Source organism: Coptis chinensis, chromosome 2 (assembly GCF_015680905.1).
Source record: "Coptis chinensis isolate HL-2020 chromosome 2, ASM1568090v1, whole genome shotgun sequence".
Lineage (NCBI taxonomy): Eukaryota > Viridiplantae > Streptophyta > Magnoliopsida > Ranunculales > Ranunculaceae > Coptis > Coptis chinensis.
Window position 1 is genome coordinate 14,682,696 of NC_141457.1, and position 144,179 is coordinate 14,826,874.

The window sequence follows — 144,179 nt, forward strand, 5'->3', positions numbered from 1 at the left end:
GAGGCATGGAGTATTGGCCTACACCAACAGAAGAAACCAAGTACCGAACTAAACAGCCAAATGCAAGAAAAGTATACTCAAACATAGAAAAATCTTATATTCAAATCCCCCAGAGTTATGAGAAGACGTAAGTAAAACCACTGAACCTTGTTTGCTTTGTCCAACTTTATCTTTTCTCTTTCTAAAGTCTCATCATATGGTTCGCGACATACTATCCATAGAGGCTTAATTATGATCGGTTAGTTAAGCATGGCACTTTAGTTTAGAATCTGCTTCATGCCACTGATATTTCATTTCAACTTTTGGCTTCAGTCCATTTATGGCATTGTATGGTTGATTGTCGACTTATTTTGGTTTTTTGGCTAGGGTTGTTCACACTCGAGCCACAATTTTTCGAAGTGCAACTAGCATTGTGCGACTTTGTTAAAATTACCGATTGAACCACATCATGTCCTTCTCAAAGTCATTTATCTTTGGTGTAAATGCTAGTGATGTAAGTTTCTTGATTCCTACCTCATGGTACATATTATTCTTTATTGACATTGGCTCATGATTTTAATTTTGTTTTCGTTCTAAGGTATTTGGCTGCTAAAATGATTCTTTTTCTTATTAACATAAATATGTGTTGGTAAATTTCAGCTCCGGTCATTATTTTGGTGGCAGTGACCAAGAACTGTCCTCACGTCTACCATTTGATGCTGGTTTTGAGGTGTTGTATAGTGTTAAAACCATATATTTCTAGCTAAAGCAATAATATCAGATACCCAATGGTTAGTCTTATGGAACCGGTGAGCTTGGTTCTCAAACACAACCACACGAAAAGCAATCAAGAACTTCAAGTGCATACTCTGTTTATTTATCTTATTAAAAAAAACATTGTCTATATAGCTTGAGGGTTTTGCATTCAGTATTACACACTCTGGAAAGTTTTTTTACGATTACACATACATTTACTTTTAATCCTCTCGGTGTCTTTGAAATAGGTGCTTCAGTTGATGAGTTGAAATGACACATTTTGCGGTATGTGGGGTGATTGCTTGCATTAGGTGATTCATTCTCGACTTGAAAGTAGGAATCCCCGCGCATGATTATGACTTTTGGAAGTTATTCGAATTCATGATGGTACACCTTTTTTTTTTTTTTTCAATCAATGAAAAGGATATCGTACTTGTTTTTAGAAAAATTAACAAATAAATCACTTTAGGCTTCTTTGTGTTGTAGTTTACCATCTAACAAAGGAAACTAAAGGAGCCGACAAGAATTGTTTGCTTTTGTTATTTCTGATTTTTAGGAAGAGGATAAATCTACGTCTGTGCAACCATTGCAGCTCTCCTCCAAGTGTCTATGGTTAGGTTGCTTCTTTGGTGGTGGGTCTGCAACTTGTCACATTACTCATAAAAGTTTCAAACTCACTTGATCAACAACGAGATCTTCTTTGCAAAGGCGTTAAACAATGAAAAGAACGAGGACATGATGCACAAATTATTTCTTGGGTGAGGATTCTCTTGATACTATACTACAATAGGTATGTATATATCTGAACTTTTTCCTAATAAGTCGCTTGTGTTTTGAAGGTTGTTTGTGCATATGTACCAGGAGCTGGCTTTCTCCCTACGACGAATATACCACTACGACGAATCAGCCCAGACCAAATTCCAGAAAGAAAAACCGTGGACAAATGACCCACATTATTTCAAACGTGTCAAAATATCGGCACTTGCTTTGTTAAAGATGGTTGTTCATGCGAGATCTGGTGGGAATATTAAGATAATGGGTTTAATGCAAGGGAAAACGGATGGGGAAGCTATTATTGTTATGGATGCTTTTGCTTTACCTGTTGAAGGGACTGAAACTAGAGTTAATGCTCAAGTTGATGCTTATGAGTATATGGTTGATTATTCACAGACTAATAAACAGGTATATATATATATATTTTTTGCCAATTAAAAGATTACTACTTGTTTGCCTTTTCCTCATTTGGTTAATCTTAAGATACATACTTGTTTTTTATGTTAGGCGGGCGAATCGAGAATGTTGTGGGTTGGTATCATTCGCGATCCGATATGGGTGTTGGTTGTCCGGTATTGATGTTTCGACTCGGATGCTTAATCGGCAATTTCGGAAACCATTTTTAGTCTGTTGTTATTGATCCAACGAGGACTGTTTCTCTTTGGGAAAGTTGAAATTGGTGCTTTTAGGACTTATCCCGGCGGGTACAAGCCTCCAAATTGAACCTGTTTGAGTATCGGACTATTCCTTTGAATAAGATTGAAAACTTTGGTGTGCATTGCTAACAGGTGTACCTTTTTATTTCCTTTTCCAATTTTATTGTGATTTTTTTTTTGTGAACGTGATAGTAATAGGCAGTCAGAGTAGTAAGAGGCCAGTATTTGTATAGTGGTGTAGGTATGTTACTACAAGACTTTGTTTGTGGACTTTGCATTCCACACCTACAGTTTAAATGACCAACTTACTTATATAGTATGTGTGCCTCATTCATGTATAAATTGTTTCAACTTTCAGGGTAATGTAGCTCTTGATGTCGCCAGTTCTTCTTCTTACCACCAACCACGTAAACTAGCAAAAATAGATATTGCAGATCATGTTTTGGCTTCTTTGCAGACGAGCTCTATCAGGTAATTCTTCTCACTGTTAATAGCAACTACAGTGGTTTTTAAACTTACCTTCTTAGGACTCAAGCTGTTGTTCAATTATATGATTATAGGAAGGTATATTTGGTTGGGAGGCGCAAATCCGGTCTGCAGTGCGTGTAATTTACAAAGGAACCGCAAGAGGTTCTTGGTAATTGTCCAAACTTCGGGTGGAATGTATACAGTGATGTTCTTATTTTCATGGAAAACATCCCAGTTTTTATTTCTGGCTTTAGGTTCGACCGGAGGTTGATCAGTTTTAAAATGGGCTCAAGAATTGCAATTAGTGAACTATATTGTTGACTTTGAACTATGACTTAAAGTCAAGCTGAGAGTCAATGGTGCCTCATCGTCTACGTGAAGACAAATGTTATTTATGCAATTCCTATCTCTATTATATTATTTTAAATGCACAAAAGCGTCTATTTATTAACAACGTTTTTCGCTCTTAGGTCGATTGGTTTAAGAAAGATGGAGATTCTGTAAGTAACGGGACACAGTTTGCCAAAGTTTCTGGTAAGGTCACTATTGCAACATTTTTATACTTGTTCAACCCTTCATTTTTTTTGCCATTCTTCTTTTGTTTATATTCTCTCTTATTGTGTGGTTCTATTGCTTAGAAGTAACTTCTAAGCAATGTGAGGACCCTACATCTATCCTACCAGAGCTTCATTGGGGTGAGATATATAGCTTCCAGTGACACACATAGTAATGATTCTTGAGCAATCAAATAATTCTGTTTCAGGGGGGGCCTCCACTAAAGATGCACCTCAAGTTGATTGAGTCCTCGGTTTGCTGCGTGGAGATATTCTTATTGACATCAATGACCGATTCCCGGGATTTCTGTCGATATATTTTCAAAGGAAAGATTGATCAAGACTCCTCTAGCATAAGTCCGTTGTACAATGATGGAACCGGATTGAGCATAAACATTGGTCATTCTTTTCGTGGTTAGTACAGGGATGAGTTTGTTAGAAATGATGTTTCTCTTATGGATCGGGACCATCTTGGATATTCGTCTCCACTTACTAAAGTTGATGAAGAGAGTCTTGGAGCCTATAACTTTTCACAAAACCGATGACCGACGTGAATATATACCTTGGGAGTTGTGGATTCTCAAATTTTTTTTTTGTAGGAAATTCAGCAGAACCATCTGTCTCCTTTCCTGCATATATAGAGAAAGGTTAAAAATGTCTTATTATAGTTCAAGAATAGTAATTGATACAATATTTGAGTTTCTATAAATAATTGACCGATCACTAGTACTTTTTGAAAAGTTATGTTCATGTTCGACATTGTTCTTTCTTATCTTAATGAAATAAGTTCTTCAAAGAATTTATTTATGTTGGGTTGCTTTTGTTAATTGGTGTTGATGTTTATGAATATGAAAGGGAATGTGGTGGTTTGGGGATGGGTTTTATTTTCTCGGTTAATTATTATAAGCAATACCAACAAAAATGACAAAGGGTGAGATAAAAAGTTGTCCAACAATCTCCTTTTCCAAAAGAATTTATCACGGTTATTTTTGATATTATCTCGGTTTCAATAAATACTAATTGGTTTCAATCAACAATTTATCTCGGTTTTATTCTATATAATATCGGTTTTATTTAGAAAACCGAGATAATATATTTAGATAAGATGTCGACTTAAAGAGATAATTTAGTAGCTTATTATCTCGGTTTTGTAGAACTCTATTACCTCGGTGGATTTTACTTCGGTTGTTTTTTCCTAGAAAACCGAGATAAAAACTCTAACATCTCACCTTTTAGCTGAGCTTATAAGCCCTTTTTTTAGTAGTGAAATCACATGTAATCTGTTCCTCAAGCTTGCTCAAGTCCATTATTCATCAAATGAGGAGAAAATAGTTAAGAGCTTAAAACAAGTAGAGTTATGAGCCATGGACCTAAACCCAAAGACGACCATTGAATAGGAAAAAATTATAACATGGTCCGGCGTTGTTGAACATACAAAATAATCAGGTTGGGCATCATGTGCATATATTAAGCATTGAACATGTATAATACATAGGTTATTCTTCTTGTTAGGAGGTTATATAAATACTCGTGGAACACATGTACTTAATTGACCCGTGACTTTTTCCCCTTCTAAACCAAAGTAGGAAGCTTTGTAGTTCTCACATGCAACTTTTGCTTAACATCCTTACAAAAGGCACATCTTCAAACTGCCCATTTCATTTGTAAAATAGTCAAAACTTTATGATTCAAATATAAATGCAAATTTAAGAAGTGACCATATCAAATTCAGCATTATTGCATTGTTAGATCACAATAAAAAAAAAATCTATACAATATAGTGTAATGCGTTCATATAGATGTATATTATGAATAATCCGAATGGGATTAATTTCATTCCTATCTAGTTGTGCTCAAATGTGCAATATAGACATTCTTTGTTTATTCAAGGTTTGACATCAAAGTAAATTGAATGAATAATTCGAACTTTAACTTAAGAATATGAAGTCTGAGATGAAAACAAAAAAAAAAAATCAATAGAAAAAACTTACCATATTAATAACAGGAAGAGGAGACTGATTTAAGATCTCATAATAACTCCATCAGGAAGAGATTAGTCGAATGAGATAACTGCATCAGGGGTGTTAATTTTTGGTGAGTTTTAGCTTTGGTTTTCTATGTGAATTTAGAGGTGGAGAAAGAAGGTTTTGGGGGACTTGTGGGGTTTAGAATCTTATTTGTGGGGGACTCAATGTATAATTCCTTTTTTCTCTCCTTATTTCGCGTGAGTAAAAAATAGATACTTAAACTTTGCCGAAGTGGACACCCTCATAGATGAGGAAAAGGACTGCTATTATATATAGATAAAGATAAAGATAAAGATTTGATAGTTAAAAAACGCTTTATACTTGTCGTTGATATATCAGCAGGTGAACTAAATCAACTAAGGGCATCTCCAATGGGATGTAAACTGTATAGAGTGTAAAGTTTACACTCCAAATGTCAAAAAACTCTTTCCAATGGGGGTGGTACACCTTAGACAATATAGTAGTAGTTGATAGAGGAGGTGGGGAATTCCCCATCTCGCTATCAGTTGATAAATAGCTCGGGCGACAATTTAACCAACGTCTGAACAAAAAAAAAATCGGATATCACTTTAAGTAACGTCCCTGTCTAATTCTAAAGTGACGTCTCAGTTTAAATTAAAGAGAGACATCACTTTAAATGACGTTCAAGTTTAAAATCCAAATTTTTTTACACTTCTCCGTTGGGGAGTGTAAAATGTGGATATTTATAGGCTATACAATACTATGCAATTAGAGTTGTAAAATCCTAATGTCACCTACGTGGAGCCTATGTGGAGGTGTAATTTTACACCCCCCACCCCCATTGGAAAGAGTTTTTTGACATTTGGAGTGTAAAATTTCCACTATATATGGTTTACACCCCCTATTGGAGCCAATGTGGGGTGTAAACCATATAGAGTGGAAATTTTACACCTCAAATGTCAAAAAACTCTTTCCAATGGGGGTGTTATACTGTAGGTAATAGAGTATTAGTTGATAGAGAGGGTGGGGAATTCCCCCTCTCACTATCAGCTAATAAAAAGTTCGGGCGACACTCGAATAGACGTCTGAGTAAAAAAAAAATTGGACGTCACTTTAAGTGACACCCCTTTCTAATTCTAAAGTAATTTTTTAACTCAGACGTCCCAGTTTAAATTAAAGAGGGACGTCACTTTAAGTGACGGTCTGAGTTTAAAATCTAATTTTTTTTACACTTCTCCATTGGAGAGTATAGAGTGTGGATATTTATAGGCTATACAATAGTATACAATTAAAGTTGTAAAATCTAAATGTCACCTATGTAGAGCCTAGGTGGAGGCGTAATTTTAAACCCCCTCCCCATTGGAGATGCCCTAACAGCATCACAAAGGGTAAAAAATAAATGAATCCATATACGTGAACACACAAAATAGAAAATCCTTAGGGCATCTCCAATGGAGGGTGTAATTTTACACTCCCACATAGGTGCCACTAGGGCTTTATACCCCCACTCCTGTATGATATATTTAAGCAAAATATACACCTTGAGTAGTTTCCAATGGTGCAAAATGAGCGAAGTGTATTTTAAAGGACGGGCATTTGTCGGACTGACGTTTGAGAAATTAATAGATTCAAACGTCACTTTAAGTAACGTCCTACCTTTTCTATGTTTCTTGAAGAAATGTCATGCTTCTATTTTAAGAGGCACCTCACTTTGAGTAACGTGTCAATTGTTTTGCAAAAAAAAAAACACAGAAACAGTCCAGTAGACCGAAACTCTCCTTCTTCTTCCTCTCAACTCCATTTTTCTCTTCCAATGCCTCCTCGCAAACATTTTTTTGGTGGTAGAGAGCTCCGGGAAGAAGAATCAACACTGTCTAGTGTAAGAAACTTGGGGCAAGAAGACGAATTTGTCGCTCAAACACCAGATGAAAACACACTTGAACCCATTGTTTTTCCACCATTTATCAATCCACAACAACATCCGCCACTGATTCGAAGCCCAGAAACGCATGTATCAAAGAGAGTGCTTGAAAACCAAGTAAGTTTTAGTATATTTTTATTTAAGATTTACATGATTAGAAATCGTTTGTTTAAATGTCTAAGCAAACTTTGGTGTTTGAATTCCTAATCGTATACTATTTTAATTAATGAACCTTTTTTTTTTATGTAATGACTAATCACAGGATGTAACTCCTTGGTTGATTCGTTATTCTTGGGAATCAGTTAAATTTTTTTGGAAAGCTCTTCAGAGTAGAAAGGAGCCGGGGTTTATACGAATTTGTGATGCCATATTGGCGACTCCGTTTGGTGGTATCATAGACGTGCCATATTTGAAAAATGACAAGGCACTAACGTACACCTTGGTTGAGCGTTGGTAGGATACCACACATAGCTTCCCCTTTCCTTGGGGAGAGACCACTATCACCCCATTAGATTTCTCCATGCTTACGGGGTTGAGTATAGGGAGAGGAAGACTGTTACAATTTAACCGCAGTTATGAGACTTTTGAAATGGCGCATGCGCAACAGCTATTTCCTAGAAAAGAATTTAAAGACGATGATCCGGCTAAGGCGTTGAGGTTGACTCCATCTAATTGGACAGGCACTAGGATACAATGTAGATGGTTTGAAGATAGGTATGTGAATTACATTTTGGAGAAACCTAAAGGGTAGGAGCCAGGGGCTGATCACGAGGAGGAGTACATACTTGCTTTTCTATTTTATATGGTTGGTCAAGCTTTTCTCAAAACAGGAACAAGTTCCATTCACCTCTCCCTTGTTACGGATCTTTTGGATAGGTCGGTCATGAAAGATATTGACCTTGGTGGTGCCATTTATGCGTATTTGTTTAGAGGCATGGATGAGGATGTACGTACTAAATCTAGCAAGGGGCAAATATTGGGATTTAGTATTATCTTGGAGGTAATTACGTCTTAAATTTTTATTATATTTTGAAATGTAGTCGAATTAAAATATTAATCCTGCAGGCTGTGTATTATTAAATTTGTAAAACTGACTAATGAATGCTAACCATTATTATTATTATTATTATTATTTTCCAAATAAGCTAGGGTTAGGCAGACCCCCACCTGTATTAAATTAACTTTTCCTTACATATATAGTACCACTCGCATCCTCATTTACAATTTCCTGCACAGGAAAATCTAATGGGGCGGATGTGCAAAGTGAACCATAGAAAATTCACCATTTCCATACAAACTAGCAAAATAATCCGCTACCCTATTCACTTCCCGAAAGACATGAGTAAAGGATATGAAGCTGAATCCTTCTTACTTCCTTTCAATAACAACCATCACATCTCGACAATACCATGGTGGTTTCTCTAATTTGTTTATTGCTTTGATGGCTCTTAAGGAGTCTGATTCAATTTCAACTTCAAAAAAACCTTCTGCCAAACATCTCTCTATGCATACCTTTCTCGCTTTCAGTTCTTGGAATAAAACTGACGTAAGTCCTCCACTTCCACTAAAAGCAGCCAATACCTTTCCTTCGTTATTTCTAATAACACCTGCATGACCTGGACCATTGTTACCTAAAGCACCATCTATTTTAGCTTTCAACCTATTACCCAAGGGAGGAATCCATGAGCAGTTTGTATGTACCTACTGCTTGAATTGAGTTGTTATACCTAGTCTGACAAACAATCGTCTTCCACTTGCACTATCGCTGATTTCAGGTCTAGTAACTTGAAGATAATTCCTCAAATCATGCACCAGCTTGTTAAAAACAACCTCAGATGGTTTAGCATTGTGCTGAAATCTTCTTGCATTGCGTTCTCTCCAAATACTATCCACCGAAGCACAAATGAATACCTTCAAGATCTCACCCACTTCTGAGTTTTTATTTTCACTATAGTATTGGTGGTTTGACTACGCGCGTACATTGAACCCCATTCAAGATCCATTGTACAACGGGGATAAGGTTCCAAGGATAAAGGCCTGGGGTAAAAACAGAGTTGAGAAACACTATGGAACAATAAGACATAGTATTCATTTGTCTCGTCAGTAGATTGAGATGGCTACTACTAATAAGATCGTATGGACACCTTGGATTACGTCATGCATAATGGTTAGAGAGCGTGACTCATTTGCTGAGGATGGTTCGATGCAAAACTATTGGGATGCTTGTTACCATGCCTTGGACTTGAGTAGGAGGAGGGTGATTTTCATTTTGCCAGGCCCTTTAAAAGCATGGTACCTTGGGGATCGAGCTTTGCGCCAACTTATAGCAGGAAATGACGTTGGAGTTCAAATTTAAATGGGACGTCACTTGAAGTAACGTTTGAGTTCAAATTTAAATGGGACGTCACTTAAAGTAACGTTTGAGTTGCAACGGTGGAAACGTCACTCCAAGTGACGTCCGAAATTTTATTTACTCAGACATCTGTTTGAGTGTCGCCTGGGTTTTTTATTAGCTATTAGCGAGAGGGGAAATTCCCCACCCTCTCTATCAACTAATACACTATTACCTACGGTATAGCACCCCCATTGGAAGAGATTTTTTGACATTTGGGGTGTAAAATTTCCACTCTATACGGTTTACACCCCCCATTGGAGATGCCCTTAGGATTAAGGAAGGTGTATTCTGATCGAAAAAGGTAATAGAGCTATGGAATTTTCAGGAAGACTCGAGTCTTCATTGGAGACGGACTGCTACTACTTCTCTCTATATACGTGATCTCTCATTATTCACCATCTCTCTTTATCTATTCAGGAAGACTATTTTAATAATAAGGCCTTGGAAAGAACAAGAAGAGACAAAGATATACAAATATACGTGAAAAGCATAGAAGGGAAAACCAATACTCTTCAAGTCCAAAGCAGCGACACCATTTATGAGGTCAAGGCTAATATTGAAGCCGAGAGAGATATTCCCCCTTCTTGGCAAAACTGATTATTGTTGATAAACTATTGGAAGGTGGGCGTAAATATTTGGAAGATGATCACACGCTTGTAGAGTACAACATTCAAAACGAGTCGACCCTTCACATGATTTTGAATATGGGAAGTGGGTGGGAACCTCCTGGAAAGGAAACTGAAATTGATAACGAGACAACTGAAAGCATTGATCAGATCAAGAAGCTAGGTTGAGGAGAAGGCCAAGGAAAAAAAGTTTACTTTACAGTTTGGTTCTGTTCGGTGTGGTCTTTGAATATAATGTTACTTATTTGTGTTATGAATGTTTAACTTTCGAATTGTTTTGTTTCTTTGAAACTCAAGTGTGGTGTCATATTTTCAAGTGTGGCATTGTTTGTTTTTGTCTACAGTGATTTATAAGTGTTTTTATTTACTGCTCATGTTCCTTATCTTATATATAAAGTGTATACCAGATTTCCCAATTAGTTCCCATATTTCCGGTTTTACACCAAAGTTTTTAATGGGAAGGGTACCGGAAAGTTGGACAGCCATTTTTTTACACCAAAGTTTTGAATGGGAAGGGTACCGGAAAGTTGGACAGCCATTTTATTTTTGGTCTTCAGTAGAAGGGTATATATGTAATTTAATATATTCCCAGACTATAAAACACAACCTCTTGACATTTTCAGCAAACAGAGACACCTTTTGGCGGTTTCCGAAAAATAACCCGAAACAGACGCACCGCTTCAAGCACTTTACCCGCAAATGAAAAAACGAACGCTTAACCAAAATTGTTCGTCTTATTCTTCTAATTGTTCATCTTCTTCGGTACTAAAATAACGAGTCTCCACTGCTAATGATAATATGTGAAATGGGTTTAAGGTACTTTTTGCTTCAAATTCGGTCGGATTTTATTTTTGCTTTCTTTTTTAATGCCTTAAATCAAACTTCAATTCCCTTTCTTTCCATGTTATTATTTGCTTTAATCAAGAGTCTTAGATTGCGCAACTTCAATGGAAGAGGTGAGTTCAACGAGTTTTTATTCTTACTATTCATAAATTCAATCTTTTTATTTATACTTATGCTACAAATTTTGGATATGCTACCCGAATTTTTATTCTGACTGTTCCTAAATTTTGCAGGAAACCCATCGTTCTCGCCTTCTTCTCCCTTTCTCTGTCTCAAATCTCCCCTCACAAATTAAAAGGTCAGGATCAAGTATGGTTGTTTAATCAGTCTCTAAATCATTCTCAATTTCAAATCTCTATAAATTAAAAGGCCTGAGATTTTCAATACCATTTTGTTTGACAGCAAGTGAACGTTAGTTCTTTAAAGGAAGTGCTTCTCGATATTCTTCGCAACAACTCCAAATTGGAAGCATTATATGCAGTAAGTCATTTTTCCTACTCACCAGTTACTTGATTAGTTTTAATTTGCAATTGCATGTCTGAAGTTGTGCACATGCCGTCTCTTAGTTGAATATACGATCTGAAAACTGTATGCTACCCCAGCCACCAATTTTATATGCAATTATAGTTTTTGGGTTAGAACTTTTGCATAGATAGTTTCATTTGGATTTACGAGGATATTTTAGAATCTTCGTCGACAATTACATTAAGCACATCTTTGGGGGAGTTTGCCAATTAGCTCTGTTGAGAACTCAAGAAGATCAAAATGTAACCATAAAGATTTGCGACCTAGGTTTGATACCCTCTGTGTGTTGCACTCTTCAAGTATTTATAGTGCTAGCCCGATAAGTGGCATTATCATAATTTATTAAGGTTTTATTTGCGTGAATTAAAGGAATGGTGCTACTTTGGTTTCTTCCTGTAGCAAAAATACTGAAAATTTGCTGGTTGATTTTTTTCCGTGGGTTATTCATAATGAGATCAAAATCAGCCAGAATAATTGTTTACCTCATTCACTAGGTGGTTAATCTCAATTGTGGAAACTGTTTTGTTCCCCTAGATAATGACCATAGATGTACTGCTTCAGAGGCGTTGTTGACGTGCAGTATCCACCTGTATCAACACAATTCTACGACTCCTTTCCTAGAGCAGGGAAGAGACTACATGCTTCTAATATATCCCTGGTCCCTGGATGCATGTTTTGGTCATAGGATGCTGATTTGTAGATGATATTCTGTAGAGAAATCAGCAGACTCCTTGGTAGTAATCATTTGTTTTTATGTGGAAGGGGTAATTCTCTAAAGGAGCATCTACGGCTTATGCTCAGTCTTTGCACCCCACCATGGATGGGCTATCGGGGAAAAGTTGTCACGCAGGGATGTGTATGCCCTTCCCACAAAGGCACAACTCATGAAGAAGCTTAATGAAGATGGTTAGTGCATTCCTGTAGTTAGTTAATTACTACGTCACACACAAACAAATCATAAGTTACCATGAGTGAGTTAGTGCATCCACTCTGAAGATACATGTACTTTACATTTCTTCTGAATTTCTTAGCCTATGAGATTGGCCAAATGCTTGAAGGCTGGGTTGTGCTACCTCAGGCTTCAATTGTCGTACACGTCAACTTAGTGAGCACTTACACTGAATATAACCTGTAGTCATTTCTTGATTTATGGTTCAAATCAGCAGAGTTAAGACACTTGATTGTGTTATTTGAAATACATAACTAACGTTGAAGTCACTTTAAACTCGATATTTTTCTGCCTGTTTGTTACAGTTTCTAACATTCGTTTAAACTGGTCACTGGGAAGGTGGTTCAATTGATGTTGTTTGATGTGTTCAGAGGCATCGGCAAAGGTACGGACACACCGCTTCAGGTACTTTACGAGCAGATAAAAAAACAGACGCTTAACCAAAACTGTTCGTCTTTATTCTTCTAATTGTTCATCTTCTTCAGTACCAAAATAACAAATCTCCACCGCTGATTATAATATGTGAAATGGGTTTAAGGTACTTTATGTTTCAAATTCGGTTGGATTTTATTATCGTTTTCTTTTTTAATGCCTTAATCACTTTTCATAATCGAACTTCCCTTTCTTTCCATTTTAGTCTTTGCTTCTCTTCCCTTTATTATGTTAGTTGTAGTAAATTATGTTCAACGGAATCACTATTGTGCAACTTCAATGGAAGAGGTGAGTTCAACGAGTTTTTATTCTTACTATTCATAAATTCAACCTTTTTATTTATGCTTATGCTACAAATTTTGGATATGCTTCCCGAATTTTTATTCTAACTGTTCCTAAATTTTGGATAGACTTAAAAAAATGAACTTCACGGAACAGACGCACCATTTGGCCGATATTCCCAATTAAAACCCGTTTCTCTTCTTCTCATAAAAAAAAGTTATACAACAACACTCTGAACTTTCACCATTAATCTCTTTTTGGGTTTTCCATTATCTATCATTGGACGAAACTTTCCTCCTAAAGTGTGCGAAGCAAAACGTGGTGAAGAACAATGGAGTATAGCACTCTGGTGCAAGAAATCATTATATACTACTATCACACTTTCATTTTGTTTACTAGCACACGTAGTCATTCGTATTTCTTTACATTTTTGTCCGCCTTTTTCTTTTAAACTGATTTTCCTCCCAAGAGTTGTGGACGTGTTATGTGGAAAACAGGGCCAAGATTTTGGAGCCAACGGTGAAAATGAGAACAACAATCATAGGTACGTGTTTCTATTACCAATCCTTTCATTTAATCACCTTCAAAATTTAATTTTGATCTTCTGAAGTATTTGTTATTTGTTATTTCCAATCTGTCTCTGATCTCTTCTCCCGGAATCATTCCTTCCAGTTTCATATTTATGGTTGGTTGTTCCTACTTTCCAATTGAGTGGTAGTGCAAACATGTAACAGTCGTGATCATTTTCAACGTGTTCTGCTCTACGTTGTTATGTATTAATAGATTTGCCAGTTTTCTATTCATAGGTTGGAAATTTTTTCTTTGTGAAGAAGTGCCGCTCATTATTTGATTGAGTGTCGTAATGAGTGACATAAGGAGAGCCCTGGTTTCACGTATTTTTTTGTTTTTGGTAAAGAATAGCTCATCTCTCAATGCATGTGCAATTATGAGTGTTCGTTGTTTTTTTCAATTGCGTCGATAAGCATCCCAATTTGATAGGCTTCACTACATATTGTTTAGTTTTTAGCAACAAATTCATCGAGAGCTATTATCTTTATTTGATTTTAATTGTATAATGGATATCTCTGTGCAGCCTTATTTCCGTTCACCAAAGGTGGAAGCAAGTTTAAACTGCTTGAAGACGAGTGGTGACGAGGAGGTTATGGCCACCATTGTTGTTTGGGTCCTCAGTAATGTCATGGTATGAGCATGCCGGTAGAAGTATCTGCTTCATTGTTTGCAGAAACCATCAGAGATGGGAATGGATTCTCAAGCTATTCAGTCGAAGAAGGTTAAAGTGCAACACTGAATTTCTTTTTTGCCATGACGAAATATCAAAATTTCAGTTGATTCAAGAAATCCAAATATATGATATGGTATCTTCTTTCAGGGATCTTCATTTCATGATCGTAGCCTTTACAAGGCATACCCATCACTCAGGTTGGCACACCATGCATAATGTGATATGTGGAGGTGCAAAGCTCATGGATGAATATTTAGAAGCCATAAAAAGATCCAGGGTGGTGGTCAAAGTTATCTAAGGGGACAAAGATCGGGTGACTCCATTGGAGTGTAGCCACAATTTGAAACTGAAGATCCCACTTGCAGAGGTTCAAATCATTTCTAATGCTGACCACAGTAGCGTAATCTTTGGTAGAGAGCAGCATTTTACAAGGGATTTAGAACATTTATGGCTCTCTGTAAGCAGAGAAGCATCATTACAAGAGGTTGTACTACTGTAAGACTTTCTTTTCTTCTGTTCTATGTAGATAGGTGGCGGTTGTTTTTCTTCTGTACTAGAACACTTAACAACAACAAAAGGAAAATGGATGTTTGTTTTGTTTCTATGTAAATTGGAGGTACGGGTGCCTGTTTTCTTTTCCGGGTTTTAATGTAATGTGTTTACACGAATGTGCAAAAATATGTCGCAAGTAGTCATCCTGTTGTTTCAAAATGTTGCAATTTGAAGTGCAGATGAAACATCAATATTAATGCATATTCAAAGATTAAATATCGTGACGCAGAGTGGAGATTGGGGATGTCATAGCGTGAATTTCTAAACAATAATAAAGTGAATATTTGAAATATAAATATCTCAAACATCACTAGGTTCACTTGTTTAAAAACCCAGACTATGACGGAGGATACTACACATACAAAACCCTAACAGTCATGTCATAAAAGAAACAACTTAAAATTAAAAATAATCCCAATAATTATCCGCCATTGCTTTATTAAGGTATCATCCGTCCAAATAAAACATCAAAAAAACTCTCAAAATAAAATTCCTCACTACCATGTTCTCATGCCATGAAAAAGGTAAACTACGTTATTACATCCTTCCAATAAAGAATCAGACCTAAAAGAAAACTAACGGACTGTTCCAGGCACGAATCCCAATCACACGCCGCGGTTCCACTGCCTTCCACCTTTTTTTAAACCGAACAGTGAGAAAACCCGAAAGACCGAAGTCGACTGTTGCGCGAAACAACAATCTTCCTCGTTCAAAACATTTTCTTCTTTCAGTAACTTTTTTTTTTTCTAAAACTCATTGTCTTCCCCCGAAACTCTCGTAAGAAAACTCTATTTTCTAGTTTTTTTTTTTTTAAACTTCACCGAAAAAAAAAAGGATAACTCTTATCTAGTTATTTACGGGCTTTTATCCGTAACTACTGGATATCCTATCTCTATTTTATCTATTACATTATTATTATTATTATTATTATCTTTATTATTATTAGGAAAAATAAAATAAAAGACGGGGTGTTAGAGGGGAGGAACTGAAGCATTATGGAACTCAATATAACATAGATGCAGGATGGTTGTTATCAGAGAGTACTAGATAAATATGATGGGCTGTTGATAAGAGTTTGGGTTCAGATACTGATATTGGCATTTGCATTTGAGAAATAAAGGTCGAAGAAAGGATACAGGTGTCTCCATTGCTTATTGTATGTTCTAGCGATACTAGGGGCTTAATATATGTAAAAAGATATATGGTTATATTGCATTATACATGCATGATTGCAGAAACTCTCCGTCTTCCTATTCTTTTCCTTAATTTCGGGCATGGGAACTACTTTGTATTGATCAATAACTCTCCTATTGTTTGCATTGGCATGGGATAAATAGGGATATGTGGAACCAACAATGAGGTACGCATCCCTTGACCTTTGTTTTGAAATTGAATAATAGATTTAGTGCCTTTAATGCAATAATAGATTTTAGCTTTCAGTTGACTTACAGCCGGTATAGAATCATGGTCGTCATCAAGAGAGTTATTTGGTAGTGGGAGTGAATAGAAAACGCAATCAAGGATCTGGTGAGACTCTGAAGTTGTTCCAATCGAGCCTGTAAATCCCACATAAACTGAGCATGGAGTTATTTTTGACATAATGATTGACTGATTGAGAACGCTAACAAGGGGGTTTCCAGCATATGTCGCGAATACTTGGAGTGTTTTTTCCCAGCCATTGTAGTTGATCATAACTTTTACCTCTTTACCAAGTTTAAGGTCGACACCAATCCTATCAAGGCTGACAGCAGCAACAGATATGATGATATCTTATCTGTGTCAATTCCAATATGGTTGCCATCATGATCAAACTCATTGTGGAAGAATGTGTCGAGCTCTACACCATGTTGAGAGCCACCTACATTGTAACTATCACACCCCGAATTTCAACAGAAATCGGAAAAACAATATTTGTTCTCGACTCTTCGATTTTCAAGGCGTGATGCACTCTCCACTTCCAAAAACCCATCATCTATTTATTTATTCTAATAATTTGAAACTAAGAAAAATTTTAAATAAACAAAAGTTCTCTTCAATACAAAAATTCACAAATATGATTGAATTACAAATTTCCTTTCAACAACTCTTTAATTATAATTACAACTGAAAAATACAAAACAACATTGTCTCAACTAAAATCTATTACACCTTAAGGAAAAACAAAACATATCATGAATGCGACGCTAACGCAAACCACAAACAGCAACCAACCTTCTTCAATACTAATCCTGTCAAGACTTATCAACTATGTTCATTTAATGAACACACTCGATAAGCAAACATGCAAATCGGGTCAGCATTATAAACAATGCTGGTGTGAGTATCCCTAAAATACAACATATACTTATACATATATATACACAATCCATAAGGCAATTAGTTCCTCCACCGAGGCGCCTTAACTTCCAACGACTAATACAACATTCTTAAATATCATAATTAAGGCAGGTAGTTCCTCCACTGAGGTGCCTTAGCTTCCAATTCAATAATAATAAGGCATTTAGTTCCTCCACTGAGGCGCCTTAACTTCAAACCGTACTAGATCAACTATATCTAATAATATAATACCCAAACTAAAACTTATTTTATACTTTCACTGGTATAAGCCAAATCACAGAGTGGGTCACACCTGCATAAATAATCAATTCAACCCACCCTTCTGCAAAACCTTTGTGAATGCAACATAAATTACAATAAACCAAACATATCATATACATAATTCCAATCATCTCATTGAACCAATTTCACAACCACCATCAATCATTTATTATAGATTTAACGTACACTTTGATATCATCACAATTATTGTTTAGAGTTTCTTCAAGTGTCTCTAGAATCACATCGTCTCTATGTCTTACCTAGTTTCCCTGGCTACTACAATCGCTACCCAATGCCGAACATGTACATCCATATGCCTTCCCTCACATAATGAACCACTCCGTGCGTAGTTACCCTAAGCGGGATATCGCATACTAGGTAACCTTCACACGAAAGTCATTATGTGAGTACTGCCACTATTCGGCATAAAATATCGCGCATCTGGTTCTAATTTTGTGAACGGAATAATCAAGCCACTATTTGGCTACGCCAGAAGAGCCATTCAGATTCATTGAAACGCCAGAAGGGCCAATCATATCACATACGCCCTACACAAGGCCAAATCACATGAGTAGTGGTAGTTAGGTTCTAGGATTTTCGTTACATAATTTATTCAGGTGTCATACATTCATGGCTATAATAATTCTTGTTCTATCTCATGCTAGTATACTTTTTTTTTTTTTTTTGAAATAACTAGGGGGTCAGTCCCCAAACTTTATTAACTTCACTTTCTCAAGTACATTGTGCCATCCTTATCCCTCGTGATCAGTACATGCATTTTTTGATCTATCGGGGGAATAAAGAGCACCAAACCATTACACTCGTCTCTATTTAATTTCGATAAGTAGTCAGCTACTTGGTTACCTTCCCTGAAGACATGGACAAAGGATACTATATCAAACTTTGAGCACACTTGTTTGAATCGTGCTATACCGTGTTCCTACAAAGATTACCCGCGGTGGCTTACCTTGCTTTGTTAAGATGTGTACCCCCTGCATAGAGTCTGATTGCACTATGATTCGTGTTATCCTCAGCAGCTCTGCACATTCCAGCCCCTTTAGAACAGCTAGCAATTCCTGATATATCACCGATTTCTTCTTTGAACAGCCACTGTACGCCTGAAGCACTGCCCCATCTCTATCCCTCAATACACCTCCATAACCTGCCATCCCCTCTTGTACCGACCCATCTGTGTTTAGCGCCACTGTCCCACTCTCTGGTTTCTCCCATTTGACCCATCTTTCCTCCTTTTGCATTACTTGGACCCTGATACCCAATCTCTCCAACATCACTTTAGATCCCACGTCCTCCTGTATAGCTTCTAGCGTCTTCCCCATGTATATCTTCATGCTGTTTATGACCTTATGGCTTACCTCATCAGCTGCCTTGGATCGATTCCTCTTTAGCCTCCAATTTCGCTCAGTCCATATAGCTTGCACTGCTGCACAAGTAAAGGCTCGAATCACTTCCGACACCATGTTATTCTTCCTGCTTAGTCTCATTAGGTAGTGCATATTATCACATGCCAATACTATTCATTGCACGATATCCTAGCATCTTTATATCAAATCTCAAAACTTATTATTTCACGTGCCAATCATATATTGCACTACACCATATGGAATATCTCAAGCCTTCATAAATACTACAATTCATTTAAGTAGCAACTCATAATAGTAATCAATCATGTAATGTATTCGTTTAATATAGTTATGTGAATCCAATATTTATATGCTTTACACACTACTCACGTCAAATCTTAATTAGATAATGACAAACGAGGTTATGTCAGTTCCATGTTCAACAGGTTCATGGTCATAGCCATGGCTCATGGCTAAGGTCATAGTTCATGTCATGGCTCAGGTAAAGGTGCATGGCTTATGGGCTCATGGTTAAGGTCATGGCTCGGACCCAATTAGCCAAGCCCATGACTCAACCAAAGATTCAAATAATGTTAACCGGATCCACATAACAATAATGACCCAGCCCACAAAATAAAATAAAACCGGCCCATGTAAACAAAATTAGAACTGGCCCCAACAAAAACAAAACTAAGTTTCGGCCCAAAACAACTAATTGAACTGGCCCAAACAAAACTTAAACTTTTCAGCCCAAGGCTCAACAGAGGTAACATGTCATCTTCCTCTCTTCTTCTTCCTCAACAGCAGCTCTATTCCACCACCAGCTCGAGTTGCCGGCCACCTCTCCTCACTTCCTCCTTCCAGCGTTTTTGCTCCTTGCGAAAAACCCCATCTTCCAATACCAACAAATACCCATTTCCCCTCACCTCCAAAACTCGACCCTAACCGCCATTAACACTCATCTCAAGCTTCAACAGCACTCTCTAGCCAACAACCAAACCTTCATCCACTAAAACAACCTACTCTATAGACTACATTGACAACCTTTTCCCCAAACCCAATCTGGACCGCCATTTCCAAGCTTTTTTCCAAGCTTCAACAGCCCCAACATCACCCAAAGATCAAACCAACAATCTTCCCATACCACCAACAGTTTACCCCATCCATAACACAATACAACCGTTCAAAACCATATATCAACACAACAACATAACGGTTCTAGAATAAACATACAAGACAGGACGATGTTTAGGGCTCGAGCTGCCATTACCAACCTCTTCCGAGTTCCAACAGTTCAATTAAGAGTTTAAATGTTTCAATGATTAAGCACTAAAAATATTAACATCTAACCAGTTTAACAATTCACAAAATGAGAGAAAAATAAAGACAAAAAAAAAAAAAAAAAAAAAAAAAAAAAATGTGATAAAAAATCGAAGAAAAACTATGTACATATAGCTTTTTCTTCCTACCCATAGATTCGGTGAAAACAGAAAAACTATAACTACTCACCTGTATTGCGAAAAAGAAATATAGAAGAAAACTACGCGAGAACCAATCCCAAGCTAGCTCGCACAATCCCTCATAGTCCGAATTGTTGCGCTCCAACTCTCTGTCAAGCGAGCCACCTCCATTTTATTTTTATTTTTTTATCCAAAAACCCTATTCTCTGGAAAAATATGAATATATACCTAGGTTTAAAACCTAAGCCCAACACAGACTCGGGCCCAGAAATCAGGCCCACATATCTCAAATCCAATCCAACAAATTTTAAATAAAAAAATAAAAAAATAAATAATATATATATATATATATATATATATATATATATATATATATATATATATATTACAAATACGGGCGTTACAGTAACATTATAAGCTTAAAGGTTAAGAGTCGGTGATCGCAAATGACATCTGAGACTCTGACTACTATAAGAAATATTTACAAGGAAAAATTAGACTACTCATCTTGAAGTTTAATGATTTGGAAGAATTGAACTTGGTGCAAACTCATATATAATAAACAGAATACACGCCAAATTGATCGAATAGAAGATTGAAATAGTTAGTGTAAACCAAAGTAATATTATTAACCTATTTGTGACGATATGACCTCTTCCAACCCAACCCAACCCCCCCCCCCCCCCCCAAGCCACACACTCACACACGGAAATTTATGTCCATCTTTTCTTTGGCCATCCAAATGAATGTGATAGTTTTACTAGGAAGAAATCTCTTATTTAATCCATCTCTGAAGATCTCCTGATGTCACATATATAGAGATTGGAAACTTCCTCGCAGTCATTTTGGTAAAAGATCTATTGGTTTCCTACATGTAGTAATCACAGGAAAAAAAATTGCAGCAAGACACACCACGTAAATAAGAAATCGGTCAAGAATACATTAAGGGCTGAATGGTCGTCTTTTTTATTTTTGATTGGAGTTTTAAAAATTCCATTGTTGTTGTCTTGCCTTGATACATATGATTTATCTAGATGACACACATTTTGTGTTGGCCTATGGAATTGTATAGGCTACCATATGGAAGTCGAAGAAGAATTACGAATGTTTTGTTGTAATGTGTGGAAAACTTTTGGGCATGCAACATCGATTCTTCAGAAGGAAGGACTTCGATATGTTACTGATGTTATAAGGGTATTATGCTTTTTTTTTGTCCTTGGTTTGAGGGAACCATGTCTTATTTCCTGATAGCCTATCTGACTTTCTGTTTGGCAGATTTTACTTTTCAAAGGTTTTCCTTTCTACAATTTCAAATGAATATAATATCTTTTCAAAAAAGCTAAAGTGCTTTCCCACCATTATTGAATTTAGTGACTGTAAGTCTACTGTAAGTTTGAATTTATTACTTCCCTTTTCAGTGTTGACTAACTTTCTATTTGAATGTCAACTCCCTCTTTATCAAACAAAGTGCATAATTAAAAAATTTATGAGGAACATCAATGCTTAAGAAGTTAAGATCACCGAGCCCAATCTGCATATGTGCATTCGACCCTAATGCTAAAGAAATCCAGTTCTACTGACCCTTTAGGCAACAAATAATGAGTAGCACAATAAGGAATTCTCAATGAAACTTTGTATTTAGAGAAAGGAAAATTCGTCTTTCATATATGTCTATGTGTCTTACTAGATTCATGGAAGTTTTTGCAGGAAGAAGGATGGGTGGTTTGCCAAGCATTCAAAAAGTGAATAAGCATGCAAACAAGAACCCATGAAAGGTGGGATTCAAGTTATTTCTATGAAGAAATAAATGGTATAAACTCCATCATGGATTCAATACATACTACTATGAGAAAGCCTCATCATTTAGTCTGTAAGTAGGAAATAGAGTTCAATAATGTGAATTTCTTCCATTGCGATCCATTTGTACAACTTCCTGAGCTAGAGAGCCCTTCTCCACCTCTAATAAAATACCCAATCTTAGTGTCATTGTTATCAGAGAATTATAAAGAAGACAACGAGGCAATAAAAGATGCTACTGACACGCGGAAAGTGACTAATTGGAGGGCCCTTGACAAGTTTGTTGCATCTCAATTGAGTCCAGAAGAAGATAGAAATAAAAGTGAAGGGATCTCCAACTTTGGAACTCAATATAACGCAGATGCGGGATGGTTGTTATCAGATAGTAGTAGGGATAAATAAATATGATGGGCTGTTGATCAGAGTTTGGGTTCAGATGTTGATATTGGGATTTGCATTTGAGGAATAAAGGACGAATAAAGGATACAGGTGTCTCCATTGCTTATTGTATGTTCTAGCGATACTGGGGGATTAATATCTGTAAAAAGATATATGGTTATATTGCATTATACATGCATGATTGCAGAAACTCTCCGTCTTCCTATTCTTTTCCTTAATTTTCTGGCGTGGGAACTACTTTGTATTGATCAATAACTCTCATATGGTTTGCATTGGCATGGGATAAACAGGGATATGTGGAACCAACAATGAGGTACGCATCCTTTGACCTTTGTTTGAAATTCAATAATAGATTTAGTACCTTTAATGCAATAATAGATTTTAGCTTTCAGTTGACTTACAGCCGGTATAGAATCATGTTGGACTTGACATAGTTGAAAAGAATGTGAATTTGATATCCTACACTGGGTTGCATCTGAGTTCAGCATGCCAATCAAAGACAATAATGAAGAAGTTGGCTAACATTTTATTTGGTGGTTCTTAGTGAGTAGTGAGTAGTGAGTATGTTTATATACAAGCTTACCATTGTGATCACAATAAATGTCATAGGGGGTATGCGACTGAGGCTAAAAAAATGTGTTTGCCCACAAGAAAGACCGAGAATTTTAGCCTGTTGACGTCCATGAAATATGTACGTCACTGAAATTAATCTCCTCATACCCGCAGCGTTTTGATCCAGATTGGTCAGATAGTGGTACCACTTGGTTTGTCACAGAACAACCCAATTTAGCTCTAGGAGGAGCTACTCATTGTAGATGTCCACTGATATAAAAATGTTCTAAATGTTAGTAACAACGGTTTAACGGATATAAAAAATGTTCTAAATTCAAAGACAATATTGTTAAGCCGTTTTCTCACATATTATTGGATTATAACTTCTCATAATGGGTGATGGTTCCCCACCAACTTTGTGTTGATAGCACCTTTGAATAGGAGTAATCGGTCATTTTCATGTGGTAGTGAATTAAAAAACCAAATACATGCCCTTATTTTGAATTGTGCACCACCATAAATGCCATTTAATTAGCAATTTAATAATGTTAAAAAAAATTGAAAAGGCTTGCTTTAATCTAAACCCAAAATCTCCCCACTCTTCCGACTCCCTAATCTCTTCATTGCTGATTATTGAAAATTATAATAATAAAATTCTCTCTATTGCTATTTGATTTTTTTCAAAATAAGAGATTTTATACCAGTAATGATTCTATAATGAGTTTATTTTTCTTTCTTTTTTGGAGCTGTATTTTAGTGTCCTTATGTTGTGTTGAATTGGTTTTTCCAGTAGCCCAATATAATGGCAAGAGATAATGGTACTAGCGATCTGTGTGTGTCGTGAATTGTGATGGTATGATGTTATCTATATGCTATCTTCTAATGTACGGTGTCCACTATGTGTGAAGTTGTTTGATTTTTATGCCTATATGTTCTTTTAAATGATTACTTCATGTTTGCGTTAAGTCTGCAACCTATGATTCGCTGTGTATTCTGCAAACGCAAAATGACTGAAATTCACTAAGCACAAGTTATTAGTCGATTGTGATGCTTCTTCTCTCCTTGAAAACGAGTTGACATTACCATAGACATTCTTTAATCTTGATGCCATTTGTATCTAGCTTAGCTTTCTTATATTTAAAATATGCAAGCATATTTATTATTAACAAAGCTCAAATCATTTGTAGAGCAAGGTTTGGCCATGCTTCATAGGGTCTGCCCCATACACCAGGACTTTAGACTCACTAGATGCTTGCATACCAAGGTTGTCGATGGAACTCTATAATGATGTGGAGAAAATTTGTTTGTCCATCTATGCATAATTAAAATATGTTGGTCCTCAGAGCTTCTTCTCATTTTCTTTTTCACCACATTTGTAGAAGAAACACTCAGAGGGATAGCTTTTTGTTTCTACATTGAACTTAGGTTTTTGCTTTATTAGTCTTCAATATATGTTCATGTGGGTATATATATCTCTTGGAAGTGAATTTATTTGTTCAAATTATTTCTCTGGTGGTGTGAGATTCTTTCAATTGATACCTCAAGTTACTCATTATAAGAAATGTCTGTTTTATAAAAATTATATAAAGCGTAAGCAATATATCTCTCAATGATTTAAGTAAAGGCCTCACCTCATGTTTAGTAATAAAGTTAACTTTTGTTCATGTGAAATATACATTGGGCATTATTTTCATCACAACAACTCTTAAAGTTTGAGCAAGGTTGTGATCTTTTTGAGTGAGGGTATTGTGTTGTTTTTGCATTCCAATAAAGTTGGGCATGTAATTTGAATTTAAGTTATTTGTTGGCCTGCTGATTTATATTGAAATTGTATTACTGGTTAAGAATATTAGAAAAGCTTTGGAGAAGTGTCTCTGCATTTGTTTTCACGAATGTTGAAAAGAGACATGGACACCTATATAACGTGTGAATAACAAACAACCATGACACTGGAGTGTAATTATTATCTTTTCTATTGCCATCTTTGGTTCTGTTTAGCAAACTTCTACACTAAATTGTATGAATGTTTCTTAATGAAGTTCATGTCCTTTCAGATTGTTTGCATTATTGATCACCCATTTTAAGAGAAGTATGGAGTGGGATGACTTGAAGGGAGACAAAATTTAATAGACCAACTTAAGGTACTTCAGATGAATTAAAATTCATTCCAAAGTGTTGCTTCATGTTTCCCTTCAAAAAATGGTATTCATTTATAGTGTTTGGACATTGCTTTCTTTGACAAACATATTCACTTCAAGGAGGAGCGCTTAATTGAATTTATCATGCCTATGCTGATTCTTATATTGTTCACAGGGTATATTAACTGAGGAGTGTACTGCCTCAAGTTCTTTTAACTTTATAAATAATTTTAGGTCTTCTCAATTCTCAAATTAAAATATTTTTAAATATTATATTTTGTATGTGATATGCTATTTTTTCTACTTAACGTGGTATAGAGTGAAAATTTTCTATTAATAAAGTCGGTCACTATGAGTGCTGCCATGTACTTATTCTGCAAGGCTGGAATGGTTTATGTTGCGCTTGACCTTGAAGGTCAGAGTCCGGGTTATCTCTGAATAGCTTGGCTTAGAAGTTAGAACTATTTTATTAACACGTTTTAGGATATGACACTGCTGATAAGGCATATCAAGTGTTATAGGATTCTATTATGCAAGGTTATTTTCCTGGCTAGATGACCTCTTTTACACTTGCAGACGGTGTATGCAGGGATACTTTCCTAAAGGTCTCGATGTTATAGGCAAGGCCCTCAAGTCGTTGTTAACAATTATCAGAATTTGTGACTAGATTAACAATTACAAATTGTCTTTTGCTTTTTCAACATGTATATTTTCCTTGAATATCTTGAATGCGTGAGATCTAAATGTTAGTTCTGTACTTAAGTTTTGGCTTCATTTTTTCAGCGTTGTATGTGTCCAAAGTGATCACTTATTAGAGAAATCTTTTCTTCAATGCATTAATTAATATTAATATGTTAATGAAATCATTTCAGAAAATTGTGTTGGTACAATGGTACCTACCCATCTAAATGTCTCACTACAGCAATCATTTCTAAGAATTCATTTTCTAACTTTCCATGCTCCCACAGTCATACCAAACAACCAAGAGTTCATTTGCAAATTTCATCAACATAATACATATTTTTTTGGTAAATTAGTTTGTGGCATATGCACTAATATTGACTAAATTAAAGGCTGTTAAATACCTCTTCGAATATATTTATTCGCACCATAGCAGAGCAACAAAAATTGAATTGGACAAAAAACACAACTAGCGTATTGAAATGTTTTTTTTTTCTTATTGAAGTTTTTTGTCAGACCTCTACCTATATTAATCTAAAACATGTTACATAATATATCCATTTAAACAAATATAATATGTTACTATTCTAATTCACATGCGTTCATTCCTTTGATTTTTCCCACCCCAATTTTCTTTCCTAGTATGTGCAACGCACATGCCTGTTTACTAGTAGATATAATTTCAATAAAAGAAAATAAGAAAACAAAAAATATAAACAGATATAAAAAAGACATAGAGCTCCGACGCCTTCTCTTCTTTGATATCCAGACCTTGGTGGTAGCTAGATTTACAACTTGACAACCATAAAACTGTAGAAGAGTATCGAAATTTTGTAGTTTTCACTTTATTTCCAGGTTCGCTTACTAGCTATATTAATGAAAATCTATTGTGCCATCAATGCTCTGCTAATCTTTCATACTAGTCGTTTGGCCACTCAAGGATCTTTTTCTACTAATTGAAAATATAGAGCTCCGCTTCTCTTCTTTAATATAGAATTACAGGATACTTGACCTAGTATCATATATCCATATCCACCTTCGCTGCTATTATTAGAAAAATAGATTTGTGATATGAATGAGTAATTTGTCTCCCAAGTTACCTCACTTGAGATAAAATGGGTTTTTCTTGAAACAGTACGTAAAGTGAGAAAAACCTTTTCAAAAGGTGCACTTGTTCGAAACAGTGCATTATGCCGAAAAGGTGTGACCTTTCGAAATGTGTACTGGTTTGAAACAGTGCATTATGCCGAAAAGGTGTGACCTTTCGAAATAGTGCTTTATGCCGAAATAGTGTGTCTTTTCGAAACATGTGACTTTTCAAAGAGTTGCTTACTTTTTCCCAAGAGTCACTGTGTTGTTTCGAAGAGACACCACTCACCTATAAATAGTGGATAAATTTGGAGAGAAAGACACACCAGATCACACAAAGTTCTGATCTTTCTCTTCTCCCTCTGTTCTTAGTCAAATATTATGTTGTGTTCACTGATTCTATAGAATTGAAATGCTAGCTTTATATAGAAGGAAATCCGTTCTATCTTGGGAGACAGTTTCCCATCAACCTTCAAGCACCGTGAGGGGGAAAATCTGTCTTAAGGATATAGTGTATCTACACTAGGCTCGGATTTAATTAAGAAGTACAAGACACTTACAAGACAGAAGGTTTGTATAGTTTGGTAATTGGTAAAGAGTAAGTACAATTAAGTTGTATATTCCTAACAACTTAAGACAGATTTCTTTTTCTTCTTCTTCTTTACCAAACAGAATTTGTTTCTGTTTTCTTTTCTTTTTTGGTTTAAGGGAATAACAAAGTATAATTGTATTTCAGAATATGGCCACACCACCAGTTACTCCTGCTGTTATTGTTCCTACTACTGTTTCCCATTCTGTTCCTCATGGGGAGAAGCCTGAAAAGTTCAATGGAACTGATTTCAAGCGCTGGCAATAGAAGATGTTTTTCTATCTGACCACCCTTAACTTGGCAAGGTTTCTATGGGATAAGACTCCTGATGTAAGCCCTGATGAAACCGACAAGGATAAGGTTTTGGCCAAGGATGCTTGGTTTCATGCTGATTTCTTGTGTAGAAATTATGTCCTTAGTGGGTTGGTTGACTCATTATACAATGTGTATAGTGTGTTCAAGACTGCTAAGGAACTTTGGGATTCGTTGGACAAGAAATACAAGAGTGAAGATGCTGGCATGAAGAAATTCATAGTTGGCAGATTTCTTGATTTCAAAATGACGGATAGTAAGAGCGTCATAAGCCAAGTCCAAGAACTTCAAGTAATCCTCCATGATGGCATTGCTAAAGGAATGACCCTAGGAGAATCTTTCCAAGTGGCTGCTATGATTGAGAAATTACCACCATCTTGGAAGGATTTTAAGAACTATCTTAAGCATAAACGCAAATATATGAATCTTGAAGAACTGATTGTCCGTCTAAGGATAGAGGAAGATAACCGCCTATTTGAGAAGAAGGGCAAGGATCCTATAGTGGCAAAGGCCAATGTTGTGGAAGGATAAAGTGCTAAGGGAAAGAGGAAGCGCCAAGACAAAGCTCAAGGTGAAGAGAGTAGTACGCCTACTAAGTTCAAGGGCAAGTGCTACAACTGTGGGAAGGCTGGACATAAGGCAAGTGAATGTCGCAAGCCAAAGAAGTACAATAAGCAAAAGACTTAAGCAAATGTGACAATGGACATGCTTTCTGATAATGTTAATGACATGAACCTATCTGCTGTGGTTTCTGAATGTCTCATGATTGGAAATGAAAGGGAATGGTGGGTGGATACTGCCATACTGGTGCTACTCGCCACATATGCTCTAACAAGTCAATGTTCACAAATTATCATGCTGCGGAAAACGAAGAACAACTCTTTATGTGAAACTCTTCTACGTCCAAGGTTGAAGGCAAAGCAAAGGTGGTGATGAGATTGACTTCTGGGAAGGAACTAACTCTGAATGAGGTGCTCTATGTGCCTGACATTCGCAAGAACTTGGTTTCGGGTACATTTCTTTGAGCAAGAATGGCTTTAAGTTAGTCTTTGTTTCTGATAAATTTGTACTAACTAAGAATGATATATTCGTGGGAAAGGGCTATCTTCAGGATGGGCTCTTTAAGATATCTTGTTTTACTATTGTGCCAAAGAGCGCCAATAAAGTTGAATCTTCTGTTTACTTGATTGAGTCTTCACATGTATGGCATGGTAGATTAGGACATGTTAATAATGATACTTTGTGTAGATTAATTAATTTGGACTATATACCAAAAATAAAAATAGACCCACACCATAAATGTGAAACTTGTGTAGAATCCAAGTTGACCAGATCATCATTTCATTCCATTGAAAGAAGTACTGAACCTCTAGACTTAATACACACAAATATATGTGATCTTAAGTACATGCAAACTAGAGGCGGTAAAAAGTATTTCATTACTTTTATTGACGATAGCACTAGATATAGTTATGTTTACTTGTTGAGAAGTAAAGATGAGGCAATTAAAGTGTTCAAACACTATAAAAATGAAGTTGAAAATCAACTAAGCAAAAATATTAAGGCTATAAGGAGTGATAGAGGAAGTGAATATGAATCACCTTTTGAAGGTTTCTGTTCTGAACATGGAATCATTCATCAAACTACAGCTCCTTATTCACCTCAATCAAATGGTATTGCGGAACGCAAAAATCGAACTCTAAAAGAGATGATGAATACTATGTTGCTAAGTTATGGTTTACCCCAGAATTTATGGGGGGAAGCTTTGTTTTCTGCCAATTACATTCTCAACAAGATTCCTAACAAGAAGACGCTTAAAACACCATACAAATTGTGGAAAGGTCATCAGACTACCTACGAATTCTTAAAAGTATGGGGGTGTCTTGCTAAAGTGGAAGTCCCTAAACCTAAGAAGGTGAAGATAGGACCCAAGACTATTGATTGTGTATTCATTGGATATGCAAACAATAGTAGTGCATATCGTTTTCTTGTTCATAAATCAGAGATTCAAGATATACATGTTAATACGGTTATTGAGTCAAGGAATGCTTCATTCTTTGAAAATATATTTCCGTATAACATGTGTATAGAGCCAAGTTCAACAAAGAGAACTTTAGATGCTACAACTAGTAACCATCCTACACAAAGCGAAATTGAGGAGGAACCTAGACGTAGCAAAAGGTCAAGGACGTCAACGTCTTTTGAACCTGATTTTCTAACATACTTGTTGGAAAATAATCCTCCAACGTTCAAGGAGGCAATGTCATCTCCAGAAGCTACTTATTGGAAAGAAGTAATAAATAGCAAGATTGAATCCATAATGCAAAATCATGCATGGGAATTGGTGGATTTACCACCAGGTTCCAAGACTTTGGGATATAAGTGGATATTCACAAAGAAATTTAAGACTGATGGATCAATCGACAAGTATAAAGCTAGACTTGTGGCCAAAGGCTTTAGACAAAAGGAAGGATTGGATTATTTTGACACTTATTCTCCAGTTACAAGAATAACTTCCATAAGGATGCTAATAGCAATATCATCAATACATGGATTTGAGATACATCAAATGGATGTAAAGACGGCATTCTTGAATGGTGAGTTAGATGAAGAAATATACATGGAACAACCCGAAGGGTTTATTGCTCCTGGACAAGAAAGAAAAGTTTGCAAGCTTGTTAAATCCTTATATGGATTAAAACAAGCACCTAAGCAATGGCATGAGAAATTTGACAATGCAATGTTGTCAAATGGTTTCAAAATAAACGAGTGTGACAAGTGTGTCTATGTCAAAAACACTCAAAAAGGATATGTCATTGTTTGTCTCTTTGTAGGCGATATGCTAATTTTGGATAGTAATATGAATGTCATAAAATCTACAAAACAAATGTTGTCTAGTAAGTTTGACATGAAAGATTTAGGTGTCGCTGATGTTATCCTAGGAATTAAGATCTCTAGGACGGAGGATGGACTTATTCTATCACAATCTCATTACATTGAGACGATTCTTGAAAAGTTTAAGAAATATAACATCACACTAAAAAGATCACCAGTTGACGTAAATCTTCATTTAGCCAAAAATATTGGAGATAGCATATCTCAACTAGAATACTCTCATATACTTGGCAGTTTAATGTATGTCATGAATTGTACAAGGCCTAACATAGCATACTCTGTGAGCAAGCTAAGTCGATATACGAGTAATCCTGGCAGAGATCATTGGACTGCCATACTGAGAGTTTTGGGATACTTAAAGTATACTCATAATTGTGGTCTGCACTATACAAGATATCCAAATTTCGAGTAAGGGTATGCTGCGATGCTAATTGGATATCTGACACCAAAGACTCAAAGTCTACAAGTGGATATGTCTTTACATTTGGAGGTGCAGCTATTTCTTGGAAATCCTCAAAACAAACGTGTATAGCGAGGTCCACTATGGAATCAGAATTCATAGCATTGGACAAGGCTGGAGAAGAAGCAGAGTGGCTTTGAAATTTCTTAGAGGGTATTCCAAACTGGGCTAAACCTGTGCCAGCAGTGTGTATACACTGTGACAGCCAATCTGCTATTGGTAGAGCACAGAGTAGCATGTATAATGGGAAGTCTTAACACATACGTCGTAGACATAACACCGTTAGACAATTTCTCTCAAATGGAGTTATCTCAATCGACTATGTAAGGTCAAAATATAACATTGCAGATCCACTTACAAAAGGTTTAACAAGAAAGCAAGTTGAAAGATTATCAAGGGGAATGGGCTTAAAGTCTTTGAGATAATCAACCAAAAGTCATCATAATGGAAAAACCAACCTAGTTGACTGGAGATCCCAAGATCTAGGTTCAAAGGGCCAACTGAATTATGTTTGTGACTCAGTTAGCACTGGAAAGTAATATTATACTCTAACTCATTCATATATAAGACAGTGTATATCTGCCGCAAGACTTAGGATAAGTCAAGCTTTTAATGATTTACTATATCTTGGAAAGTTATGTTATCCAAGTGGAGTATTGCATGATACGTACTCTTTATAGAAATTACCTATGTTAGTGCGAAGTGGGGCCGCGTCTATGAGAATTTTAAAGGCAAATGTCTCAAAAGCATTATCTGAAACCAATAAGTGTTCAAGGCCAAAATGAACACAAACGTGAGAACCAACAGTATTCGAGAAGGTACTGCGTGAAGATAATTGTCTAGGTTTATACAAACAGCTGACAGTTCAAAGACATTAATTGAAATCTATTGATCGTCCAATTAAATCCGATCGTCTTTCATTAAGACAAGTTCAAGGCCTCCCATGCTACTTGACCTGATGCGGTATTTTTTCATTTGTAAAAGAATAGAAATTCAATGTTTATGATAGAAGAAACCAAATTTTCATTCATGTGGGGTATTGTTAGAAAAATAGATTTGTGATATGAATAAGTAATTTGTCTCCCAAGTTACCCCACTTGAGATTAAATGAGTTTTTCTTGAAACAGTACGTAAAGTGAGAAAAACCTTTTTCAAAAGGATGCACTTGTTCGAAATAGTGCATTATGCTGCCGAAAAGGTGCGACCTTTCAAAATGTGCACTGGTTCGAAACAGTGCATCATGCCGAAAAGGTGTGATATTTTGAAATAGGCACTGGTTCGAAACAGTGTTTTATGCTGAAATGGTGTGTCTTTTCGAAACATGTGACTTTTCAAAGAGTTGTTTACTTTTTCCCAAGAGTCACTATGTTGTTTCGAAGAGGCACCACTCACCTATAAATAGTGGATGAATTTGGATAGAAAGACACACTAGATCACACAGAGTTCTGATCTTTCTCTTCTCCCTCTATTCTTAGTCAAATATTATGTTGTGTTCGCTGATTCTATAGAATTGAAGTGCTAGCTTTCTATAGAAAAAAAATCCGTTCTATCTTAGGAGACAGTTTCCCATCAACCTTCAAGCACCGTGAGGGGGAAAATCTGTCTTAAGGATATAGTATATCTACACTATGCTCGGATTTAATTAAGAAGTACAAGACACTTACAAGACAAAAGATTTGTATAGTTTGGTAATTGATAAAGAGTAAGTACAATTAAATTGTATATTCCTAACAGCTGTCTCCGACTAGTTGGTATTCAAAATAACTGTTTCTAACCTTGAGAGATCACCCTGTTTGTATATTTGTAGACTACAGGTAGAGCCATAGTGCGCATTTAAACGCTTTGCACAATAATTGGTGACGACAGAGTCATACAAACCATCAGTACATTTTAAAGTCACTCTCAGTGACCTTTTTGATGTAGGACAAAACGTCCAAAATATGGTCCCCTCTCAACGTTACTTATGATCATGATATTATGAAGAGTAACATTTTCCAGCTTACCTACTCAATTGTATCTGGTATGGAATGCGTGGCTATACTGCAAACCTGCGCACTTCTGCCTTGAACTATGAACATGATTTATCAAATTACCTCTAGCTTAAATTATTTTTAGTAGATGAGGAGAATACATATAAACATTACATCAAATAAGGACAAACAAGAGTAAATTTCTGATTCGGCCATGATAATGTCAATGTGTTTCCAATTCGGCTACAAAATGCAACTCAGCGCATTTTGTCAGCAACTAATGGGATAATGTTAGGAACTTTTTGCACTGAATTGCTAACAATGGCCGGATTAAGAATAAAATGGCATTATCATGGCCGAATCAGGAATTTACCAGACAAACAAATCAAGTGCATTCTACATTTCTACCTATTTCACTACAGAAAACCAAACAGCATACATCCATATGCTCTTAAATAGGTTTAAGTGGAAATTAAACCAAACAGACATAGGGTCCTCCCCGTTGCACCATGAGCTCATCCCAAGCCGACACTGTGCACAGGTCAAGCAAATGTGAGCTGCTGATCTCTGAAGTTGCCTTACAAAGAATTGAAGCAAGGGTTCCTTGCCTCTTCTATTTAATTAGTATATAATCATCGAGAAATTGGAGCAGTTCTGGCCGCTTGTTCTGAAGCTGTAGCAAGGCCCTGGAGCATTCGGACTATCTCCATTGTGTCTTGTAGTAGCCATATTCAAGGAGGTATCACATAGGTACTGGGCCGAGAGATAAGGCCCAGACCACAGTATGTGTTGAGCCAAGAGAAAGGCCCAAGACTAGACTAGGCCCCATGAGGTAAACCTGAGAGAGGGATATAAAAAGAAAGAGGGAGGAGAGTAAGAGAGGAGGAGGGAACAAGAGAGGCATAGAGGGATGAGGAGAGAGGTGAACTACGGCGGCTTGATCCTGAAATGGGTACGTAGGCAACCGAATTGGTGCAGCCGATCCAAAATAGAGAGTGAATTTGAGTAAATTTAGAGAGTCGCGAGATTCGCAGTAATAGGGTGCAACAATTGGCGCCGTCTGTGGGGAGCAACAATTGTTCTTCATGCCCAGTCCGTGGATGTGTGGACGAGCATGTTAGTTGCATTTATAGGTCATTTTATCCTTTGTTTTCGCAGTTCAGTGATAATGCCAAAGCCAACTTCTCACTGTGGTAATTTGCAACAAAGTCCTTTTGTTTCTGCTGAGAAGCACTGAAACCAGGCTTCTTTTCTACATAACCTATTTTCTTGATCTTCTCCAACATTTAGAATAAAAATCAACCAAAGTACTCCCCAAGACTGGATTCAACTCAAACCCAAGTTTCATCCTCTGACTCCGAATACAAATCCCCAACACAAAATCCTCCAGTTTCCTTTAAACTTTGCTACTTGCCTACTTGCACTGACATCCTCAAATCCTCAATTAAAATCGGGTCGTTGATCAGTGGAAAACTAGTACACGCACACGTGATCAAGACGTCATTACACTCATGTCTTTACTTGTTAAACAATCTTCTCAATATGTATTCCAAATGTGGTCATTTGATTCTGGCATGGAGATTGTTTGATCGTATGTCGAAAACGAGATGGTGTTTAGTGGAATTTGTTAGTTTAAGGTATTGTCGGATGGGGTTTCATGGAAAGGTGATGGAAGTGTTTCACGATTCTAGAGTTTCGATGTAACGTTGGATAAGTTTTCTTATCTTGAAAGCGCATTGGGTGTATGTGCTCAAATCGCGGATGTTAAGTTAGGAGATATAGTACATGGATTAATTTTTGTTAGTGGATTGAGTGTACACGAATTTTTTTAGTTAATTCACTTATTGATATGTACTCAAAATGTGGTAAGGTCGATAATGCTAGACTTGTGTTTGAGAGTTCGGATAATGTAGATGATGTTTCTTGGAACTTCGTTGATTCTTTGCATATGTTAGAAGTGGGTTTAGCGAAAGAACATTAGGAGTTTTGGTGAAAATGCACAAGTCCGGATTGAAGTTGAATTTTTTAAGCTAGGTAGTGTCTTAAAAGGCATGCTCTGCATGCTTTAGTGGTTCGAGGAATTTGGAAGAGTTGTTCACGGTTAATGCAGATCAAACTTGGGCTGGATTTTGATGTTGTTGTAGGGACTGCATTACTTGACATGTATCTCGAAAAATGGTGGTCCGGAGAATGCAATCAAGATTTTTTAAGCTCATGCCCGATCAAAATGTTGTCATGTTTACCGCGAATGATCGCTAGATTTTTCCAAATCCGAAACCGAAGTGTCTCAAGAATATGCAGATGAAGTGCTGCATCTCTTTTCTCAAATGCGAAAAGAGGGAATTAAGCCCTCAAAGTTTACATTCTCAAGTATTCTCAAAGCTTGTAGTGCTCTTGATGCATCGGAATATGGGAAACAAATTCATGCTCAAATCCTTAAGAGCAATCTCCAATCGGATGAGTTCATTGGGAGTGCTCTTTTTGATCTGTATTCTCTATATGGTTGCATTGAGGATGGACTCAGATGTTTTCACTCAACCCCAAAACTAGATATAGTTTCGTGGACATCACTGATGGTAGGTTGTGTTCGAAACTCATAGTTTGAGTAGCATTGAGTCTCTTTAGCGAACTTCTGGTATCTGGAAGAAAGCTTGACGAATTCACTATATCTTGTGCTTTGAGTGCTTGTGCAAACTTGGTCGCTTCAAGATCAAAGTGAGCGATACAAGGTCATCTTTGTTAAAACCGGACTTGGGTGCTTTGTGATTGTTGGTACTTCGCTGATATGTATGTATGCAAAATGGGGGATATTGATCTTTGCCAATCGACATTCAAGGAGACAGAACTATGATATCGTAACTTGGCCTGTGATGATCTCAAAGCCGCGTACACAAAGACGGTTGTGCAAGTGAAGCTCTCAGTCTCTTCAAGGAAATGAATGGTTGTGGTATTGCACCAAACCAAATAACTTTTCTTGGAGTTCTTACCGCATGTAGCCATGGAGGCCTCATGGAGGAAGGACTCAGGTACTTTGAAAGCATGAAAAATGATCACGGGCTAAATCCAAACGTGAAGCATTGTGCGAGTGTAGTTGACCTCCTTGGTCGTGCTAGAAGACTGGATGATGCTGAGAAATTCATTATGCAGTCCGGCTTTGAGAATGATGTTGTGATGTGGCGAGCCTTACTCAGTGCTTGTCGAGTCCATGGGGCCTCCGTCACTGGAGAACGTGTTGCAAAGCGAGTAATTGAGCTCAAACCTCAAGCTTATTGACACAGTTGGGATTAGAAGAAGGGCAGTGGTAGTTTCATTTGGTAGCACAATAGAGGCATTATCAATGAATCGCGGATGTCGTTGATCTTGTTATTGAGGCTCTGGCTTGTAGAATAGAGCGGGATTACAAGATTTCGGAAAGTATCGAGAGAGAAGGGAAAGGTTGCATGACCATTGTTAACAAATGGGATACCATACCAAATAAAAAGTTGCAGACAGCGAGCTATTATGAAGAGGATGTCAAGGAGAAGGTTCGAAGCCTTAATTGGGCACCAATAGTTTATTCCACTGGAATGGTCGGCCACAGTGTTGAAAAGATCGTGGCTACCGCTAGTAGTGTGGAGAGAGAAAGGTCAAGAAGATGGGAATAGATTTGGGTTATCCCCAAACCTCGTGATATTGCGCAGACCTGTTAGCGCTAAGTTATCTAGGTGTCCGCGGACCCGGATGGGTAACATGGCCAACCATTGTGTCTATATTCTCGTAACTGCTCTCGATCAACTGTAGGACGACGGTGTAGTTATTTGTATGTATTGGAGATTGAACCTTGGCTTCCACATAAAGTCTGGAGAAATCATAGTTGTGTTTCACAGCCAAAGTAAGTGCATGAGGAATGTTTGGCGAAATGCGCGTAAAGATGTTTGTTCTGTGTACATGTGAAAAAGGGAATCCGTCATGAAGGCTGCATAGTGATATGAAGGCGAGTTGCATGCAACGAATAACTCGGAAATCCAGAGGAACAAAGAGATCTAGAGTTTGGGACTGAGATCAACAGATTGGAGCGTCCGAATACAAATGGTAAGATGATTACAGAAGAGATGCAGAGACATACAGCGGCAGGTTACAGAGAAAGAGAAAGATTTGCGGTACCGTGGAACAGAGTGGAGATTGAGCTGATATTTACTAGATGATGTTTGGTCTATTCTTATGTGGGAAGAGATAGAGATGAGCTGTCTTTAAGCCAGAGAGCGGGGGGGATGAGCTTTCCGCGGACCCTCTTGTCCGAATCAAACGTGGGGGAAGCTGAGCTATTCCCGGATGTGCATTCCGAAGGAGAGCGGAGGGGTTCGAGAAGACCCTCCGTGGATATGTCGTGGGACTATCCGAAGGAGTGCGGGGGGGATGAGCCCTCCGCGGACCCTTGTGTCCAAACAGCGCGTGTGGGGCAGGCAGAGCTGTCCCGAACCGGCGACAACCCGGTCGAGCCCGCGGAGTGGGATGAGCCCTCCACGGATCAGAGATGCTAGAGATACATGGGGCATTGAGAGAGCCCCAACAGGCGAGAGACTGAGCGAGCCCGCGGAGTGGAATGAGCCTTCCACGGATCAGAGATGCTAGAGATACTGGGGGCAATGAGAGAGCCCCAACTGGCGAGAGCCCGAGCAAGCCCGCGGAGTGGGATGAGCCCTCCGCGGATCGAGATGCTAGAGATACATGGGGCAATGAGAGAGCCCCAACCGGTGAGAGCTCCGAGGAGAGCCCACGAGAGGGATGAGCCCTTCAATGGACGAGAAGCAAGAGACAAAGGGAGGCAGGTCAAAGAGAGTAGCCCCAGAGTCTGGTTGAGCCGCAGTCGAAATGCAAGAGATATCACGGACATGAGATCCGAACAACGGGGATGATCCTCCGCGGACATGAGATCCGAGTCAAACCTGGGGGCAAGCAGAGTTACCCCTCATCAGACTCCACTCCAGAGCAGAGATAGCGGGGGATGAGCCCTGCATGACATGAGATCCGAAATCAAACCCGGGAGCAAGTGGAGTTGCCCCTCATCCGATTCTCCACCCGCAGGCGAGAGACAACGGGGCGAGCCCTCCGCGGACATGATAGAGATTTCTATGAAGGAGAGCTTATGGCTGGGCGGAGACCCTCCGCGGACATTGCGATGAAGTTATGAGAAGGAGAAATACAGGGGCGAGACACTCCGCGGACATAGTGGTGAGTTCTCCGGGCGGAGAGATGGTGGTCGAGGTGATACACTCGCATGACAGGCGATGAGTTCCGGTAAGGAGAAGCAGTGGTCGGGGAGGCATACCGCGATATGGTAGTGAGTTCTATGTGAGAGGTGTTGGCTAGGTTGAGACACATTGTGGGCATGGTATTGAGTTGAAGAGAGAGAGTGAAGGGGATGAGACAAATGGAGTTCTACGAAAGGGGAAATGAAAGGGTGAGACACTCTACGGATATAGTAGCGAGTTATGTGAAAAGAGAGCTTATGACGAGTATTGAGACACTCCGGACATAGTGGTGAGTTCTCTGAAGGAGAGATGGCGGCTGAGGTGATACACCCCCAGACAGGCGATGAGTTCTCCGAAGGAGAGATGGTGGCTAGGGTGATACACTCCAAAACGCATGCAGGGCGATGAGTTTCGAAAGAAGCGGTGGCTGGGGGAGGCATACTGCTGATATGGTAGGGAGTTCTATGTGAGAGGTGATGGTTGGGTTGAGACGCATCGTGGGCATTGTATTGAGTTGAAGAGAGAGAGTGAAGGAGATGAGATAGTTGAGTCCTACGAAAGGGAAATGAAAGGGTGAGACCCTCTGCGGATATAGAAGTGAGTTATGTGAAGGAGAGATTATGACAGGGCTGAGACACTTCGCGGACATAGTGGCAAGTTTTCGAAAAGAGAGAGGTTGGCTGAGGTGAGACACTCCGTGGACATAGTAGTGAGTTCTATGAAGGAGAGCTTATGGCTGGGTTGAGACACATTGTGGGCATTGTATTGAGTTGAAGGGAGAGAGCAAAGGGGATGAGATCCTTTGGGGATACGTTAATGGGGTATATGAACAAGAACTGATGGATTGAGTACTTCACGACGTCACGGTCCAATGCTTGCGAGTACATGGATACTGAAATGTCCTAAGGAGGAGAAGACTACGCTGATCCACAAGATAATCGTGGATATCTAGAGTTCAAAGAGAGAGACAAGAAAGTTTGAGGACTTCTCGGGTCCACCGTCGTCATCGCCGCCGAACCCGAGAGGGGGCAAATGTAGTAGCCATATTCAGGGAGGTATCACATAGGTACTGGGCCGAGAGATAAGGCCCAGACCACAGTATGTGTTGAGCCAAGAGAAAGGCCCAAGACTAGACTAGGCCCCATGAGGTAAACCTGAGAGAGGGATATAAAAAGAAAGAGGGAGGAGAGTAAGAGAGGAGGAGGGAACAAGAGAGGCATAGAGGGATGAGGAGAGAGGTGAACTACGGCGGCTTGATCCCGAAATGGGTACGTAGGCAACCGAATTGGTGCAGCCGATCCAAAATAGAGAGTGAATTTGAGTAAATTTAGAGAGTCGCGAGATTCGCAGTAATAGGGTGCAACATGTCTTCTAAATAATACTTCGCTTTGCTCGGTTTCTGACCAACTGTGCAAGTAAACATTTCAGCCACCGGGGAAAGAATAGGACCTGCTGCGGCAGTGGTGATGACCTCAAATATATCCTCATCTGATCGATCATCACCAATGCATAGCACAAAGTCTGGAAGCATACCCTTATCTCGCATTGTTTTTAGAAGGCGTTCGGCCACTGAGCCCCTTACGACACCCTCATCAAATCTGGCGCTTACAATCGGATAAAATTGGAGTTGGAAGAATGTAAAGCACAACAGAATGTTAGCAGAAAGCAGTTGCAGGTCACAAAAAGGAGGAACATAATGAGCATTAGGAAACCTAGGGGACGAAAAAACCGAGGAAAGAGGAACATACTGAGCATTAATGAAAATAAAGTTTCAAAAACAAATGTAACTAAATGGTTTCTTATTGTAGAAAGAGAGACAGTAAAAGTTAGGTCTCAAAGGGAGACCCATCCTCTATTTATAATAACAGAGTTACAGTGTACATAGGTTGGGCCCAAGTATAGGCCCAATAGGACTAATATTACAATACTCCCCCTCAAGCTGGTGCGAAGATATCCAATAGACCCAGCTTGCCAATGGAAGAGTGAAGATCAGCAGGTCCCACTGGTTTGGTAAGAGTATCAGCAATCTGTGCCTTAGTCCTAACAAAGGACGGGGAGACAATCCCAGCACGAACTTTCTCTCGCAGAAAATGCACATCAATCTCTATGTGCTTAGTCCGCTCATGTAGGACTGAATCCGGTTAAATGGATGGCGGCTTGATTGTCACAAAGAAGTACGAATGATCCGGTATCGCAAAACCAAGCTTTCCCAAAATTGATCGTAGAACCACATAATCTCACAAGTGCCCAAAGCTGGGCACGATACTCGGCTTTCGGCAGATGATCCGAGACAACAGATCGCTTCGGCTTTTCCATGAGATAAGGTGATTCCCACGAAAAGCACATAAAAGCGGTAGTGGAACGACCATCAATAGAACCTCCATAATCGAATCGGTAGCATTCTAAGGGGACCCCGGAACCGGCTGCGATAGAAGAGACCTAAGCCGGGGCAAGACTTTAGGTACTTTCGGATATGCTCCATCGCATCCATATGAGATTGACGTGGAGCATGCATGAACCCGACTAACTCGCCTCAACAAAGATAGGCAATGTCCGGTCTAGTATTAACTAGATAAATAAGACGCCCAACAAGGTACCGATAAGTCGATGGATCCGACAATAATGGTTCATCGTCCGCAACTAACCGCACCGTTAGGCACCATAGGAGTAGAAACCGGTCGACAACCCAAAGATCCCTCAGATCGGTCGGAAGATCTAGAACATACTTTCGTTGAGATAAAGAGATTCCCTCGGGACTACGTGCAATCTCAATGCCAAGAAAGTAACGTAGAGGACCCAAGTTTTAACCTCAAAAGACTTCCCGAGGATTCCTTAATTTGTACAATGCCCGATGCATCGCCTCTCGTAATAATAATGTCGCCCACATATACAAGCGGATAAGTCGCCCCCAGTTCCGCCGAACAAACAATGTATGGTCTGAGTGGCACCTGGTAAATCCATACTGTAGCACAACCTCGCTGAATCTACTGAACCAGGCTCGTGGTGGCTGCTTAAGCCCATATAAGGACTTACGGAGTCGACAAACTTTCCTAGCATACTCCCCCTCACCACGAAAGCCTGGTGGGGGATCCATGTAAATCGTCTCAGCCAGATCTCCGTGAAGGAAAGCATTCTTCACATCCAACTGATGAAGAGGCCAATCATAAGAGGCAGCTAGGGAAATAAGAAGTCGAACAGATTTTAACTTGGCTACCGGAGCAAAGGTCGCACCAAAGTCACGTCCAGGTACCTTTGTAAATCCCTTAGCAACCAAACGGGCCTTATATCGTTCAACTGTACCATCTGCCAAGTACTTCACTGTAAAAACCCATTTGCATCCAACAGGGCGAGTCTTGGGAGGTAAAGCAACCATTTCCCAAGTCTGATTCTGCTTTCGAGATGTCATCATCGGCCGCGATAGCAACTACCCAATGGGATCCGACAGAGCCTCGAACCGATCAGCGGTATCCGAATGGAGGAAACCGAAGTCGATATGTCCGATAGGAAGCGATATACACCCCGATAAGAGACAAAACCGCGTAATAGGATGGTTAGTGGGAAAATCGTATTTGTCTGGGGGATGCCTGGTCCTGGAAGGAAATCGAGAGGGCTCAACAACAGGAGAATCAACAGGAGCAATCATAGGGGAGTCAACAGTAGGAGCAATCACAGTAGGTAAATCACTAGAAGGTGAAGGAATGTTACCTGAGGCAGTGGGCAGAGCATGAGCATGAGGAGAAGTGCGACGAGTATACACCTGTAAAGGTTTAGTAGGAAGGACCACCAGAGGAGTATCAAAGATAGGAATAGGATAAACAGCGGAAGACGCCTCCTCTAGGGAAGACAAAGGTTCCTGCACAGATGTATAAGGACCAAAATATGCACTATGCTCGACAAATGTGACATCCAAGGTATGATAGAGGTGACGACTAGGTGGATGATAACAACGATACCCTTGATATAGGGAATACCCTAGAAAGACACACCGAATGGATTTATCATCCAATTTGGTTCGCGTAGAACTTTTATCATGAACATAGCAAACACAGCCAAACACCCAGGGAATAATGGGAAACAAAACACGACTGGGGTATACAATTTAAGAGGGGCCTTACCATTAAGAACTCTACTGGGTGTGCGGTTTTGAAGGTAGGCAGCGGTAAGAACCGCATAATGCTAGTAGGACTAAGGAACATGCATACCTTGCAACAAACACCGAACTACATCCATAAGACTCCGATTTTTTCGTTCAGCAACACCATTTTGCTCAGGTGTATAAGACGGATCGATTCTTTGAAGGATACCCTGTTGGTTAAGACGGGCGACAAATTCGTTGGAAACATGCTCCTTCGCATTATTAGACCGAAGTCCGCGAACCACGATATTGAACTGAGTTTTAATGAGTTGGAGAAACTGAGTGAAAACAGGGAGAACTTCAGATTTCTTGCGAAGTAAATAGATCCAAGTACACCGAGTATGGTCATCTATAAAGGTCACGTAGTACCTATGGCCAGAGAGGGTAGTCACAGGAGAAGGGCCCCAAACATCCGTATGAATCACATCAAACATACAAGGAGATCTAGAAATGCGAGGAATATAAGAATTACGCACATGTTTAGACAAAGAACAAGTATCACAATGAAAAAGAGTATTTTTGCATGCTTTTATTAATTCAGGAAATAAAGTACATAGATACTTGAAGTTGACATGGCCCAACCGAAAGCATGCCAACTTTTCAAAGACTCAAACAAAAACAAATAACGACCGACCACGGGCAACACACTAGCATGCAAACTCGATCATCGGTGGAAATCAGTATCGGAAGGACAAGGGGGATCTCCAAAGTAGTATAGTCCCGCATGCTCATAGCCCCTGCCAAAAATCTGCCTCGTACTCAGGTTCTGAAGATAACAAGAATGGGGTAAGAAAACAACAGAACAGTGATAATCTTTAGCAAGACGACTAACGGATACAAAAGCAGTGCTAAGTGAGGAACATGTAAGACCGACTCTAAAAGAGATAGCGGGGGATAATCGAACAAGACCGCTACGGGTAATAGTGGTGTATGAGCCATCCGCAAGGCGGACATGATGTGAAAAGGGTGTGCTATCAGACAATAATCTAGACTCACCAGTCATATGATCATTTGCCCCTGAATCAAGGACCCAACCGGATGGAGGCGGGAACGAATATGGAACGCAGAGGTGTACACAATGGCGCGATCATGGCAAAAGTACTAGATGTCCCCCACGTAGAGACATAGCATGCATAAGCCGATCAATCTGTCTTTGGGTAAAAGTCCCGAATCCTCGAAACTCCCCAAAATGATGACTACCGTAAATATCGCCAATAGTCGCAATACGAGGCTTGTCGCCTCCTAAGCCCCTTTTGACCCCCTCTTGGGACTAAGCTCGATGCAACCGATAGCAACTATCAATAAGGTGGCCACCGCCTTGCAATGATCACAAAAAGCCCACGAGTGTTCCCGGATGGAACAAGAGAAACGAAAGCCAATAGAAGACCCCGGGTCGAAAGTAAGTAGCAACAAACGCCATCCGATCGCCAGAAGAAGCGGTGCATCGAAACCACCGAGAAGAAGTAATCGAACACGACGCTCATGTTTCTCAATAATGGCATACGCTTCACCAAGAGATGGAAGAGGTGCGATGATTGAGAACTTGAGTGCGAATGGCTTCAAAATCGAGTGAAGACCAATAAGGAACCGATGAACTTTGCTTTCTCCTCACGCTCAAGAGCGCCATAATAGTAGGTGTCATACCAGTAATACTGGATAGGGAAGTGTAAGTAGAAAGCTCCTCCCAACGCTTCTTCAAGTACCCAAAGTAAGCTAAGACAGAAAGAGCCCCCTGTGTAGCCTGACCCAACTCATGGTAGAGCTCATAAATTCGAACCTCATTGTTCGTAGTAGCATACATTTCGGAGAGAGCAGCCCACAAACCATCAACAGTCTCATAAAAGGTAAACATCTCATAGACATCAGGCTCCATAGAGTTGAACAACCAACTTAGAATCATACAGTTGGTCATGGACCAACTATTGTAGGTAGGGTCTATATTAATTGGACAAATCATCTTGTTGGGAACAAGCCAATCCATCTTCCCTTTGGCCCCCAAAAATAAGCGAACAGAACGAGCCCAAGAGTGGAAATTCCGCCCATTAAGAAGAGCGGTAGTAATTTTCTTCGAAGAAGAGAAATTATTCAACAAGGAGACATCATCCGTACCTTTAGAGTCGTTATCCGTCATGATAAGGGATATAGTGCAAAGAATAGTATCTTGATGTAAGAAAAAAAAAGTTATAATCGCCGAAACCTTGGCCGAAAAAATGTAATAAACGCCGAAACCCTCATTGAAAAACCGTGATAAACACCGAAACCTACCGTAAAAACAAGAGGAGGCAAAGATCGGTCGAGCCAAATGAAGCGGACTTCAATGGCACAGTCGCGCAATATCGCCACGCCTCGAAACCGGAAGAAGAAGGAAGGGGGTGGCGGCTAGGGTGGTGGCTAAGGGTGGTGACTAGGGTTTGATCTCCTTACTTCTCTCTTCCTGTTTTTTTTTTCTGGTACCATGTAGAAAGAGAGACAGTAAAAGTTAGGTCTCAAAGAGAGACCCATCATCTATATATAATATCAGAGTTACAGTGTACATAGGTTGGGCCCAAGTATAGGCCCAATAGGACTAATATTACAATACTTATCAACCCATGATAGATTGCCCATCAACTGAAACTGGAGATAAGGCTCCGGGAAGATCTCAACAAGGAAAATATATGGAGGCTTTTGTTTCACCTCTACAATGAGCACAATTGTTTAATGGCTCATGAGAAGAATTTTCAGCGATTCTTTTAAAGAATATAAGTTGTAGAACCCATAACATGACATAAATCTAGACTTCCTGTTCTTACACACATGCTTCCTGTTACGAGGAGAGCAGACCCATTCGGGAAAATTGCCTCAAGTGCCTCTAGTATTGAATTATCTGCCTGAACAATTCATAAATTTCAATAGGCCTTCATCACATAAAGTATGTCGAGAAAGATTTCTTCCTTGTGTAGTATGGAATCTGCTGCATTGCTGACAAGAGAGGACCCAAAAATTTGCAGTATCAACATATAGACAACTTGCGCATTCAAGCATGAAAGCTAGATTATTTTTTAACTATTTATTATGAAAATTGTAAATGCTTGAATCACCCTTCAAGAAACAGGTGTTCCTTATATTCGGATATATCTAAGTTGAGAACCATATAATGGTGGAACCTGGACCACCATATACGTTCCATATACATCATATGACATTTACAGAGAAGTTATTTTTCCACACGGAGCTAATAATTCACCACATTTGGGAAGAATGTAGGTAATTGACAGTCATTATCCATTAAATTGTAGTATGGAGAAAACGAAATGTTGAAAGATAAGAATCCAAATGAAACCAGTGTCAATATTTTTTGAAAAAAAGGATGCTACGTAATGGTTTTTGAATTTTTTTAAGGAGTGATTGACTAACCTGAGGCTTAACTTCGACAATGTGTTGGCCACTCTTAACAGAGACCGGATCGTTAGCAAGTACACTTTCGAGGTGGTCAAGAAGTTCCTTAGCCTGGTATGAACCAAAATCTGGATCAGCATATTGGTAATGCCAAACAAGTGCACTCTCTTTTGTTTCAATGGTAGAACCATCAGTTGTTTCAGTGTACAGCTTCATCACAGGCTCCACAGTCTGCTTCCAATCAAACTCTGCTACAGGAACACAAGTTTCCCATTCCTCATCATGACTCTGCCTGAAGAGGACGGCATACATGTTTTACACCACACAAGCAGAGAAACAAATTAGTCAATGTCAGAGGAAAAGAATCTAAGAGGTAAGTGTAGCATGCATAAGGTTATTATCGAAAAAAAGTGCAATTCATATGTGAGAGTTTCCAACAGTCGACGAGACCCACAAATTAGATTGTTAACACCAAAAAGAAACCTATGTCCAAAATATATAACCATAAACAGACTCGAACAGCGTATTCAGTTCCTTTGATTTCGACTACCTTTTTTTATTTAGCAGTACCGCCACTAAGCATTTTTTTCGTGTGAGAATGGGAAGATGCCATAACAACCAAAAGTAACATAATAAAGTTCGTGTGAGAATGGGATTTTTCAGACCAAGAGACGCCATTGCAGACACTGATGATGGATCGCCATTTGGACAATCCTCCACATTTACAGGTAGGACATCCCCACTATAAATGGGTTTTGGCCTGTCTCTGTTTTTCCAAGCCTCTTCATTCCCCAAAGCCATTTCAATATTATAACCGAAGACATGATCGTACATTCACCTGCTCTTCGTTCAAATGCATCCTCTACATTTTCAGATGAGCTAGCACCATCACTAGAACGTGTGTTAAGATTATTTCCCTGATTCTTGTCTCCAAATAACTTTGCAAAAAGCAGGTCCTTTGCCCATGCAATGAATGAACTGCATTTGATTTCAGCCAAGATGTTAATCATAAGGATGTGTTCAATCCTTTTATCTTATCAAATTGACTGGGTAAAGGATAAACAAACGAACAAAACAGTTGATAGACAACCATAAACGATACATAAAATATATTGCAATTGGGAGTTAACAACTGATGTATTGTGGAAATGTTAACCCTGTATAATAGGTATGAGAACAATGCACTGACTGTAATGTGCACAATAAATGTAGATATTGGAATAACAACCAAAAGTTAAGCAAGGCCCCATTTTGAACGTGTAATCCAGAGCTTATAGCTTCTATCTTATATTAAAGCACTGGCTCTAGATAGTTTATCTGGTAATTTTTTTGAGCACTTGATGAGTTGATGATAACTCTAGGTAAGGTGCTGTTAAATATAACCAAAACAGTCTATTCAGCGATTCAATTGCTAAAACTTAAGTTAAAAAGGAGGGTAAAAACATAATAACCACTTTTTGACAGCATTCTTGAACGCATATTTACTTTTTGAAAATGTCTGTGTTATTACATTCATAAATATTATATACACTTCAGAATTTTTACAATTTTACACGGTTGCCTTCACAACTCAACAGTGGTACACCCAACTTCGGCCACACTTGGAAATATTCTACACAGGTGATCGCCATGACCGATCAAACTGAAATTGGAAGTATGGATTGAAGTTCACGTGTCACCTATTTGCTACATTGCGACTGGCCAGGCAACTTTGTTGTTATGATGCACACAGCTGCCTCATTGGTGTAAGTTGCCTCGCAAGCGGAAGAGGCACATGTGCCCTAACCAAAGTACCCTTCTCAGTGTACTCCTGGAAACAGTAAGATTAATCACAAAGGTTACTTATAAGCAATATCATAGAATTAGACACTAAAAACTGTCGAGGCATATAGAATTAAGCTGAGCATTTGATCAAAGACTCAAAACAGTAGAAACTGAACTAGAGTTGAGTCGGATACATGGTAACAAGTAACAGATTGTAGACCAATTTATACCAGTAAGATAAGATTTAGCCTTGAAGGGGATGTCAAGGTATCGTACTAGGGTCGATCATGTCCAAGTATTGATTTAGCCTTGAAGTTGGATGTCAAGGTATCATACTAGGGTCATGTCCAGGTATAATACCTTTAATACCACATACAATCAATCTCTGTACCAACCTAATGCAATGTTTGCAAACCCCAATTGACAGGATCACCTGCTACGCACAGCCATATAGGACACTTCGCCTTCAATCAGGGATACTCTTCTCAGGAGAGCTCTGCTCTTCATAAATTTCCCAGTCTTTGATGCTTTTCTGCTAATTTTTGTTAGTCTAACTGAAGAATGGTGGACGAAGTGGTCTAGAGATTAGTGGTTTGAGATTTTTTGAGTTTCCTTTTCTGGGCGTTTTGCATTTTTAGCCTATTTTGGGTTTTCTTTCGGATCCCCCGGCCCAGCCAAGTTGGTCAAGCCGATTTCCTTGATAAGAGCAATGCATCCACCTAGACTTATTTGTAGAGCACCGGTCTTCCTGACCTGTATCTCTGCCAAGAGTAAATGTCATCACCAATTTGCAATTTAGCAAGTCTTCAATGTCAAGAACCTCAATACTTCATCAAAAAGTGACATTGATGTGTTAGACTTTTAGGCAGTTTCTATTATTGTAAACCATTATTTTTCATATATATATTGAAGTGATACAAAGCCAAAACCAATTAAGGCCGTATCCTCTTTTTCTCCAAACTTCTTCTTCTCCATTAACTTTTACATGTTGTTTACATCAATATACGATCTTTATACCAAACACAGCCTAACATGACCTTTTTCTTTTCCTTTTTCGCTAAGGTCAATGATAATTAACTATCGGACTACTCAATATTTTCACAGACCACAATGATTTCCAAGGACAGACCACCATCTTCTTTATATGGGCTTTTTCTTCACGTTGTTCTCTTTAATCAGCTTCAGAATAGACCTAGAAGTCTGATACTTGTAGATATAGGGAACACCGGATCACTATGAAGATTAATATGGAAAATGGAGAGGACAGCCCTTCATTCCCTTCAGAGGAAATTCTTAAAATAAATGACTTTTCACTACCTTCTGTTTCATAGGTGTCTTTTATAATACAGCAATTCCTTGATTTCCATTATCTTTTGTAGTTACAGTATTAAGATTTTTTTATAAAAGATACTTAATAGGAGTTCATGATCTCCAGTAATTCACAGGGAAAATATGGTAAGAGATAATAACCAGCATTCTGCATAGGTATGCAACATATCATAATGCCTTCAAGAATGAAAAGAATTACGACAAACTAATGTGATTCATATTAGATGATATGTTTCAGGGTCCTGAAATTGTAATACTCACAGTTCCCTCCACCACTCCAACTTGATGTATGGTATTCAGGAGCTCCCCTTTGTCAAATGGGACGAGAGCTTCAACCCATACCATAGAATCCTGTCATAGACAAATGTATTAAACTTCCACATAGGCCATTGTTTATAGTACAAACCAACAAACATTTATTTTGTTGGAAAAAGTAAAAAATATATAATCTTCTAAGAAGAAATTACATAATTTTATACCTTCAGCCTCGCTTGAACTGCATCACAAAAATCCTGTAGCCCATCACCAGTCAGAGCAGAGACACATATGACATCTTCTCTTTCGTTTGCTTTTATCTTAAGCTTATCAGGGTCACTAGCTTTATCAACCTGTGATAAGCAGTTAGTCGCATCTTAGTTGACCTTCCTGTTACCAGAAATCGATTTGCCATATTACCTTGGAAACTAAGTATAAACTGGAGAGAGCATACACAGTATAAAAGTGGCATAAAACCAGCTTTAGAGGAGACATGCACTGGTGATGCACGAAAGACAAGAAGAAGGTTTTGATCTTATATGTAAAATCATGTCTACTTTAATGATAAACCATTTTAATTTTCTAGTTGCACTCCCCACAAACTCATGGCTGCATGTCAACAATCAAAATTCACGGACTAAAACCCCGTGTTTGTGATTGTAATCATTGGGACCCACACATATAATTTCATTGCTCATTAATAATCTAGCAGGAGAAGAAAAGTTTTGCTGAATAGCTCGGGTTGGTAAGATGTCTTCAAGTCCCAGGACATATCAGAATTGCAATGCTAAAAGCTAAAAGACGGCAACTAGAAACTCTAGTCCATGAGAGAATATGTGCGAATTTGGACGAAGATGCCAACAAAGAAGAAGCAAATGCATAGGTCAGGAGTTTCAGGGCACACAACGAGCACAAAGAAACCATGTAGCCAATCAATGGGAAAAAAGTCAGCAAGAAAGGGAAGGAGAATGAGCAATAAATTTTTGGTATAGTCCTCCTTTTGAGTCGGGAGGTGGTTTTGGAACAAGCAAAAAAGAAAAATGGTTTCATGGGTTTTGGGAAATCCAAATCCATGAGACAACCAACAATTGATTGATCCATACATTATTAGACAGTCGGGACCACGACCAACCTACTGTCAAAGACATGGATAAAATGAAGTCATGGAGGGAGAAGTTGGGTAGATGGATCAGTACATGGATCAATTTTGCCGCAGTACCTCAACATGTATTAACGACGAACAATCCATACTACCAACCAACAATTGATTTCATCACCACATGTCCTACTGGAGTGAAAGGACCAACTACCCGAGAGGTGTTGGGAAAATATTTATGGATGATGATGATATTTACAAGTTCACAAGTGACATGGCAGAGAAGTAATCAACTTATGGATACACCATCATGTGTGATGGTTGGTCAAGAACAAGAAAGATGTCTCTCATTAACTTTATGGTCTATAGATTGACTATTAATAAGAAAGATTATAAAATGATATATGAATTAATGAAAGAGGTAGTTAATGAGATAGGTGCACCAAATGCGGTGCAAATAGTAATTGACTAAGAAACTACTTACAAAAAGGCTGGGAAAATGCTAATGAAGACATCAGGGTATAATTTATTTCGGACACCTTGTCATTGCATGAACTTGATGTTAAAGGATATTGCCAAACAACAAAGGGTGGCCGGGTGTATTAGCAAAACTCATGCATTAAGAAAATTCATTTATAATATATCCAGGGTCTAAGCATTAATGAGGTCGACGTATGGTGGCGATATAGTTAGACCTGCAGCAACTGGATTCGCCACAAACTACTTGGCTCTCAAAAGTCTCCAACAAAAAAAATATATTACTTAGATAAATGTTATATTACTTAAATAAATGTTCACGTCTCAAAAAAATCTCGACTTACCACCGGCTAATACTATAGAGAGTGATGATTGTACAGCAAGTCGCTCAAGAACAATTTTGGAATGAAGTTAACTATGTTGTAGAATTTCTTGAACCATTGTATAAATGCCTAAGGTTGTTGGATGATAATAAAAAGTTGACAATGGCATATGTCCATGGAGCTTTTGAAATAGTGAAGGAGAAAATCTCAGCAATCCCTAGAAGTGGTTGGATCCTTGATATTATCAACAAAAGATTGTCAAAACAATTATTGCATGTACTACACACACAGCTGGTGAATTTACTTGATTCAATTTAAGAAATTTAAATAATTACTATTTCAAATTATTGAAGATGGGCATCCAACTTAAAACCAATTGGTGATAAGTCGAGAGGCCCAATAAACTCATATATTTCAATGCAAGGCTTAATATGTCTCATGTGAGACTAAACATCTCAACAATATTCCTAAAAGGTATTTTATTTCTACTAGCAATGTACTTGAACACGGAATACCAATACAATTTAAAGCTTGGGTACTCCGAATCCCACATTAAAGCGGTAGCAAAAGTGTTTTTTAGTGATGGTCAAAAGCGAACGCATTGCACCAGGTAAAAATAAAAATATTGATATTTTCAAGTTAGAAATGGAATTTTACATTTATGTTGGGTCACTAACACTTTGGTTGATTAGATTATTCTGTTCCGAGATTGTGTTTAAGAATTTGGTACACTTGCAGCGCATGCAAGAGTAACAATTTCAGACCTAAACCCTGGTAAGTTAATTTTTTGGCACTCTCAAAATGCCCCTATAGGTTAGATGTGTTTTTTCAGTTTAAATAATGCAGCTGAATGGTGGGAGTTATATGGTGGTTAGACCATCGAACTAAAGGAGTTGGCTAGCAGAATCCTCTCTTAAACAACTTCATCACTTAGGTATGAGGACAACTAGAGCACATTCGGTGATTCACACGAAATATAGGAACCATATTGGCGCGCCAAAATTAATGATGTTGATCTAAGTTAACTACAACTTATGTTAGTAAAGCAAATATGTGCGCAAGATGCAGAGAATGAGCAAATGATTGACCTCACTCAATTATTTATTTATGAATAATGACCCCTTGCTTGAGTGGGTTATTGATAGAAATATTTTAGCGCTAGTGTTGGATACGAAATTAGGTAGGCCAGACACATATTGAAAACACATCGACAGAGTAATTGGAGAAGGTGGTGATGCACCTACTTTCAGTCGGGGCCTGAATTCAACACACCTCTCCAAGTATAAGATAATTTGGCCGAGAGCATCTCCAATGATGATAAGACACAAGAACCTGATAGTGATGATAGGAAAACTCCATTTGACCTACAAATATATAAATTTGCACCAAAAAACAACCGAAATAAAGTTCTTAATGAAATGTCTCAAATAAAGTACCAGCCAGGGTGTGGAAATGTTAGTCAAAGAAGACAACGAGGACACATTAGACGAGATGATGTTCATATTGATTCAGTTTTGTCTAAATTTGAAGCAATGAGTACGAGTTCAGGGACACATGGCTATGACAATGAGACACATGGCCATGAGAGAATAAATCTTTTGGTGGCATATTCAGTCACCTACAAGTAGTAGGTCATATTGTTCCGATTTCAGACAAACGCCACAACCTCCATCCAGTATCCATATATAAAAATTAAAGAGGATCACCAATAGTTTAAGATTGTAGCATTTATCCAAAATCGGAACCATATGACACACTACTCGCAACAAGGTAACTGGATATACCATGTAATCTTTAATTGTGATGGTCATGTGTCCCTGAACTCATACTCATTACTTCAATATTAGACGAAACTGAATCAATATCAATATCATCTCGTCTAATGTGTCATCGTTATCTTCTAACACTTCCACGCTCAGGTTGGTACCTTATTTGGAAACTTTCATTAAAAACTTCTCTAGCCGGTTGTTTTTTTTTTGTGCAACCTTGTATATTTGTGGGTCAAATGAAGTTTCCTCCTCAGTTGAGTCACGCAATTGAAAATTAAGGTCACCTTCACCATAACCATCATTGTTGTCACCATCACCACCACTACTGTTGTCATCATCACTATTAGGTTCTTGTGTCTCATCATCATCGGAGATGTTCTCAGCCAAATTATCTTTTGTTTAAAGAGGAGTGTCAAATTTGGGGCCCAAACTGAAAGTATACAAATTACCACCTTCTCCAATTACTCTATCAAAGATCTTTTCAACATATAGGTAAGGCGTAAAAGATTTCTATCAATAACCCGTTTAGCCAATGAATCAACTTGTTTATTATCCATAAATACTTGAGTGGGATCAATAATTTGATCATGCTCTGCAATTTGCGCACGTCTTTGTTTCAAACATAAGTTGTAGTGGACCTTTACTAACATATCATCAATTTTGGCACGCCAAAATAGTTCCTAAGTTTCGTGTAAATTAGGCCGAACATGCTCCAATTGTGCGCTCACACTCAGATGATGAAATTGTTTGAGAGAGGATGATTGCCAACTCCCTTAGCTCTCCCATTATTCAGCTACATTTTTTATACTGGAAAAACACATCTTACTAAGACCAAGCATTTGAGTGATTAAGAGTATGCCAAAAAAAATTCACTTACTAGGGTCTAGGGTATGACATTGTTATTCCAGCATATGCAACAAAAGTGCCTATTCTCCCACACAATTCCGGAACAGATTAATCTAATAGACCGAAGTGTTAGTGATCTAACATAAATATAAAATTCAAATTCAAACTTGAGAATATTAACATTCTTATTTTTACCTGATCCTGTTTTGACTATCACTAAACAACACAACACTTTTACTACTGCTCTAATTGTTTTGATGTGGGGTTCGGAGAATCCAAACTTTAAATTGTATTGGTACTTCGGGTTCAAGTACAATGCTAAAAATAAGCATAGCTTTTAGAATTAATTCAAATAATAATTATTTAATTAACTTAAATTGAATCAAGTAAAGTCACCATGCAATAATTGTTTTGACCATCTTTTATTGATAATATTAGGGATCCAATCACTTCTAGGGATTGTAGAAATTTTCACCCTCACTATTTCAAAAGCTCGATGGACTTAGGGCACTGTGGGCTTCTTGACACCATCCAACAACCTTAGGCATTTGTACAAAGGTCCAAAAATTTCTACAATATATTTAACTTCATTTGAGAATTGTTCTTGGACGACTTGCTCTACAATTATCATACTATCTACAACATTAGTCGGTAGTAAGTAGCGATATTTTTGAGACGTGAACATTTGCCTAAGTAATATCTTTTTTTTTTGTTTGAGACTTTTGAGAGCCAAATAGTTTGTAGCGAATCTAGTTGCTACAGGTCTAACTATACCACACATGTCGATCTCATTAATGTTCAAACCATGGATGTATTATAAATGAACTTTCTCAATGCATAAGGTTTGCTGATACACACCCTGTTTGGCCATATCCTTAAACATAAAATCTATGCATCACACGGTGTCCAAAATAAATTATATCCTGATCTCTTCATTAGCATTTTTCCAGCCTTTTTGTAAACAGAACCTTAGTTAGTTACTATTTGCACATCATTTGGTGCACCTACCTCATCAACTACCTCTTTCATTAAATCATTGTTTTGTGATCTTTCTTATGGTCACATCGACAAACTTCTTAAAAATTGTTTCCCATCACAATCACAATCACAATCACAATCACAATAGACCATAAATAAAAATAATGAGTGACTTTTTTCTTGTCCCAGACCAGCCATCACACATGAAGGTGCATCCATATAAGTTGGATATTTTTATGCCACTTCACTTGTGAGCTTGTCGATATCATAAATATTTTCCATTACCTCTTGAGCAGTTGGTCCTTTCACTCCAGTAGGACACGCGACAAAATTAAACCATGTACTGATCCGTCTACCAAACTTCTCCTTCTATGTCTTTGACAGATTGGTCGTGTTTCGGTTGTCTAGTAGTGTATGGATTAATCCTTGGTTGTCTCATGTATTTGGACTTCCCAAAACCTATGAAATCCTTTTCTTTTTTGCTTGCTCCAGAACCACCTCCTGACTCAAAAGTAAGACGATACTGAAAATTTGTTGCTTGTTTTCTTCCCTTTCTAACCGACTTTTTTCCCATTAATCGGCCACAAATTTCTTTGTGCACATTGCATTGCCCTTCGTATACATTTGATTCTTCTTCTGCTTCTTCATTGGATTGCCTAATTTCGTGCACATTCTCTCATGGACTTGAGTTTCCAGTTGCCTGCCTTGGAACTTTGAGAATTTTTTTTCCCAGAATTACTAGTCCAACAACATCAAGTCTAATCATGCAAACTAAGCTAACAACTATAGCCCTTAACCCAATAACACTAACAAATAAAGTAAATACACAAGTTTAGCCCCTAAGCTAGAATAGCTTACCGGCTTTAGAGGCATGCCCACAAAACACAAGAAGGTTTTATCTCAAATCTATCATTCACATCATTGTTACTAATCATTCTTTAAGTAATCTGGTTTCACTACCACAAACTGACAAACTCATGGACGCAATGAATGTCAATAATCCATGCCACAAGCTAAAGCCCCAGTACTATGATCTTAATTGTTTTTTAATAATAATCTAGGCCACATTGACACACTGATACATGTGTCGGTAGCCAACACGGATGCACAACGTCTAACAAGAAGACCTATAAGAGTAGGAGACGGGGACACAACTAATTAAAAAGAAAACTGTCATTACTCTTTAGTTACACCAGTAATTGTTGGGTTGAAGACCTTACAAAGTGCTTCATTACAAATAATTAACTACGAAAGTGGCATATCATGGAGTTGTAACTATGTTAATTGATTCTTTTTCTTAGTCTTTTAGGATATAGAAGAAACACTAGGTTGAAATCATATGCACTCTGCACAACGTGTCCATGTGTCCAACACAGGCTTGTTTTTAAGAATATGAAGTTTCCATGTTACTTAGTTAATAGTTGGTCCCACGGATATAATTCCAATCATCATCGATAGTCTAACAAGAAACAAACAGTTTTTATTAATAGTGGACATTGTAATATATAAAGTTCTCCATACTAATTTTAGAACAGAGGATTCTCCTTCGTTGGTCCAACAAATGATGTGCCGCACTAGTATGCAATCTAAGTGTCCCACAGAGTATACGGCAAAGAGCTTTTATGGCCACACGAATGGCAACCTAAATCATATTCTATATTCACTAGTATAGAAATGATTTATAAGAAGGCTTTGTTCAACTAATGGTGTGTTGCTGTATCATGAAACAAAGGAAACATATACACATACCAAAGAAAACCATAACTTTATAACCAAAAAAAAACACATTTAACCCTACCTTGTTCCAGACGATCAACTGTGGAATAGCTGCCACATCTAGTTCGGACAAAACTTTGTCAACAGCATCTATCTGTTGCTGGGACAATGGATGGCTGAAATGGACGAAAAGTCTATACAATAAGAAGATGATGATATTGATTAACAGAAAGATTCCCACCAAATATTTAATAAAATGACCTGATATCCACCACATGTACCAAAAGCGATGATTCGGATATTTCCTCCAGTGTCGCTCTGAAAGCAGCAACCTGTAGCAAAAGCACGATTTTAGATGGAAGATCTGAACGGGTCCATGACACCAAAAAGGAGATGATTATACTCATAACTAGAACCTCTTTTTCTTTTTACATTTATTCCCGTACAAGTTTAGCAAATTCTGGAAAGATTAAAACAAGATAATCTCCAACCCTCCGAGTTGTTAAAAGACTTTACCAATGTAGTGGGTAGCTTTTGGATGAAACCAACAGTATCGGTTAGAAGAAATTCCTTCCCATTCTTCATCTGCACAGAAAACCAATGAAATAAAGAATCTATTGTTACCGCTTCCAAAAGAAAGGAAAGTACGTTTGTTATTCTTCCACAATGAGGCCACATGCATGCTCTGGATTGTCAGTGCAACATGAATGTTGCATCGTCCCTTTCAATGAGCACTAAGAATTGCAGTACCCCTGAACAGAAGGACGCTGCCATGTGGCGGTTTGCATCAAGGTTCCAGCAGTGGGCCACTGGACAACTTTAACACTGCACTTAATAAACCACTTAGCCTATATGCCTAAGATCCAGCACAAATCAAAATTTTGGGAGGTACAACTAATCAGACACCAAACTTTTTCAACTCCCAACATACAACTAATAATTTATCTAGTGAGAGTCCCTAGAGTTAGCTTGTTTCCTGCAATTCAGCTAAATGATTTAAAAACACGGGGAGAAAGAACCCGGGAAAACCAAAATAAATTAAACCAAAAAATACGGATCACAATAAAAAAAAATAGAAAAAGAAAAGGGTCTTCAGTGGATCTATTTTGTAGTCTTTCTTCTTCTTTTTTCAGGGCTTTACCCTTGATTAGAGGGAGCCCTTCCCAAAATTCTCGCCAGCTATGGCGTCCAACAAGGCTGAGGAGGGGGTTTGGAAATAGTTTTCAACCAGCAATTGACTGTGCCTCGGTTAGACGTCACTAGCTGCGTCATTGCCCCAAGTGCAAAGATGCAATCTCTTTTCTAGTCTAGTTAACTGATTGCATGATGCCATAAGTCTACTTTGAATAGTGATTTTTTTACCAGAAGGAGATCGTACACACATAGATGAGTTTGGTGTTTACCTGCACCCTTCTAGTAGTTGGATCAAGTGTTGCAAACAGCCGATCCTCAGCAAGAACGTTAGCTCCAGTCAAGCGATTTAGGAGTGTACTCTTTCCAGCATTTGTGTACCCAACCTGCAACAGTGTGTAATGCATTGGCCGTTTAGTCCTCCAAAAAATCATGCTTGTCAAATACTCAATTACGTGTCAACTTACCAATGACACCACAGGTATTGGAACAGAAACACGACGGTTGCGATACTGCCTTCGATGTTTTCGAACAGATTCCAACTCCTTTTTCAGAATGCCAATCTGTCAGGACGAAAATTTCCAAATGTCAATGGGTGAGTGGTGCATGGTTTTAAAATTATTAAAAATACAATTTTTTTAAAAAATGACAATTGCAACAACAAAGAAAGAAAGGTTCACAAGTATAACTACAGTTAACCAGAGTAAAATTCAAGGTTGCAAAATTTTTGCAATAAGTAGCATGCACGATAAAAATTTCTCAAACGAGTAAGATGACCTTTTCGCTTGGTGGGAATTAAAAATAATGCATTTCTCAGAAGGCCATCAAATATGTAGAACAATAATCAGCAATTTGAAAACTAAACAATAACATAATAATATATAATATACTATCAATATCTTAACCACCAATAGTAAAATGATATGAATCACACAAAACTTATATTGACAACATCTTTTAACTACCGTTTAGATCATAAAGAACCACTTACTTGAGTTCTCAAAATACGCTTGTCCACTTCAATTTGTTTCTCACCCATACCCTTCACTTGGCCTCCAGCTTGACGCTCAAGATGAGTCCACATTTTTGTGAGACGTGGGAGCTGGTACTCCATTTGTGCCAATGCTACCTAAAAGGCTATCATCCTTTGTTATTAGAGCATTACAGACTAGCTTTGTCTACCTGTTTAAGAGTTGATATGCTTTACCTGCAAAGCTGCTTCATGAGTTGCAGCTCTTTGGTTGAAGATATCCAAGATCAGGGCAGTGCGGTCACAAACGCGAATCTCCCCACCAAAGGCCTTTTCCAGATTACGCAGTTGCCTAGACAACAATAGCGGATAACTAAAGCATCAGCTAGTAAATTTTTCTGTTTGCATATCCTCATGCATTAACATGCCATCATCACAGGAATACCGTGAACATGTTCTTCAAATTATAAATGGACAATGTTTAATTTCACTACCATAATGAGCATGTCAGCAGATTGGAACAACATAATAAAACAAAATTAATCGATAAATGAATGAGCTAAAAAATTTAGAGTTAACATGAGAACAAGTTTGGGAATAAAATTTTAGAACTCTTATCATTTATCAATGTTGCCCAATCAAAAACAATGGTGCACAAGATGCCTGCATTAGATAGTTGGATACGCCACTAATGAGTAATGACAAGTCCGAGTCCTGAAGGTAATTAGATCTTACATTACAGCATATGGTATGACCAGGGGATTAAGAAAATTGGTATGACATAATCAACTGGGGCAACTGGGGAAAACACCAAGTTCAACATATAAACTTGTGCAAAAGTATGGCAGGTTCCCAAGACTCGTGCTTTTTCTCATCAAACTGAGAAAGCATTCCACATAATGCAAGAATGCTCACGCTTGATGCTCTTGGGCCCTCCTTTCGTTTAAAGAACTTTCCCTCTACTTGGGTTTTCAATAAAGAATTTTAAAAAATTACTGTTTCAGCTACCACTTAGCATGATGCCTGGGCTTCAAAATTCTATCCAGGGGAAGTGTAGCCAAAGGCAGATATACTAAGAAGAAAAGTGTAGAATACAGAAATTGAATAAGGATGCTATGGAAGTATCTGCACAATTAAGGTATTTAGATTGAAAGACTTAATGTAACAAATTAAAACATGAGAACAGTTGCTAAAACTAGGAAAAAAAAATGTTGAAATAATGGCACTGTACAAAGAAAAGCAGGAAATTCCAATCTTACAAATTCATTTTGTTTTTTGTTATGCTTTACGATTTAGACTACTAAAATTGACAGGTGACATGGACCCAAATAGTAAAAACTGCATAGAGTTTTTGCTGCATACCCAAGTTCGAACCTAAAAATAGTAACAGTTTGACTATTGCTATACTGTGTCCTTGTGTCCTACTTCATATATGTTGCTGTCTTGGACACCAAGTGTACCCGTTTCAATGTAACTTAGGTTCTAACTGAAGGAATGTACTTTCACTTCAAACAAAATGAAAACATTACAAAGCATATGGTGGTAAAATATACAAAAGTTCAAAATTTACCCTGCTGAGAGCTCATCATCGAATATCACAGTTTCAACGTCGAGGGCATGAATTGCATTTTTTATTTCTGAAACTTTGCCAGATCCAATATATGTCCTTGGGTTTGGAGTAACAAGCCTGCAAATATTGTAATCCAAATAGGAATACTAACAGATAAGAAAAACTTGTTCTGGCACCTAAAAATTAAGAAAGTCTAAAAAGGAAAACAAATACACACATACAGCCACAAATTATTTCCATAATCGACAAAAGTAGGTTCATTACTATGAATTTGAAGAAGTGAGAATGTAAAAAATAACAATATGAAGAATATTTATCTAAAGCTAGGTTACATTGACACGGGCACATGTGTCGGTGTCCGACACGGATACGGGGTGTCGGATACAGCAAGCTGTTGGAGATCGACACCGGGACACAGCCCATGTAAGAAAAGCCCAATAAAAATTAAGCCTATTTGCAATGCTTAGTTAGACATAAAACACAGCCCAAGTAAGAGAAGCCCAATAAAAATTAAGCCTATTTGCAATGTTTAGTTAGACATACAAAACACGACCCAAGTAAGAGAAGCCCAGTAAATTGTTTTGTATACAAGCCCAAGTTTTGAACCCTAGATCTGCAACAAGAACTCAGCCGCCACCACCTCAAGAATCAAGAGGAAGAAATGAGACGAAGTTAAAACAGGTAACCCACTAAGTCTTCTTCCAATCTTCTTCTTCTTCTTCCAATCTTCTTCTTCTTTTCTTTCTTTCTTTCTTTATTTCTTTTTCTATTGTTTTCAATTTTTTCTTCTTCTCTTCTAGGTTTGCCATTTTTAGGTGTGTCGACACGGTGTCGACACACATTTTTTTTCAAAAGTGCCGTGTCCATGTAACCTAGATATTCTAAAGTCTAAATTAGAATTAGAATGGACTCAACATAAATATAAGATAACTAACATCTCACACAAGTCGATGCTATTTATTTTGACTTCTGAAGAAATGAGGATGTAAATAATCAATAAAAACAAAATGTTAACAAGAACGATGCCTAAAACATGAAGAAATCTACCACAACTTCCACAAATATACAGTTTTTTTAGCACATTTCATAAAATTACCATCAGACCATAGAAATACTAGCTCTATGTATAGTAGGCTAACGGGTCAGATGCAGTAACAACAAAGGTAAAACAGAAACATGCATTAGGAAATTAAAAGTTAAAGTGTATGTGGTGCGCATGGTCTGAAATATCCTAAACATTGCCCATGTCCATCGATTTGTGGTCCACCCACTACTGATATAAGAATGGACATCTATGATACCCGCATACTTCAAAACAGGTGGTTTATCCCGTCGGATATATCATTTTCCATGTAAAATCACACATCCATGCCATGTCAAAGGCATGTCCCACTATCTGGGTAGCCTAATAGGACTAGGTACATATTTCTATTTCTGACCCAATCACATAGATTGCCACATAGATCGCCAGTGTGACATTCCAACAATAACATACCCTATATGTTTGATTTGGACATTTAACTCACTTCTGAGATGTAGAACCAACAACCATGAGGCCTGCAGTGTCAGCTAGCTGTGCTAGCTCCTTGATTGACTCTTCAATACCAAAGAAAACATCTTGCTCACTTTTTCTTTCAACCGCAACAAGGTAGCATTTTTCTGCAAATACCTGGGGAAAAAATGTAGTTCTTTACACATCATCTATTAAGAACCAGTAATGTTCCTCAAAACCCTCAAATATCCAAATGCAGAAACGTATTTAAAACCTCAGAACCTGACTTCCACCATATTTCCAAAGTCAACCTCTTAGTCTACCCACTTTTTTTACACTTACTCAATAATAATTCTATCTGCTTACTTTTACCATTATACTTAGAAAATGTCAACACACACTACTGAGCCTGAAAACTTAGCACAAACATTGGACGTGGCGTTGGCTCTATTACCAAAAGCTACAAACCTGCTGAGGAACATAAGCATAACCCCTTAAACCTAGGACCTTAACAGCATGACTGGAAATTTTCCGCAAACCCCACAAACTTTTCAAACATTCATGTAACAAGGTTGTACACAAGCAATATAAACACCTACATTATACACTGATACTCATACCAAAATATCAGGTCATTCTAGTATAGCCTCTATGTCGCCTCTCCTAAGAAGCGAAAAATTGGACAATGTGTTGACTATAATTTCCAATACTCATTGACCCTAACAACATCACTGATAACTATCGTCAAATCCATACTTTAAAATTCTAAAACAACACCATATTTTCAAAATTCGTCTCACAATGTATAAATCTATCAACACCAACATTACCACTAAAAATTATATTCTCATTCTTCCAACAACATTTTTCTAAGCAAGCTATTAAATTTGGGCATCCAACACACTCATACCAAGTCATTTTAATCTAGCCTCTATGTCATCTTCCTAAAGGTGTACATGGGGTTGGCTCAAAACAATCCTCGAAAGCACGAGTTATCAAGGAGCGGAAACTAATTACTTTTACCATCATAACTAATTCAACAGTAATTTATCCACAAACCCATACATAAACTAAGATTCTAAAACATCCTAATAAATTTGAATTCTTGAAGTAAAAAATTAATAATAAATAACCTCTCTTCCGTTTCGCAATATAAACCGTCTTTCTTCTTCCTCCTCATCTTTTCTCACTTGTACTTTACTTTTAGGCCTAGTTGGAAAAAAGTTTTCCTTCTCTGTAAACTTTTCCAAAGCTCCATTACTACTACCACTACTCTCACTTTGAACCAGTTGTTGGTTTTCAGGTAAGGAAACAAGTTCAGTAGATGACTCAACAACATCTTCACTAAAAACTTGTACAGAAAATGAATGGGCAGCTTTTTTTCTTGAAGGGGAAGTGGAAAGTGAAGGAAGTTTTTTGGATGGGTTTGATAATGAAGTAAGGGGGAGATATGATGAGGTAGGCGATGGAGTAGAAGTTGAAAATGGGATGATAATGGAGTAGCAGCAGCACAGCCAGTTTGCTGTCATGATAACAAACGGGAAAGAGAGAAAAAATAAAATTAGCTGTTGGATAATAAAGTTGAAAACAAGACGACTAGGGTGTCAATGGGTACCGTTTAACCGGAACCGCATAAAAAATCATGGTTAAGTGGTTACGGTTCGCAGTGTACTGTTCAAACGAGATTGTCTTTATTCCATGGTAACGAGATATATAGACTTCTCAGAATAAATAATAAATAAGAAGAGAAGAGGAGACAAGACTATTTGGGCTAGATTGAGGAAGTTTGTGATTACTTTTTCTGAAAAACTCTCGTAAGGTTTAAAGCTCATCCTAAGAAATTCCTAATGGTTTAAGATTTTGTTGCATACCCTCAATGCAGTCGCATTCTGCCAAACGAGATTAATATAATAAACACATATTTGACTTATTCTGTTTTATTTATCATATTTGTTTGTGGACAAAGTAAAATGTTGTTTAGAGGTAGTTGATCAGTCCTCAAATATACATTTTTATCTTCTTATAATGTTTTAATTATGTCAAATTATATAATCAATAATGTACAAAACTCATATTCTTATTGCTTTTTCATGATACAAGTCTATTCTTGACCAAATACCTCAAAAGACGTGACGGAAAATCGGAAACTGGATGCAAATGCAAGCATTACACTAATCTTAAAAAGTAATTAATATAAAATTGGAATATCGATACAACTGCATTAAACTAACCTCAAAGAATAATTAACGGAAAATCAAAATTTGGATGCAAATACATCAAACTAACATATAAAAAAATAATTGTCGAAAACTGGATGCAAATGCATTGAGATAACCCTCAAAGATTAAATTAACGGGAAATCGGAAACTGAATGTAACTGCATTGAACTAACCTCATTAAACTAACCTCAAAGAATAATTAACGAAAAATCAAAACTTGGATGCAAATACATCAAACTAACATAAAAAAATAATTGTCGAAAACTGGATGAAAATACATTGAGCTAACCCTCAAAAATTAAATTAACGGGAAATCGGAAACTGGATGTAACTACATTGAACTAACTTCAAAGAAAAATTAATTATAAATTGGAAACATGATGCAAATGCGTTGAACTAATCTTAAAAAATAATTAATGGAAAATCGGAAACCGCATGCAACTGCACTGAATTAATCTCAAAAAATAAACTGGATGCAAATGCATTAAACTAACATTAAGAAATAATTAACATGAAATCGGAAACTGGATGCAAATTCATTAAACTAACCTCAAACAATAATTAACGGGAAATCGGAAACTAGATGCAAATGCAACTTTATCAAATAATAAACGAGAAATCGGAAACTGGATACAAATGCATTAAACTAATCTCACATAATAATTAACAGGAAATCAGAAACTGGATGCAAATGCATTGAACTGACCTCAAAGAGCAATTAACAGGAAATTGGAAGTTGGATGCAAATATATTGAATTAATCGAAAAGAATAATTAACGATAAATCAGAAATTGGATGCAACTGCATTGAACTGATCTCAAAAAATAAATAACGGGAATTGGAAATTGGATGCAACTGCATTGAACTAACCTCAAAATATAAATAACGGAAAATCAGAAACTGGATGTAAATACATTAAACTAACCTCAAAACATAGTTGGATTATATGTTGTAGGAATGTCTCGATAAGTATAGTTTTGAATTTAAAATAGTGTTTATCTTATCTCTTTCCGTATAATTAGGAACTATTTGCTATTCAAGTAGCTTCAATATATATGAACTTCATCTTATTAGGCAATCTCACAAAACTTCAATCAAACTTATTTTATTAAACAACAAAATGAAGTTGAAGGATTTTATCAAAGGTGAGTTATTTTTTTTTAATGAAGAGTGATGTTTTCACGTTATAAGAAATTTGGTTGAGTGATCAATATAATATTAATATATAATAGTTCTGCGTATTCGGAAATACTTTTCAGAATAATTAATATAACAACACCCATTTGTAGATAATCTTTGAAGATTCCACATAGTGAGTCATGCATAATTTTAAAAATAATTAATAGAAAATTGGGAACTGGATAATCTTCGATGATCCCACATAGTAAATCAAGCATAATTTACTTTTTATGTCATGTTTGCAAGAACACTACAGATGGATCAGTAGAAGTTGATATCACACACCACATTGGATAATTAAAAGGAAATCGAAAACTGAATTCAAATACATAACTAAGCTCAAAGAGTAATTAACGAAGAATCGGAAATTTTATGCAAATGCAATAAACTAAACTCAAAAAGTAATTAACTAGAAATTGGAAACTGGATGCAATTGCATTAAACTAACATCAGATAATAACTAACGGGAAATTAGAAATTGGATGCAAATCCTTAAAAAATATCTAACGGAAAATCGGAAACGGTATGTAAATACATCAAACAAACCTCAGATAATAATTAATGGAAAACCAGAAACTGGATGCAAATGCATTGAACTAAATTCAAAAAATAATTAACAGAAAATCAAAAACCGAATGCAACTGCATTGAACTAACCTTATAGAATAATTTGTGGGAAATCGGAAACTAAATGCAAATGCATTGAAATAATCTCAAAGAATAATTAATGAGAAATCAGAAACCAGATATAATTGCATCGAACTAACCTCAAAGCATAAATAATCAGAAACTAGATGCAGATGTATTGAACTAACCTTAAAGAGTTATTAACGGAAAATCGGAAACTGGATCCAAATGCAATGAACTAATCTCAAAGACTAATTAACGAAACATTGAAAAATAGATGAAACTGCACTAAAGTAACCTAAATGAATAATTAACGGAAAATTATAAATTTGATGTAACTGCATTGAACTAACTTCAAAAAATAATTAACGGGAAATCGAAAACTTGATGCAAATGCATTGAACTAACCTCAAAGAACAATTAACATAAAATCGAAAATTGGATGCAACTTTAAACTAAAATCAGAGATTAACTAACGGGAAATCAGAAATTGGATGCAAATGCATTGAAATAACCTCAAAAAATAGTTAACTAGAAATCGGAAGTCAGATGTAACTGCATCGCATTGACCTTAAAGCATAAATGTCTGTTTTTTTAGCTTTCTCACATGAGTAATTACGAGTAATTAGGAACCCAAAACGAAAGTGAGTTTATAAAAATAGACTCTTACATGTATGCAAACTATATAGAAATTGTAAATTAACTAACGGGAAATCATAAAGTGGATGCAATTGTACTGAATTAACATCAAATAATAATTAACAGGAAATCGAAAACTTGATGCAACTGCATTGAACTAACCTCAAAGAATAATTAATGAGAAATTGGAAACTGGATGCAACGTACTACATTAAACTAACCTCAAAAAATAATTAATATAAAATCAGAAACTTGATGCAAATGCATTGAACTAATAACCCTAAAACATATTTGTATTATATGTAGAGGGAATAAATGTCTCGACAAATATAATTTTGCATTTTAAGTAGTGTTTATCATAATTCTTTTATTGTAATTGGGAATGTCTTGCTATTCAAGTAGCTTCAATATTATCTTCGTCATATTAGGCATTCTCAAAAAACTTCAATCAAACTTCTATTGTTAAACCTAATAATAAAAAGAAGTCGATGAGTTTTATCAAGGTTTGATACTTCCTTTTTATAGAGAGTGGTGCAAGAAATTTAAATGAGTAATTAATATAATTTTCATATCTCATAGCTATGCATAGTTGCTAATATTTTTTAGAATAATTTAATATAATGACACCCGTTCGTAGGACACATTTATGTGATAAATCTTTTCAAGTGGGAGTAGTGTATTATTTGAGCATATGGAAATAATTAATCTGTTTTAGTGATTTGTACACATTAGTACGTAAACCGAGCGGTGATGATTTACCGCTAAATCACCATAAATCTAATAAAACTACTATACAAGCTAGATTAAGTTTAAGATAATTCCATTTGAAAATTACGGATTAATATTCTAAACCACAAAATGAAAAGGCTATCTCAATTTGATCTCTTAGTTTCCAAGTACTTATGCACTATAATCGTTGCTCATTAACGTATTTCAGTTTATTTTCAATAAAAATATATTCTGATTCAAAAATGTACCGCTAAATCACTATAAATCTAAGAAAACTATTATACAAGCTAGATTGAGTTTAAGATAATTCTATTTGAAAATTACGGATTAATATCCTAAACCACAAAGTGAAGATGCTATCTCAATTTGATCCCTTAGTTTTTAAGTATTTATGCACCATAATCGTTGTTCATTAATGTATTTCGGTTTATTTTCAATAAAAATATATTCTAATTCAAAAATTTGCCACTAAATCACTATAAATATTTCTATTTGAAAATTACGGATTAATATCCTAAACCACAAAGTGAATATTATATCTCAATTTGATCCCTTAGTTTCCAAGTACTTATGCACCATAATCGCTGCTCATTAATGTATTTCGGTTTATTTTCAACAAAAATATATTTTGATTAAAAAATTTGTCGCTAAATCACTATAAATCTAAGAAAACTATTATACAAGCTATCAAGTTTAAGATAATTCTATTTGAAACTTATGGATTAATATCCTAAATCACAAAGTGAAAAGGCTATCTCAATTTGATCATTTAGTTCCCAAGTACTTATGCGCTATAATCGCTGCTCATTAACGTATTTCGGTTTATTTTCAATAAAAATATATTATGATTTGAAAATTTGTGTGAGACATTTGTAAAGGCTTTTCAGCATACAAAATATTTAATAGATTCCGGGCGTATGCCCGGGTCCAAAATCTAGTTTTAGAAACTATTTAAAAATGGGTATTAAAAAGACTGGGCCATATAGAGTCGGACCCGAATGGTTTTTTAAACAAAAGGCGTATTTTTAACATAAAAAAAATATGGAAATAAAGTATATAAAAACTCTAAAGGATCATTTATTTATTATTAAATTCTATTTATTAGCGTAATATATAGTTTTTTATTGTATTTAATGTTATAAATAATATAAAAATATAGCTTACAACCTTAAATATATGGTTTTACGTACTTAACTCATTATTAAATGACATAATTACTTGTATCAATATTTAAAAAAGGACTCGTTCGTATGGTATTTTTATATTTTTAGTACACATTTTTTAATAAGACTAATAAAAAATACATGTAAATAGTGAATATGTTAAGTATTGAAATGAAGAACATGAAACATAAATACACATTTTTTAATAAGACTAATAAAAAAGGCATGTAAATAGTGAATATGTTAAGAACCGAAATGAAGAACATGAAACATAAATACACACTAGGAACCGGTGGTTATAGATAAGGTTCTATAATTTTAAGAACTGCGAAGAACCGAAACCAGAATCGAAACTGCAAAATTAAATGGTTTTTGGTTCTTACAACACTAATAACTGGACCATTGATGACACCCTTATTTAGGAGACATTAGGTTAGGTTTGGGTTTGGGCTAAGGCTCATATTATAGATATTGGTCATAGTTGATAAATCGGAAATATCAGAGTGGTTTATTCGATCAACTAGCTCAAGGTAAAATCAAGACTCAAGACCTATGTTGCACGGATGCATCGACACTAACGTGGACGCGCGCACATACGCGGCGACTCGGTTATATCTCAAAAAAGTAGGATGTGATAATTAATTAATAATTATAATTATATTTTATATAAATTAAATATTTAAGATAAGCAGCCACAAAATTAATTTAAATATACCATGATTTATAATTTCAAAACTATTTAAATGTACCATAATTTGTAATTTACAATTTCAAAACTATTTAAAAGTACCATAATTAATAATTTATAGTTTATAATTTAATGTACCATATAGTTATATTAATTATTGTAATTTTATTTTTATATAAATTAAATAGTTAAGATAAAACATCCACAAAATTAATTTAAATAATTTCAAACTAATTTAAATGTATCATAGTTTATAATTTACCATGTTATAATTTAAATGTACCATAATTTATAATTTCAAAACTATTTAAATGTACCACAATTTATAATTTATAATTTCAAAACTATTTAAATGTACCATAATTTATAATTTATAGTTTATAGTTTACAATTAAATGTACGGTAATTTATAATTTCAATTATTTCAAAACTAATTTAAATATACCATAGTTTAAAATTTCAAAACTATTTAAGATAAACAGCCACAAATTTAAGTTACATATTTCTTAATCAAACTTTTAAACCATATCATAAGTTCTAATATAATAAGAATTGAAAAAAAAAAAAGTTTCTTAACATTATTTTACTTATTTTTTTTCTATTTTGAGTCAAATATTTGCGTCCTGATTGAATGCGTCCGGTTTAGTTTCCCGCATCCTAACCATATTGACAGTGTCGATCGTGCATCCATGTCGCGTCCGCATCTGACGCGTCCTACGCGGACATGTCTCTTTGGTAGGTGGGTCCGTGCTTTAGAGCTCAAGGCTCGAATATAATTGCCATGATAACAACACCTACTATCTATATACTAAAGTAGAGCCGTCTTTTCTCTCTCCTAGGTGCTCTTTTCTTTTCCCTAGGTGGCACTCTAATATGAAAGATCGATATCCTTTTATAATAGTCTATAATGCCACGTGGAACCTCTTTGTAGAGTTTGAGTGTATTTCTGCACAATTTGAGTGCAAATGTAATACATATTAACCAGTTTCCTGTTAGAACATATTAAGCTGCAGTTTCCTATTATAACGTAAATTGATTATTAAGCAATGTCGTTGTATTTTCAGTCTTTGATTGCTTATTGAATGTTGAATACTTGAATTATGCAAATTGCATTGCCTTAATGATGCAAAAGAGCAGTTGTCATATTTATTAAAGCAAAACAATCAACTCAGTTCGGGCACCTGAGCTCACAAGTACATAGGGGATCGAATTGGTGTGAGAGAAGTACGTTTTCAAAATAAAATCAACGATAAGTGCATAATTACCATAATAATATGTTGCCAAATTAATGCATAGCAATTATGGGCTTATGGCACATAATAAATGGGTTATTCTGTTTCTTATCAACCACATGGCCACATAGACTGGAAAAAGTTAAAAGTGTTGGGCTTCAAAGATGATACTCCCACCATTGTTAACGAAAATTAGCTCATTCTAACCATTCTAACTAATGGATAAGTTGCAAAATTGGGAATTTTCTAAAAGCGTAAAATCTTACACAATCCAGAGAGATAAATTACGCAAGTGAGCTGATTTTTGGTGAATAATGAGTATAGTGCAGCAGGCATGCATACTCATGAGAAATCAGCCCATAATTTTTTTATATGGAAAATTGACTCAAAGCTTCTCGAGACATTGGGGATTGTATATTTAACCCATCCTTGAAAACACTGCAATGTCACTATGAAATTGAAGCAAGCTATTTGTTGTACCCCTGTTGATGTTTATGGTCTTACCAGTGCTTTTGAAGTTCACTATCTTGATTTGTAACTAACACCAAATTCTACAAAAAAATTACTTGGATATATTACAATCTCAACAACCATGAGGGAACGACTTCAAGTGGAGCAATAAGCCATAATATGCTATCAATTTTTCTACTATATATATATATATATATATAATAAGTTACATCAATTAAAGAAGCACGACGGATTCGAATTGCTAAATCCCTCCATCAATGGTATTCACAATGCCTATTGCACTCTCCTTTTGGACATCTTAACGTTAATTTTGTTCATGTCTCGATTCCCAAGAACTACCATCACTAACATGGCTTTTAAAGTTTAATAGAGGTTTGCCTGAGTATTGTTGATACAAAAGAACTTATCAGAAATCATTTAGAAAAGCGTTATTGCTATAGAACATTGTAAATTTGGAATTCATTCAACATTTCATCATATCACATGCATTTAAATATTAGCTAATCAACAACTTTTTCAATTTGTAAACAGTTGTTTACATTTTTCTAATGTCAAATTCAAGCATTTTATAAGAAATTACTCTATGTCTTAAACATATTTTACTACTTAAAAAAATATTATTTGCAGAAGCAAATGGTGGATACTTATTTCATTTTTATCTGGAAAAATTGGGTTGGGCTAGATCCAGGACCAGCCAAACTTCTGAGCCACTAGAGTATATATCTAAGTTATCTAAATTTTATAAGTGGTTACTTAACTACATCCCTTAAAGTCAAGAATCTAGGTTTCAATTTTTTACATTTGAAGAGAGATACATCCTAGAAATCATTTAGAGTGCAAATTCAATTACTTAACTATCCTTGTAAGAGGTATGATGGTCACTATAAATACTAAGAGTCTTGCACTTTCAAATCCCTCTCTTCTTCTGCTGTTTTTCCATTTTCTTATGCATCCTTACGAAGAACAAGGAACCATATCATTCAAAAAAGGTTGCCTCCTAAATCTTTTATATTTTATATTACAAGTTTTTTTCCGGCTAATTCATTATTCTTCTTTTCTGCTAATTCATTTCACAGTAGGTGCAATTAAATATGGGCATAGAAGAATATGTTCGATTGTCGAAATTAACTGACAAAACTCAAAAGTGTCAAGTTAAAGTTCGTGTCTCGAGGAGATAGACCGTAGGCAGTAAATACTCACAAGATAAGTAGAAGAGATTTGATGTTGTCATAATTGATGAACAAGTAAGTCGTTTGAGTCGTTTACATTTTGACACATTAAGTTTTCCATGTTATGAAATTGTCTTAATGCTCTGATTTATTTTCAGAGAGATCATATTCAAGCAATTGTTCCTAAAAACCATTCGAACACATTCTTAAATGTTCTTCACAAAGGACACGTGTATCATATTGAAAACTTCAGTGTGCAAACTAGAAGAGATTCATATCGCCCCATTCAACATGAATTTATTATACTTATTAGATGGAACACTATTGTTAGGGGATCTTCCGAAGCTCACCCGAAAATTCCGATATACAAATTTGATTTCGTTGAGTTTAACAATGTTAAGCGCGCTGCTTTCGAAAGTAAATATGAATCTAAAAGGTAATGAATTGCAATAATATACTACAAATATTTACTTCAAAAAATTGCATGCAATAGGAATAACTATTTCATCAAAATTTCGTGGCATATACCACTACAACAAATATAACATATGACATCACTAATTTTACATCACTTTTCAGTGAAGTGATGTCATAAGAAAACTATCTATGACATCATTTTTCTCAACATGTGATGTAATAATTATTACAATTTTTTTTAATATCACTTATTTCAGAAGATGACGTAATAGAGTTGTACAACATCATGCATGTCAGCATGTGACAGTGATGTAGTAACACTTTTTTACAGCACTCGTTGTGTCACTTATAAAGTGATGCAATATCTATGTATTCAACATCACTTTAAAGGTGTTGTCACTCACCGTGTAATTTATAAAGTGATGTAATATCTATGTATATAACATCATTTTAAAAGTGACTTTGCCAAGTTTTCTAAATCACTCACCGGTACAAAATTTGCTTTTCGTCACTCTTTTTGAAGGTCTTTTGTCACCCGCACAGTGGAAAACGTGACAAGTAGCTTTTTTATTTGCTGCTTAAGCACATCTGTATACCTGGGCAATTATTTGTGACTGCTGCTTAAGCACATTAGTAACAATTGGTCTTATTTCAAGTCATGGGCTTTCGCCAAGGCCCATGAAAATTAGTAAAGGTGGTTCCCACGATCGCTACTCTCTCAAAAGACCATTTCTTGCTCAAATAAAAAAGAAAAAGAAAACTTTAATTCGACCTCGTAGTGGTTGTTCGATCATTCTTTGTTTGCCTTAATTCGTTAGTATATCTTTCCTTTGTCTAATTCCTAATCAAAGACGTAGCATCATTCGTTTTTCGTTAAGGGGTTTGATGGTAAGTTACCTCAGATGATTTTGGTTTCTAGATTTCTAGGTTTCTTTAAATTGTGAATTAAAAATTGATCTTGGTATTTTTTTTTTTTCTATGAAATGAATTGCCTTGGTTCTGCATTGATAAATTAATATACTGTTTTGAGATTTTTGAACTGGGGAGGTGATAAACAATGATTTTTCTATTATGTTAGTTTAGTGTGAACGATTTTTCTATTATGTTAGTTTAGTGTGAAAAATTAATATACGGTTTTCTATTATGTTAGATTTGGTGTCTGTAACAGCCATTTTCATAAGATGGGCCATTGTATGTATTGGGCCCAGAGAATAGGCCCAAGACCATGCTAGGCCCCATGAGGTAAACCTAAGGAGGAGATGTAAAAGTGAAGAGAAGGGAACTTAGAAGAGAGGAAGGGGGAAAAAGAAGAAATGGAGGAAGGAGGTACCAGATAGAGAAAAAGAGAGAGGTTGAGGGGAGGAAGAGGGAGGAGACAACCAGAGTAGGTGGAGACGACGGCCAGAGGAGACATCGGCTAGAGAGGAGGAGGAAGAGGAGGGGAGATCTAGAGAAGAGGAGTATGGAGATGTCGGCCAGAGAGAGGAGGAAGAGGAGGGGAGATCTAGAGAAGAGGAGAAGGGAGACGGCAACCCGAAGGGAGGAGGAATAGGAGGGGAGATCCAGAGAAGAGGAGTATGAAGACAACGACCAGAGAGGAGGAGGAAGAGGATGAGAGATCTAGAGAAAAGGATAATGGGGACGACGGCCAGAGAAGAAGAGGAGTAGGGAGATGATGTCCCGAGATGAGGAAGAAGAGAGGAGGAGATACCTATAGCAGAGAAGGGAGCAGACGACGGCCAGAGGAGACGATGGCCAGAGAGGAGGAGGAGTAGGGAGATGATGTCCCGAGATGAGGAAGAAGAGAAGAAGAGATATCTATAGTAGATAAGGGAGGAGACGACGGTCAAAGGAGACGACGGCCAGAGGATATGACGGTTAGAGAGGAGGTGGAGTAGGGAGATGATGTCCCGAGATGAGAAGGAAGAGAGGAGGAGATATCTAGAGCAGAGAAAGGAGGAGACGACGGCCATAGGAATGGCGGCTAAAGGAGACGACAGTCAGAGGAGACACCGGCCAAAAGAGACGACAGCCAGAGAGGAGGAGGATTAGGAAGAGAGATCTCGAGAAGAAGAGTACAGAGACGACATCTAGAGAGGAGGAGAAACCTAGAGAAGAGGAGCTGGAATGAGGAGACAACCAGAGGAGATGACGTCTAGAGAGGTGGAGAATCGAAGAGTGAGATAGAAAAGAGTGGAGAGAGGAGAGAACTACGGTGCAGCTTGATCCCTCGATAAGGGGGTACGTAGGCAACCCAAACGGGTTCAGCTGATGAAGTCAGATTAGGTGTATTGCTCACCTTCAGCATCTAACCAAGGAGTCGAGAATTATAAAAATATAAAAAATTGTGAAATGGTTGCAACAGTGTCTTGGATTCTTTCATATTATGTTAGTTTAGTGTGAACGATTTTTCTATGTTTCTTGCACTCTCCCACATTTGAAGAACAAATCTGCAAGGATGGATCATACGGGCAGGGGGATTGTCTCTCCCCAATTTCCTTTTAATTCAAGCAAGGTACATCATCTAGTATTCTTCTTATTTGTTTTGAGTAATCTATTCTCTTTATTACTTTTATTATTATAGTTATTGTTGCTGTTAAGTGGATGCATTATTACCTGGTTGGTGAAAACGCCCTAACCAATATGTAAGTTACAATGTTTACTAAAATCTTATAGCAAATCCGTGACGCACTTTCGTTTTTCTCATATGCTTTATTTGATTTTGTTGGTCTGAAGCAAATAGAGCGTTAATTGTGTTTGTGGGTTTGGTATAATGCTAGCGTATCCCAAGATAAGAGGAACTGAAATAAGCTAGACAAGTCAAACTACTGGTGTTAACTTCAACAGATTCATATAGTGAGGTTCAATCTTATCTTGAGACATATGGTGTCGGGCATACAAACAGAAAATTTAATCACTTTACACCATCTACAACCACTCGCCCGGATACCTATACAGGGTGGCATAAGTAGGTAAGCTCTTAACATTCCTTGTTTTTTTGTCCTACTGCATAATCTAAATAGAGAGTGAAGTAATATTTGTCATGCAGATAAAAAACACTCGTGTGGAGTCAATGACATGGTTGTCGAAGGTGAGAATTTGGATAATATGAAGAGTAAACTAGTTGTAGTGTAATCTATTATGAATTATCTACCCCCTTTTTCTTTGAAATCTATAATCTTCCTTCAATAAGCGTCAGATTATGCTAAAAAATCTGTTTTTGGTTATGTGAGTTTATGTTCTCAGGTGATACTAGAGATAATGCTGGTGAGGATACACACCAGTTAGCTTGAGTGACATACTAGATCACTTATTGTCATATAGACTATTGGAATTACCGATGTTTTGTTGAATTCCCTAGGCATCTTTGTGGTAAAGATACAATCACAACCTTAAATTATTTCCCCTTCCTATTTCGAGTCTTTGTTAGTTGAGTAACAAATGATTCTTAGTGCATTGATGCACCTTCAAAGTAAATTACTTAGTAAGTTGAATTAGTAACTAGAGTTTTTCTTGTGTTCTCGTTAATTTTAGTGTGAGGTTGGTTTGCCTGCATTTGATCATAGTGATGTTCAAATACTACGTGGGGAAAGTGGAATGGGGATGATGCATGGGATAAGTAGAAGCCTTAACTCCTCAACCGGGCTACAAAGGATAGGCACACCTACTACAATGAACACTTACGTTTCTGCAAGCAAGTATATTTTAATCCAACAGGATTAGAACACCATGCTCGTGAGAAATTTGAGAGTGAGATGTCCTAAGACTTTGCATATGGTGCAGGTGAGTTCATGAAAGCTTTTGAAGGAACAAAATGATATTATCCTTATAGTAATTGCTTGTAGTTCCACCTAATTTGCTTCTAATTGCATATTTGCTCCAATTGCTATTAGCTAGCATTGTCCTCGTTGGAAATTCAACTGAATTTTATAATAATGGCAGGTTGATTGATTTTGTAATATCTTATTATTGTGTATAACGAGGCCTGTATATATCAAGATTCATGCTTAAATGAAATTTTTGTCTTGGTGTTGGCATACATGTGTTATTAGTTAGTATTTATGTCTTGGAGACTTCTGAAGGAGTAGTTTGGGATCGGATGTGCTTATAATGAGCAAGCAGGGATCAATAAAAGGCATAGTTACGAGACCAGCATGCATGCAACTTGATGATTGCACAAATGGCTACACAAATGGGGTCGCGATTAGTTAATCTTTAGTTTTATTATACTCTGTTGTTGTTTGTCTCCAAGCTAGCTTGTATTTAAACTTGACGTTGTGTATAGATTAAGTGTCAATGTTGTCGACGTACTATATATACTGTATTTTGATGTTTCAAGCGTACAAATTAGTACTTTTGACAATATAATGGTATATTTTGTCTATGTTTGGCTGAACTATGGCTTTTTAGGGTTTATCTATTGGCAAATGCAATAATTATTTTTTTTTTTGAATTTTTTGTTAGTATGACATCACTTATATAGTGACTTCAAATATATTTGAGATCACTTTTTAGGTGTTTTTTTTATTGGTTTATTTAACATCACTTCTTGAGTGATGTCTGCATTCCATTCTCGCATCACTTACAAAAGTGATGTTACACTAACAACTATTACATCACCTAACAAGTGATCTATATTCGTATAACGTGTCACTTTGGGACATCACTTCCTAAAGTGATGCATCTTTATTAGATCACCAATAAAAGATATATCAAATCACTAGTTGTCATCACCTAAAAAGTGACTTCAAAAACCCCTGTTTTTTACGTCGCCACCATTTACATCACTTTCAAAAGTGATCTAGTATATTTTTAACATCACTTATAGAGTGACTTTAAATGACTTTTCTGTTGTAGTGTACGTTTGGTGCACTCGATGGTGCTTCGGAGTTAATGTTTCGAAAAGGACTCATGCTGAAAGAGATCTTCTTGAAGAATGCCAGGCTTGCATTTTATGTATGCTCATTTAGATTTAAAAAAATTCATAACCAAATCTATATATTAACACAACATTATATCATCTATGCAGTGGAACTGATCGAATTGAAAATAAATCTATGGGAAAATGCAATACGATTGTTTGATAATGTGATTAAGTATGCAAATAGCGTACCGGTGTTGGTTGTCACTTCGTTAATTGTTGGGAACTATTACAGTGATTATATTGAATCTTTTAATCTATATAGCCCCTCCTTTTTTTTTTCTTGCCTATTGAATCTTAAATTCGTTCATTGTCAGATGACTACTTCCTTAATTCAACAAGCACAACGCAGATCTACGTCAACTTGGACATTCCAGAAGTGTCGGATTTGCAAAATAGGTGATAAAAAACAAACGACAACTTATTAACAAACAAAATATACACTTCCATTAACTATACATTGCTTAAGTTTAACAAAATATTTTATATTTTTTAGCTCCACTTTTGAAAAGAGAAATATTGCGATGCTACAAGGGTCATCATCGATTGAATGTAATATGAAGGACATATTATTGAGAAACATAAAAACTCTTTCACAAGTTGTTCAAATGTTGAACGCAGAGTCTGTTGTAAGTTTACTCTACATTTGTCCAATGTCTAACTTTAATTTAAATTTTCTCAATATACTTACGCTTCGTGCAGGGACAAATCTGCACATGCGAAACAATCGTTTACGATATCGTTCATGATTATCAACCATTCTATATGTCTTGCACCGACACTGGCTGTTGGAAGAAATTGATAGATAGATGTGATCACTATTGATGTGGTAATTGCAATAACACTATTACGTCTCCCAATGCGAGGTGTGAATATTGATATTTTTTTTCCATGATATTTATTTAATACTTCTCCCGACTTTATGAACGTAATATGATAGACATATATGATAGAAATGACTTTACAACTAATAAGGTTTTTTCGGGCCGGTAGATTGCAAACTTAAGTCTGACCAAGTACCAGATCAGATTGAATAGGTAAAAAGATATAAAAGTTTTTCCGTTATGCATATTTATGATAGTTACACTATTCATAACGCTAGCTATCAATTGCATGCTTATTAATCATTGGTCGGCTGTTATTATATTCATTTCGTTACATAATCTCATGATGTGCACTCAGGTGACAGATGCATCACAAATTGTTGATGGTACCTTCCAAGCCCATACACCTAACAACTTGAATGAGAACGACTCAGATCTAATGAAAAACAAAGTGTTCATTTACCTTAACTCTACTGCCAAAGACTAAATATATATATACTCTTCCAATTTCCTTGGTCCACTGCTTTATTCTAATTCAAAACATTTGTATAGCAGGAGCTTTGTGTGGCAAAGTCCACTGATATTCCTCAATCCTCAAATAAAATAAAATAAAAAGGCCTAAGAGAAATTACTTAAACAAAGCTTCTGCGGTATGTGTGTACAAGCACACCAAAAAAATATTACTTCTAGACATTTTTCTTTTTCAAAGAAAAAAAAAAAAAAAAAGCATTCACTTGTACTCTTTCTCCTTATTTGTCAAAGGAATTCTCGACTAGCGAATCAAATGAAACTTCCTAGACTTCAGCTATAAGAACTCCATCTAAAAGGGTACGTAAGATAAAAGAATATAAGGTATTTAAATTTAACTTAATTAAGGTAAAAAAAAAATACCATTGCCACTATTTATTCTACATGATTATTCATACTGATTAAAATCATATCCAAATTCGCTTTGTTTGTAGGAGTACGTACGTGAGGATCGAAGTCGTCATATTGCAACATGTGATGAAGATCGTCTGTTTTAATCCATAGTTATTAGTTATTGTATGCTTCATGAGATGATGAGAATACTTTACTTACTATATATCTTTTGTAACTTTATGGCATTTAGAAATGACTATTTCGTATTTCTTTCATACCTCTCTATCATACTACTACAACTGTAATTTAATTAGCGATGTGACTAATGATAGGGTGAAACAAATTTTCCCTGCATACTAGCATTGATATAATTTATTCCTTTTGTCGCCTCCCTGCAAATGATTTGAAAAAAATCGTAACTCCATCATTTGAATCATTCAATCTCCATACACATGAAATAAGATCCACATTATATTGAAAACTTTTAAATGGTAATCTTGCCACATAGACATCTTCTGGAAAACTTTTATTTACACATTCAATTCACTCCACATATTATTTCCGACTTAATAGATCTATAGAACAAAATATTTAACAGTGTCTAATGTATTTTTCTAATTGTTTCTCAATGTAATCGTTTATAAATATATTAAAAAAAAAATGGCATTTGTTAGCTAGCTACAATTTCTTTCTCTGTCCAAGCTAACTGTTTATTTAAGCCGACAAAAAAAAAGAGCGAATGGATTCGCTAGATCATGTTGAATACAATGATGAAAAAAAAGTTATTCTTGCATTTTTTTTGAAAATATTTTATTCTCCAGTGTAGAATAGCAATATATTATGTTGCACACCATGATATAATATTCTTCAATCTTACTGGTAGTACACTCATATGAATCCAACAATGTTTCTCAATCACATATAAATGCTCAATAAGAGGATTACTGTCATAGCCCAATAGGGAGTTATCCAAGATATAAATATCTCAATCGTCACCCTATTCAATCATCTGAAAACTCAGGATGAAACGAAGCCCTAATAACCCATTATGAAGCACAGTATTAAATATCTGAGATCAAACTAGATCAAAATAACAACTCTTCATTCACGAATAAAAAAAATAACTAACCAACTCTATTACATCTGTTTTGAATCAAAACTTTCCACTTCAGAAAACTTAAACAAGAAGACTCCAAGAGCAAATTCAAATCACGTGTCCTCATCTACTGCACTCCACCATCTATGTTTCCAAGAACACACCCACATTGCAAAACAAAGCAAACATGGGTCAGCAAATTGAATTTGCTGGTATGAGTAAGATTAAATATAAAAACAATATGTTCAATATTTCAAATAAAGGAATATACTATTACAATCATTTCAACTTGGAAGACAAGTTAGTTCCGCTTTCTCAAAACGGTATGTAGTTTCTTCCCAAGTAAGATTTCACCCCCAATATACAATTCCAAGAATCTCATATAACAGTACTTATCAGTCCCACTTTCCAAAATAACTCACAACATAAATACTACTTACATTCCACTTATTAAATGCACATATGGTAACTTAATTAAATATGAGTTTGATATACCTTACCTTTAATCCAACACGTCATCTTAGGGTAGGATATTTACGTCCCTGCATAAAAGATTAATAGATCATACCCTCCTGCAAAACAGAGTTAGACATCACCATAAAATGATTTATCTCAACCAGTCAAGTTTTCATTCATAATCAAACCTCATTTAAGACATTTAAGTCTAATTGATACAATATGGTTCGTCCCGCATATTCGGGGAACACCACTTATCATAATACCTATATCAAGGGTAGTCATTCACATGCATCATTACGTCATAAAGTTTCTGCGTGCATAAATATAGATTTCAGACTATCACAAGTCATTAATATTTTTGTAATAACATATCAAGTTATAGTCATTTCGCAATCACATAAAAGATTACAAGCATTCACTAATATTATTCACAGTCACACTTCACATCTATAACATCACACAAATTCACATACTTTTAGTTCATGCAATTCCATATTGTATCTTGTTTATTAATTACTTATTTACTGACCTCATTTTTAGTTCCTACTCCACGATTTACACTCCACACATTTGCCAAATCACACATACCCGTGTGCCTCTCTCACACCGAGTACCACTACATATGTCCCAAGTGGAGATATCGCCTCCATGAACATATTTACATCTTGCAAACTCATAACTTGTGAGTCACAGCCATCTCTGGGCTTTCCATTCGCATAATCATAGCCTCTTATGGGCATTCAATATCTTAGATCATTCATGACACATTCAATGAATACCTTGGGTCATTCCCGCCACATTCAAGGAATACCCATTATACACTAACATGTCATTCATGGCACATTCAATGAATACCTTGGGTCATTCCCGCCACATTCAAGAAATACCTATCATAATACTAACAGGTCATTCATGGCACATTCAATAAATATCTTGGGTCATTCCCACCACATTCAACGAATACCCATTATAACACTAACATGTCATTCATGACATATTTAATGAATACCTTCCTATCACATGACATCTCAAGTCATAATATATCATTACCAAATCCTGAGGCGTGGAGAGTTCTAAAGGTGTGGTCGACTCATTGAAAATATTATTCTCAGCTCACTTATCATTGTACTAGCATTAATCATGCACAACAATTGATCACACGTGTAGAAAGTTATTTTCATACATCAATGCAAATCAATCACGCATTTAAATATCATTGAACGCAACACGAATGATCATCAATAAAATACAATTCAAACATCTACAATCACATACATAATTAAATACTAACATTATACACATATAGTTATCACAAAAATTAATATATAATACCTCTATTAGTAAAGTACACTATAATTAACCTGACCTTTTAAATTAGACCAACCTTTTATCTACCACTAAATACCCTTGATTAGATATTAAAATAAAATATTCGATGCCTTTAAAAAAGACTATTCCGTCATTTTGACTTTTATTTCCATTTATACCCTTGCGTTATAACACACTCACAAAGGAGTTTCGTGTAAATTCAGGTTGAAAACCAAATGCACGCACTATATGACTATATGAATTGTACGCCTATATTTATTAGTCATAAATTAAGACTTAAATTACCATATAAATATACTAATCCTTTCCCTTTTCGTCTCCCTCTCAATCTCTACGTATCCCACCTTTTATTCTTGCAGATATGTAGCATGTTGAAAAAGAAACACGAGGACGCCAAGGATCTACTGGTTCGTGCTATTGTTAGACCAACCATCTTTTTCTTCTTCTCTTCTTCTCTCTCCCAAATCACCTCTAATTTGCTCTCTCTTAAAAAAACTAAAACAGAAAGCCAAAAAAAAAAAAAACAACAACAAACATATATCCCTGATTGTCTTTCTACTTCCGATTATTATTAGAAGTAAAGCAAAAAAACAAAAAAAACAAAAACTCGGTTTCAAAAGGTATTATATTTCTCCTGTATTTGATTACTTGATTTCGCATCTCTTCGTCCTCTTCATTAATGTTTTTTTTTTCATCAAGACTGGGTGTGAATAAAAATGATTCTCCTGAGAAAAGGTTAGTTTTATGCTCAATTCGATGCTTGAGAGGTTTTGAGTTTTGTGAGATTTCATTATTGGGGTTTGGTTTTGTCATGTTTTGGTCAGTGGGTTTTGCTGGAACTTGCTTTCACAATGCTACATCAGCATCTGTTACACTTTTATTTATAAGGTTGGTTCGTTGGTTCATTGATTTATTTTATATGTTGTTTGTTGATCAGTTTTCTTATTGTTGTATGTGGAAATTACAGTCATTTTTATCTCTATTTTTTGGTAGTTGATTTGGATTTTGTAATGCGGGAAAAAGAAAAAAGAGTGATCGCCTAGCTTGACTTTCTCGCACATTTTTCTATATTAAAGAGTAGTTTTAAATCCATATTGGTTTGGATAATATTATCTTGAGTATAAAGACGAGAGGTGTAAACAGAGCAGAACATAACAGTAGTTTTTGTGCCCTTGGCTGGAGTCATGGCTACATCGTTACATCCTGAATCGAGACGTATGTATTCATGGTGGTGGGGACACCATATTAGCCCAAAGAACTCAAAATGGCTTCAGGAAAATCTTACTGGTATTCCCTCTGTTTCTTATTCTATCTTTGTCAGTTTGGTTGTAGTATGGAAATGCTAATGCCCTGTTACACATTAGTAAGGAAATAGTATGATGCACTGATCAGATGGTTAATGTTATTGATTAAGGTTAGGGAACATAAAATCCAGGAGTTGTCCATTGCTGTGATATAGTAGTCAAATGACAATCACCAAGTGTACTGTGTTATCAAAAAATAGGGTAGTCATAACCACAATGTCATAAAAAAGCTTATCCGTCTCTTCATATACTTATCTAAGAGAATCACAATTGAGACAACAAGAAGGCGAAATCTGAAGGAGCAAACATGTAAGATTCTAAATACTCATACATGTGTATATTATACGTTGAAGGACCTGGATCGAAGCTATGCTATATGATAATGAGGACCATCCTACACTTTTTATAAAGACATCGATCTGCTAACTCCAATATGCTTCAGCATTGTAGGGGTTTCATAGCCCCTAGCCTTGCATTTAGAAAAATGTCATTTGCTTCGACATTGCCACCATTTTATATGAACCAGTGATCCCAGTTACTGTGGCATTAACTAGAATATTTCAAATATAAATGTGTGCATGACCACTCATTTAGTTATATGAAATTTAAATTCCATTTTTTATGCTTTCAAGCCAAGTAGTAGGAGTTGGAATATCTGTAAGGAGAAAAGATTACTCAATAAATTCTCATTAATTTCTTTCAATGCATATTTGTTTCCTTTCATCTTCCAACGATGGTGCCATGCTATGACTTCTTTTGTCAAATCCATTTTTACATTGTTTATGTTAGAGCAAAAGGTTCAGGAATGGTCATCTTTGGAAATTCCTGGGCTGATATAGGAAATAATAATCAACTAGACACAACAACCTTTTCGTTGGTGGTAAGTCACCTAATCTATTCATAAATAACAAGATTTCTGATGATTTCATTGTATTTTTTAAAACTTTTTGTAGGTCAGAAGGTTTTTGGATGGGATCAAGTGAGTGCTTCCTCTTTCAAAACAAGGTTCGGTCAGATCAAGGAGATTGAATCCTACATATTGCAGTACAAGTATGCCTACGACTATGTTCTTTGGTTTTTATCATTTATGGGGAAAACTTAGTTAGTTTAGTTTCATATTGTCAGAGATGATATGTCTTGATATAAGATTGTGGTTTTGAATCAATTATACCTAATTGATTGAGAATTGATATAGATGATAGTAGAGATAACAATGCAATATTGCAACCACTTGTGTACTTTGGCATAAGATTGTTTTTCATCAGTTTCGAGTGCAAACAAATTCTTGGTTAGTTTTCCATTTTTTTCCCTTTTAAATTTGTGGCCTTCTTTCTTAACTTGCGTTGAACAAATTGCAAATACTTTAGCCAGAATAATGTTCTATTATGATCTTTGGATGTCTACTTTGACTGCCTTGCTAAAGTATGTTATTAGTAAAGTGCCTTGCTAGCTTGGGCCCTTTCTGTGCATAGCAAACTTTGTTACGTACCTAACCTGACTATGAGTCTTTGTCAAGAGATTAATTACGCCTAATACTTGGTATGCATGTTCTTTCTTCTAGTCAACAGAAACATCTTCATTCTATTGGAAGTAAGCATTGTATTGTTTCTAATAATAATACAATTAGAGGTAATAGTATATATAGCTTGGAGTGATTACTGATTTACAGTTGATATCAACAATAATAACCCTGATGTGGGGGATAGACAGACTTAACAAAACATATGATCTTTACCAAGAACAAAAAAAAAAACAAAAAACATATGATCAAATGATCAATGTGAAAACTGGAAAAGATAATGTCATTTGGCATATCGGGGGTGGATATCTATCAAACTATTGGTTCATACTTCATACACACATCCCAAAATATATTTTCCATCAACCATACTTGCTATTCTCAAAGTGGCCCACAATTCCTCATTTCCTCCTTTCAAGGAAAGATTATGGTATTTCATACAAATCCACCATCAACCCATCAACACCTAGACAACCATGTTTCTTACAATGTCAACATCAACTAATTAGGTAATTAACAATAAACAAACAACTTCTCATGTAAAAACATCCCTATATATGGATCGAGAGTACCCTTTATTTCAACGGTGAGAAAGAAGAATATGGAGATCTCTCAGAATTGATCTCGAGGGTCTTAATGGTGATTTAAGCAATAAGACAATGGACCTTCTTCACCAAGCTTGTGAGAAGTGGGGTTTCTTTAAGGTTCGAACAATGAAAAATCTTTCTTACTTCTCAAGTTCCCTTTCTTTCTAAACTATCTTTTTAAGGTACTAATAGTTTATTACAGGTTTCGAACCATGGGATTGGCGTCGAACTGATGGAGAAGGTGAAAAGATTAGTGAACATGCATTATGAAGAGTACATGAAGGAAAGCTTCTATGGTTCAGATATTGTCAAGGGCTTGCAAAGTAAAGAAGCTATTAGGGAAAAAAAGATTGGGAAAGCAGCTTCTTCATCCGCATCAACCAGCCCTCTAATCTCGACGAGTTCACCAATTTCTCGGAAGACACGTGGTGAGTTCATAAAAAACTGCAGTGTTCTATTTCAGCATCTAAGAACATATCAAACACTTGAATTAGTGGAAAACCTTAGTCTGTAGATATAATTCGGCAGAAAAACTACATTTGTTGGTATGCAAACTAGAAGATTGAAGTTCAAGATGAGGACGCCTTTACCACTGTTTTGTAACATCACAAAGACCGATCCTGTGACCCTAAATATCGACTAATAGACTTCCATTGGTTCTTGCCAATCTCTTTCCAAAAACTGATCATATGACTACATGAGTGTCAAAAAGATCCAATAATTGAAGTAATTCTTGAGAAACACATCCTTGAAAAAGGTTCTCGCGCGTCTCACTAAACTATGCGGTTCCTCATCTTGACAAGCATAGCCACCTAGGACAATCGAGACATCCCTTCGGTTCGTGGGACTTCGATTTAGGTAGGAAGTTCAATCCAGGAGACATTATTCCTACTGAATGGGCATGTTAGGCGCTTAGTATAATCTGTTGATAAGATTACCGCAATCATTTACAATCGACAGAGTATTCTTTTGTCGTCGATTTAAGGTATAACTCCAAGAAAGGAGTAAAGGGTTCTGTTTTTTTTCCAAGATACCTAAAATTACTAATACCCCCGCATCTATCTTTTGCGTAAAAAAAAGCATGCAAGAACTTCTAATTGATTAAAGCCTTGCAGGAAAGCAATGGACAAGTACATTAACCTGCGGTATACAAGTTAGCGAGAGAAACTTTCGAGCTCATGAAACTTTCAAACTCGGATCTTTATTTCCACCGATAATCGATAACATTGATATATATATATATATTAAACTTTTTACTGATCTTCTACAAAAGTGAGTCGGTCTGGCGGTAAGCTTGAAAAGCAATGTTCGAATCGCCTCACAACTTATGGTTTCAAAATTTCATGGTGCTAGCTTAGCCAGGTATTCCACTAATCCTTTCTTCGTCATTAAAGTGTTTTCTTTAACCAAAATAGAAAAGAAAATCCTTTTTGTTGAAATTTTAGCCATGTGGTCATTCCAGAGTCTATTTTTATTTCAATTCTATTAGATATTGGCGTGTCTAATTCAATTTTAACGCCAAATATAATTGTTTCTAAGTATTGTTATTTGTGGTCTACTCGATCTTTTCTTTGATAAATAGTTTTCGCAGACTTATCGATATTTAATATACATGGTGTGTTTGTCGTAATATAATTTCTTGGAGCTTTATGTATCTGTCGTCCATCCTTTGAGTACGTGGAGCTTTAGAGATTCACTCGACTATCTACTTGATATGCCACTCTTCTAGAAAGGCCTGTATACATATAGAAAGCGCCACGTGCACCATTAAGAATGCATGAGAAATTTCAAACACTAGATAAGAATGTTAATCTTAGAATTTTTTTGTTGTTTTGGGGAATATGCAATTGTCAAGTTGGGCAAAGACTGCATAAATAATTTTGGTGTAAAGTGTCAGTGGAGTGTTGAGTTAAAACTGCCATTGTGCACCATTCAGCTTTGTCTTCCCCTGCTCTGTTGAAATTGAGATTAATTCTCATGCATATATCGGCAGACTTATTTTTCTGTACTATAGTGACATGAATTATATTGGGCTAACCAACTATTTATCAATGTGTGTAGGCTCTTAGATAATCTTTGTGCAGTGTGATTCTCTCATTTTTTAAAATTCTAGCTTTCGTTTGAAAGATCAGTTCTCTTTGTGATTGTAATCGAAGAAAATATTAATTGTTTAGGTTGTTTACATTATACTTATTATGGGTCAAAGTTATGAATTTTTTTTAACAGAGTTCTATACATTACCTCAAATTTGTATTGCTAAATTGTGGCGTACTTCATCCAACGTTGTAGATCCATTTTTTGTTGCAAAAAGGTCCAAAGGAACAGAAAAAGTAAGTATACAAGCATGCTTGGCTGAGTCCTTGAAAGTAAATACTGAAGAGTTAAAGCAACATTCTGTGGAAAGCAATGTAATTGTTCACCAGCCAGTGCATATGACCCAAGAACTTAAAACCTTACGGAGGCGCGTAAGTAATGCGATCAACAGACAAGTTAAAGCGCATAAGTTCGATCGGGCAAATGGAATTTCCAGTCAAGAGAACGTAAGTGTAGTTCACAACAGTGCAGTGCATGCACCATTTAATAATCGACAAAGACTATCACCATCAACATATTCACGTTGCGAGGCACCGAAAGATCGTCATTCTATTGCACGCCAACAACAAATGCTGAGGACTTGTGAACAAAGAAAACAACGTTATGCTGCAAAGTTCCAGTGGATGGCTAATGTACAAATGAGGCAGATGTATGAGGCCCATCAGTGGTGGCTGTGGCATGTCATGAATGTCCATAATATCACCGAGCAGCAATGGTCATTGTATATGTCTTATCTGGAGAAGGAGCAAAGTTGGGGTGATTCACAACAAAGAAGAGCACAAAAAATTGAGGAAAGGGCTTCAAAGAAAGTGCATACACAGTTCACCAGTATCGAGCCCATGGAACAAAGCAGATTTGAGGAAAAGCCTCATGGTCCAGATGTGAGCACAGGAGCAGCAGAAGACCCGGTACAGACTGAAATTATTCAAATCTCCTAGCATTCAACCATGGATGAAGTTTGTGAAGGTGAGCTCCGCAAACATTGGCATATGGTCAAGTAACATGCAAAATAAAGAAGCAGCATAGCTTTGTTTTTGCCAATATTTTGTCTCAACTCCTTCCGTGGTTTCGTTTCTTCTTCCCAACTTTTCCATTGTTTGTTAGTATTTGTGTTGCTCTTTGGCTGCTTCTCCATTATGATGTCTGCTTATTATTAGTTTCAGACCAAAATGTGGAGCTACAACATGATAGACAAGTGACAATCAATGTGGAAGAAGAGAAAAGTACAATTGTAGAAGGACGCATGCGGTTCACTCAGTTAAAACGTGAAGCTAGATTGAAAAAAATTCATAAACTAGAGAGGGAAAACGAGAAGAAGTTACGTAGCCCAAGGAATAAAGGTAAATGATGGTGGGGCGTTACTGTGAATTCTTGAGCCCTGTAAAAATGCAACTTATACTTTGTTTTCCCTTAACCGTATACTTCAGAGTTTGATGTGGAGTAACTTTTAAAATATATATATTTTTAATTATTTAGAGTGCCTAGACCCTCAAATATTCTTCACTGTTTGATTTCTGAATTTCATACTGCAAATCTGTGGCTTGAGATCAATAAATATTGACGTAGTCAATTGTTATGTGGTGTAGGAGATAAATCCATGAGAAGTTGAGGGAATTCTGCCCCAGGTTTATGAATTTTGTACTAATTTCTCGCAGTTCCATGCATTGTGAGAGTGTAAACAAAACAATCTCTACGACATCTATCAATTAAGAGAACAAGAAGAGAAGGGATAGTTATTGATTCATCTTATATGAAACTCTTCTTACTAATCACTCAGGCCTCTGGTATCTGTTGTTGTTTTGAATGTTTTCATGGTGTCTAATCTGAAACTATTGGAAACAAATTTCAAATCTTAGGTTCTTCCATGTCGGTTTCAAAGCAAGATTAAAAAATGAAATTCTCTTTATTGTTTTAACCTATGCATCTTCTACTGCATATTTTGCAAACTCTTTCGGTTCAGGGCATGACTTCGTTAGGGGGTGGTAGTGGAATGGGAGGTGACGGAGGAAGTAGCAGTGGGGTTTCAAGAGCAATGGTGAAGGACATGTCATAAATATGCAACTTATTATGTGGGGTGCTTCAAATAGTGAGGCACACGAGGTTGTGGATGTGGACTTCTGCAAAAATGACACTCAAAATGCTCTCACTGGTGAAACAAGTAAAGTCCATACTGAGGAGTTGGAGGAGAGTGACAACGAGATTTTTGAAAATAGTAATGCGAGCAGAAATTCCAGAAGCTAAGGCAAAGGAAAGTGCGTATGTTGAATGACAACTTAAAAAACGCTCCTCCGGCTCTGTCCGGCCAATCTTATGGTTTCAAAGAAGATAACAACATCAATATGACCGAGGTAGAGGCTGAGCAATCAAGTGATGAAAGTAATATACAATCAAGTGATGGAAGTGATGTATCACTTGGTATTGATCTTAATCTTAGTCCCACCAGGCAGGTGGCTAAGAAAAATAAAAATGTCATTCCCAATGAAGACGACTTCTTGCAAATGAGTTTCCAAAAGGCTATACCTGAGAATCTGGTCAATGCTGCTGCAGCAGATCAACAGGCTGCTTCTCATAAAAAAGAAAGGCAAAATGCCTCAGTGCGTTGATGTGGAATCTGCCTTGATGCCTTCGCAAGGGTATCATTGCTTGAGTCGTGTTCAAACTAGAGATGAAAGTGTACCAGTTCAATGTACTGGACCTCAATTGGTTTCTCTTGCACCAACAAAAGATGCGTCTATTGGAAGAGGTTTCCCTTCTGCTATTAAAACTCACATGGAGAGACAACATAACGGGGAGAACTTATTGAAAACAACAACACATTTGTGAACTCTCGGTCAAGTCCCCCCCATCGGGGGAGAGAGTTGGCACACCTCAACCGGAGGGGGGGCCTCGCTTCTGAGAACCAACCACAACCACTGTATGAACATTTATTCAGGTATTCATCGGTAAAACTCATTCATACTTGAATGCATGCATTACCTTGCTTTATATGCCTTTCTATAATGTTTTTATTTACTATACTTCATCTAAAACAATTAGCATCTTTGTGAATTGAGAGTTCTGAAAGCTTCATATTGTCACAGCACGTGAGTAGAATCAGGTTTTCCGTTTAATTAGGTGATAGAAAGATGATCTTCCAATTTCCATTGAATAATCCATGGTCTAATTATTGTGAGTTCAAAACACAACACACGTACGTACTAACGTACACTCTCCTATAAAAAAAATTTGTGTGCTTTCTCTCAAAATTTGCTGCTTCCAAAAACCCCAATTTGAAAATTAATAAAAAATGGCGAAGTAAAATTATGTTTACACTTTTCGGCAAGTTTTGTTTAACATCGCGTGCATAGCACGTGCATCTTGCTAGTATAATATAATGGCTGCACCTGTACATAAGGCTGCCTACGTATCTAATCTTTCTAGATTAGAATCAAGCCTTACGTAGCTCTTAACCAATAAATATCAACATCCTTGTATGTGTTTTTAAGAAAAACAACAATTCACATACAATAAGTTTCAAATACTCCCACAATCATATACGTAAAGTTTTATACCCAGAGATACGCTATGAATCTTTAAATCCAAAAATTCACAAATGGATATTTCTCTACTTTTGATTCTAAAAGAAAACGATCTTATGAACCATGTTAGTTCCAAATAAAAACACAGTCTATAAGTAGGCTACAAACACTATATAAAACACCCAATAAGAGTTTAAGAGACTCTTAGTTCATTACTAGACATATTTCCCAAAATAGGTTTATGCACATAAAGGATAACACGGTAGGTTTTCTAGCCAACTTTTCAATGCTATAGTTTTTCATATATTCATCCAAATGACATGTAACTTAATTATTTAGAAACTAGGGTATATAGACTTAGTTTTTCATGTAGAACTCGAAGTCCCAACCTTAGCCCATCTAAAATAAAACTTAGGTCGAAAACGGTAAAAATCCTAATTTTCAGCAAACTTGATTTCTGATGGACTATCTTCCGAATGCCACAACTCTTGCCACAGGTATTCAAATGCATCGAGGCTTTTTGCGTTGAAAAGCTAATACACAGAAATTACTTTCTTATGTTTCACAAAAAAACTCAATCTCATTCTAAATGTGCCAAAACTAGGCTTGAACACAGTATGCAGAAACTGATTTCTGACGCACTATTTTCTACCAGTCAAATTTCCAGTCGCCATAATTAATTCCACGGACCTTCAAATGTGATGAGGCCAATTGGAATAGAAAGCAGACTTCCAGATCTTACTCTTTTATGTTTTATAAAAAATTTAACTCTCACCCTAACTATTTTAAAACTGGACTTAAACACAGTGCACAGAAACTGATTTCTGAGCACTGTTTTATGTCAATCAAACTTCCAGACATTATATCTATCTCCACAGACCTTGGAATGTGACGAGGCTAATTGGGTTGGAAAGAAGATTAAGAAAAATCACTTTTTCATGTTTCGGATAGAGTTTGAATCTGACCCTAACTATGTGAAAACTCGATTCCAAACCAGGCACAGACCGGATTTCTGCAGTCAAAAAATTCTGACGTGCCAACTTTCAAAGAGTGTAACTCCTTTAACGTAAACCGAAATGCTATGGGGCTTTTTGAGTTTGAAAGAGGACACCTAAAACTTACTTAACATGTTTTAATCAAAACCTATATCAATTTCTAAAAAGACACTGAAAATCATCTCCAAATCAGACAAAATTCATGACTTGAACAAGACCAAACAACACCAAATTTTGCAACAACATAGACACCCATGTCAGTACTTATACATCGGTTATTAGTATTAGATATATACGATTTGAGACCTCATATAATTTAATAGGAAGGGTCATGCTCATCTATGGTCTATATACAAAAGCAAAGGTAATAAATAAGTTCAAAACTAAAATAAGGTTAAGCTAATGCATTACTAAAGTGTGACGACTTAGCTAGCCTTGTACCATCCATCTGAGTAATCAAAACTCGTCTAAAATACCAATACGTTGGCATCCCCTGTCATGATTTATTTCTTATAAACATTCCAGTGCACAAGCAAGATGAACAAATAGTCGACAATGTATTTCAAACACACATAATCATCGCTTTCCAAATGCTAGATATCATGCATCTTGTGTGTCATGTCAAGTAAGACAACTTTGTATTTAACCATACATGGAACAGATGAATGTATATATCCATGCTTAACAGTCAAGCACTTCCAGTTATTGATCACATATATCATTAATTGAAATAGTATTCTAAAAAGTTGTTTCTATAGCATGTATGACAATCAATCATTACCACTTATATTTTATAACTCAAATTCAATTCAAATAAGTTGCACCAGTAGCTAAATATAACAACCCGTACCTTCTATTTTATTTTGAGGTACCTGAAAACAACTCAAAAAATAGCTAGGCATGCATACGGTTTGGTAGACAACACTCACAAAGAATTATATATATATAACAAAAGGATTTTTTACGTCAATAACTCATTATGACTTTGATCAAACTAAATCATTTCTTTGTATATCAACGATTCCAATTAACCAAATAATCAAATTACTAACTAAAATATGTATAAATCAATAAAACAAAATTTTAAAATAAAAAGATTTAGACTACTCACCGGAATTAATCAAAAAGCGAAAACATTAGTTTACGTAACAAACTCGAAATCAGGTGAACTTGAAAACCAACGGTAAGATGTTGCCTTCCTCCGCCCCTTTATTTTTCAAACACTCTCAAGCAATAACTATCTTTCTCTTTTTCTCTTGTACATCTTTCTCTGTTTTTATCTTGTATTTCAAAAACCAGAAAAAACACTAACAAAGAGGGAGGGTTCAGTTGTAATCAAACCCCTCTAACTCTCTCACGTTTTTATCTTATCATATTTTATCTTTATCTTTTTTTTTTAAAATATTATTATTACTTTTTAAACCCTAATAAATAGGGGAAAATATAAAGAAAACAAACGGGGTGTTTTAATTACACAACAGCTAACTTCATCAATATAATACCTATTTTTTTGGTAAATTAGTTTGTGGTTTATGCACTAATAATTATATATTGACTAAATTACAGACGGTTAAATACTTCTTCCAATATATTTATTCGCAACATGGAAGAGCAGCAAAAATCAAATTGAACGAAGAACGTAGCTAGCGTATTGAAGTGTTGTTTTCTTATTTATATTTTTCTTAAAAAAAAACCTAATGTGAGGTTTGTCAGATCTTGACCTGTATTAATCTAAAACATGTTACATAATCCATTCAAACAGATGTAATATGTTATATTCTAATTTACATGCGCTCATTCCTTTAATTTTCTCCATGCCCATTTTCTTTAGTTGCACGTGCCCGGCCCGTTTACTAGTCATAATTAATTGGTTTAACATACATTTACCAATTGATTTCCAAAATCTTTCAAAATTTGTGCACAAAAAATGAAGTTTTTTTTTACTTCAAGCTAAAATATTTTAAAGATCACGCGCCTGGGTCTAAAATCTAGTTTGAGAACTATAATGGTTTTCACGTAATTTTAAATATAACAGTAACTTGAAAGTCATTTAGAGCATCTCTAGGTGGACGTATCCGTGGTCGCATTCTTCAAATTTGAAGAAATGCGTCGGAATTTCCCGGAATTCCAACTCTAGGTGGTCGCGATTCGGTGGTCGCATAACCCGCCTCTCTTCTGATTCTTGTTAAATCGGAGGTTTGGATCGCGGATCGCGAGGCGGCGATAATAGTAATGTCGCTAGCGCCCGATACTAATGTCGCCCCCAAGTTTTTTGACTTTGACCAACACCACGCACGCCCGAAGAAAATCTTGCGCCACACTACTAATGTCGCACAAGTTATTTTTTTTTTCTTTTTTTGAACTTGGGGGCGACAGTTGTAATGTCGCTACGACATATCTGATAATCTTGGCCCAAATACTAATGTGTCGCGAGGGTCATCTCCAATGAATTTTGCGACCACGAATTTGCGACCACCTAGAGTTGGTCGAAATTTGCTATCATATTTTGTGGTAGCATTCTTCAAATTTGAAGAGTATGCTACCACCACCTAGAGATGCTCTTAGCCCCTCGCTATAAGATGTGTAGTTGGGCCTGTGCTCAAATAATTTTAGCAAAATGACCCCATTTGGTTATGGTTAGCCGTTAGGCCTCATTTCTGAACCGTCAGAAAAGAAAAAATGGGTTCATGTTCCCTTGGGCTGGCCTATGGCGTTGTATTAGAGGCTTAGAGCAATCCAGCAGGGCATAATGGTTTGGGCTTTGGCTTGGAAGTCGAAGCATAATGTTTTGGGCTTTAGGACTTTGCTCTTGGCGCCAATCTCTTGAACCTAAAATTTGTAGTTTAGTACTTTAGTCTAGTAGTCCTTACCATAGTACAAAATATCCCAATATATCGTGATATTTGGGGATATCTATCCAGATTTCAGAAAAAAATATATAAATATCATGATATGTTAAGAGATATATACGACTGCAAATATCGACGATATTTTGACGATATTTACAATATTTGTGATATTTTATATTTAGCGATATTTTGTGTATATAACAATTTTATTTAATATTTACCATTATATTTTAAATAAATATAAATAATGTATCATAATATATCAAGAAATATCCACAATATCTACGATATTTGTTGATATTTTGGATATATCAACGATATTTGCATGTGAAACAATGTCAAATATCTCCAAAGAGAGGGATATATCCACAATACATATCCAAAATTGAGTATCGATAAATACCCATATCCTGATATTTTGTACTATAGTCCTAACTACTGATTGCTGACTACAGATCGAGAGTTATAAAGGCGATGGAGTGAAATGACGGTTTTAGGGGAATTTTGGCGTGGTTGACCTTTATATGGAGACTGGGGTCAACGAGGGTGATCTGTTTGAACAAAATTATACGACTCTAAAACAATGTAACGTACATTTGCGGCCATGGATTTAGGTGACAAAGATGTAACGCTGAAAGGAGATTTGGATGTATCAACGGGACTACGGTGTTGATTTTTGACAATTTGCTGCCCATGTTCCCACCTGTAGGACTAAGGAGCCCTTCTAAGGAGCGAGATCGCTGTGTTAGTCCATAACTGAATAGACAGCTCATGAAGTTCATGGTTAAGTACATCTCACTTAATCTTTTCTTGATCTACTTAATAAGTTGGATTAAACTGTTACGTGCAGACATGTTTGAAGCGTGGTAAATTACCTTGAAAATAATAGAGGTCGATGATATATGTGCACGAGTGGATTGATTTGAGTGAGTAAATGATAACATATATATTTACCTATGAGAAAATTGTCGTCATTTTTACTAATAACACAAAAAATTGCGATTAGGATGTGACGGGATACATACTCAATAGAGAATAAATCTATTCGTCGAACTGTAGGCATGTATGATCCAGTCATCCAACCATTGCATGTGATGATTGTACTGTTATATATTTTAAGCTTCAAGTAACTTAATTTACTTTTCGTAGAACTTAAGAAAATAACCACATCTCAAATGTAACTTAATCAAGCAATGCACTGCAAGCTAGTATACTCATGGAGTTATGATTGTGATATATTCTAAGCAATGCATTTTATTTATTTATTTTATTATAAAGAAAAATTGGAAAAGTACTTTCGTTACCGTGCATGCCTTCCAGCCCAGAGCAAATCACAACCATATTACTAGTACAATAAAAATTCCCAAAGGTTAACCTTACTACATACTGCAAAGTTTCACAAAGTAATCAAAATTTGATTTAATTATATCTCCACAAATCTGTAATGGTAAACGTCGTGAAAGGTATATGGTGTCGACGACTGACTGTAGCATTGTAGTGAGAGTGGGACTGAATAGTGCCTGGGAAGGTGGAAATTTTTCGCTCATGCAAATATGCAATGAAGCGAGACAATTTGGACTTCCATATAAAAGTACCCACAATACATTCTGGCTGTCTTAGCAGATATTATTGAAATTCTTCATTGAGGACAAAATATCTTTTATCAACACCAGAATAAAGAACAGGAAAATGTAAAAGTGAGTTGAAGAGACTTACGAAATTAAGAGTGAGGGTCAAATTATTGGCTGATGGGCTGATGGGCATTTGAAGTCTACTGTTTAATTTTTCCCTAACAAAGAAAAGTCGTACGCGCGTCTAAGTCCAGGAAGATACTATAGATACTCTCGTCTCGATTAACCATAGACTGCGCAAGTCTAATAGCTAATATTGGGCGACTGCAATGGTCTGATGCATAAAATGATATCCGGTTAAGCGAACACGTTAAACCACTGAGTTGATTTGAGCAAGTTGGTGTGAAGAATTAAAACAACAAGTTGAGCAAGTTGGTATACTGAACAACGTATAGCTTATGTTAGTTATCAACTGAAAACAGCTAAAGATAGAGTTAACAGATCAGCCCATAATTGTTCAATCCATTAATTTGCTTCCTCAGTTCCTTTAATTTCACTCACTCATAAACTCAAGTACTCAACTCACAAGTTTGTACTTCATATGCAAATAAGTAAAACCAAGAGAGTAGATTTGACTGAACAAGTTGGAACTTGGATCTATCATTAAGAAGATCGCACAAGTTTAATTAACCAGCTCTTTATTATTAATGAAAGGAGGCAAGGGACCTCTCTAACCCTGCCTGATTATCAAAAACCAAAAAAAGAAGTTGCAATTAAAGACTTTTCAGCTATAATAGAGTCATATACGTAAATCCTTGAGATGGGAAGATTGCAGCCTGTCGATGGATGATCCCCACCGCACATATATCCAAATGTAGGAGCATCACTTCTTGTCCAGCTAAATCCATGGCCACTTAGCTTGACATTAGATAGATTCTATTCACATGATTTTACTGCTTATCTTATATCAGATTCAAACAAGTTACATACTATCCTTAAATCCCTATAAATAGTGACCCTCACCATAATTCATTCCATCACTCAAGTACCTTTCATCGGCAGTACTGCAAACAGTTAAAAGGGATGGGTTCCAAATCGAGTAAACAAGCAGGGGAAGACGGTATCCGGTAGACTGTCACCTACATTTAATGGGACTAACCTAAAGAATCTCAGCATCAAGATATAACTCTAACCTTCTATCTATCTCATTCTTCTGTAAGGCGAAAAGCTTGTGCATTTTCCTTTAAAATGTAGCCATACAAAACTTGTTGACTCCTTTTTCAGGGTGGATATTCAATTGTGTGCTGAAACGTCACAACTCATTTTTCAGAACGATACAAATGGAAATAACTGAAGGACTCATCCAAGTGCCAATTGCAGGGTAAATATTCAACTGTGTGCTAAAATGTCTCAGGCTCTCAGCCCACTTCATAATTATGGTCTTGCCGCAAGCTCTTTTCTGACCACAAGATAATTGCATTTTGTATCTCTTGAAAAATTTACCGCTCAGGGTGTGCACTAGTTCAATGATATCACGAGTAAAACGATTGGTGTTTACCTGACCAATAACCAAGAGTTCAAGACTACATTAACATTGAATGCGTTGATGGCAATAGCCAAAAGGCCAATGCATTAAAAAAACTAGCATAATGCGCGTGCTCTGCACATGATAACCACTATTGATGTGCATGAACAATATATACTTGTCAAAGCAAGTATCTTAGTGCCTTGATGTACATTAGTTCCTTCATCCTTGACGTCTTAAAACTTATTGTACGTTACCATCGACACATTATACTTAAGCACATAATTTACAGAGGACTCACCGGAGAACTTTATGTACTATTCGATAAGTTCCGCGCACTAATGATTACCAATCTTATTACATTTGACAGTCCGATTAAAAAGTCCATACATAGGCTAAAGAGCCCTTTGTAGGAGGAGTTTCTGCCAAATATATAATTGCATAGTACAAAGGTGTGTAAAGCTCATGAAATAAAATGAAATCTTTACGATAATCTTAATTAACATGATCTAAAACACCTTTGTAATCAATGCATCCGATCCATAAGTGCATACCGACACTTGTGATTAACGTGAACAATTACAGGGGAGATTCAGCATTGTAGCTAAATTTTAATTGGAAAAAAATCCTTCAAAACATACTAATCAATAAACAAAAATAGATAACCCAAAAATGGATGACCCAAACTACTATTTGCTAGTTTCTTCCAGCTTCATTTTCTAATTGCATGTCATGTGGCTTTGACACCTGAATTCATTTACACCAGATTATATGCCTTTCACTTACCAACATTGTCGTACCTTTGGTAGTCTTGCAAAAAAATAACACCATCAAAACCCTTGATCCCTATATTAAGAGTAGTATTTACTTTGGAAAACTCATATGCCGTTGAGGACCTAATGACCTGTAAACGGAAGATGTTGAGGTGAAACAGTTTTATAAAAATGCTCATAGTATTGAGAATAAAACAAATATGTAAATAACGATTAACAAATATATGAATAATCTAAGCTAAAAAGCAACCTGCCGACATTGAAACCCAACGAATGTAGAGCTCAAGATATAAAAGAAAATGACATACAATGAATGGTTCCCACAATAACCTTTGTCAACTAATTAAACAGACAACAAAGCCTTAATCAATTACTTGAGCTTTGGAATCAAAGCAATATTTTAAACAAATTCAGTGCTTCTAAACCCAAGAGTATAATATTTGTTAAAATGACTTTACATAAGCAGCTGCATCAGTTGCATGGGGACATGCCATAGATGTCCTAGATAGCATATTACCTATTATCTCCAAAGATACCTGTAGCCGAAAGTGTTTGTGGTCATACTGAAATAAGGGTATGCAAATACCAGGATGCTGAACCAAATAAGTCTGTCATCTAGTTCAATTCGTTGTGTTAAATATCCGAAACAATTGAAGCAGAAAAACAAAAATAGAAATGAAAAGAATAAAATAGAGTTTGAGAAATGATTCAAAACTAATGTCTTATATGCTATTCAAAGGATGATATGTTCATAAGTGCGTTCAAAACAACAAATGAGTGCCATTTGCGATTATTGGATTAATTTAGTTACATTTCAATTATTTTCCTCTTGTGTTATTTACTATGAACAAAAAAATGGGCAAATATCGCATTGTATGCCTTTTTCCTACTATCCCAAATACAACTTTAACCTTACTTCTTTTTGTTCCTACAAATGCTCTCAGATCTGATGTAAGAGTATATTGATGCAAGATTTATTAGGATTTCAAAGCATTACCAAACTGGTAAAAGTTGAAAAAGCTTCACCATCACTATGTTCTGCTTGATAAGAAGCAAGGGATAATTGGATAATTAATGTGTACTATACGCTTTTAGATTTTCATCTATATATTATCATGAACTTCCATATTCCAACAATGGGAAACAACGGTATATACCTAAGATGAACATGGTTGTATGTGAGAGTAAAAAGCAATGGCTTGAACTATGTGTTGCATATTTTAATTCAGTCAAAAATGTAATTGCAAACAAGCACACCTTTCCCTAAGAGTAGAGAGGTCCTCCTCAAAAGCAATATGGTCTGACATATTTCCAAAGTATAAAATTAGATATTTGGTAGCAGAAGAAAGATGTGAAAGTGCATAGAATTCTGCCATCACCATGGCCTGCAAAATGTAAAGCAAAAAATTAGTACATTAGGTAGGCATAAAGAGAAATAATATCAAAAAGATGACAGAAACTTGTAGCCAAAAGTAGAAATTCATAATGTGACAAAGTCACACCTCTAGCACATAAACTGTACTAACCACTTTTTTGCGTCAAGGCAAGAAGAAAGTAAAGTAATTGAATCACTGGGGAGTGGGAAGAGGGGAGATTTTCGGTTAACACAAAGCAGGTGAGAAGAAAAGAATAGTTTTCCTTCCCTTCATACTCTCTCTAAGAGTTAAAACAAATCAAACGTTTAACTAACTAAAACATGGATTGACACAAACCTACAACATTAACTTTCAGTCATGCATTAGATAGACCTACTTGGCACACACAAAAGACAGAAGTGTAGGCTTATTTTAGTTCGATGCTCTAAATTTTAGTGTAAAATCATGTTATATGAGATGGTATGGTTAGGTAGACAGACGAAACCAAGGTCTGCTTGTAGTAGGAATTGGGGTCGCTACTAAATCACCCATTACCATGTATGAAATCAAACATTTAACTAAACTTGTCCGACGATGCAATGAATTAAATTGGATTTCACATTGGATGCACACAACCAGGACAGACAACCCTGCTCTTATGGTTGCTCACGTAACATCCTTTCTTACCCCCCTTAAATTTGCTTGGCACCTTCTCTGTGCAAAAACCCAAAAAAAGAGACAAAACAGGCATTGTTTTTTTCAAGCTTTATTTAATAATGAACAACCAAAGAAAAGAAGTTTTTTTTTAGAAAGAACAGGATTACCTTAACTCTTGGTGAACAGGAAATGACAATTACCAGCAATGAATTCCATAACTCTGTAGCCACATACTTTGTTTTGGCTCAAAACTTCGCCCACAAAAGGCCCCCTCATTTAACCTTTCACCTTGGTTGCTGCAGCTTTATCAATACTTCTATTATCGCTCCAATTCTTCTCACTTAGTTCACTTCCCAACCTAAGGGAAGCAAGCTCTCCCTTGAGTGCCTTGAGTTCTTCTGCTGTTGCAACTGCATCCCAGTCGTCTTCTGTGTTGGTTGTTGTAGTCCGTGAGCTCCCATGGGAACCACCATTTGTCTTGGGGCAGTAGAACTCTGAGGTTACCAGGAAACTCACAGACTACATTCAATAAGCTAAGTGACAATTAGTACTACAACAATTGTAGTACTAATCGCTGATATGTGAGCAAGTTATCAATTTCTGAAATTGTGTTTTGAGGTGCACATTAGTTACTTTTCTTCTCTTTTGGTTAAAATGTACACATTAGGTGTTGTGGTTGGTATACTAAGACAATGTGAATTTACTAACTGGACCAATATACTAATTGAACTGAAAATACGTATATAGATATTAGCAAGAAATGATAACTTGCTCACATATTGTCTACTGAATCAATATGATGTTAAAAATAAAACAAAATAAGCACTAATAATATCTTTAAAAAAACAGAAACAAAACTGAAGAGATGTAATCACACGATCACAGCGCACAATAGAAATATAGGCTCTCACCGTTGTGGTTGGTATACTAAGACAATGTGAATTTACTAACTGGACCAATATACTAATTGAACTGAAAATACGTATATAGATATTAGCAAGAAATGATAACTTGCTCACATATTGTCTACTGAATCAATATGACGTTAAAAATAAAACAAAATAAGCACTAATAATATCTTTAAAAAAATAGAAACAAAACTGAAGAGATGTAATCACACGATCACAGTGCACAATAGAAATATAGGCTCTCACATGAGGAATAGATCACGTCGATTGTTATTAAATATAAGGGGAACTGGTGTTTTTGTAGATCAATATGTTTTTTCACCAGCAGTCCTTTTAAAGCATGCTGCAGTAGCATCAATTCAAGGTGGCTTCCATACATGAACCACTATTTGGTTACTTTGATGTACAGTTTCCATTTGGTGGTGAACGTCTACCAGGAGCATTAATTCCATTTAAATAGCCATGAGTAGCCAAGATTGAAGGTTCATTTACGGTAACCTACTTCTTAACCCTGTCACCGAATTGTTTGAAACAAAAGTCTGCAAACTCGCCAAAATCATCCTTGAAACAATAGGTAGAAATTCATTAATCAACAAATCATTGGATCTATACTATGGTATGGTTCCATGTGTTTTCTTTGTATAGTATGTTTAAGGTGCGTTAGTGCCTAACAATGTAGGCTCTAAGCTACTTTTTCAGTTATTTCAATATATTCTTTTTGAGGTTTTAGAAATTAACATAATGTCCTATGAAATTAAGAGGGACCGCAGCTACTTTTGAATCCCTTTCAGTATTCTTGGCTTCTTTCGAGGTTATATTGCTAACTTAAAGTCAATTGCTTTGTTTATGTTATCCAGTTATAATGCTATTACATTTGTAAAAGTGACCATATCCGTTCCAGAGAAATATGTATGTTTGAAAGTTCAGGCGGCAGCTGCATTTGTTTCAGAGCATATGTTCTTATTGGTTCTTATTGTTGTTCATTTAAATTAATGCATAAAAAATTTAAGTTAGATACAACAGGGATGAAACAAACTAAATAAAAAAGAAATGTAACTTACCTGACATTGCTCAGCATCAATGTCACCTGGTCCTAGAAACCCATGAAAAATCGACATAAATCCATCAGCTTCACTGAAAATAAGTAGATGTACGTAAATCATAGCCTCCAAACTATCCAGGGGAAAAAAAAGGCCAAACAACTAATCAATGACCCTATGAATAATTTGATTAAACAACATAGGAAACAAATTAAGATCAAAAGCTCTAAAACAAATTTAAAAAAAGAAAGAAATTGCTTTGGTGATGCTACATGGGTTGCTGAATCTGTTGCTCAAGTTATGTAAGGTGCATCTACAATCGTTAATACTCTTCTTTTACTGTTCTTTCGTATCATTTAGTTCTGACATTCAGAGAATCGGAGGTAGTCTAACAGCTATATTAACGAAGTTGCAACCTTGATGCCACTGAATCTGTTGAGCTTGTTACTAACATAAAGAAGTTGCAGGACTCTATCATTTTCCTTTTATCAATGGTAAGAAGCATAGCATGTAGTCACGGGAGAGCACGAATTGAATGGTTGTGGACCTAAGATCAAATTGTGTTTGACCATGTAGGAGCCAAATATGCAGATAGCCAATCCATGCGGGGACTCAACTTGAGCAATATTCTAGGAATCTACTTCTTGAACAATCTAATCACCAATTGAATTCTCCTACGGCAGATCGGATAGACTCCTAGATGAAGATTCAAAATGAGAAAAACTTAACATTTAATTTATTGCCACTATGACGTTCACATGTCATTACCATCTAACATTGAAACACCCGACAAAGTGTATTTTGCAATAACTTCTTGTATTGTTATCAAATGTATAAGGTCCCCATGACCCATGTACCATCATCAAATTTGGGAAAGGCGATCGAGAATGCAATGTCACTTTAGAGGCCTAAACATAGCATGGTTTTACTCGTGTTTCGATGATCGCAAAATTAAAGTTGAAACAAAAAAATAGATTTGCGTAAGAGTAGTAACATAGAACGGCGAGGACTGGCAAGTGGAACTTATTAAATGCAAATAAAATTGATTTGTTTATGACCATAAGATGAAAAGCCTATCACAACCGCAATCAGAACTTGGTTATTTATCTAAAAATCAATTAACTTTTCCTTGTCCCTTGGTAAGTTCTCATTATAGCAAGGGAGACACGGTATTCATTGGAAGAACTGAAAATCCGAATTTGGGCCTAAGATTGGACGATCAGGTCTCTACTCTCTAGGAGTCTAGGTACATTCTCAATGCAATGAAGACTAAGTGTTAAGAGTAATTGCCTCACACTTCTCCGCATTGGGACTCAAATGCGTGGTAAATGGATTTTCGGATTCCCACACACTCGTTATCATCATGCTCCATTTCATCTTTGAATATATATACCCACCAAGTCTCATCAGCTAATAATCAGCTGAATAACTGATTGTTGTTCCAGTTACAGCTGTAGTTGGCTGTTATGCCGACTATAACAATGATCATATGAATGGCACAAAAGATTCATTCTTAACGTAGTCCGAGCGAGCCTAATAAAACGCTCTGAGCCACACGTGCAAGTTTCCTGCAGGATTGAATGTTGTCATCCTTTCAACCCACTCCCTGGGTTAGGGATAGGGAGGCCTCTTAGAGACAGGCAAGGTATACTGATGAGTCACACCCTTAAAAAGAAAGAAAGAATTGCTCGCCACTGAATAGAAAAGAAAGGAAATCCACCATTCTTGACGTTAGGAGCAAATGGCCGGCGTTAGGGCCGACCCTAACCTACATGTGCCCGCATAAAAAAAAACAGCTAATATCATTTTACAAGTCGTAAGATTGCCAAACCTTGTGCCCGCATAATGGCGTGAGTGCCTAGTGATTAGCGTCAGTGTGAAGTCTCTCCCAGATATCGAAAGTTTGGTCTGCAAATGGATTCAACAAAGAAATCGCTTTAAAAGTTACACTTTTCAAGCTCAAGCAAAGAATAGATAGAGACATCATGAATGATTGCCTCTGTGCAAATCAGAACTGAGCAAACCAATGAGCTTATTTACCATGAGAAAATAGTCTATCAAGCCAGATATGTTAATATGACTGCGAAGCTTCCTTTTTAACAGCTAAGCTGGACTTTAACCAATGCACATGATTGCAAACATGCAATGAAGTTTGCCAACCCTTTTTAGATAATCTTTAGAGGCATTTCATCAAACAATATGTAACTAAAAAAATACGAAACACTAATTAAAATCACATACCTTAAGAAGAGAAGATTACACATCGCCTAAAAATCAGAGAACTGTGAGGATTCTCTTGACATTAGAAACCTGAAACAACAAAGTAATAAATAAGATAATAGAACTGACCGGCGGTGGAATTGAAGCATTTTTCAACTTTCCATGCAGTCCAAAGCTTTTTTCTCTTTTTCTACGAATTTACAAATTGAAGAAATCAATTCAATGTTTCAATTACCAGAGTTATCAAAATTTAACTTAAACAAAAAGCTGAAAATAATGTCATCAAACCACACTATCAACAATCTAACAGGGAACACCTTTTGGTGAGAGAGGATGGAGAAAAGCGGCAATCGAATTGGTTAAAAACGTCTTAAAAGTGATGACTCGATACGTTTCTGAATTGTTTGTTGAGGTTAAGAGACCGGAGGTTAAGTGATTAGAGGGTTTTTTTATAATTTAAGAGACAGAGAAGAGAAGGCTGTTGATCCCAAGTATTTCAAGAGAGGCAAGAGATAATACGATTTTTTTTTACCTACTGTTTGCAAAAAAAGATGGGATACGTAGAGATTGAGAGGGAGACGAAAAGGGAAAGGATCAGTGTATTTATGGTAATTTAAGTCTTAATTTATGACTAATAAATATAGGCGTACAATTCATATAGTCATATAGTGCGTGCATTTGGTTTTCAACCTGAATTTACACAAAACTCCTTTGTGATGGTGTTATAACTTAAGGGTATAAATGGAAATAAAAGTTGAAATGACAGAATAGTCCTTTTTAAAGGCATTGAATATTTTATTTTAATATCTAATCAAGGGTATTTAGTGGTAGATAAAAGGTTGGTCTAATTTAAAAGGTCAGGTTAATTATGATGTACTTTACTAATAGAGATATACCAGGCACAGAAAAGTAGTTTGAGACCACATATATCAGAATTCATTGTGGGGAAGGGATTAGGACGTAATTCAGTAACAGACACCTTCTATCCATATAATGGTATTAATCACCATACCTGCAAACTGTATCTCTAGTGTTACTGCAAGCTCCTTCACAATTACTCTACATAGCAATAGTTTTAAATTCATAACTTCTGCAAGATGGGGAGTAACAAATCGATCAAGTGGTATTAAAAAAAACTTCAGGGTAATGAGAAATAGGTGAACATTGCTTTTTAATTAGTGATGAGTAAAGTTATGCTTATCAATTCTTGAACTCCATCATTTAAGTAGAGTTGCAAAAATGAAAAACTGAAAATTTGGATAAATCGAACAAATTCAATTTCCACATTTTCATGAGTATATATCAATTCCATGGCCCAAGAAAAAAGGGAATCTTAGTCAGGTTTCTTACCTGGGGGTGGTGTCTACAATAGTAAACAAGGGGAGATCCTTCCATTGGCTCTACTAGAATTTCAGTTGGAGTATCACTAACACAGCCAGGAACCGTTACGGATCCCTGGCCAATATCCAAGTCTACAACTGCAGGTTTCCGACCCTGTTTAGCTGCCAACCTAAGAAGCATCCCTGACAAGATAATATTTCCAGAGTCTGTAGACCATACAACAATTGTTATGGTACCCTAAACCACTAGAAATATCCTCACGTACTTAGGATTCTAAGAAAATAATACACACTTATGATCCAACTACTAGATACATTGATCTCTTAGATCATGTACTTAGGCACCGGCGACACAATCATATCACATCTGAACAAGAATAAACAGTTACATTTGCAGCACAACCTAACCGTGACTAGCAAAAGAATACAAAAGGCATCACATACTCATCATGAAAGGAGTACAACAAAGAGATATGAATCAGAAAAAAAACAACAGAAATTTAATTGACTTACAAAATTCATAGCCCTCAATGTACATACACTACATTAACCAGCTTACAATCAGATATTTTCTAGGTTACACTGACACGGGTAGTTATATCCATATCAGACATGGATACGAATTGTCGGACACGACAAAATATCAAAATTCGAGGTAAATTACATTGTGCGATATGTGTCTGATTGTAGCAAACAACAACCAATCAAAGAGAAAAAACACAAGATTTATAGTGGTTCGGTGCCAATGCGGCAGCCTACGTCCACGGGAGAAAAAAGGTGTTTATTGCTTGATTTTTGGGTTATATTATATATATATATATATATATATATATATATATATATATATATATATGCACAACACAAGTGCACAATCGTCGGTTGTGTTTCTAAAAAGGGTGGAGTCTTCCTTGTATAGAAACACACAAATCCATCGAATTGTAACAAACCGATTATGAGCGCGCATGTGCCTTCATCATGTGCAACATAAGCGCCCACGCACCTAAGCGCCTGTCTCTGACTTCTCCCACACTCCCCCTCAGGTTGGTGCGAAGATATCCAGCGAGCCCAGCTTGGAGAGTATATCATGGAACTTGGAAGCTGGAAGTCCCTTGGTAAAAATGTCTGCAAGCTGTTGGTCACTTCAAACAAAGGAGGTAGTGACAATGTTAGACTGCACTTTTTCATGCACAAAATGACTGTCAACTTTAATATGCTTAGTTCTCTGATGGAACACCGGATTTGCAGCAATGTGCATAGTAGCTTGATTATCACAGTAAAGTGTAGTTGACAGATGCAAACCAAAACACAAATCCTTCAGAAGAGCGCGAAGCCATATGATTTCATTGGTGGTGGAAGCCATAGCCATGTACCCAGCTTCAGCACTATAACGAGCCACTACATTCTGTTTTTTGCTCTTCCAAGTGACCAAATTACCTCCCACAAAGGTACAATAATCGGAAGTAGACCGCCGATCAACTGGACATCCTACCCAATTAGCATCTGTATAAGCAGTAATAGATGTATGCCCATTTTTTCGCATCCAAATACCTCTGCTTAGCAACCCTTTCAGATACTGCAGTATTCTAGAAACTGCATTAATATGTGGAGTCCTTGGAGCATGCATGAAACGACTAACCAAGCTTACTGCATAAGAAATATCTGGTCGGGTAATAGTTAAATATATTAGTTTACCAACTAATAGCTGATACTGACCAATGTCAGTAAGAAGATCACTGGTATTGTCCAACTTGGCTCCACTGTCAGTTGGAGAATCAGATGGTTTTACCCCCAGCTTTTCTGCTTCACTCAAAAGATCCAACACATACTTTCTTTGATTAAGAAATATGCCTCTTTTTGAATGAGCAATTTCGATCCCAAGAAAGTACTTCATAATACCCAGATCCTTGATGTCAAATTTCTTGTGCAGTAGATCCTTAAGCTTAGAGATTTCGATATGGTCATTACCTGTGATAACTATGTCATCAACATAAATAAGAACAACAACCAAGCTTGACCTACTAGACTTAACAAATAAGGAAGGATCAGCATCACTCTACTTAAGACCGGTCATAGCTAGAACAGAACTGAGCTTGGCATACCACGCTCGTGGAGATTGTTTAAGTCCATAGATAGCCTTTTTTTAACTTGCATACTAATCCAACCTTAGTCTCCTTCGGATGTTTAGGTGGGATGCTCATATACACTTATTCTTTAAGATCGCCGTGTAAGAATGCATTTTTAACATCCATCTGAACTAATTTCTAGTCTTGATTTATAGCTAGAAATACAAGAACTCTAAACGTGTTCATCTTTGCAACTGGTGCAAAAGTCTCCTTGTAGTCCTGACCATATGTTTGGGTGAATCCCCTTGCAACAAATCGAGCTTTAGGCCTCTCTAAGGAACCATCACTGTTGAACTTGTTTCTGAATACCCAACGACAATCAACTGTTTTCTTTCCGTATAGTAGCATAACAATCTCCCAAGTTTTATTCTCGTCTAGAGCACGAAGTTCTTCTTGCATCGCCTTTCTCCATAATGGACGAGAGTTAGCTTCTCTAAAGTTCTTGGGTTCTTGCACATCATCGAATGTACTCAAGAAAGTATGATGAGATGAAGTGATATTGGCATACGTTATATACTCCTGTAGAGGATATGAAACATCATGCAATGAATAAAAATTCCTGTGAATCACTGGAGGATGCAGTTCTCTATCAGATTTATAGTAATCTTTGAGAGTTACTGGAGGTCGTCTCTCTCGTTCAGATTGTCGAGAAACTGGAGGAGCTGGAGGAGCTAGAGCGAGCGTGCCCCTTAGTTGCTCATTCTATGATATTCGCCAGCCTTTTTTGTAAAGTCGTCGATGAGGCGAGGCGTGCCCTTAGTTGCTCGCTCGCGTGGCGTGCCCGCCGCCACTTTCTTCAGTAGAACCCATAACTTCAGTGAGTTCAATAACTTCTGCGGCAGGAACTATACTTTCACCGACTGCTGGGAGAGGTGCCAAATCTGCCAAACACTCCCCCTGGGACCGATTCCCAGGCACAGCTGGATCTTGAAAGAAAGCTTCAGATTCCACAAATTGTACATTACGAGAGACAACCAGTTTTTTCGTCGCCGGATTGTAACATATGTAGCCTTTCTGTGTAGTAGAATAACCAACAAAAATACATCGAGTAGCCCGAGCATCGAATTTATCTCGATGAATAGCTTGCTGATGCACATAACAAACACACCCAAAAACTCGCAGATGAGAGAGATCCAGCGGCCTAGATTTGAGCACTTCCAATGGGGATTTAAAACCAAGAACCCAACTGGGAAGACGATTAATCAAATAAGCAGCAGTTAAGATGCCATGAGACCAGTATTGCTTAGGAACATTCATGCCCAACATAAGAGCACGAGTGGTCTCCAAAAGGTGTCTGTTTTTCTTTCACCACACCCATTCTCACGGGTGTGCCAACACAGCTAGTTTGATGAATTATCCCCTGGCTACGAAGGTACTCAGGTAACAGACCTTTGCAAAACTCTGTGCCATTGTCAAATCTAAACATCTTGACTTTTGCACCAAACTGATTAGTAACCATATTATGAAAATCTTTGAAAACATTCACAACCTCAGTATTCGATTTCAACAAATATAATCATGTAGCACGAGATTTATCATCAATAAACAACACAAAATACTTTTAGCCATCATAAGAATTAACGGGAGCAGGTCCCCATAAATTAGAGTGGATTAACTCAAACAATTATTAGACATAGTGTGCGAGTTTGGAAAAGATAAACGAGTTTGTTTAGAAAATTGACAAACATATCAAACATCATCAGAGTTTATATAAACATGCGGAAACAAATTTGACAGGACATGACTAGATGGATGCCCAAGTCTTTTATGCAAAATGCACCCCTCAAGTAAACCACTAGCTTGACACGCCTTTTTATGCGACTTCAACAAATAGAGCCTATTGGAATAAATTCCTTCACCAATCGTCCTCTTTGACCTTCGATCCTGAAAGATGACAGAGTTAGGAGAAAAAATGACATCACAATTTAAAGAATTTGTAAGTTTGCCAACAGATAGAAGTTGGACAGGGAAGGAAGGAACAACTAGAGCGTCACTCTTGAGACTTTGATTAAAAAAATCCACTTGACCACTACCTAGAATGGGGGCGGTGGATCCATTGGCTATGGAAATATTATGCTTTTCGGTTTTGGACACAAAATTATGGATAGAGGTAGGACAATTAGCCATATGATCAGTAGCGCCCGAATCAATTATCCATGAGTTACTATTTTCTGGCATAGTAAAATAGGCATGTAAATTACCTGACACATGAGTTGAGATATACTGACCTTTGCTAGATGGCATGGACTTAGTCAGTTGTTGGAGAATTTGACTCAACTGATGACTAATATCTGAGTTGAAAATTGATGTCTCGGCTACTGCGACATGATCTTTCTTGGACAGTTCCTTTTTAAGATGCGGATGTAATTCCCAATAACGGTCCTTAGTGTGCCAGTTTTTTCCACAATGATCACAGTGAAATGATTCCCTTTTTCCTTTACCTTTTTCAAATCCCTATGACTTCTTTCAAAAATCGTTTTCTGCAAGTAATACAGTAGATTCAGAGATTGAAGACTTCACCTTGGAGTTCATGGTTTTCTTCCTTGTTTCCTCTCTCTGAATAGTTGCACAAACAGCAGCAAGTGATGGAAGAGTGCTTTCCATTAGAATATTGTTTTCCAGATTTTCATATTCTGGTTTAAGACTACGAAATACTGTGAAGATTTTATCTTCTTCAGCCTATTTCAAATGAGTCTTAGCATCTGTGGTGTGTGGACGATATATGTTTAACTCATCCCACAATTTCTTCAAATTCCCAAGGTGTTCTGTAAAAGTGTTCTCACCTTGTTGCAAAGCACCGATTGCAAGTTGAAGTTCAAAAACACGGGCAGAATTGTTCTGGTTTCTGTATAAATCTTCAATTGAATCCCACATCTCCTTTGTAGGATTAGAGAAAGTAAAAATTCCAGCAATAGTTGACTCCATCGAATTAAGTAACCAAGATCGAACAAGTTGATAATTGGAAACCCAATTCTCATATTCAGCATCATCAATGGCAGGACACACCTTTGCACCATTAATGAACCCTAATTTCCTCTTGCCACCCAGAGATAGCGAAACAACCCTAGACCAAGGTATATAGTTTGTTCCATTCAAAAGAATTGATGATAGCTTCCAACTGGGATTAGAATCAGTCTCTATTGTTACAGCAGACTTTGGGTTTGGTTTTGGATCTGTCATAATATTTTGTGTTTATTTAGGTTGATTTAGAGAAGAGATTAAGCGCTATGCTTTGATACCATGTAGAAAACAACAACCAATCAAAGAGACAAAACACAATATTTATAGTGGTTCGGTGCCAATGAGGCAGCCTATGTCCACGGGAGAAGAAAGGTGTTTATTGCTTGATTTTTAGGGTTCTATTACAGAGATAAATATATGCACAACACAAGTGCATAATCGTCGATCGTGTTTCTAAAAAGGGTGGAGTCTTCCCTTTATAGAAACACACAAATCCATCAAACTGTAACAAACCGACTATGAGCGCGCACGCGCTTTCATTATGTGCAACATAAGCGTGCACGCACCTAAGCGCTTGTCTCTGACTTCTCCCACACCGACATGGACACGAGGATATGTATCCGACATATATTTTTTTCAAAATATGGCGTGTCCATGTAACCTAGGATATTTTCACAACATCATGAGTTTAGCGCAATCAGGACAAAGAGCTTCTCTGCTTTCAATATCTAGCTTATAATGGGGTTAGGCGCGAACTAGATTGGTGGTGGCATAACCATGAGAGTGTCCCTGGGATAGAGGAACTTCTCTATACTGCAGTCTTCAAGATTAAATATGCTGAAATCATGACCTCCAAACTCTTGTTCCCTAAAAGAACCCCAGAAATGGTCAGTGAAGTAGATATAATTGGGCTTGCACCCTAAGAAATCACTCGAACATATAGAGAAGGAACTGTTATATCCCACGAACAGAGAGCGATCTGATAAGAGCCCAAAACTGTAATTTAAACCCTTTAGTAGTATTTCTATTTAGCCAATTATGTTATTAATAATATAGGTTTATCACTAATTACGTGTTTTTGAGTATTTTAGGCTTCGGAGTTGAATAAATGTAAATTTATTACTAATTAGGCGCTAAAAAGAGCTAAAGTGATTGCTATGAAAGTTCTATGAAGAAAGCCCAAGTTTTATGGAGAAAAAGCCCTTAAAAAGCCCAAGTCAAAACTGTTAAGTGAAAGTCAAACCGGATTAGAAAGTTGAAGAAAAGGTCAACAGAACTTCAAAAGGTCATATTTTTAGACTCAGACCTCGGATTTGGGCCCATTTTATATCAAAATAACCGGCTCAGAAAGTTCTTTCTAATGGTCCAGACCATGACTCAATCAGAGTAGTATAAGTTAGTAAAAACTCGCACTACAGTAACACAACTAGAATTGGAAGTCTTGGATTTAACCAATTGGGTTATGGACTTGATTTATGGGTCCATAACCTAGCCTAAAAGCCCATGCACAAAATTATAACCTAACCCTCTCCTATTTAAAGAGACTAAGGCTAAAACAAAGTTGGTTACTCCTCCATTAGTTTAATTAGTGTAATTAGGGTTCTTTCTTTCTCCCTCTATAATTTAGTTTAGGGTTAGAATTAGTTTATGTTTGTAGCATCCATTAAATCTTCAATAAAAATACCTTCAAGTTCTTTTATTATGTTTTTCCTTTATTGTTTAAGTAATTTTAGTCCAATGAATCAAAGCTAAACTCCCATTAGAGAGGGAGGTTAATGAAACTTTGAGAGGACTTGATTTGTTTAGCATAGATTTGTTGATTAAGGTTTAAAGTTTGGGTTTTTTTTTTACTTAGAGATAAGAAGAGAAAAATCTAAACTAGAGGATTGTGAGTTTTGCCATGAGAATGAAAAACAAACCTTCCTCTCATGCTAATTTGATTATGACTAGAGATGATATAATTGAATTAGGGATCATAAAAGTCTAAGATTTATATTTAACCTTTTAGTGAGAATATAAAGATTAGGGTTTCTTAACAATCTATTCTAACACTTCTAGGAATTGAAAAGTAGATTTAATTCTCTCTCTAACATTCTCTATCTTTGATTCACATCATTATATTGTTAGTTAATTTAGTATATATTCGTAGTATCATCATAATAGTTAATTTCTTATTCAAATTATTACTCTCGTCATTATTCCTTTTGTTTGATTAGTTGAATTCTATTTATATCTTTATGGTTTATGAGTGGAACAAATCTGTACTCTTTACATATTGCATAATGAATTGAGAGTAGGAATATTGATATAAGCACTTATTTAGTTAATTGATTATTTGTGTTTACTCATAGATAGTTAGTCCACGTAAATCTGTCAATATCAAATGGCGTCGCTGCCATCTTAAACTCTTTCAGGACAAGAATTCAATTACTTGAATTCAAGGGGCAATCCCCCATTATCAACCTACCCACCTTTTTAATTTTTCATTCTTATTTCTTGTATTTTCGGTACTGTTCACTATTTTAGGCATAGGGGTTGCGGATTCATAGAGGAAAACACTGCAGTAAAGATATTTATAAATTTTGAAAAATTATAAAACTTTACAGGCGTAATACTTAAGATGTTATTGATTTATTGTAATTGTTTCAGATTTTTCCTAGTTGTTTTACCTAGTGAACTAATACGATCTTTACAGTGCTGCATTTCAGTTTTCAAACCGTAAGTTCTTGAAATACAGACAAGTAGGATTACTTAGGCAGTTCCAAAAAATTTAAATTTTTTACAGGAGTATCTATCATAAGTGAAGAGTTTGCAGTAAAAATTTGATGAGTTTGTGATTTGTTTTGACCACCTAACTAGTGGATTATTTTCAGTGTGTTTCTGCAGTTTTGCAAACACTTAATTGCTAGAACACCAGCCGATATGGAGGGTTTTTAGAACTCCAATTTCTCTAAACCTTTTACAAGAACACTTAGGATCTGTCAGGAGTCTCCAGTAAATTTTGGCGATTTTTAGATTTGTTTTGATTGGTTAACCATTCGGTTGTTTGTATTGTGTCCGAAAACTGTTTCACAAACTTTGAAGGGAAGTAGAAGGACTTCTATAACTCCGATTGATCTAAACTTTTACAAGCTACTTGATAGACGTCTTACCAAACTACTGTAAAATTTGAAATTTTTTGGAGCACGTTAAACTTACTGGACATTGCCAAAGGCAAGAGCGCGCCCTGCGCCCGTGTCAGGCAAATTCTTAGTGCCCCCCGCGCTCAACTCACTAGACATCGCCTCAGGCACGAGCGCGACCTGTGCCCTTCACATGCAAATTCTGAGCGCGCCTTGCGTTGAAGCGCCTAGAACTCGAGTTAGACAGGAGCGTGATCCCGCGCCCTTCCTAGGCAATTTCTGAGCGCACCCCGAGCCCTCTTCTGAACAGCCCAATTTTCACAGGTTAGTATAAACTTGCATTTCTTCAAGTTATTCAGTGTTTCTAACTTGTTAAATACACTGAGCTCGTGTATACAAGACGCTATTCATAAGCGTAGCAAGGAGGCATTCATGTACTCCTTCTTCCACTCCTCGCCTCTTCTGTCAGAGGAGTTTTAATTCTAGTATAATCAGGCTTGTTTTTTGTAAACGTAATACCACACGCCTATCTAGAAATTTATACTTAAAGTTTCATTTGCATATTAATTATCCTAGAATATTTGAAAAAAAAAAAAAAACCAATATGGCATATCAATATGTAGACCAACAATCATGTGGTTATTATGCAAACCCTCCACCATGTTCATGCTGTGGTAGTCCTTACCATTGGGCTTCTCAGTGCCCATCATACCAAGAGTTTGGACCTACTATAAGATATAATAATAATTATGAGCCTCAATTTTCAAATTTTCATAGTAACCAATACAATCAAGTAGTTTTCTAGTCAACCTAACCCATCACAGTACGAGATCAACCAGAGTTACTCAAACGCCAATAACTATGACTATCAAACACTATACCAACCAGAACCACACCACCAAGCTTCCCCTCCGCTAACGACATTTAACAAAATAAAGGCCCAAAACAAAATAATACTTCAGAACCTAGAACGGACAAGATTGATGCTAACCTTAACTACGCCAGAACCTTCCACCATGCCAAAAATCACCCACTCATCTAGCTCGCCACCCTTCCCAGACCAAATTTCCCAATAAATAGCCAACAATGGAAAAACGTTTAGAGAACCAAAATGCCAAAACCCAAACTATGCTTCAGAATCTAGCCCAAATGATTTCCATGATCCCTTCACCTAACACAGAACTTTCAACCTTGCCAGAGATAGACACATCAATAGAACAACCTATTCCCATAACCAAACCATTCGACCTAGTTAAGACCTACCCTGAATTTCATGAACCATTACTTTCCCATGACCCTCCCATTAACCATTATATTAACTCCACACACTACCTGGATGAGGAAATTTTTGAAGATAACTCTGTAGGACTTGTTTCGGATGACCATGATGCCATTAAGGAAACTTATGTTGTTTTAGAGGACGAGAGTGAGGAAATAGAAATCAACAATTCTAATATAAGGCATGAACAAGGTAATGCACAGGAATTAAAAGAAGTAACTTCTTTATCGCAATGTGAATATCAATTTAGTTTGGCAGCTGAGAAAATAATAATGGAAGAAATAGATGAAATTCTTAAAGATAAAGCCACGAACCACAACTTTATAGATTCAGCTAAGCTAGATGAAGAATTCTATGATTTTTTAAGAACGTGTGAGGATCCCACCCCAACCAACCACCTTCCACCTGAGTTACAACCTCCTGAAATCCAACCATCTATCATAACTAAGCCATTCATTTCTCCACCATTTCAAAGGAACCTAGAATTTGCACTTGAGCCAATTGTCTCAGAGACCCCCTATAATTTTTTCAACCCTCACGGGAAAGAGTGTTTGCCTAGCACACAATCCCATGAGTACACCATTCCTGTAGTTGAGAGCCAAGCTTTGACCGAGTGTAGTGGGAAACCTAGTTTGTCTTATTTTTCCTCATCTGAGCCTTATGAAAAACATCAGGATCCATACTTCATTCCTTTCTCACCTAAAGTATCACTAATTCATCTTTTGGGTCATTCTAACTCTTTAAAACAGCTACAACATAATGGTTTGCATATGTTCTTTGATAGGTTACATAAGTTTTCATTCATATATTCTTCTACATGTTTGCTTCCAATTATACAACTTTGTTCTGTTTGGGGGTGCTTTTAGTATCATGTTTTTATGGCTAGACCCCCAACTCTTTCGACTATTAGTTTATAGTTGACCACGCATCATCCATTTTGTGCCACCCCAGTTCTTACTTGTTCGGAGGTGTGCACAGTCTAGGGAATCTGATTTTAAAAGACCCAAGTTTTTGTACAATACCACCTTTTTGGAGTATAGGCCAAACAAAAATTTTCAAACTTAAAAAGAGTTTTCCAATTTTGTTTGGGGGTGGCGTATTTTGGTCTTTCATTTCAAAACATTTTGCCACCCTTTGACTGTCATGTTTACTCCAGTAGAGTTGATGTTAGTTAGTACGTAACAGTTTAATTGTGCTTCATATTATCATATCATCTTTACAATATTTCTATTACAGGTATTGCCAATTTTTGCCAAGTTTCTATGGTAAATTCTTTCCTTATTTCTTTACACTTTGAGGATAAAGCATTCGATTGTTTGGGGGTGGGATAGAAACATTTGCAAATATTATATTAGGCACTTTTAGGATGTAAATTACGCACTTTTCTTTATAAAAATTTAAAAATCATAAATATTGTTTATACTAGGCATTTAGTAATAATGGTATTGTTCCCTTCTCCATGATGATATTAGTCTTGAAATCTCACGTAGTACTTGAATTAGGATTTAATTTTTGAAACTTAGATTAATATATAGGTAATAATCATTGCATCTTTTCATGAACATCTTGCATGAGCATCTTTGATTGTACTTGGCAGTATTTTTCTAAGACCTAGGTTAGAGTACTTAATACATATCCTGAGAGCATCTAGCCTAAAAGCCTCATAAGAGTGAAATATCTGAGTGATGACACAAGAGAGAAGTAAATTCTGAGTAGAGAAATCACACATCCACTTGCTTGATCACCACACCATATCCTAAGCGAGAATTTAGGCCCTATTTGGATCGATATAGCCAGAAATTCACACCTATATGAAATTTATTATCCGTTAATCGCCCCACTAAGCCTTTCATTAGCCTTTTCACAAACCACAAATCATTTACCCAATAAAACAAAATAAAAAATAAAATCGGCCTACCTATCTGGATAAGTATGAGAAATAAGATGAGTGAAGAAAAGAAAAGAGAAAAACCTGTGTAAATAAAAATTAGTTAGTTGCTTCAGAAAAGAAAAAGAAAAGAAGTTTCCATCCACAGAAAAGAAAAGAAAAGAAAAAGAAAAAGAAAAAGAAAATAAAAACTCCAAAAATAGAATAAAATGAGTCAAAAAGCCAAAATAAAAATGCTAAGAATGGAAACAAAGTGTAGAAGCAAAAGAACAAGATTTTCTCTAGTTACATAATATGAAGACCCTATTTTCTCAGACTTGTCTTTTTGAATATCCATTTCCTTCCTTCTTTAACCAATACCTATGCCCTGTATTACCTAATAAAGACCTCTAGCTCAATTAGGAATAGGTTGGTGTGATAGTAAGTGGTAGATGTATTTGATCGACCTCGGCTTCTTTGGATTGTCATTAAGATTGTGGGGAAATTTGTGCCTACTGCACACTGGAGTTAGCAAACTTGAGTGGAAAAATCAGAGTGTTATGTGTTTTGACACATTCCTTGTGAGAACCTACTTAGGCACGCTACCCCAAAAGTTTTAGAAACGGACCTGCCATTGCATTTCATATCATAGTTCATTGTATAGTTGTTTATCTTAAGATGATTTAATTATTATATATGTATTAGTTTAAGTTTTAGATTGATCATCCTTGTTTAAACACTAGTGACATGTATAGATTCTGAGCTAAAATTAGGGAACAATTACTTTTATTTTTTAGTCGTTGTAGTATAAATGAAGTTTGTGAGTATCTTCTCTAGAAAACTCTCACGAGGCTATAACTCGTCCACTAGGGAATTCTTAGTGGTTTAAGGCCTTATTGCATATGGTCAATGCAGTCGCACTCAGCAAAACGAGACTAGTTAAAAATACATTTTTGGCCACTTATTTTAATTTCACAAATTTGCTTGAGGACAAACAAAATGCTGTTTGGGGGTGGTTTGATAAGAGCCTAAAACTGTAGTTTAAACCCTTTAATAGTATTTCTATTTAGCCAATTATGTTATTAATAATATAGGTTTATCACTAATTATGTGTTTTTGAGTATTTCAGGCTTTGGAGTTGAATAAATATAAATTTGTTACTAATTAGGCATTAAAAGGAGCTAAAGTGATTGCTATGAAAGTTCTATGAAGAAAGCCCAAGTTTCATGGAGAAAAAGCCCTTAAAAAGCCCAAGTCAAAGTTGTTAAGTGAAAGTCAAACCGGATTAGAAAGCTGAAGAAAAGTCAACAGAACTTCAAAAGGACATATCTTTGGACTCAGACCTTGGATTTGGGTCCATTTTATATCAAAATAACCGGCTCAGAAAGCTCTTTCCAATGATCCTAACCATGACTCGATCAGAGTAGTATAAGTTAGTGAAAACCCGCGCTACAGTAACACGATCAGAATTGGAAGTCTTAGATTTAACCAATTGGGTTATGGACTTGATTTATGGGTCCATAACTTAGCCTAAAAGCCCATGCACGAAATTATAACCTAACCCTCTCCTATATAAAGAGGGTTAAGGCTAAAACAAAGTTGGCTACTCTCCCATTAATTTAATTAGTGTAATTAGGGTTCTCTCTTTCTCCCTCTATAGTTTAGTTTAGGGTTAGAATTAGTTTATGTTTGTAGCCTCCATTAAACCTTCAATAAAAATACATTCAAGTTCTTTTATTATGTTTTCCCTTTATTGTTTAAGTAATTTCAGTCCAATGAATCAAAGCTAAACTCCCATTAGAGGGAGGTTAATGAAACTTTGAGAGGACTTGATTTGTTTAGTATAGATTTGTTGATTAAGGTTTAAAGTTTGGATTTTTTTTTGACTTAGAGATAAGAAGAGAAAAATCTAAACTAGAGGATTGTGAGTTTTGCCATGAGAATGAAAAACAAACCTTCCTCTCATACTAATTTGATTATGACTAGAGATAGTATAATTGAATTAGGGATCATAAAAGTCTAAGATTTATATTTAACCTTTTAGTGAGAATATAAAGATTAGGGTTTCTTAACAATCTATTCTAACACTTCTAGGAATTAAAAAGTAGATTTAATTCTATCTCTAACATTTTCTATCTTTGATTCACATCATTATATTGTTAGTTAATTTAGTATAAATTCGTAGTATCATCATAATAGTTGATTTCTTATTCAAATCATTACTCTCATCATTATTCATTTTGTTTGATTAGTTGAATTCTATTTATGTCTTGATGGTTTATGAGTGGAACGAATCTGTACTCTTTATATATTTCATAATGAATTGAGAGTAGGAATATTGATCTAAACACTTATTTAGTTAATTGATTTTTTTTGTTTACTCATAGATAGTTAGTCCACGTAAATCTATCAATATCACGATCCCCAAGGCTTTGAATCTCCACCCACTTATTAGGTGCCCCAAAATCTAACTTGAGAACCTTGAATCCAACTGTTTTATAAGGCGATCATTGACCCTCTTTAAGACTAGTGCTTTGATCATTTTCAATAACTATTTTTCTAAGAACCACAAACAAGTCCCCAGATGACTCATGTATATACGAATAAGAACTAAACTCTGCACGGGAAGGATGCTTGCCTATGATTTCTTTGGCATACGGATGCGTTCCTTCTCCTGCCTCCAAATCTTTAATAACAACAACATACCCATTATTTTGTACTGCGTAGAAAACACCCTTGTAACACGTATCATCCCGAAAGAAACACATTCTTTTCTGATCTGGAGTTTCTGGAGTTGCCAGAGTCTATGTTTCTTGCTTACCACCAATTTTATGTTGGAATCTCTTGATTGGTATTTCAAATTACTAATCCCAGTAGGATTCCTTCTTTGTTTTGGGAAACCGACCTTACCTCTATATAAACAGGACTGTGCGTCCATACTAGATATTGATTTACTCCCAGAGAAACAGAACTCGCACATCACAAACTCTAGCCTTTTCTTCTTCTCTTCTTTTTATTAGCCGCCAGAGAAAGTTATATCGCCGTTCTAGAGAGAAGTCTGATTAGTGCAAAACCAGCCTTCTGTAACCATTGAATCCTGTGAGAAGAAGACGCCATTGTAGCCTTTCTGCACCAGTGGAAAGGGCGAAATCTTTCCTTAAGGACAGTCTTATCGATGTCTTGGTTGTTCACTGTTCGTTTACTGTTCATTCTGTTCTACTCTAGTTGCTGTTTTCATACAACTATTCTAACAATCTTAAGGAAATATTTTTGTAGTAGAACAAAGGAAAGTGCTTTAATACGGCAATCAAAAGATAAGTTTTTTACTTTGAGTTATTGTTTGTGTTATTAGGTTATGATTTTAGAAATTTTCTAATAATTTCGTTTTTGTTAGGGAAACCAATTAAAGAATGAATCTTAATTGATCTTTTGTGGTTTATCAAACCCTATATGGTTGTAGACCTTTCTCCTACGTTTGTGGGAGTCAAATATGAGATTTCTATCAAGAAAAACGTCAAAGTTTGTCTTTTTGACAGCTGCATCACTCGTTACGGAAACTGCTATAACTTTCAGCTCAGAGCTCAATTTTGCAATCCGCTTCTTGTGTTGGATAGCTGATTCAAAGAGATTTCTAGTGGTATAAGGCTTGATACCCAATTCATCTTGAGCTAGTTTAGTGTTACAATTCTTTTGAACTGGTTTTTTGAAAGGATGAAAATATGGTAATTCAATTTTTCAATCGGTTAGGTATCATATTCTTTCACTCTTTGCAATTCTTTTGGTTTGATTATATGATGATATTCTTGCTTTGAGTTGCATGCTAGTTTTTATTTTTAGGAGGGAAATCCCTAAGCTTAAACTTCTTTAATAACCTACTCAACAAAGTATACGTGTTTATCACTAAGATATTAATTAGTTTGACTAGAAGTAGTTTGATATTAATTTTCTTTGTACATATGTAGATGTATGTAGATGGTCTAAGAGAGACCTTAAGATAGTTAATATCAACCACACTCAAATCTTGGGTAGTAATTATAATGTATTCAATATATAATTATTTACCTATATTGAGTGTACGTATTATTAGACGATGGTTATAATTGTAATGTTGTGAAAATACATGTTAGATGAAGTAACTTGTAGCTTATATCTAATATAGCATATGTTAAGGTTTTGTAGCATGTTAACTTTAGATATTAATCATCGTGAATTTACTTTGAAGTTGATGATAGTTTTTTGGTAAATTTTTTCTAGTTGAAGAAAATAATGGGTTGATCCATTAGATGTTATGGTAGTATTTGAGGTCTTGTTGACAGAGTATTCTATCTTACTTGAGCTCATGTAAGAAGAGGAGGTGGAGTCCTCAGTTGTTTTGCATATTCAGTGGCTAAATTTGCTTAATATTGTACACCTTTTGTTGTGACGGGTACAGTTAAAGTTTACTTTTCCTGAACCTATGATATGATATTAACCATGTTTGGCATGAATGCATTATTTAACATTGACATGAAGCTTAACCATGTCATATATTATTAAATAATGAGCATCGTTGTCTAGAGAAAACAATATGGGAAACAATCAATATCCTCCTAAACCTAATTTAGTCAAGGAGATGTAAGTTAAGGTTATGGATTGTCTTCTTAGACAATATCCTCCAATGACTATTTTAGACAAGGATATGTAACACTTGTAGATTGTCTTATTAGGCATTATCCTCATATGACTATGAATAAATAGCCAATGTGATGTACAAGTGCGTGGATTGTCTCACTATGTAAGTTGGAATGTTGAATGATGAAAAGAAGAATGATAATGATATTATCTTGGGTAAAACCTTTTTCATCTAATTCTTCTATTATTTAAAATTCATTATAATCATTTGTAGATTTTCTTTCATAAAATAGCATGAACATAATATAACTATATATGTTTAATATGATCCATAATCATAGACTTGAGTAAAGTATATTCTTGTCATAATAGTATGTGCATATTATTACTGTTGTTTCTTTTAGTGTTTGTAGTGGTATAATATGTTTTGCATGTAAGTTTGATTATGTTGAGTAACCATTGAACTGTGAGGGGTTGTGACCCATATGCACGACACGGTTTTACCATAGTTTACCTCACAAGATAACTGGAAAGACACTGATCTACAAAGTATGAAAAAGTCTTGGACCTATCATAAAATGCTTCAAAATGTGGGGGGTGTCTTGCCAAGGTTATTGTGAATGAATCTAAAAGAAGTATTTTTTGAGACCTAGAACTATCTAGTAGATGTTCATTGGTGAAACTCATAATAATGATGTTTGTTTTCAGTTGTCATGAGTGATAACAATCTTGTAGATACCACACTATTATTGAATGTCTTATATGCAAATTTATTTGAGTTTGTGCTTTATGAGAAATTGGCATAGAGTGGTTGAATGTTCATAATGAACTACATAAGAGAATCCCATAATTTATGAACAAGAAATTTAGAAGACTATCAATGAGGATTATTTCCACCATTCACGATGATGACGTTTATATGTTTCTTGAGGAATATTCATTAACCTATAAGGAAGTTGTTTGTCTATGAGAAGTGTCTTTTTGAAGGATACAACTCCTCTAAACTGGACTATTGATTTACACAAATCATTAAGAGGAGATAGTTAATCTACCTATTAGGGGAATCTATAGGTTGAATTGGATCTTCAAGAGAAAACTAAAATGTGATAGTTGTATTGCAAAATACAAGGCTAATAATAATAGCCTAGGGGTTTCACTCAGAGAAAAGATTTATACTATTTTGGAACCTTGCTCATGTAACTAGAATTTCTTCTTTAGAATTCTAAAGACTCTAGTTGAGTAGTTGTGAGGAACTACAAATACCAAGTAGTACCAGGTGATGAGCTTAAGGTATACATTTTAGTTAAATATTTGTATGAGTTGATTCAAGCGCCTATAAATGGCATGAGCAATTTAACAACATATTGGTGTCGTATGGATGTTAAAGTACCGTTGTTGATAAAGATGTGTACTTTCTTTAGAGTAAAGCAAAACATATGTGTTAATCTTTCTTTGGTTAGATGATTTAATATCATGAGTGCTAGTATTGAGAATGTGTATGAGACAAATAAATTCCTATTTGAAACACATAATAGACCGTCATTGGAAATGATAGTTCATTATGTTGTTAAACTCATTTCTGTAACTGCTATATTCAATTGTCAAGATGTTAACGTTTGAATATGGTTGAAGCTCACATCGTACCTTAAACCAAACTGACCAGATGGTATAGGGGTATTTCAGGCACTATAGTATTAAATGACTGGTGAATATAAGAATTATAACTCATGTTGGTCTTATTATGTTGTTTTAGCACTTAGTAGAAATATTTTCATTGAAAAGTATGGGTATTACGTTAGTAAGACTGTGTCAACACTTCTTGTGGCAGATATCTATCTTATGAAAAATAATCTACTTGTATTATCTCATACTAAATATGTCAATATCATTGGTAGCCTATTGTACGTGATGGATTATATATGTGAGACATGACATTGCCCATTGTCCTTATAAGGAACATTGATGTATATTGTCAGATTATCCAAGTACTATAGCGGAGCCATTGATTATGGATTGATATTTAGTAGATTTCCATCATTGTTGGAAGGGTAATATGTTATAAACTGGATCCAGTAAAGTTTATGTCTTTACCTTTGGTGGAAATTGAGTGTCTTGGATATCATCTAAGCTAATCGCCTTAGAAAAGGCATGTGATGACGCTGAGTGGCTTAGGAACCTCTTGGCAAATCTTCTCATTGGCTCTAAACAACCTCCTGATGTGTATATGCTTTACAACTGTCTCATTGCAATAGCTAAGACATAAATATATATGTGCAATGGGAAAAGAATACATGTAAGTTTGAGATATAACTTAATCAAGCAACTGCTAGAGATTATATTAGGTCAGACTTAGTTTGGCCACATGTCTGACCGCACTACTTATTTGGAGGCAAGTGATTATATGTCGAGGGGGTTAGGACTTATGCCCATATATAGGGCGACACTGACAGCAACCCTACCTATGTGATTGGAGATCCCATGAAGTAGGTTCAAATGGAAAAACAAGTCACTTCGTCGTCCTGTAGTACTATCGTCCTATTTTTATGAGACGTCCCACCCTATGGCGAGATGGTACTATAGTATACTTTGTATAATTAGAATTGCAGTGAGTAAGGATGTGTTATTTAACTCTTATTGGATTCCATAGCCTATATATTTAATGAGGTGGTGTATTTAAACTGCAATGTACACCTGGTAGAAATCCACCTACGTTAATGTAGAACTGGGTTGGTTCTTATGAGTATTCGAGCAAGTACTCTAGAGCATTCATGGAACACAGGCAGTACAAGAGAGCCCAAAAAGCGCAACAATCGCTAACCGACATATAATAATGAAAACAATGTGGGTGCATGTCATCTATTTCACTACAAGGGAAGTTGGTTCAAAAACTTTTTAATCTACTGCTTTCACGTGATCGATTGAGAAAAGACATGTTACCCTATGACTAGTTCAAGCCCGAAAGGCACCAGTATCTTAGGCATTGCAATTTCGTTTCTCTCTGGCATTTCGTAAACCATTTTCTTTTGTAATATCCTATTCCAAAATAGTGGGGGACTATAAGTATTTTGAAATAGCGGGGGATTGTTGGAATTTGTTGATTGGTATTTCAAATTACTATTCCCAGTAGGATTCCTTCTTTATTTTGGAAAACCGACCTTACCTCTATATAAACAGGACTGTGTGTCCATACTAGATATTGATTTACTCCAAGAGAAACAGAACTCGCACATCACAAACTCTAGCCTCTTCTTCTTCTCTTCTTACTATTAGCCGTCAGAGAGAGTTATATCGTCGTTCTAGAGAGAAGTCTGATTAGTACAAAACCAGCCTTCTGTAACTATTGAATCCGGTGAGGAGAAGACGCCATTGTAGCCTTTCTGCACCAGTGGAAGGGAAAAAATCTTTCCTTAAGGACAGTCTTACCGATGCCTTGGTTGTTCACTGTTCGTCTACTGTTTCTTTTGTTCTACTCTAGTTGCTATTTTCATACAACTGTTCTAACATTTTATAGTACGCCAATTTACTATTCAATCCTTGAATACTCATGACCACAATACCACTACTAACCGACTGCAATGACAATGCCACTCTACTAACATACATATCACGAATATACTTGGACTGAAAAGTGAAATTATTATTACTATCAAATCACTTTCCAACATAAAACAAAGAGACAGTATTAATACCTTTGTCTTTTTGTTCAAAAGTGTGGAGCATACTGGGGAATGTTGTAAGAGGTGGGAGATTGAGTACAACTCTAGAAAGCGGGTTAATTAATAAATAACTGAATCTCTAAATTTTCATGAACAGTCATCAACCAGCCACCTGGAAACGACCCACAAATTCTTCTGTCCATAATTTCTGGAATATCTGCCTTGTAAGTGTTTCCATCACATAGACCGGAGAAACCAAGAGCAGTTTCATTGTGGAAAGCCATTAAAGTGGATTTGTTGTTGAGGGGAACAATGAGCCATGGAAGATGATTTGAAATCGAAGTGGACTACAAACGGACTTCCATGGTTTGCCAACACATCCAAAACGGATTAAATCTAGGAAACTTAAACACATTGAAATCAACTTAGACAAGAGATATTCCGACAATTGAGACCAATTATCTTCCATCTTTTTTTTTTGCTCTCACAATACACACGTAAAGTTTCAAATTTCAAATTTCAAATGCAAAAAAAAAAAAAAAAAAAAAAAACAACAACGTTGGTACTTGGGCACTACGGTAGCGCTTTCTTTCCGTAACGGCTCTTTCAGGACCACCTGAAACCAGAAACCCGAGTTGTCAAATTTGGTTTGGGCTTTAGGACTATGCTCTAGGAGCCCATCTCTTGACCCAAAATATAGTAGTACTGAGTACTAACTATTGAGTGCTGACTACAGAGACACGACAACACGAGTGAAGAACTTATTAACCCTGTTTGGTAGCATGGATTAGCCAAATCAGAAAACACCACAAACCCGTGTATAGGATGGAATGAAACGCGGTTTAGGCTCTATTTCACTTGTAGGTGAATAACCCAAATATGAATGGTGTGGACGGATGTTTGGTTGTAGCTTTTTCATTTTTTTGGTTAGACTCCATGTACAAAAAAACAAAAAAAATCTCTAACAATTCGATCATTTACGAATAAGTCTATAAGAAATTAGTAATACCCATTTAGAATTTGATATTCCAATAGGCCAAAAAAGTAAAAAAATAAAATAAGGGTTAACGAATATTAACCCCCACTAGATGAGCCAATTAGGATTTCCCCCCACTAGATGGGAAATTAGGGTCTCTCTCAATGCACACAAAAAAAACACGGTCAACCCAAGTTGACTTTTTTTTTTTTTTTTGTGTACTGGGAGGGACCCTAATTTCCCCATCTCGTAAGGAGGAAATCCTAATTGGCTCATCTAGTGGGGGAGTAATACTAGTTGCCCAAAAAATAAAGAATTCAAAAAGCAAAGAAAACAGATTGCCACCAATACAAAGTTTTAACTATGAACAACTCATTTGAACAATTTGATGGTTTGGAGAAATCCAACAAAATAATTTGTACAACCGTCAAATAGATTCCAATAAATAAATAAAAGAAAGTGGATAAGGTGAGATGTGTGGGGAGAGAGAGAAGAAGTAGGAAGTTTCCATGGAGTTCAACTGTTCAAACACAAGTCAAATGATGAAGAGGCTTGAATCTAGAAAGAGGAGAGGAAAGAGACAAACAAAGAAAGTCTTTTTCAGTTTTCTTTTTTCCTATATTCCTCTGTTAGATCTGTCATATATCGTTATCTCTCCTAAACCAAAATATACCATTATACACGGTTTTGTGGTATTTTCTGGTTTGACAATTTACCCGGTTCCCTGTTACTTATTAGGGCATCTCCAATGGAGAGTGTACATATACACCTCCACATAAGTGCCACATAGGTGCCACATAGGTGCCACTATTATTTTATGACTTCTCTTACACACTAATAGTTTCCACACTCAAATTGGTATCCAATGCAACAAAGCTTAAGAGTTTGTAAAATTAAAAAATTGAGAAAAATGACGGTCAAAGTCCGTCGCAAGGAGTTTAACTAAAAAAAGAAATAAAATGCACGTCACTTTGAGTAACATCCGTGGTTTACTTAAAACTGGCCCAACCAATAAATGACGGTCTTTGCCCGTCGCAAACATTATAATTCTAAAAAAAAAAAAACAGACGTGAGTTTAAGTGACGTCCGAATTTCTTTTTAGTTGGGACGTTACTTAAAGTGACGCTCGAGATGTTTATTAACTAATAGCCAGATGGAGAATTCCCCACCCCCTCTATTAACTATTAGCTTATCACCTGGGATTTACACCCCCCATTGGAAATATGTTTTTGACATTTAGAGTGTAAATTTTACACTTTAAACAATTTACACCCCCCATTGGAGATGCCCTTAGTTGTGGCCTCTATTCACTAAATAGACTGGACCAAACAGCAAGACATTTATCATGCGCCTTATTCATTATACAGGTTGGCGGGTGCAGTGGGTATTCATATGGGGATTGGGGTCAATGAGGGTGACCTGTTCGAACAAAATTAGACAGACTTCTAAAGCAAGGTGATGTACATTTGGCGGCTTTAGGAGACAAAGATGTAACGCTGAAATTAAAATGATTTGGATGCATGTACGGTGTTAATTTTTGATAATTTCGCTGGCCATGATCCCACCTGTAGGAATAAAATGAGCCCTTCTAATGAGGACTAACTTAGTTGTACGTCCATAACTCAAACAGAGAACTCATGAAGTTCATGATAAAGTATATCTCAGTGTGGTGGAAATACCACACCGACCTATGACCTAGTTCTTCGACCTACATCGTTAGCTCGAGTCCGCGAGCTATGGGATCGCTCCAAAACAGATTGCATCACCACGCAGATCGTTCTATATCATGACTCAGCCTATCTTCTAGAAGCAATCATTACCAAAGCCAGACTTACACAAACCACTGCCGCAAGCTACTAACCCTTGCTACTAATCCCCATCATTACAGCGTGCCTACCACCACAGTTCTGACACACCTTCTCAATTTCCACCCTACATTTGTGTTGTTCTTTACACGTGTTGGGTTAAGATTCACTTTCACCATCTATAAATACCTCTCATATGAACTACGCTAGATCTGATTATTCTCTCCCCCCATAATCGAGAGATAGATACGTAGGCAGTTCGCTCATCAATGAACTCGCTCTTTCCCAAATTCAATCCCATTCTCCTCCTTCCCTTGTATGTAAAGGTGAACTAAAACGCTCCTTTACATTGGTGCCGTCTGTAGTCTCGATTTCTTAAGAAACCACTTCATAAATCCTTAAACCAAAAAGAAAAATACTCAAGCCCACGAAGCATGGCAAGCCTCGAAGCTCAAATCCAGGGTTTGGCAGGTCAGCTAGGAATGATGAATGAGCAAATCACCTTGCTCAGGCAGGAGAACGTCACACTTCGTGCGCAAGTGGACACGCAGAATCCACCTGGTACTGTAGCAGAAGATGGCATTAACAAGGTTAATCAACAGATTAACGAACTATCACAGCGGATCGACCAAAGTGCAGTCAAGAAAGATGCCACCCAGATCGTCCAAAAAATGCTGAAGACATACCGCACGTCCTCGTTCACTACTGAGGTACTTAGTAGAGCTTCTCCTCCAGATTTTGTCCAACCACATTTTCCGATGTATGATGGCAGCACATGTCCTGGTCAACACGTAGCTCGCTACATTCAAAGCCTTGCACTCTATAGTGCACTGGAGTTTGATCATCTTCATTGTCATTTGTTTCCCGTCAGTCTCAAAGATGGCGCACTCGATTGGTTCTTTTCACTCGAGCCAGACTCGATAAAGACCTTCGAACAACTTACCGATCTGTTTGCTAGTCAGTATGTCCACAACAGACGTAAGAAAGCTGATCTCAATTCACTCTTCCAGCTATCATTCATTCGCCAATTCCTAGGTCGGTTCAAAGCTGAACTGTTATGCATGGAGAGTGGTCTTAAAGAGTCCTTCGCCACACTGGCATTCTCCAATGCCTGTCGAGTGCGTAACACAGACCTCTCCAGGTCACTGATGAAAGAACGTCCAGAAACGCTGTCCTAGCTATACGCTCGAGTAGACAAGTACATTAAGTTACAAGAAAGCCTGAAACGTCACGGCCTAACAGAAGAACAGGAAGTAGCAACGATCTCCGACGACGCCCTACCTACCAAAAAGCGGTCTAGACTGCAGGAACAGAAGTCGGGAAACAGAACAAACAACAACTGAGAGTTCGCTGTCCTCACATGATCTCCCCGTTACATACTGGACAAGATCAAGCAAGCTACATACTACCGACCTGATGTACGGCAACCAGCAGATCGACCTGACAAGCCTTACTGTGCTTTCCACCGAGCAAAATGTCACGAGACTGATGCGTGCTGGGGGCTAAAGCATTACCTTCAGGACCTCATCGAAGCAAGGCATATCAAACAATATACCAACATCGCCGATGGCGATCTTCGCCATAAACTTATGGCTCGTAGGGTGCGTAGTAGAACTCCTCCCCGCCATGATCACCACAATGTTCAAGCTCGTTCCCGTAGCAGAGGACGACCCAGAGACCGTTCTCGCCATGAACAACGTCAGCACTCGTAAGATCGTGACAATGATAGAACCATTCATATGATCACGTTTCCAGATGATTCAGTAACCTCGTCCAGAGAGAAAAGAAGGAGCGTAGGCGCCCTTCAAGAAGTTTACCATTTCTCTTCCCAGGCTGCACCTGCTCCACGTAGTTCTGGTCGCAGTTCTAGTGATATCACCTTTACAAAGGCCGACCTCAACAAGGTTTGCCTCCCGCACAATGACGCACTAGTAGTCCATGTCAAAATCAGCGACTAGACAGTTAAGTGTGTTCTGATTGACCCTGGTAGTTCGTGCGACATTTTGTTCTATCATACCATCCAAGAGATGAACTTGCCCAAGTCAGTCTTCATAGATCCGATTGCTCCTCTTTACGGGTTCAATGGCTCCAGAGCTGACCCAATTAGTGATATTATACTCCCAGTTTCTGTGGGATCGCGAGAAGATAAAGTCAGCTTTTATACGCATTTTAGCGTTCTGGACATCAAGTTGTCCTACAACACCATCCTAGGACAGCGTTGGATTCATCAAATGCAGGCTATACCATCAACACTGTATCAAGTTCTCCGCTTTCCAGGCCCTAGGGGCATGATGAAGCTTCGAAGCAATCAGCTCGAGGCTTATCATTGTAACTAAATTCTCTCAGCGAACAAGACCGCTGACTCACTTGTCAGCACAAGCAACGAGCCCACCAACTACATAATGGCCAAAGACTTGGTCGCTGAAGTCAGAGCCAAAACACCAAAACAGAACGCTGGGGGCTCCTGCAAAAAGGTCTATTTGTCTGTATAGACACCAAAGGTCGCTAAAGCAGTTGTTGATCCACCAGTCAGGACTCCAGAAGTCGCTCCAGCAGTCGTTGCTCCACCTGTCAAGACCCTAGAGATCGCCCCACCATGTCTCATACAACCAATACAGCTTTAGAAGATCACTCCAGCCTCTGTTGTCATGACCACAGAAGTCACACCAGACCCTGTTGTCATAACAACAGAAGTCGCTCCAGTTCCTGCGACCAATCCTATTATTCCTCAGATCGACAAAGCATCTCCAGAACGCAATCCCCCAGAGGACGCTCAACCACCACAAGCCATGGTACAAGCTGAAGAAAGGCAGCGAGTGAACTTAGGAACCAAAGACGATCCTAAATTCGTCTATGTAGGGGCTAACCTTGATCCTACACTCAAGGCCCATCTTATAAACTTTTTATCCATGAATAAAGATGTTTCTGCTTGGTCGTATATTGATGTACCGGGTATAGATCCTAATGTTGCATGTCATAGACTAAATATCAACCCTCAAGCTAGACCAGTTCGACAGCGACCTAAGAGACTATCACTGTGGTTTCAAAAAGCAATCAACAATGAGGTCGACAAACTCAAACAAGTTGGTTTCATCTGAAAGGTCGATTACCCCAAATGGATCGCTAACATAGTAGCAGTTCCAAAGAAGAATGGCACAGTTCGCCTTTGCGTTGACTTCACCAATGTCAACCAAGAAACACCTAAGGACAACTTTTCTTTACCTAGAATCGACCGACTTGTGGACCAGACCTATGGCCACGAGCTCTTGTCCTTCATGGATGCATATAGTGGATACAACTAGATACCACTCGCTGAAAAAGACCAAGAGAAGACGTTATTCATTACAGAGAAGGGAATTTATTGCTACAATATCCTCCCGTTTGGTCTCAAGAATGCTAGAGCGACTTATCAACGGCTGGTCACTGACATATTCCAAGACATGTTAGGAGATACCATGGAAGTCTACATCGACGACATGGTCGTTAAGAGCAAGAAAGCAGGTGACCACCTCATTCACCTTGAGCAAGTGTTCTCCAGGTTATGCCAAACTCGAATGAAGCTGAATCCAGAAAAGTGCCTTTTTGGAGCGTCCTCAGGGAAGTTTCTGGGGTACCAAGTATCACAGAGGGGGATCGAGGCTAATCCAGACCAAATCCGAGCGTTCTTGGACATGCCTGATCCACAGACAAAGAAGCAAATACATAAGCTATCAGGAATGGTTGTAGCACTTAACCGATTTATCTCCAGGGCGTCAGACAAATGCCGACCGTTCCTACAACTGCTTAAAAAAGGTGAGCAGTTCTCTTGGAATGACCAGTGCCACCAAGCGTTCTCCACCCTCAAAGAGTACCTGCCTACACCTCCCGTCCTGGCAAAACCAATAGATGGCGAAACGCTGGGGCTTTATCTTGCAATATCGGACTTTGTCATCAGTTCGGTTCTCTTCAAAAAGGAAAGCAACTCAGAGAAACCGATCTACTTTACAAGTAAGACGCTAACTCCAGCTGAAAAGAACTACTCTTACATTAAAAGAGCAGTACTCGCATTATTATATTCTACGCGGAAGTTGAGGCCTTATTTTCAAGCGCATCCGATCAAAGTACTCACCGACCTCCCGTTGAAGAAAATCCTTCATAAGGAGAACAAGACAACTCGCATGGCAGTATGGGTTGAATAACTCGGGGAACACCACGTTGAGTTCGTCCCACGCATTTCTCAGAAAGGGCAGGTCATCGCAGATTTCCTAGTAGATTTCCCTGCTGACGACCTAACTTGGGAACCAGAAACAGATATCCCATCCACAAAGAAGAATGAAAAGACCGTCTGGTCTCTCTTTGTGGATGGATCTAGCAACCCCGGAGGAAGTGGAATCGGAGTTGTCTTAGTGTCCCCAGATGGAGCAATGATGGAGAAATCAGTTCACATCGACTTTGCGACCTCCAACAATGAGGCAGAGTATGAGGCATTAATCATGGGGCTTCGAATGGCGCTACAGCTCGGTGTACAAGACCTCCAAGTCTTTAGTGACTCGCAATTGGTTGTTCGCCAGGTTGCTAAAGAGTACACTACCCACGAAGATAACCTTTCGAAATACCTTCAAGTTGTTTATCAGTTACTTCCTTCTTTCAAGAAAGCCACAATACATCATTTTTTGCGTGACAAAAATCGTCACGCGGACAGTTTAGCTTACTTGGCTACCCAAATACCGAACTGCGCCCCTAGGCAGTTACTCATTGAAGTAATTGACCGACCTGCTTACCAAGCTGAACACGTCCTAGAAGTCAGCGACCTGTGCCCACTCTCTGAAAATCAGATGACTCAAACATGGATGCAGCCTATCATAGAGTACATCCAACACGGTACACTCCCAGAAAAGCGTGCCAAAGCCAGACAAATTCCATATTAGGCACGCCGTTATTGCTTGGTCAATAACAAGTTATTCTGAAAATCTGCTGGAGGACCTCACTTAAGGTGCATAAGCCCAGAACAAGGTCAATTAATTTTTGTTGAAATTCATGAGGGAGAGTGCGGAAACCATGCTGGACATCGCTTTTTGGCCCACAAAGCGATCTCCCAAGGATACTTTTGGCCTCGAATGTAGATCGATGCCAAAACATATGTCCTCAAGTGCATCAAATGCCAGACTTTTGGCCACAACATCATCCAACCAGCTCGCGAGTTAATCAGCATTGTGAGCCCTTGGCCATTTCACATGTGGGGCATGGACATCATGAGACCTTTTATCCCATAAAAAAGTACCGGTTTTCGCTTCGTCTTAGCTGCAACTGATTACTTCACTAAGTGGGTCGAATCAATTCCTTTAGCTCATGTCAAGGAATCACACGTCAGAAGCTTTATCTGGACCCACATCATTACCAGATTTGGCTTACCACACACATTGGTGATGGACAATGGATCCTAATTAAAGGGAAAAATAGTTAAGGAGTTTCTGGCCAAGTGGAAGATCGTCCACGCATTCTCCACTCCTCAGTACGCTCAAAGCAATGGTCAAGTCGAGGCTAGCAACAAAGCAATCTTAGAAAATTTGAAGAAAAAGATTGAAAAGAACAAGAGCCAATGGCCAAATCAGTTAGAGAACATTCTGTGGGCTCATCGCACCACAGCTTGCTCCAACACAGGCGAGTCACCATTCTCCTTGTGCTATGGCACAGAAGTCGTTATTCCCACCGAACTGATAGTCACTACGACTCGCTCAGAACTCATTGAATCTAGACATAATGACTCCGTCCTAGCTCGCGAGGTCGACTTGTTGGAAGAACACCGCGACCTAGCAGCCATCAGAGTGGCATCTTACCAGCAAACTCTAAAGAAGTCCTATAACAAGCGAGTACATCCTCGATCTTTTCAACCTGGTGATCTAGTTTTGAAAAAGACTCAAGATGACTCCAAGCTATCACCAACATGGGAAGGACCGTACATAGTGGAACGAGTTGTTGACAACGGAGCGTATTGGATCAAGACCCAAGAAGGGAAACCATTGCCACGCTCTTGGAACACTTATTTGTTAAAGAAATTTTATCAATAAAAATGCATTATTGTACATTCCATGGTTTTTATTTTTCAGGTTTAGTTTACTTGTGTTTGTATTGCAACCTACTCTGTTCAATCTCATCAACAAAACACCAAACTTGCACTGAACACACCACCAGTATACGCGTTTCAACACTCTCAGTGAGTAATACACTTTCATAAGCTACCGCGCTCTCCGTGAGTAGCACGCTCTTTTGAGCTTACAGGCTCCATAGCCTCTCCAATTCTTAGTAGTTGAGGACCTATACTTCTAAGATCAACTCAGTGAGCAATACGCTTTCATAAGCTAGCACGCTCTTCGTGAGCAGCACGTTCTCTTGAGTTTACAGGCTCCATAGCCTCTCCAATTCTCACTAGTTGAGAACCTATACTTCTGGGATCAGCTCAGTGAGAACGCTCTCAGCGAGCCATATGCTATAATAAGCTAACATACTCCTCTGAGCTACCATGCTCATTTGCCCCATAAAGTTCTTACTAGTGGGCAACTCACAGTTGAGAACATTATCTACGAGCAGAACGCTTCCCTAAGCTAAGCCTCAAACTTTGTAATCACCATATGCCATATTCATCATGAGCAAAACAAGAAGTACAAGTAATCAGACATAAATAAACAACATGCATTCCATAAACTTCTGTCAACTGAACTGCCTGAGTAAACTCAGGAAACCAGTTCACTAATCCACCGATCTGCTGGGTCTACCCAGGAAATTCAGATCGGCATTCTTACAACTCTTTGCAAAATGCGAACTGCCACTTTCGTGGAAACCAGTTCGTTATGTATCAATACCAAAAGTGTGAACTGCTCAGGCGAGCCTGAGAAACCAGTTCTATTGTTTAACTCTCTTACAGAGAGACGGATTAACAAAACATCCAACAATTTTCACGACTTACAACGATATGTCTAGCAATCAGCGTCTAGCATCAATAACCACGTGTTTATCTGTCGGAGCGGTGTTGGTAGAAGGGATATTACTCGTATCGCGTGCTACCACAAGTACAGCAGTACCCTCAGCTTCACAATCCTGCTTTTCCAATAGTTCAACGTATATTTCCACCAGCACAGCATGATCTTCACAAACTCGATCATATTCCCTTTGCACTTTTCGTGCCACCACTTGACACTGCTTGGAGTACTCAGTCACGGAGGCCAACTTTTCACACTGGTCCATCATCAAACTAACTAGCACAGTTTTCTCCTCCAGCACGTCCTGATGTTTCTTCCTCAGGGCCTTCATCTTCTTCTTATCAGCTTCCTAGGCAGTACGCATCCTAACCAGCTCAGCCGCACCACCATCGACATTATCAGGATGTTGTAGAGCTCGCTTTAACTTATCGTACCCCACCAGAAACTGTAAAGAGAACGCCAATGTTAATATTTGTCATTCACATCACAAAACATCAGTGCAAGTACAAAGCTCACCAAACAACAAGCCAAGTCTGTGGTCTTCAGGGTCGTCTCCAAAGTTTCATCGTCCTGCTCGGCTTTATCCCTATCTAGCACGATTCCTTTCAGGAGGCAGGTCGCTATAGAGGCTGAATGGAAGCTGCAATCAGAATGCTTGACCATGCGCTTCTTCCCCATCTTCCCAATGTAGAAGAAGTCACTACCCACATCACCAGAATGGTGGGATGAACTACCAGTCGCAGCATTGTGACCCCGCCCCAGGTTGCCATGTTCCTCCCGGTTCAGGTCGTTACCTCCTCCCCAGTTAGGAGACCTAAACACGATACCTCCAGGTCGCTTGCAACCCTCCACCTTAGCACGTTTACCTTTCTTTGAACCAGAGCCAACAACTTTGCACTTGCCACGGTTCCCATGAGGATGGGGTCGAAACTCTATCTCCTCTATCACAAGCGAAGAGGTTTCCCTCGTTCCCTCATCACCACCAGCAGAATCTCCACGTCGCCTGGCCATACTCGAGTCTACAAACGAAACCAAAGATTACTGAACTCACACGAGCAAAGCATTCTTATTCAACAGAAAACTAAGTAAAGAAGAACACATACCTAAGTCAATCAGTCAAGATAAGCACACAAGAACTTTGGAGCACAACAGCTTGGAGATGAAGGAGCGCAAATACCCTTGAGCTTCTACTAACAGTTCTACTTATGCTCAAGTAACGTCCCTTCCCAAGGCACGTCATAATTACATCAAGACGCCAAACGTCAGGCCACCTGGTAGCTATCATTTCATATCTCCCGACAACCCATGTTCCTACACGTGCCACGCACGTACTGTAGCCCATGTTGCTCCAAAAAGTAAAACGTTTCATGCGTCCTAAAGATACGTGCAACCTACAGTGCTAAAAATGAATAACAAACATGATGCGTAAACAAGCTCACAAGTCGTTTAGCCTATCTCACTCTTACCACAGGTTGCAACAACAGCCACGCACTTACAAAGCGTAATCAGACATATCATATACAAAACACTAAGTAATTGAGCAAAATGAAGTGATATACATTCAATACAAGCAAAAGAGTGAACTGTCGGCCAAAGTTAATCCCAGTTCGTAGATTAACCGAGCTGCGGAGTCTACTAAGGAAATCCATCTCGCTTAACTACCGGGTATCACTTCCCGAACTCTCCAGAACAATCTGGAAGTCCAGGTAGTCCAAGTACGATACAAACAAAAATTAATACTTAAAGCAAACCGCCCAAGTTACCCCAGGAAACCAGTTCTATTGTTTCAGGCCAAAGGCCACACATAAACACAAACTTAAAACACCTTTTCTAAACAACATCCTCAATGCTTTCAGTGATAAGTGCATTCAGCACTTGAGATGAGCTAGGTTCGTCAGAGGTCGCCACATCCGCATCAGTAATGGTCACGTCCAGATCGACCGGAACTTTCGAAAGATTAGCTAATGCACCAGTAGCAGAAGGAGGCACGACCTCAGGAACATTACTAGCATCTTCGAGTGTTTTGTCCCCATGATCACCCAAAGCCCCACGTTCATGTTCCTCCTACAGCTCATCATATTTTTTTCTCTAGCTCCTATACCTCAGCACGAATGGCAAAATAAGCCTTCTTCGCCTGCGACGTGGCAGTTTTGCATCTTTCAGCAAAGGCATTCGCTGCGGCTAACTTTCTCTTCAGGTCGTCCACCTCATGCCTCAGCTCGACTGACTTGTTGACAGCTGACATCTTCTCCAAAGTCAATGAAGTAAGCTGTGTCTTCAAAGCATCCAGTTCTTTCTTCTCAGATTGTTCCACTTCTCGAAGAGTCGAGAGCTCGTCCTTCAGGGTCTCGACCTCAGACTTTTCCATCTCAAATAATCAAGCGCAGCCCATTTTCAATTTTTGGTACCCAGCAATAAGCTGCATCAATAAGCACAGTACACCGCGTCAGTATCAAGCAGTAACATGAGGCGGCACAAGGCAAACAAATCACAACACAGAGGATACTTATCAAGCACCACGCCTTATCCATTCCCCTTAAGTTCGACTCCAGCTCCTTGGAGTCCAAATCTTTCCTGTCACCATCCAGCATCATCCCGTCCAGCAAACAAGCAGCTATAGGTGCGGATTTGTAACTACAATCCGACCTCTTCACAAAGCGCTTTTTGCCAGACGTCTCATCTACATACATCAGGTTGCGCTCCAGCTCATCTTTCCTACCACTGGAGTGACCTTTGCCAGTCTCTTTAACAGCAACCTTCCCCTTCATCTTACCAGAAGTATCCCCAGCGACCTTGGTCGGAGCGACCTCCGTGGTCTCTTCACCCAGCACGCTAAAGTCGACCAGCGTCCTAGACCTCGAACTGTGAGCCGCCCTTCACTGCCAGGTCCCGAGCTACCCCCAAGCACAGTTTCAACTACCCTCGCGACCTTGGCAGACCGGGCCTCAGGTTCATCGTCCTTCCTCTTCGGTAAGCGACTTCGCTCAGGAATATCAAAGCTGATATCATCCAGATCGTAAGGTGCGCTCTCTCGACCTTAGCCCCCGAGGCACTAGCACCTCCAAGGGATCGCTTCGGACCAGCACGATTTCGGTTCTTATCTTCCCTTGTCACTAGGTCGCTCTTGCGCTTTTCCATCACCGATCCACTAAATGCTTCACCGATCACCTCACCCCGAACCCTCTTCTTCTGAACTCTCCTCTTCTCCCTAATCACAGGACCTCCCCGTTCCACAAAGAAATGTGCAACCTCAGGAAGTTTCTCCCGTTTTTGAGCTCGAATTAGCCTTGCGAACTTCTCAATCACCTTTCGATTAGTCCCCTTCTCTATAGCGAGCTCTGCACAGACAACAAAATAGCAGTTTCAATATAAAGTTAACAGATGCAATATCAAGACAATCATATAGCATACTGGTACCCACCAGTAAGGTCACACACCCTATTCTCCATGCCAAACCCTTTGGCACAGAAGTTACCAACTAATAGCAACGACCTCTTGTCCCAAAACTTGTTACTCACACCGTCCAGGACGCTTGACATCTTAGCTCGTGTTTGCAAACTAAAGTTAAGAGCACGAGATCGCTTTACCGAGAAGTGCTCAATAATGTCAGCGACCCCTATTTGGTACTCACCACTGGCGTTTAGCAGGTCAAACACCTTGAACAACCGCCACATGTTACCTACAAAATGACAGGGCATTTTGCCACAAAAGTTCAAAAACGCACAAACCAGTTTAAAGAACGGTATCGTCATATGAGCCCTCAACTGCCTCTCACAGACTATAACCCCGTTGTTCGGTAGATTGTACCTATCACTAAAGACATGAGCGTCCTGTCCTGGCTCGTGGATCTCCAGACCGCTTACGGTTATCCTATAAGTCTTCCTCAGGTAGGGGAATTCCCTCAATGCGTGTTTGTCTACAGTCCTAGGAGGCAACCCACTAGATGACGATCTCTCATCGCAACCTGAAGTGCTAGTTACAGCAACCGTAGATTCAAATCGGGCATCATCTTCCCCACCCTTAGCCTCATTGATAATGTAAAAAGATAAATTTTACCTATGAAATGAACGATAAAACTCAAAACGTAAGTAAACTAAAACTTAATTACGTGTCTAAATTTATCAAAGATTGTTCTACTATCGATCTATTGAACAGATATAGTGGAGTAGGAAGTTCGTTCCACTCCTAGTCCTTCCGCATGCTGTGTTTTCTAGTCTAATTACTCTACTCTAAGTCTAATGAGAGATTTACGAAATGATAACTAGACTACGATGCAACTACCCACAAGATGCAACTAGTCGACTATTTAAGCAACTATGAGAATACTACGTCGATTTTATGATAAGGAGTTAGAGGGGGATTGATTCCACCTTAGCTCAACTTAATCCACTAACGACGAATCGTCGTAATCCGAATTGAACTGCTTCGCAGAACAATCTGGTTATTCCTAATCCCTAATTACACATGGCATTTCTACCAATTCATAACTAGCATGTGAACGATTACACCCATTCTCATGGTGAACTAATCATTTCTAGAGTGGAAAGAAAATTACGACTATTCAACATTAACATGAATCAAGCCTTCATCAAGGCTTCGCAACCCCCTCTAATGGAGGTTTAGCCGAGAATCATCACGCTATCATTCCCAATCAAATTCGAACAATACATGATATAAAGATTGAAATTTGCTTAATTTAAACTTCAATAGAAACTACTCATGCAAGAATTATTTCAATCTAATTAAGACAACTATTGAATCTAAGAATTAAACTAATTAAGTAAAGGAAATGAACTAGGTTATCAAGAACTCTAATTTATTAATCTAATAAAAATCAATACAATAATGTAATACTGAATTTAAAACAAGAATAAAAACTAATTAATTAATCTAAAACTAGATCTAGAACTAAGGTTTAATGGCTACTTTTCTTATCCTAACTTAATTTATTTTCTAACCTAACTATCTATATACAAAGAATCAAACTTTTGTTTTTATACTTTCAGATCCAAAAATCGTGCATGGGCTTGGAGCCATATTTTGGGCCGGAAAATCGGGCCCAAAACCCAATTCTTTCAGTCCGAAAAGGGCTCTTTAGCTAGATTTGGCTTCAACAGATGTTTCGTCCACTTCTGCTCCTCTGATTGGGTCAAGGCTTAGACCATTGGAAAGCTCTTTCCGAGCCGGTCGTTTTGACATAAGGTAGGCCCAATTACGAGGTCTGAGTCCAAAGATACGGCCTTCGGAAGTTCTACTGACTTTGTGTGCTGTTTCTGCCCGCGTCAACTTTTCAGCTTTTGACCGGGCTTTACAAAGGCTTTGTCTTCTTGAATTTTGGCCTTTAATCACGGAACTCCTTAGCAACCGACCTTTGCTCCTTTATCTCGCTAAAGTGGCACATTTCTACACATCATGGACTTTGAAGCCTGAGATGCATAAAAAACACGTAATCAGTATTAACTCTTAATTATTACTCACATAATTGGTCTAAAAGTATGATGGTTAAGGGGTTAAAACTACAGTTTTGGGCTCTTATCACTCATCATCATCATCACCCTCACTCACACCACAAACTGACTTCTCCTTCTCTTCCTCCACATCATCCCAACCAAGAGAAACTTCGCGAATCTCATTTGATCGCATATCGTCTGAGTCAGACATCTTTCTCTTGTCACTCACAACTCCAACACCAAGCAACAAAACGAATGACCTAACAACTCAACAACAAAAAGCAAGAACGAAGCAGAGAGTGGAAGATCAACAATGGCAGAAAACTAACCTGAAAACTCTTGATGTAGTGAGTTTTTCTGAAAAGAAAAGCAAGAAATGGCTATTCAGATAGCCAGCGTTGTTTTGTATAACTGCCCCTCCAGTTCCCAAAGCGTTATGATTACACCCTAGCCCTAGCTACACACGACTTCCAACAAGCTGTCTTGTCTTTTCAAATCCCGAAAAAATGGGGCGGCACGTTTCCTCTGCAACTGCTCAGATTTGCTCACGGGCCATACACGTGCTAACTATTATCGCACACCAGCTCACCAGATAGCACGAATCGATCTCTATAGTTCGTTGGGTATTTCCATTTACATCAGTTTGTCTCTTCATGCATACCCAACACACGCCACTGTGTTCTCTCAGCAGATCGCTTCAATGAACCGCACGACCTACTGAGAGGGGGCTGTGTGAGGGAGTGATATTCTCATTTAGGAATATCAAGCACATGCTCAATGTGGTGGAAATACCACACCGGCCTATAACCTAGTTCTCCGACCTACATCGTTAGCTCGCGTCCATGAGCTACGGGATCGCTCCATAACAGATCGCATCACCACGCAGATCGTTCTATATCATGACTCAGCCTATCTTCTAGAAGCAATCATTACCAAAGCTACATTTACACAAACCACTGCTCGCGTCCATAAGCTACTAACCCCTGCTACTAATCCCCATCATTACAGCGTGCCTACCACCACAGTTCTGACACACCTTCTAAATCTCCACCCTACATTTATGTTGATCTTTACACGTGTTGGGTTAAGATTCACTTTCACCATCTATAAATACCTCTCATATGAACTACGCCAGACTTGATTCTTCTCTCCCCCCAAAATCGAGAGATAGATACGTAGGCAGTTCGCTCATCAACGAACTTGGTCTTTCCCAAATTCAATCCCATTCTCCTCCTTCCCTTGTATGTAAAGGTGAACTAAAATGCTCCTTTACAGTTGGATTAAAGTGTCAGACATATTTAAAACTGGGTAAATTACATTGAAAGTAATAGATATGTGCACGAGTGGATTGATTTGAGTGAGTAAATGATAACATATACACAATCCTAAGAGAAAAATTGTTGTCATTTTTACTAATAACACAAAAAATTAGGATTAGGATGTGAGGAGCTACATAATAAAACTATTCATAGAACTGTAGGCATGTATCATCCCCCTTTTTTTTTTGTTAATGGATAATTTGGTTAAAATTGGAAAAACGTACAGAGAGGGAGAAACAAAAAGAAAATAATACACTTTATATATTAGGCCTTTGAAATGGATTTCTAGGAGCTACTAAACTTGTTTGTAGTACGTTGCAACCTACATCTGTAGTACGTTGCAGCCTACATCTTCTATTCGCATCAGGAAGTGTGGTTTGACATGCTACCAAGCTTTAGCAAGAAATGGGCCTCAACCCCCTCAATCCAATCCGGTTATATGTAAACTCCTCCCTCACGAACATACCCATATAACCTCCCTATTATTTACACCTTCCTAATTAATCTCCATGTTTTCCAGATTATGAGCAATTTGCGGTCTAATTCTTATCCCCCGAAATTTTCTATTTCCCATTCTACCCTTTTCATTAAATCAAATCCTTAAATTGGATTATACCTTTTTTCCATTACCTAGATCGTTTTTTTGTTACTAGGATGAAATTAGAGCCACTTAAAACTGTTGGGCTACTTTGCTTCCAAGATTTGGTGTTTGAAAAAGTCAAAGTCAGTGTTAAAGATGTTGTAATTTGTTTAATTAACCGTGAGCGAGAGGGGGAGCTGATTGATCGAGCATTGTTGAAGGATGTGTTGGATGTTTTTGTTGAAATGGGGATGGGGGGAATGTATTGTTATGAAAATGACTTTGAAGCAGCGTTGCTTGATGATACTTCTACTTATTATTGCATCAAGGGGAATAAGTGGATTGAAGAAGATTATTGTGAACTGTATATTTTGAAGGTTGAGGAGTGTTTGAGATTAGAGAAGGACAGGGTTTTGAGTTACTTGCATTCAAGCAAAGGAAAGAAAGGTTTTGGAGAGAGCTTAAAAAACAGTTGTATGTGAAACTACAGACAAGGCAGTGTCTAGAAAATGAACGCTCTCAGCTTGAAAATGAACACTGTCGTTTACTTTTTTCATCTAGGCACATTGTTTTGATCGTAGGCACATTGAATTTTCATAGTTGTTTTAACCTATGCAAAATTGTATTTACATATAAAAATTTAGATTTTCGTAGTAGATTACTAAAAAAAACAATTCTAATATCAGACGTATGCTATGAAAATCTTAATTACACAAAAGATTAACCTATGAAAATTTTAACCCGCAGAAGATGTGATGTAGGAGTTCTTTTTGTTCAAGATGGATAATGGCTATTGAAAAAATGAAAAAAGTACGGTTTACAATAACATTTTCTTTTTTATATTGGACTACATTTATTTCCACAAAGATGAATAACAAATACGACTCATGAATTACCATTGTAATCATACAACTTTCACTCAAACCAAATGCTCAAACCCTCGCATTTTTTTTGTATGTGATGACCTTGTATTATGCAAACTTAAAACTACATAGCAATATCACTGCATTTTCATAGACGTTTTTTCTAACATCTGAGTTCTGAAAGGTGACACAGGCTATGCAACGAAAATTCATATTTTCATATGCAAATATGAATTTACATATGCAAATATAAAATTTCATATACATTTTTTCTGACATCTGGCAGGTGACACAAGTTATGTAAATATGAATACATATATGAAAATATGAATTTACATATACACATGGATTCTCACAAACGTTTTTTTTTTGTCATTTAACAGGCGACAGTTTATGCAAATCTGAACTTACATATGCAAATATGAATTCTGATAAACTTTTTTCTGACATGGCTATGAAAATTTGACAAAGGTATCAGGCTCATTTTTTCCATTACATCCAGAATTCAAAGATCAAGAATTCAAACAAAATTAGTATTCAAAAGTTACATTCAGAATTCAAAGACAAACTGACATTACATAAAAGATCAAAGATTTACGTCCTTAATTCAAACAAAATTAGTATTCCAAA

General features: G+C 37.0%; 3 protein-coding genes, 1 non-coding gene and 3 pseudogenes across 6 annotated transcripts; 3 read left to right on the forward strand and 4 right to left on the reverse strand.

Annotated features, from left to right (window-relative positions):
• Positions 1–1,535: 1,535 nt before the first annotated feature.
• Positions 1,536–2,294, forward strand: LOC147515041 (COP9 signalosome complex subunit 5b-like; annotated as a pseudogene).
• An 11,471-nt stretch (positions 2,295–13,765) lies between these two features.
• Positions 13,766–14,992, forward strand: LOC147515042 (putative lysophospholipase BODYGUARD 4; annotated as a pseudogene). The gene is made up of 2 exons (XR_015213355.1): positions 13,766–14,439; positions 14,539–14,992. The product of XR_015213355.1 is annotated as a putative lysophospholipase BODYGUARD 4 (transcript).
• An 18,678-nt stretch (positions 14,993–33,670) lies between these two features.
• On the reverse strand, positions 33,671–46,416 carry LOC147515043 (alpha,alpha-trehalose-phosphate synthase [UDP-forming] 5-like). 2 transcript variants are annotated; one of them, XM_086594434.1, is made up of 3 exons: positions 46,007–46,416; positions 39,842–40,063; positions 33,671–33,957 (listed from the first exon to the last, which is right to left on the reverse strand). In XM_086594434.1, exons 1-3 carry the CDS (start codon positions 46,298–46,300, stop codon positions 33,877–33,879), a joined length of 597 nt encoding a protein of 198 aa, XP_086450560.1. In that variant the 5' UTR covers positions 46,301–46,416; the 3' UTR covers positions 33,671–33,876. The 2 variants fall into 2 exon arrangements, with proteins under 2 accessions (XP_086450560.1, XP_086450561.1); XM_086594435.1 differs by lacking the exons at positions 33,671–33,957; positions 39,842–40,063 and adding an exon at positions 45,283–45,571 and having other exon boundaries at positions 46,007–46,408.
• A 1,026-nt stretch (positions 46,417–47,442) lies between these two features.
• Positions 47,443–63,407, reverse strand: LOC147515044 (uncharacterized). The gene is made up of 13 exons (XM_086585858.1): positions 62,838–63,407; positions 61,739–61,881; positions 60,213–60,329; positions 58,880–58,994; positions 58,664–58,801; positions 58,140–58,235; positions 57,945–58,058; positions 57,058–57,126; positions 56,803–56,873; positions 56,624–56,717; positions 49,561–49,689; positions 49,343–49,432; positions 47,443–47,798 (listed from the first exon to the last, which is right to left on the reverse strand). Exons 1-13 carry the CDS (start codon positions 63,231–63,233, stop codon positions 47,706–47,708), a joined length of 1,665 nt encoding a protein of 554 aa, XP_086441984.1. The 5' UTR covers positions 63,234–63,407; the 3' UTR covers positions 47,443–47,705.
• On the reverse strand, positions 57,675–57,831 carry LOC147515045 (U4 spliceosomal RNA). The gene has a single exon (XR_015214546.1). It is a non-coding gene; the product is annotated as a U4 spliceosomal RNA (small nuclear RNA).
• Positions 63,408–110,783: 47,376 nt separating the features above from the next.
• Positions 110,784–111,284, reverse strand: LOC147515046 (uncharacterized). The gene has a single exon (XM_086592777.1). The coding sequence runs from the start codon at positions 111,282–111,284 to the stop codon at positions 110,784–110,786; it is 501 nt and encodes a 166-aa protein (XP_086448903.1).
• Positions 111,285–142,760: 31,476 nt separating this feature from the next.
• LOC147515047 (putative cullin-like protein 2 pseudogene) lies at positions 142,761–143,168 on the forward strand (annotated as a pseudogene).
• Positions 143,169–144,179: the final 1,011 nt, after the last annotated feature.

Bases quoted from the DNA above. Each gene is read 5' to 3' on its own strand.
- LOC147515044 (XM_086585858.1), bottom strand. From the start codon at position 63,233: ATGACAGCAAACTGGCTGTGCTGCTGCTACTCCATTATCATCCCATTT. The intron at 61,882-62,837 runs GTTATTTATTAT...TTTTTTCCCCAG, and splicing joins TATTGCGAAACGGAAGAGAG to GTATTTGCAGAAAAATGCTA. The intron at 49,690-56,623 runs GTAGGGTTAAAT...TGCTTATCACAG, and splicing joins AGTTGATCGTCTGGAACAAG to GTTGATAAAGCTAGTGACCC.
- LOC147515046 (XM_086592777.1), bottom strand. From the start codon at position 111,284: ATGACAGATCCAAAACCAAACCCAAAGTCTGCTGTAACAATAGAGACT.
- LOC147515043 (XM_086594434.1), bottom strand. From the start codon at position 46,300: ATGTATGCCGTCCTCTTCAGGCAGAGTCATGATGAGGAATGGGAAACT. The intron at 40,064-46,006 runs GTTAGTCAATCA...AGATTTGATGAG, and splicing joins TTGTCGAAGTTAAGCCTCAG to GGTGTCGTAAGGGGCTCAGT. The intron at 33,958-39,841 runs ATGTTGCACCCT...CTACTACAAGAC, and splicing joins CGAAGTATTATTTAGAAGAC to ACAATGGAGATAGTCCGAAT.